Source organism: Equus przewalskii, chromosome 9 (genome assembly GCF_037783145.1).
Source record: "Equus przewalskii isolate Varuska chromosome 9, EquPr2, whole genome shotgun sequence".
In the NCBI taxonomy this organism is placed as follows: Eukaryota; Metazoa; Chordata; class Mammalia; order Perissodactyla; family Equidae; genus Equus; species Equus przewalskii.
Genome location: NC_091839.1, coordinates 8,109,531 through 8,232,121, shown reverse-complemented (window position 1 = coordinate 8,232,121; position 122,591 = coordinate 8,109,531). Strand labels below are relative to the sequence as shown.

The 122,591-nt window shown below is 42.1% G+C and overlaps 2 protein-coding genes and 2 long non-coding RNA genes across 19 annotated transcripts; 2 read left to right on the top strand and 2 right to left on the bottom strand.

The window, feature by feature from the left end:
- Positions 1 to 4,203: 4,203 nt before the first annotated feature.
- On the bottom strand, positions 4,204 to 24,502 carry LOC103558439 (zinc finger protein 30 homolog). 11 transcript variants are annotated; one of them, XM_070557553.1, is made up of 6 exons: positions 23,915 to 24,502; positions 23,294 to 23,365; positions 15,759 to 15,842; positions 13,869 to 13,995; positions 12,830 to 12,925; positions 4,204 to 6,981 (listed from the first exon to the last, which is right to left on the bottom strand). In XM_070557553.1, exons 3-6 carry the CDS (start codon positions 15,807 to 15,809, stop codon positions 5,633 to 5,635), a joined length of 1,623 nt encoding a protein of 540 aa, XP_070413654.1. In that variant the 5' UTR covers positions 15,810 to 15,842; positions 23,294 to 23,365; positions 23,915 to 24,502; the 3' UTR covers positions 4,204 to 5,632. The 11 variants fall into 11 exon arrangements, with proteins under 11 accessions (XP_070413654.1, XP_008529669.2, XP_070413650.1 ...); XM_008531447.2 differs by having other exon boundaries at positions 12,830 to 12,928; positions 23,915 to 24,313; XM_070557549.1 differs by having other exon boundaries at positions 12,830 to 12,928; positions 23,833 to 24,232.
- LOC103558436 (uncharacterized) lies at positions 24,023 to 60,633 on the top strand. 4 transcript variants are annotated; one of them, XR_011522248.1, is made up of 5 exons: positions 24,023 to 24,164; positions 45,338 to 45,537; positions 45,979 to 46,195; positions 56,398 to 56,633; positions 57,133 to 60,633. It is a non-coding gene; the product is annotated as an uncharacterized lncRNA (long non-coding RNA). The 4 variants fall into 4 exon arrangements; XR_011522251.1 differs by having other exon boundaries at positions 24,028 to 24,164; positions 56,394 to 56,633; XR_011522249.1 differs by having other exon boundaries at positions 24,042 to 24,241.
- A 16,077-nt stretch (positions 60,634 to 76,710) lies between these two features.
- On the bottom strand, positions 76,711 to 84,204 carry LOC139073479 (uncharacterized). The gene is made up of 2 exons (XR_011522257.1): positions 84,131 to 84,204; positions 76,711 to 76,965 (listed from the first exon to the last, which is right to left on the bottom strand). It is a non-coding gene; the product is annotated as an uncharacterized lncRNA (long non-coding RNA).
- Positions 84,205 to 94,744: 10,540 nt separating this feature from the next.
- Positions 94,745 to 121,906, top strand: ZNF793 (zinc finger protein 793). 3 transcript variants are annotated; one of them, XM_008540153.2, is made up of 7 exons: positions 94,745 to 95,159; positions 96,366 to 96,507; positions 103,429 to 103,549; positions 110,310 to 110,355; positions 116,594 to 116,720; positions 117,242 to 117,337; positions 120,497 to 121,906. In XM_008540153.2, exons 4-7 carry the CDS (start codon positions 110,341 to 110,343, stop codon positions 121,477 to 121,479), a joined length of 1,221 nt encoding a protein of 406 aa, XP_008538375.1. In that variant the 5' UTR covers positions 94,745 to 95,159; positions 96,366 to 96,507; positions 103,429 to 103,549; positions 110,310 to 110,340; the 3' UTR covers positions 121,480 to 121,906. The 3 variants fall into 3 exon arrangements, with proteins under 3 accessions (XP_008538375.1, XP_008538374.1, XP_070413693.1); XM_008540152.2 differs by having other exon boundaries at positions 94,763 to 95,159; positions 116,591 to 116,720; XM_070557592.1 differs by lacking the exon at positions 94,745 to 95,159 and adding an exon at positions 95,312 to 95,377 and having other exon boundaries at positions 116,591 to 116,720.
- Positions 121,907 to 122,591: the final 685 nt, after the last annotated feature.

The following is a 122,591-nucleotide window of genomic DNA, read 5'->3' as shown; positions in this document are numbered from 1 at the left end:
CTGAGCTGGTGCTGTAACTGAATCTTCAAAAGGGCATTCCACCATTCTATCAAGCCAGCTGCTTCAGGATAGCGGGGAACATAGCAAGACCAGTGAATTCCACAAGCATGGACCCATTGCTGCACTTTTTTTTTTTTTTTAAAAGATTTTATTTTTCCTTTTTCTCCCCAAAGCCCCCCGGTACATAGTTGTATATTCTTCGTTGTGGGTCCTTCTAGTTGTGGCATGTGGGACACTGCCTCAGCGTGGTCTGATGAGCAGTGTCATGTCCGCGCCCAGGATTCGAACCAACGAAACACTGGGCCGCCTGCAGCGGAGCGCACGAACTTAACCACTCGGCCATGGGGCCAGCCCCTGCTGCACTTATTTTGCTGTGAAGTTCCTTGATCAGAAGCAATGCTGTGTGGAATACCATGACAGTGAGTAAGGCATTCTGTAGGTCCACTGATGGTAGTTTTGGCAGAAACATTTTGTGCAAGGAAGGAAAATCCATATCCAGAGTAAGCTTCTATTCTAGGAAGGACAAAACGCTGCCCCTTTCATGATGGAAGTGGTCCAAGGTAATCAACCTGCCACAAGACAGCTGGCTGAATACCTCAGGGAATGGTGCCATATCAGAGGTTTAGTGTTTGTCTCCGCTGCTGGCAGACTGAGCACCCAGCAACAGCAGTAGTCAGGTCAGCCCTGGTGAGTGGAAGTCCACATAGCTGAGCCCATGCATATCCTCCATCCCTGCAACCATGGCCACTTTGCTTTTGAGACCATTGAACAACAATAGGGTGGCTGGGGAAAGAAGCTGTTATCCACAGAACAGGCCATCCTATCCACTTATTAAACTCCTCCTTTTGCTGAGATCACCCTTTAGTAATTCACATGGGACACAAATATCTTCAAATTTTTTACCCATTCAGATCTATGCACATCTCTTCCCCAGATTTTACCGTCACCAAATTTCCAATCACATTCCTTCCACCATTATCCCACACCCTTAGTATCCATTCCCAGTCGTTCCCTGGATTTCTGTCTGTATAAAGTAGAAAATTCAAGTAGTTCTTTTGGGCTGTAGCACACCTCCTCATGGTCAAACTGCGTACTACACTTTTAAGAGGGGCTGGAACATGAGTCTAGTGACAGGTCTAGAAACAGAGAGGTGGTGGGAGTAGCTTCTGAAGAGAATCAGCACTGACTTGCATGGCCACTGCCTCACAAGTCATTTCAGTTTCTTCAGGCAATGCAGGCTTAATTCTCTCAGAGGGAGGAGAGGCTGATGCCACTGTGGGCGGGGATGCCACAGCAACCAGGGGTGTAAAGGCTACTTCTGTTGAGGGTGGGGAGGTGGCTTCCACTGGTAAAGGCTCAGAATTTAGGAGCTCCATGTCCTCAGCTCCCCCCAGGGTTTTCCCACATGACCCCACACCAACTTATGAGATCCCTTCTTTGCCCATCGATGCCCTCACTTCAACAGTATTCTAACATTGTTTAAGTATTCAGCTGAAAAATTCCCAAATGTTTAACTTTTGCTTCAAAAATTCTCTTTTGGTCGTTTCTCTCTTCTTGCACTTTACTAGAATCAGCCAGGAGGCAAGCCACACCTTCAATTTCATTGCTCACAAGTTCTACTTTCCATGAAACATTAGATCACAATTTAGCCAAGTTCTTTGCCACTTTCTAAGAACGTTTCCTTCTGTTTCCAATAACATGTTCCTCATTTTGGTACGAGAGCTCATCAGAATGGCCTTTACCATGCATAGTACTACCAACATTCTGTTTGTGATTATTATCTAAGATTCAGGTTCTCTCTTTGGTTCTCCTCTTTTCTGAGACCTCACCGGAATCACCCTTAACATCCATATTTTCTGGATGCATCTCAAGCCCATACTCATTATTTAATTCCAAAGCTGTTTCCATATTTTTATACATTTGTTACATTAGCACCCACTTCTGGCACTAATTTTTGTCTTACTCAGTTCAGGCTGCTATAACCATAGACTGGCTGGTTTATAAACAACAGAAACGTTATTTCTCACAATTCTGGAGGCTGAAGTCTGACATCAGTGTGCCAGGATGATCAGTTTCTGATGAGACTCCTCTTCTGAAGACTGTCGTCGTCTCGTTTCCTCACGTGGCAGAAGAGGGTGAGAGCTCTCTGGGGTCCCTTTTTATAGGGGCACTAATTCCATTCAGGAGGGCTCCATCCTCATGATCTAATTACCTCTGAGAGGCCCCACTTCCTAATACCATCGCATTGGTGCTTCGGATGTCAATACATGAATTTCAAAAAGCAACATGCAGTCCACTTCAAGGCCCAAATGGTTTCACTGGAGAGTTCTACCAAACACTTGAAAAATAATTAAGAGCAACTCTATACTACCTCTTCTGGAAATTAAAAGGAGACAACACTCCCAAACTCATTTTTAAAAATATTTTTTTGAAAGATTGGCACCTGTGCTAACATCTGTTGCCAATCTTTTTCTTCTTCTTCCCAAGGCCCTCTGCTACATACCTGTATATTCTAGTTGTGAGCCTCTGGTTGTGCTATATGGGATGCCACCTCAACATGACGGATGAGTGGTGCCACGTCCACACCCAGGATCCGAACTGGCAAAACCCTGGGGCCCCGAAGTGGAGCGTGCAAACTTACCCAGTCGGCCATGGGGCTAGCCCCCCAAACTCATTTTATGAGGCCAGCATCACTGACACCAAAATAAGACAAAGGCAATAGAACAAAAGAAACTATAGATTGGTATCCCTTCTGAACAGAAACAAAAACCCTCAACAAAATATTAGCAAATCATAGCAATATTTTGTTTAAAGTATACACTACAAACAAATGGGAGTTTCTTCTGGTGATGTAAGGCTTGATTAATATTTGAAAATCCATGAAGGTAATCCACATTAACAGAGTAAAAAAGAAAAATCACATTTATATCAACTGGTGCATATTTTTAAGTAGCATTTCAAGGACATATAAAGGGTTCCATGACAGTGTTTCCAGGTAGCAAAGGGTTCTCAAAGTTATAAAAGTCCTGAGAAGAAAAAAAATAAAAATGTGGTGCTGTTATGAAAATGTGGCCTTAGGGTAAAGATGAAGCCAACTTTTATCCTGTGAAACAGCATGGCTGCTAAGAATATTAAAGTCATATTTCCACAGCAGCCTCATAGGGAACTCAACATAGAGAAGAGTCTGTTGATCTTTGGTCTACTTGAGTGAACCCTAATAAAATTCACAGAAAATACAGTTTTTAAGAGAATTATACCCTGGACTGCAGGTTTGAACTTAATGAGACACAAACAGTATAAAGTAAAAAAGCGCCTTTGGATCCCAAAATGTCTACAGGCTAAAAACAGTCTGAGAAAATTACTCAGCTGAAAACACAGGGTACTTTTTACGAAGGAAAAAGAAACAGCATAACTCAGGGTAGAAATAAGAAGTCTTCAGTAGAAACACTCACATTGGGTTCTGCACTTTGTAATGATGTAATCCACTGAACATCACAGCTTCCCAAACACAGCACAGAAACGCTGTGAGAAATTGAGATACACTCTTCTTTTTTTAGAACTGTCTTTGAAAACCTCACAATTTACACCATTTTAATTTGAACTAGCCATATTTCAATTCTCAATAGCTCAATACTGAGTACTCAACAGGTGGTCAGCAATGATCTTAGACAATGCAGGCCTATTCTATTAACTTCCACATTTAGTTTAACAATTGTTTTTACTCATTCTTTAAAAATATTAAGTACAATGAGCCAGATACTATAATAGATCTTGGAATCGGTGAACTAGATAAAATCTAGACCCTCAATCTTAATTTCCCAAGTACATTATAGCATATTTAATATCCCAGTGTGTAAGCTTTGGCAACATCCACAAGTTTTGATATCTAGCCATTTTTAAAAATCATTTGGTTCAAACTGGTTATAATATAACTCCAGTTAATTTTACCTTTAAAAGAACATTAGGGAAAATGTCAAACACATAAAAGTAGAGGAAAAAGCAAAAACAAAATAAACAAAAACTATCTACCCAAGACTGACCTTACTATCATTTTGACAAACTTAAGTTATTCATCTTCACTTTTCTTTTACATGAGCATTTTAAAGGAAATTCCAGATATCATATCATCTTATGTGTATAAACATAATTTATCTTTAACAGACATTTTTACATAACTACAATGCTATTATCACACCTAAGAAAAACAAGTGAAAAAAATTTTTTATTGAGGTAACTTTGGTTTATAACATTATATAAATTTCAGTTGTACACATTTTCAACTTCTATATAGACTACATTGTGTTCACCACCAAGAGTCTAGTTGCCATCCGTCACCATACACATGTGCCCCTTTACCCCTTTTACCCTCCCCCCACCCTCTTCCCCTCTGGTAACCATCAATCTGTTCTCCACATCTATGTGTTTATATTCCACGAGTGAAATCAGTGTCTTTCTCCATCTGACCTATTTTGCTTAGCATGATACCCTCAAAGTCCATCCATGTTGTTGCAAAGGGCAAGACATCGTCTTTCTTAATGGCTGAGTAGTATTCCATTATGTGTGTGTGTGTGTGTGACACACACACACACCATATCTTCTTTATCCCGTCATCCACTGATGAGCACTTAGGTTGCTTCCAAGTCTTGGCTATTATACATAATGCTGCAACGAACATAGGGGTGCAAGTATCTTTTCAAATTAGTCAAAAACATAGCTTCTTAATATTATCTAATACTGTCAATATTGTCACGAAAATGTCTTTTTTACATTTGTTCAACTTGTGAACCACTCATTCATTGCATTTGATTGCTACGTCTCTAAGAGTTCCACCTCCCTTTTTTCAAGGCCATTTTATTGGTTGAGAAGAAGGGTTATTCCTAGTATAATTACTCATATTTTAGATTTAATTGCTTCTTCTTGTGTCATGTAATTTGTTCTTCTGTCCCCTGAATTTTCTCTAAACTGGAAGTTAGATCTTGATGCTTGATTTGATCCAGGTTCAATATTTTTTGCAAGATGTGTATATCATTGTATTTCGTTAAGGAGGCACAAAATGTTTGTCCTATTTTTGATGAGGTTAAAACTGACCAGAGTTCAGATGCTGTTGACCTGACTATTCACTATGGTCTTATCAGCCTTTCAGTTAATGGTCTTAAAATCTACTGAGAATCATGCCTAGATCCACTATTTCATTACGCACTGCAAAATTCTCTAATAGAGAATTTTACTCCATTGACTTCTAGTTGCCCTGAAATACAGTTTATACAGGAAATGCAGGCTAAATATCTTTTCTTTTCTTTTATGTATCAATTTTCAGAGTTAGGGCCCTGGCAACCTTCATAGGTATACCAAACAGACAGTAGAGATGGTAACAGGTAAGATCACAAGCTTTTCCACACTCACCCCTGTAAGTTTCTTCCTAGATGAATTTCCTCAAGTTTAACACGACTTGAATGGTGATGAAAGGCTTCTACATACTCATTAAATTAACATATTCTTTCTTTTAAATAAAATATCTTATGTTAAATTAGTTGTGAGCATGAAGCAAGAGAGATTCCTACATTCAAAAACTTTTCCACTAGAATTTATTTTCTAATGCTCATTAATACAAAATTCACAGTGGAAGGCTTTCTTATTTAGTTACATTATGAACTCGTTGATGGTAAGTAAGGTGTGAATGTTGTCTAAAGGCCTTCTGACATTCCTTACATGTGTATGGTTTTTCACCAGAATGAATTCTCTGATGCTGAATAAGTGATGAATGAAGTCTAAAGGCCTTTCCACATTCCTTACAGTCATAGGGTTTCTCACCAGTATGAATACTCTGATGTTGAGTAAGTTGTGAGAATAGCCTAAAAGTCTTCTCACATTCCTTACATTTATAAGGTTTCTCACCAAAATGAATACTCTGATGTTGAGTAAGTTGTGAGAACAATCTAAAGGCCTTCCCACATTCCTTACAATCATAGGGTTTCTCTCCAATATGAATACCCTTATGTGAAATAAGTTCTGAGTAACGCCGAAAGAACTTCTGACATTCCTTACATTCATAAGGTTTCTCACCAGTATGAATTCTCTGATGGAGAGTTAGATGATAGCCACGACTAAAGGTCTTCCCACATTCCTTACAATCATAGGGTTTCTCACCAGTATGAATTCTCTGATGGAGAGTAAGTTGTTGCCGCACTCTAAAGGCCTTCCCACATTCCTTACATTCATAGGGTTTTTCACCAGTATGAAGTTTGTGATGTACTCTAAGGCCTGTACTACACAGAAAAGCCTGCCCACATTCCTTACATTCATAGCACTTCTCGGCAATATTAAGTCTCTGATGTCGAGTAAGGTGTGCATACTGTCTAAAGGTCTTCCCACATTCCTTACATTCGTAGGGTTTCTCACCAGTATGAATCCTTTGATGGAGATTAAGTTGTCCTCGCACTCTAAAGGCCTTCCCACATTCCTTACATCCATAGGGCTTCTCACCTACATGAATTCTCTGATGTACACGAAGATCTGCGCCACATGTAAAGACCTTTCCACATTTTTTACATTCAAGGAGTTTGTCAGAAGTATGAATTCTCTGATGTCGACTAAGGTGGGCACACTGTCTAAAGGCTTTTCCACAATCTTTACATTCATACGGTTTCTCACCAGTATGAATTCTCTGATGGAAAGTAAGTTGTTGGCGTACTCTAAAAGCCTTCCCACAGTCCCCACATTCATGGGGTTTCTCTTTATTATGAATTCTCTGATATAAAGTAAGTGATGTGAGTTTTCTGTAAGTGGGCATTTTTTCAGAGTTGGTTTTTTTCACTTGCCTGAAATATCCCTTTTGAGGACTCTCTTGTCCCTCAAACTTTCTATATTCACAATCCTTTCTGAAAAAGGAGTCTTTAAGGCCGCAACTTCGAATTCTTTCCATTATGTCCCACTGAGATAAATTCATTTCACACTTTTTAGTGTCATATCTGGAGTCCAAATCTGAAAAATAAAGTAAACACATGCTATTTTCTTATTGTTCAAAAAGTAAACAATCAAATTACTTTATAATAAGAAAAAAACACAATAGACTATAAAGCCCAGTTGAAGAAAATGGACTAAAAAACTCTAAAATAATCAAGTAATTTGAAAAAGCTAAGGGGGAAAAGAAAACGATGAGTTAAAACCAGATATTCGGCTGCAGATCAAAGTTTGAGAATCTCTACTTAAATTTTTTTAATGGTTTCTCTTTTCAATTAGAATAAAGCACAAACACCTTACCATGAATAATGTGGCCTTTATTTACCATAAGTTATCATCTCAAGCCACTATTCCCTTTGCTCCGTATATCCCTGAGTTTCCTCTTTCAGCTCCTGGCATATGTCACAATCTTTCCATTTCTTAGAGCTCTTCACTGGCTATTAAATCTCCCAGGAATGCTGACTCGGGTTTTCCACACTGTTGGATTCTTTCACCCTTTAGGTACGTTAAGTATCAGAAAAACTATCCATGCTGACTTCATCTAATTTATATCCTTTATTTTCTATCCCAGTAACTTGTTTCTTGCTTAACACTGTTTTCAATTTTGTTGTTACATATTCATTAATTTTTCCCAGGTTTTATTCTCTTTATTTTCTTACCTTAAATCACCCCAAGAGAAGAAACAATCTTTCACTGATTATTGAATAACAAACCCATAGCATATAGTAACTGTTAGTTATTAAATTCCCATAATTAGTTAACAGGTATTGCACATTGCCTTGCCTCCAGTCTTATACCTTACTACATTGATTTTGTGTCACTTTTTCATCGCTTCCTGTAGAGATGGGAAACAAAAGCACATCTAAGCTATCTCAGTCAAATGTGTAAATGAAAAAATGGTGATTTCTTTACATCTGATCACCTTTCCAATTGCCTATTTTCACTTGCAGATATCTCCACTACAGCTCATTTTCTACTTTGCACAGTCATGAGTAAACTTTGTTTTCACAACTAAGGTAATGAGAGATTCTACTTATTTATTTTCATTTGAGTTTATAGCACTATACACATCTACGTTACAAATACTCAACCTGTTTTATTCCTTCATACTCTTTCCTATATTCTCTCGAAAGTCCTCAGAGCTGATGCCATTTGGGTACTTCCTAGAGAGTACTTATAGTAATTTTTCAGGCATAACAACAGGTTTATACCATAGTAACATTCTAATAAAATTCTGAGAAGAGATGTTTTTCTCAATGCATATTTTATCAACATTTTTGCAATAGTTCAATACTTTTCCAAAAAAAAGGTATTTTTAAAAACCTGTAATACAGCAACATTATTTTTAATATGCCCAAACTGGAAAGAATCCAAGTGTTCATCAACAGAAAAATGGCTAAGTAAATTATGATATATTGATACAACACAATACTGCATAGCAATGAAAATTAATAATCTACAAGTACATGCAACAACATGGATCAATTTTACCAACATAACAGTGGGTAAACAAAGCCAGACATAAAACAACATATACTGTATGATTCCCTCTTTATAAAGCTTGAAAACAGTAAAACCAATCTATCCAGTTGTTAAAAATCAGGACAGTGGTTAACTTTGGTGGTGAGGAATGACAGGAAGGAGTTAGGAGGGAGATTCTGATAGCCCAGTAAAGCTCTATTTCTGAATCTGTGTGATTAGATGTGTGTGATCAGTTTTTGAAAATTCTGAGAGCTGCATATTTGTGATTTCTATATCTTTTGTATACATTTATATTTCAATAAGTTTACTTTAAAAACAAGACACTAAAAAGACATTGAAAGACTACAATGAGGGCCAGCCCTGATGGCCTATTGGCAGGTTTGACGGGTTCAACCCGGACCCGTGGCCAAGTGGTTGAGTTTGCACACTCTGTTTCGGTGGCCCAGGGTTTCACCAGTTTGAATCCTGGGCATGGACATGGCACCAGTCATCAAGCCATGCTGAGGTGGCATCCCACATGCCACAACTAAAAGGACCCACAACTAAAAATACACAACTATGGACTGGGGGGCTTTGGGAGAAAAAGGAAAAATAAAATCTTTAAAAAAAAAAATGTTTGGCGGGTTCCACTTCAGCGGACAGAGTTCAGTACCTGGGCTCAGAACCACATAACTCGTCTGTCGGTAGCCATGCTGTGGTGGTAGCTCACACAGAAGAACTAGAAGGACTTACAACTAGAATGAATATACAACTATGTACTGGGACTTTCAGGAGGAGACAAAAAGGCAACAATGATTTAAACAGTGTGGGTAAAATGTAAGCACAGACAGGTAAATGAATGGCACCGAAAATAGTGCTAAGAAATCTGTGTGTGTCTTCCTCCCTCCCTCTCTCCCTGTCTGTCTGTCTGTCTGTCTCTATCTCCTCACTCAAGAAAGCAATACAAAACTATGGCAATTTCATAAGAATTTTTGGGAAAAAGTCAATTTAAGGCCTCATTAAGAAAAACAAAAATATCAATGATATATAAAATGACTGGTTATTAGCTACATAGTCATAACAGTAGTAAATAAGTAGCCAGCTATAAAGGTATGACAAATGTTATAAGATGGTAATTTCAAAGGAGTTACTTGCAAATTAAAAATTAAAAACCAGTAATCTAAAAGGAAACTCAAATATCAAAATAAAAGGCCAAAACATTTGTAAGAAAAATGAGAACAAGTGTTCAAAGCATAAAAGCCCACATAACTTGGCATAAGAAACATTAAATCATGGAAAAAGTAATGGAATACAGGAAATGAGCAGACAATGCACAAACTATAAGTGTAAACAAACTTAGGACAAAATGTCCATTATTCACACACAAAAAGCTAAGTAGAACAAGTTCTGAAACTTATTCAATAAATTTTGAAGGTTTCCATTAAAAAACAAACAAAACATTCCCAGGGTAGACACAGTGAACTTGAGACTCTTATATATGGCCCCCCCACTTAAGCGACACGCCAGATTAAGACAGACCATGGCGTGTTGAACATTCTCATCTAGACTACTCTGTAGCATAAACAGTCGAGCTGTAACCTTACAATTTCTGTAAACAAAAAGCTAACCACATGTTCCCAAATTTGTTTATACCAGTTCTTATCCCTGCAAACAACTGAAAGACAACCATTCTATGAAAACTAAGTTGATTGTTTTGCAAGTACTGGTTATAGATGCACAGTGAACTGTTGTCGAAGTAGGTATGGGTGAGAAAATAGTAAAGACTGATGGGAAACATAAAAATTCAAGGCTTCTGTACTCAGATTGCTTTTGTATATATTTATATTTCAATCAGTTTACTTTAGGTATCTTTAGGTTCTTTTCTATTTTAAATAAATTAAAACTGGAAATAATAGCCAATGCAATTATATGGGCAATTTAATCAAGAAAGAATTTGCTGGACCTACACTGAAACAAAAGGCCAAAACTAAACATCAAAAGACTGGCGTATGGTAGGAAATTTTAATGTTTCAACTTTTAATATATATGTAAAATATTTAACTATTTAAAATTAATAAACCAAATACTAGTTTGGATTCTACTGAATCAAAGGGCTTTACTCTAGTAAACAATGCTAATATGAAAGCAAAACATTAGCCGATTTTAGATCAATATAAAAGGAGAAACGTTATTTCTATTTACAGGGTATCAGCTTTAAAAAGGAAACGAGCAAATTACTTGTCATAAAATTAATTTATTTCCTGAGGTATGATGTCTTTCATCACCTTTTTTTTGCCAATATAAGGTGATATGGGATACAGAATATGACAGGCAGTTTTACTCACATTAACATCAGGGTTAACATATCAAGAGATCTACAAATGTTAAAACCCTATGACCACAGAATTGTACTTCCAAGAATCAATACTAATCAAATACGGAATAATCCATACTGAATTCCAATGAAATACTGAATAATCCTCATATTCTGCTGATAGTCTTACTGCTTATTTCCCCAAGAAATCAGAACCAGTTGAAAGAGAAATATGTATTCTCCCCTTCACCCTATTATCCCACCAACCTGTAGCCGAATCCTTATCATACGCATGACTTTCCTTCATAAATTGGCTCCTACTCCTTCCCATCTACTGAAAATCATTGTTTACAAAATTATCCTCTCTCTACTCCATCAATTTTCCTCTCGTTGAAATCATTCCCTTCAGCCTATAAACATGTTCTAATACCTCACACTTAAAATACATTCTTTGTACCTGTGTTGTTTTTATGAAAAAATCCCTCCAAAGAGTTGTGTATACTTATTTTCACCACTGCTTCAACTGTTATTTTCTTTTTATCTCCCAATAACTTTAAAGTGAAACAAAACTTTATTACAGAGCATTTCTAACATACACAAAAACAAAACAGTATAATAAATGTCCATATTTCTATGACCTAGCCTCAACAACTATCAACCTATGCCCAATCCTGGCCTATGCACATTCTAATTCACTCTCCTCACATTATTTGAAACAAATCCCATATATTATTTTTTGTAGTTATTTCAGGATTTATCTCTAGAAGTATTTTTAGAAAACAATCATAATACCGTTAGCCAAACCTAAAAAATGAAAATTATTTAAGATCATCAAAAATCAGTGTTCACACTTGTCTCATATGTAAAATCTTAAACAATTTAAAAATAGCAATTGATCCAAAGTCCATGGAGTACAACCAGTTGACATGTCTCTTACATCTCTTTTAATATATAGGTTCTCTTGCTTTTAATTTCCCTTGCAATTTATTTGTTGAAGAAACTATTTTTGACCCTGTAGCACTTCCCATATTCTGAATTTTCCTGACTAGATTCCCAAGGTGTAGAAGAACATGTTCCTCTATCTTCTTCCCATAAACTGGTAATTGGCTTTAGAAGCTTGATTTTAGGACTCAGGACCAATTTTGTTGGCAAAGTTACTTCATAGGTGATATTGTGCCCTTTCATTAGAAGAAAGAGATTGTCTGACTGTCTCCATTTCTTTGATGCAATCAGCATTAATGTTCAATGTCTAGATCCAATGGTCCATTATGGGTTCCAAAATGGTAATATTCTAATTCTATCATTCTTCATTTATTCACTGAATAAATTTTTATTTTTTATTTTATTAAGAAAAATCACTCCTCCATCTACTACCTATTGGTACAGTTCTTATAAGGAAGGCAGGATCAACGCCTCTTTTTCTTTTAAATTTATGTTTTCACAATAAGTTCTCTAGTAGTTTCCAATGGTGAACAATTTGCTAGCAGTTTCATTAAGAATTTATGAAATTAAGCATATTTTATGTGTTGCAACACATTGCAGTTATGTGTATAGATGCTCAAATGGTTCCATCTTTGACCAGCTGGAGCCTTTTCCAAATGGTTCCTCTTTCCTGACCACCCTATCTAAACTTACCCCATTCACCTATCATAATTCTCCATATTCTTACTCTACTCACTTTTCTTCATAATACTCATCTACTTCATGACATTTGGTAGTCCATTTGTTTTGTTTGTTACTGTATGACTTCTCTACTACCAAGTGAAATCCATGAAAAAATGGCAATGAAGAAATATATACATAATAGGCAAAATATGAAAGATGAACTAGAAAAGAATTAGATCCAACATACAAAGAAAATGGTTGTCATTAGGGAAGAAAGCTTTCCTTCACTGAAATGAGAGGGAAATATGAGAGTGAAGAAACAAGCGATTGGTGGAAGTATAGAGGAAATTTCTTGGGTGGCTCAGGCTGAAATCCAAGTTTTCTTCCCAGCTTTTAGGTCTTTTCTTCCAATGGGTGTGTTTCCTTCCCAACCAGCAGAGCGGCACCATGCCATAACAGCTTACCTCTGCCTGACTGGCACTTACTCACCTAGACTCCATCTTTTCTCCTCATCCCTCAGAACCATCCAGGGTTCTTTCCCTTGCTCTAAGAGGGTAATCACATCTGGCTTAGAACTGGACCATCCTGCTTGAAAAAACATAATGGAACATAATAAAGAAAGAACCTACTTGATTAAGCCTTCAGAACAAAGAAAAGTAATGGGATTGACAAACATTCATATTAGAATTACTTTAGGATCACAAGTAATAACAAGAACAGAGAGGTAGAAACATCATTTTATTTTCACTTAAACTCATACAGGCTCTGTCTCTTGAGAGGAAGAAATGATTGAGAGCACTGGTTTCAAACCCTGCCTCTGTCCCTCGGGTTACTAAGGCCTCAGTTTTCTCAGTTGTGAAAAGGGGATAATAAAAATATCTACCCACAGGATTGCAGTGAGGTTTGATGTAACAAATCTAAGTGCTCAAATGAATGCCTAGTACCTAGTAAGAACTATACATGTTAATTAGGTAGTATTTTAAAAATATTTTTCTAAGAGGAAAATAGTTTCCTGCCAGGATGTTCATCCAATGCTAAATGCAAAGTTCATGTATTTTCAACATTTAATCATAAATCAATTAGAAGATTAATATGTCTGTTGTAGTAAATTGAATGTGCCCTCTTGAGTTTTAACGAACTGTTGATTCAACCCAGTATCACATACATTGTATAAGTTTGTATGTAGAGCTAGACACCTTGGTCTTCCTACTCACAATGCAGGTGAGTTAACAGATAGGAGACCATCTACAGCAGTATGAAACCAGATTTCTCTGACAACAGTTTTCCTATGATTGTCTAAGAATTTATATCCAGCTGTCGTTTAAGAGAAATGATTACAGAAAAGGCAAAGGAAGATGTAAAAGTCACTGAATTATGGGGGAAGCTGAAGGGACAATTCAACACCTTAAAAGATGAAGGTGCCTATTCCCAAACTACAACGCAGATAGATATTCAGCTAGTCTGTAGAAAGACAGTCCTGAAATTCAGTCCTGTGAATTTCTAAATTATTTGACACAAACAAGCTTACCCAGTGACACCAAGTTGTTATAGTTCTCTAATATCACATCTCTGTACAAATTCCTCTGATACGGTTTCAGGCATTCCCACTCTTCCTGAGAAAAGTCTACAGCTACATCTCTGAACATCACCAAACCCTGAAAGGACAAATCCATCTATTATTTGTAAAATTATTTATTTCCATACAGGGTCAATATTTTAGGGCTTTGCATGCCACATATGGTCTCTGTTGCATATCCTTCCCCTTTCCCTTCCTTTTTTAAACAATTCTTTCAAAACATAATTAGTTCATAGACTATACAAAAACAGGCAATGGGTCAAATCTGGCTCACAATCTGTAGTTTGCCCACCACTGCTACAGACAAAACTTCCTATGTACTGTGGGATACCTAATTTTATTTCCAGATACATTCAAGTAATTAATCAGAATTTCTCAATTAACTGAATAGTGTTCATAAGAACACTGCTTGCAATAAGGGTAAAAAAAACTCTTAATAAATGTGATTTACTCTACCTTCTTTTCCTTTAAGGATTTGAAAAAAAATAATTGATGGAATTTTTCCCCCAAATGAACCATAAAACTTCTATTTTTAAAAAGCAGAGTTTGGGGCCACCCAGCGGCGCAGTGGTTAAGTGCGCATGTTCCACTTTGGCGGCCCGGGGTTTGTTGGTTCGGATCCCAGGTGTGGACATGGCACCGCTTGGCAAAAAGCCATGCTGTGGTAGGCGTCCCACATATAAAGTAGAGGAAGATGGGCATGGATGTTAGCTGAGGACCAGTCTTCCTCAGCAAAAAGAGGAGAATTGGCAGCAGTTAGCTCAGGGTTAATCTTCCTCAAAAAAAAAAAGTAGAGTTTGCACAAAATTAGTTTCTTCCAGACCCAACTTCAACATTATGTTGTATCATTAGCATTTTTCCTTATAATAACCAAATCCTTTCAGTGAATATTTTTAATTCACTATACAATAGTCCATTTTATAGATTTGTTAGACTTAATAGTGATTATACTTAGACATTTAAAATATATTTTAATTATATTAAAATACACTTAATATACATTTTAAATATATTAAATTTAATATTAACTTATTAATAAACTTATTTTAAATACATTTTTAAAAATATTTTTAATTATATTTAGAATTTAGGTTACACAAAATCTCTAAAGCTACAACGTCCAATATGCTAGCTTAGACACACATAGTTATTGACCATTTGAATCGTGGCTAATCTAAATTTAGATGTGCTGTAAGTATAAAATATGCAGCACATATTGAAGACTTTAGAAAGAAAAAAAGAATATAAAATATCTCAATAATTTTTTATTGATTACACGGAAATGATAATATTTTGGCTATACTGGGTTAAACAAAACATTAAAATTAATTGCATTTTTTTAATGTGACTACTAAAAAGTTTAAGATTACAATTGCCTTGCATATAATTCTATACTTTTTATGAGACTGACATGCTGCCTACTAAGAAGGCACTAATTCAATACTTTTTATGTGACTACCAGAAAACGTAGAACTACATATGGAGCTCGCATTATAATTCTTTTGGACAGTGCTGCTCAAAATGTGTTCTCCAGTCCTGAGAGTCTCAAATCTACTATCTCCCTTTAAAGACTTCATTTCTGCTTTATTTCTACTCTAGACAAAGACTGAACACAGAGGAGACACTGAATAATTTGGTCAATTCACATATGGACACAGATGGAGAAGAGAGGGGCACATAGGATGGGCCCAGGATGCCTGGCTCCATCCCTTACTAGCATGGGAGAGACTGGCAAGACGCTGTCAGATGGGGCTGTTAGGAAGTTTCAGGATAACGAATGAGAACGTTCACATCACCCGAAAAACATTACAGCATTTCAAATAGAGAGAAACACCAACTTACGTGAGCCATGATTTTAGAGTTATAAGAATTGGTCAGTTTTCCTCGAGTCATTTACTGGAGAAACAGAGTCCACAGAAGCCAGAGCTGGGGGAAGAAAGTGAAGCCATGAGAATAAAATGGCCTCAGAGCTCCCAAATTTTAAAAACTCACACTACTTCTCCATTCCTACACGCAACACCCCTCCATCCCCCAACACAAAGACTAGTTATGAGAGATAAGAGGTAGTTCAGACAAATACATGTCTTCCCCCAAACCACAGGGAAATCAGTTGTATAAGGATGGACACAGAGCAGAGACTCTCCTGCATGGAAGCACATGTCCAGACACTTTAGCAGGAGGGCTTCCAGTCAGTCCCCCAGCCCAGGGAGGCTGATCTGAATCTGAGAATGGGCTGAATGGGCTGTCCAGACCCGTCCTGAGCAGATCCATCTCCCTCCATTCCCACCTTCACAGCTGAGAAAGTGGCTACATCATCTAAACTAGAACTTCCTTCTAAAACTCAGGAACCTGGCCGGCCTCCCTCAACCTGAAGACAGAAAACAGTATAGGCAAGAAATTCCCAAACCTTGCTGCACATTAGGATCACCTGCAGATCTTTAAAATATAACTGATGCCTGGCTCCCATGCCCTAAATATTCTGATTTAATTAGTATAGCATGTGACCTCAGAATAGGAATTTTTTAAAACCTCAGATTTTAGAAAACCTACCCCAGGTGATCATAACAGGGAACCAAGTTTGGTAATCAAACTATATGCACCAGAATCACCTGGAGGGCTTATTAAAACACAGTTTGCAGGGTCCCAGTCCTAGAGTTTGGCACTTAGTAGGTTTGGGGTTGGGCTTGAGAAGTTGCATTTCTATTCCCAAGATACTCATGCTGCTGGTCCAAATGCCACAAAGTCAGAACCACTTGCATAGACCATGCCCAGTGGTCTTTATCATGGCAAAACCATTCTTGCACACTGGGATCCCTTCCTGTAGGCTGAACTACCATTCCCAGAATTGTCAGAGCTCACCATTCACCATTTTCCTGTTTAGAATCATCAATATTACCTGCATGGTCTCATTTACCAACACATCACTCTTGGTACCCAGGCAGAGGAAAAGAGAATTTGGGAAACTTGAGCATGGATAATTCTCTAGAAAGTAAAAAATAACTCCCTAGTTAAAACTATGTAGTAACCAAGGAGTTGCATATTAAAGGAACTGGATTAGCAGATTTGAAAAATTGACAAACCTCGTATTACTAAGATTGTGGGGAACTGGACACTCATGGTATGATGCAGAAAAAAATGAAAAGATGTGTGAAATGTGTTTAGAGTGGAACAAAAAAGCCAGAAAAACACTAAATATCTGGGGCCAGCCCTGTGGCTCAGTGGTTAAGTTCGCACACTCTACTTTGGTGGCCCAGGGTTCGCCAGGTTGGAACTGTGGCGGCATCCCACATAGAAGAACTAGAATGACTTACAACTAGGATATACAACTATGTACTGAAACTGTGGAGAGGAAAAAGAAAAATAAGAGGAAGACTGGCAACAGATGTTAGCTCAGGGCCAATCTTCAACACACACAAAAAAGGTGTGCTTTAAACACAAAACTAAATAGCCTACAACAAAGTTAAATACATTATTGTGCATTCATACAATGGAAAACTAAAGCTCCACTAAAAAAGAAGGTGAAATTCTTATCTGATGTCATGGAGAGATGGTCACTATATATTGTTGGGAGAAGACAGGTTAGAAAATAGTATTGTAGTATGATTGTATTTTTGGCAGGAAAACTACATACATGTGCATACATGTATATGTATTTGCATAAAATAGGCTGTGAATGGGCTTGGAATAAAGTTTTGTTGTTATCTCTACTTGATGGTATCCCTGGTGATCTTTATTTTGTTCTTCTCTGGAGTCTCTTACTTCTTTAATTAGAAATTTAAAAGTTTGTATCAATCAATGTGATACACTACACTAACAAAATGAGGAATAAAAACCACATGATCATCTCAATAGATGCAGAGAAAGCATTTGACAAACGAACATCCATTTATGATAAAAAACTCAATAAAATGGGTATAGAGGGAAGTACCTCAACAGAATAAATATGACATATATGACAAACCCACAGCCAACATCATACTCAATGGGGAAAACTGAAAGCCATCCCTCTGAGAACAGGAACAAAACTAGTGTGCCCACTATCACCACTCTTATGCAACTAGTACTGGAGGTTTTGCAATAAGGCAAGAAAAAGAAAAAAAAGAAATCCAAACATGCAATGAAGAAGTGAAACTCTCACTGTTTGCAGATGACGTGATTTTATACATAAAAAACCCTAAAGGATCCATTGGAAAACTAATAGAAATAATCAACAACTACAGTAAAGTTGCAGGGTACAAAATCAACTTACTTACAAAAATCAGTTGCATTTCTATACTCTAATAATGAACTAACAGAAAGAGAATTCAAGAATATGATCCTATTTACAACTGCAACAAAGAATAAAATATCTAGAATAAATTTTACCAAGGAGGTGAAAGACCTGTACAATGAAAACTGTAAGACATTATTGAAAGAAATAGATGATGACATAAAAACATGGAAAGATATTCCATGCACATGGATAGGAAGAGTAAATAATAGTTAAAATTTCCATACTACCTAAAGCAATCTACAGATTCAATGCAATCCCAATCAGAATCCCAATGACATTCTTCACGGAAATACAACAAAGAATCCTAAAATTCATATGGGGCAACAAGACACCCTGAATAGCTAAAGCAATCCTGAGAACAAAGAACAAAGCTGGAGGCATCACAATCCCTGACTTCAACATAGACTACAAAACTATAGGAAATAAAACAGCATGGTAGGGGTACAAAAACAGCCACACAGATCAATGGAAGAGAATTGAAAGCCCAGAAATAAAACCACACATCTATGGATAGCTGATCTTCAACAAAGGAGCCAAGAATATACAATGGAGAAAGGAAAGTCTCTTCGATAAATGGTGATGGGAAAACTGAACAGCCACATGCAAAAGAATGAAAATAGACCATTATCTTTAGCCATACATAAAAATTAACTCAAAATGGATTAAAGACTTGAAGGTAAGATGTGAAACCATAAAACTCCTAGAAGAAAATATAGGCAGTACACTCTTTGACATCAGTCTTAGGAAGATCTTCAAATACCATGTCTACTCAGACAAGGGAAACAAAAGAAAAAATAAACAAGTGGGACTTCATCAGACTAAAAAGCTTCTGCAAGGCAAAGGAAACCAGGAAGAAAACAAAGACAACCCACCAACTGGGAGAAAGTATTTGCAAATCATATATCCAACAAGGGGTTGATCTCCAAAATATATAAAGAACTCACACAACTCAACAACAAAAAAACAAACAACCCAATCAAAAAATGGGCAGAGGATCTCAACAGGCATTTTTCCGAAGAGGATACACAGATGAGCAAGAGGCACATGAAAAGACGTTCAACATCACTAATCATCAAGGAAATGCAAATCAAAACTACCCTAAGATATCACCTCACATCTGTTAGAATGGCTATAATCACCAAGACAAAAAAACAACAAATGTTGGAGAAGATGTGGAGAAAAGGGAACCCTCATCCACTGCTGGTGGGAATGCAAGCTGGTAAAGCCTCTATGGAAAACATGATGATGATTTCTCAAAACTATTAAAAAGAGAAATACCATATGACCCAGCTATGTTATAAACTATTATCACCTCAATAAAATAAAATAAAAAATTTTAAATTTGTATCACTTATACTTGGACATAAATTAAAAACTGATCTGCAAGGATTATCACTAAAAGCCCCAACAGTTCCATCCCTGTTACCTTTTCCCCCATTTTCCAAATCTAGATGCAACAAATTTTACCTCTTTTAGCTACTTCTTTTGGTATTTAAACTCCATACATTTAAAAAACATGCTAACATTGCTTCTTCTGAATTTTTAGTTTCATTATCTATTGACTTCCTACAACAGAAGGCATAGTTTTAGCTATCTTTTACCCACCCGCCTCCCACCCCACATACGCATAGTTGCAGTCTCTCTATCCTTCCAATATGGATTTCTTCTATTTCAGGCGACATGAATATTCAGTTTCTGTTATTATGACCATGTAAATACCATTACCAACTGAACTATGTAGTATCCTCAGATTATTTTGCCTTCCTTGCACAAGCTGTCTTCTTCTCTGAGGTTAAAATAATTTTGCTTTTTGTAAGCTTAGTTTTCTAGGAAATTATCACTAATTCATTTCTCAAACTCCCACTCAAATGAAAGATCAGGAGGATGAAGCTTCTGGCATAAAAGAGCAGAGCTATCTATTTCATTCTCTAGGCATCCTTCAGAAATTCAGCCAAATACTTCAGTGTCACCTGTACCCCAGCTGACAAAAGTCAATGCTGTATTCCTAAAAATTCCTATCTCTGAAATCCCACAAGACCCTGAAGTGAAAAGCTGGTTAAATAACAGGACCTAGAAAGCCTGTCGAAGGAATTGCTTAGGCAGTTTTGAACATCACTGCCCAGTAACTATTTCTTAAATAATTTATAAAACATCTATAAAATGGAATACTAAAGTAATCATTAAATGCTAAGTTTCAGAAAACAGTTAAAATGGAAAATATTCAAGATATACTGAAAGAAAAAAACAAAGTTTACAAAATATGTAATACGATTAGATTTTTAAAATCACAAAGCGAAACAGACATGAATAGATGAAAAAAATCTCTTAATATTTCAATTGAGATTTTTAAAATTAATTTTAAATTATAATTAAGTCTCTCAATTTAATTGCCATCTCTGTCTTAAGAATTATAAATACTCGAAGATTTCTCAAACCAGAAGGGGATCGCTGAGACTTCATTTTTCTCCATACATTCATGCAGATATGATAAAATCGATGATAGCACGAATTCCTCTTTTAATCTAAGAAGCAGAGGTCTTGATTTCTTTTAAATTCTCAATTAGTGTTATCCTATTATTCAGAAATAAAACCATATACAAAAACACATATCCTTGGGGCCGGCCCAGTGGCTGAGAGGTTAAGTTTGCATGCTCCACTTCAGTGGCCCAGGGTTTCCCGGGTTCGGATCCTGGGCGCGGACAGGGCACCGCTCATCAAGCCATGCTGAGCAGGCATCCCACATGCCACAACTAAAAATACACAACTATGTACTGGGGGACTTTGGGGAGAAAAAGGAAAAAATAAAATCTTTTTTTTTTTTTTTGAGGAAGAGCAGCCCTGAGCCAACATCCGTGCCCATCTTCCTATACTTTATATGTAGGACGCCTACCACAGCATGGCTTGCCAAACGGTGCCATGTCCGCACCCGGGATCCGAACCAGCGAACCCCGGGCCACCGAGAAGCAGAACGTGCGCACTTAACCGCTGTGCCACTGGGCCAGCCCCTAAAATCTTAAAAAAACTCAAAAAAAATTCCCACATATCCTTGTAGCAATATTTTGGGAAAATATGCTCTAAATACTAATAGTGATTATTTCTGAATGTTGGGACCATGCATAATTTTAATTTTCTTCTTTCTTGGGTTTCTAAATATTTCACAAGCCTGAATTAACTCCATCATGAAAAATATTTTTACAAAAAGCTATTGCCATTAAAAAGATTTTTTTAATGAGTTGGGAGAATGGGGTACCTTACAGTCATCAAGAAAATTATGATTAAATAGACCTGCATATGTGGTAACAACAGGGAAATCAATGTGACTGAAAACATAATTCCTATCACTTCTTGAATACCATATCTCATCAGCCCCCAAGATCCTTCTGTGAAGGATCACAAGGCTGGTTCACAGCATTTGCAAAGTGCTTAAGAGACAGCATGAACAGCAGACAGAAAAGAAATCCTTATTTCACAGCAGCTGCTCAAAACTTTGAACTTACCCCTTCTAAGCTCCAATGAACAGCCAACTATTAAATCCTTGCAAAATATCTTATAAATCCTTATCTTAGTGTTCAAGATAAATATGTAACAATTTCTTAAAAATCTTTATTCACAACACTTCTCAATTTTACATTATATACTACTTTTTTGTTATGACTAATTCTTTATAAACGTAATTTTTATTATCGTATAACATTCCATCACATGGATGGAGTGTGAGTTACTTAACCATTTCCATATTGCTGGATACTAATTTTGTAAAAGACTGTCCCAAAAGTCATTTGCAGTTATTCCAGACTTTCATTCTAGACCAGTCAGAATCAATCTTGTTGGGTCTTACCTAACTGATAATATCATGAAATGATAGAGTTCCTCCCCCTCAAATTACCCATTGACAAATATATACAACAATTCTGTATATAATCTTAAAAGATTTGTTTTCCTGAAAATCCATAAACAGAGTCCAAAGACTTCATGCTAAGAATCCCTCTTCTGGTCCACTTGAGCGTCTGATTCATTTTCCTGCCTGCAAGCACGCATCATAATTACCTTCACATTTTCATTACCCTTGGGAATATGGAAAGCTGACAGGGAATCAGAGCCATCATTTAACAGCAATGGCTAATGTTAATTAAGCACTTCTTTAATGTGCCAGGTACTCTTCTAACAGCTTACAGATATTAATTAAAACAACCTGTGCGGAATATACTATTATAACTCTGATTTTACAGACAAAGAAACTGTGACAGAAAGATTGCCCAAACTCACTCAGACTTAAGTGGCAGTCAGTATTCCAACCCTAATCTAGATTCAAAATTCTTAACCACTACATACACCTCTCTCGGTCTATCCAAAGACATACCTCAAACAAACTCATCCTACAAACTTGCAGTTATAAGAATGAATATAGTTCTGAAGACCTAACGTACAACATGGTTACTATAGATAATAACAATGTATTATATATTTGAAATTTGCTAAGAAAGTAGATTTAAGTATTCTCACCACAAAAAAAAGGGTAACTATGGGAGGTGATGGATATGTTAATTAGTCTGATTGTGGTAATCACTCCATTCCTCACTGTATACATATATCAAAACATCATGTTGTAGACCTTAAACATAAACAACTTTTTCTTTGTCAAAAACAAAAACTCAGGCTACCAAACCTCTAACCACATCTGGCTGGCACCCAAAATCTCTACTCATGGGTTCCGTTGGAAAAAAATCCCCACTCCTACTCTGGAACCAGTAAAGATATCTAAAGCCTAAACTACTCCTTAACAAATCGCGGTGGAAAACAAGGCATGAACATGAACTTCCAGCAGGACTACTTCCGTCATCAGAATCCTCAGGAAAACCAGCGCTCACAGAGCAACTGCACACGCAGTAGCACACGATGAACTGCAGAACTGCATTCAGTCGGCGCTAGAACGGGAATCTATTAACTAGGTCCCCCGCCATTTACTAGGTAGGGAAATCCTAAAGCCCAAGTCAGTGAGTAGACCATTCTTAAGCAGGGCATTCGAAGGGAAGAAAAGAAAAAAAGTCTGGCGTCGTGAAAATCAAACGCATTTCACAGAAACAAAGCAGCAGCACAAACTCACAGAGGACGCGGCCTTCAGAGGCGCAGCGGCGACTCGCTTCCCTTCAACGGCCTTCTCCGCAGACCGGCGGCGCTGGGGAAGGAAACAGGGTTCAGTACACCCCAGGCTTCTCTCGACTCTGTCAGAACCCATCCTCCACGCCCCCTTGCCCCTCGCTACCCACCACAGGCCTGCACAAATAAAACCGAGAGAGAGACGGGAGCGGTCACCCAAGTCCGCGTTCGCTGTTTTGGGTCCGCAACTGCCCACCCCCGGGGCGGCCCACCGCGTCGTCTTCTGTCCAGCGGGTGTCCCCGAATGGAGGCCCAGGGCTCTGCAGGGGACCTTCATTCTGGGCCTCCACCTCCGACTTCCCCCCTCGGGCCTCTCTCTACAGCCGGGCCTCGGAGGTGGAGGTGAGGGCGGAGGGCCGCCGGACCTCAGGCTCTCGCCCCGCAGAACAGGCCGCGCCCAAGCCGAAGCCCGCGCGGTCCGCGCCCACGGACTGCAAACCCTCCCTCCGGGGGCAGCGCATAGCGGCCTGAGGTCCCAAGACCCACCCCCGGGCCGGTCTGCAGAACCTGGCTCGCCCTGCGCTCGTTTCCTTCGGAAAAGCAGCAACCACAACCGAACCCGGCTCACCGCACTCAGACCGCGCCTTGCTCCGAAGACCGCACCCCACTCCTAAGGTCCGCGGCGCCGGGGTTCCGGAGAGCGCCCGCCGCGGTCCCGAGTACGCAGGCGTGCAGGGGGCGGGGGCAAGTGCCTCGGCTCCTCTGGAAGGGCTCTGAGGGGCGGTGGGGCCTGATTCCGGCCGGCCCACCGAGCAGAGACGCAGGGTTCCGGAAGGGCCGGGAGGTGTCCAGTTCCTGAGGCCTGCGAAGGCGACCCCGTGAGTGACCGGTGCTATCGAGGACAATCCGGGCCTGCTCCTCTGTTGGAACTATAGTCCAAAATCACAACAGCTGTGTATGCGACTTTCTCATTGGGTTCTTGGCTCTGCGTTTAGGCAGCGAGCCCCGCCCCCAGAAGCCGAGCACTGAGGCTCCTGGGAGTTGCTCTTTCTGCCCGGAGTGCGCAGGCGCGCGGATCGGAGGCGAGCCCGCGGATCGGAGGCGAGCCCCCGGCTCTTCAGCGGGCGGAGGGGGCGCTGGGGGCCGTGTCCGCGGAAGGCTGGGCGGTGGGGAGGGGAAAGCAGGGCCTGTAGGAAGAGGTTGGAGCCGGGAGCCCGGGTTGGCCCTGGTGTCCGGATCTTTAAGCTTGTGACCGTGGCCCCGTGATACCCCAGTGCCGCGAGCGTGGTCTGTGTGGCGTTTGCTGAGGACCTGGCGTGATGCCCCGTGTGCCAGTGTGTGATGGCGTCCGGGCTCGTGTTTCCGTGCGTGGAGCTGTTTGCTGCCTGTGTGCCATTCTCTGGGTGCGGGACTGGGGTGGCGCCAGAGAGAAGGTTGAGGGGGATTATGTCCGACTCTGACGCCAGGATCAGGGGTCTCTGGTTTGTGGCTTCCTTTGTAAAGTGGCTGAGATTGTATCTGTGAAGGTGGCTGTGCCTTGAAGGAAACCAGATATGTCACCGCGAAATATGCCTCTGACAAAAATTCTGAGCTGAAGGCAATTTAGAAGTGTAGAGGAGAAAGACAATTCCTCTACACAAACTAAGTCCTTCTGGCTGGGCTACGGTTTAAATTGACATGAGACAAAATAACAGGAAAAAATCAAAGCTTTATAACATGTCTATGTGGGAGAAACCCAGGAAAGCTGAGTAACTTGCCAGAATGGCAGAGGCTGTTCCCTTAAATACTGTCTTCAGCTGAAGAGAGGGGAGGGTGTTGGGCTGAGTGGTTTGGAGCTTCAAAGGGGAGGAAGGCAATTCACACGGAGATGGAAATGTAAATAAGCCAACTTCAGACAATGTGACATGAGAGACACGTTGTACATGACATTACAGTTACGGTATTAACTCCTTCCTGGAGCAGGCCATTCTATTTTAAATTCTTTTAGGCAGTTGTGGGGGAGGTCAAAGTTTCTTTCAGTCTTTTGTTCTTGAAAATAATCCAGTCAAAGAGACATTTTGGGGTGGCCAAGTCTGATCCCCCACAGAAGTGTCAAAGGCAGGAAAAGCTCTCTGTACCCTCCTCCACTTTTGACTAAAGGCAGGATATAAATTCTCCTTTACTGGAGACCGATGAGGATCAAGGCTGCCCCAGGAAGAGAAGCCCAAGGTGACCTGCCCTACATACCGATCTATATCATCCTCTGGGAAGCATAAGATGTCCTGACCTGATCCTTATCTAAAGTTATAGGACCACCCAATAACAAGACCCCACGGGCACTGATGCCATTTTAATGACTTTTTTACATAATCTTTCCATTGTCTTTTAAAGAGATAACTCGCATGCCTATGCCTTAAATTTAGTCCTACCCTCAACCCAAGTCTGCAGCTCTTCACTGCCCATGGGTTCTGTCCCCATGCCTACAGCTCTTCAGTACCCATGGGTCCTGTCCCCATGCTACTCCAGGCTATTCTCTGAATAAAAGAGCACTACTGCTAGACCTTGAGAGTCCAAGAAATCTTTCTTTCCACTCCTCAGCTCGCCGAGCCCGCATCAGAGACAACTCTAGATTCTTTAGCTTGTGGGTGGCACCTAAGGAATCTGCAAATAAATGTTAGTCCATTAGCTTCCTCCCACGGTTTGTCACCTTTGGAAACCTAAAACTGCTTTTCTTTACTGTATCATTTCTCTACAAATTTATTGTTCCTTTGTTGAAGTTGCAATATAACCTGGAGTTGTAAGCCATCGTTTTGAGTTACTCTTCTTAGCGTTTCTCCCATATGACATGCAAACATAGGTTAATAAATTGTATTTCTCCTGTTAATCTGTTTTTTGACTCAGGAGCCCCAGCTGAGAACTTTTAAGATGGATACAGGTAAAGTTTTTCCTCCCCTGCAGCCTCGTTGTGTGTTATTTCTGGGATGGTTTTGATAGGCCGGCACTTCTGGTTCTTGCTTTGCATGGGCACTGTGTTACTGGGTGTTGGGATTTTGATGATCCGCACCTTGGCCATTCAGTGCGCTCTCGGGAATGTGGTGCTACGGCAGGTGAGTAAAATACTTCGGGCACAAAAAAACGTTAGAAAGGAGGTGGTGCTGATGATACAGGCTCAATACAAGGTTGACATAAGGGAAGCCATGTTGTAGCAAAGAAACCATATTGTAACTTTTAATGACCTCTGATTAACTAACCCAGACATGCTCTGTAGATTTTATGGCCCCTCCCAGCTGCCATAACTTGATAACTTTGTTCTCTTGAGTTCCTTAGGAATGTGATGACCCCCGGGCAGAGAGTCTGTGCTGACAGACATCATCAATGACAACTGAAAGATCAGGGTGTAGGGCGTTGCTCTAGTCTCTGATGCGTATCCAGTAAAACAAAAGACTATCAGGAACTGGGACCAGATGTCTGCCCCACCTGGAGATGAGATGGAGGCCCCACTGGGATTAGATTTATTTTTCAGGGACTTAAAATTTGGGTTGTCTATACTTCTTATCCTTCTGGTCGGATACTTGATTATGAAATGTGCCTTTCAATGTTGTTCCAAAACTGTTGAGCAAAGTACAAATATTCTAATAATACAAAATGTCAACCTGAAACCAGGAACAAAAGAATATTTCCAAATGAGAACTAAACAGGTTCGTTCCTCTAACCCAGATCTATGCCCCAATTCAACAGGGAGTAGCTAGATCGGTAGTCGCCCTGAATCCCTCAGGAATGAGGAATGACCTAAGAATAGGAAAGATTGAAACCAGCGAACAGTTAGCTATTGATGATTAAGTAGCTAGTAATTAAAGTTTTTTTTCCTTTTTGCAAACACTGATTTTAGCTTTTACTTGTTAACTTTAACATTTAACATTGTTAACTGTGCTGTTTAGGCAATATGCTGTCTGACTCCCACTAGGTTCCTATAGATAACATGTCCCTGGAGCCTGGGTCACCATGGTAATGGATATTTGAACTATTTTTCAGGAATTAGAACCTTTGTCTCCTTCAGGCTGGTTGAGACCACCAGCCCATCAACTGGGCCCAGGCAGATGTCTGATAAGTGACCTTTTGGCACCAAGAGGCTAAAAACTCCACCCTCAGATCATGCTAACACTGCCATTTTGTGAACATGCGTCCTGTGAAGAGGCGTGAAGCCTGACTACGCTTGCACAGATCATCAATTCCCTCACCTCTCCGCACCTCCAGTCACCTCTCCACATATTAGACCACCTTGCCTCCTACCCCATAAATATCCCTGAGTTCCCATTTTTGGGGAAGCAGCTTTAAGACTCATTCTCTCACTTCCTCACATGGATGCATTGTGATTAAAACCCTCTCTTTGCTGCCATCTCGTCCTCTTGGTGTTTGGCTTTCCAGGCGGCAGGCAAAAACGAACCTGGTGCACCAACAGTAAGGTTATCATTATTATTTTTTCTTTTGGGGGCCGTCCCAGTGGATAGCGGTTAAGTGCACACGTTCCACTGCAGCGGCCCGGGGTTCGCCAGTTCGGATCCCGGGTGCAGACATGGCACTGCTTGGCAAGCCATGCTGTGGCAGGCGTCCCACATATAAAGGAGAGAAAGATGGGCATGGATGTTAGCTCGGGGCCAGGCTTCCTCAGCAAAAAGAGGAGGATTGGCAGCAGATATTAGCTCAGGGATAATCTTCCTCAAAAAAAAAAAAGAAGAAGAATGAAGTACTGATATGTGCTACAACATGGATAAGCCCTGGAAATGTCCTAAGTGAAAGAAGCCAATCATGAAAGATTTCATGATCTGTGATTCCATTTATGTGAAATGTACAGAACAGGCAAATCCATAGAGTCAGAAAGAAAATTAGTGGTTGTCTGGGGCTAGAGTTAGATAGGAGGAGCAGGAAAAGAGAATGATTATAATGTGTATGGCGTTTCTTCATTGGGTGTTGAAAAAGTTCTAAAATTAGATTGTGGTGGGCCAGCCCCGTGGTGCAGCAGTTAAGTTCGCACATTCCACTTCTCGGCGGCCCAGGGTTCACTGGTTCGGATCCCGGGTGTGGACATGGCACTGCTTGGCAAAAGCCATGCTGTGGTAGGCATCCCATATATAAAGTAGAGGAAGATGGGCATGGATGTTAGCTCAGGGCCAGTCTTCCTCAGCAAAAAGAGGAGGATTGGCAGGAGTTAGCTCAGGGCTAATATTCCTAAAAAAAAAAAAAAAAAAGATTGTGGTGATGCTTACTCAACTTTATGGGTATACTAAAAACTGTTAAATGAAAAAAAGACAGTCAATAGATGCCCAAATGCCCAAACTGAAATAATAAAGATGTTAGAATTATCTCACAAGGATTTTAAAGCAGCCATCATAAAAATGCTTTAGTGAGCACAGAGAAACAAACTTGAAACAAAGAAAAAAAACAGAAAGTCTCAGTAAAGAAATAGAAGATATAGGGGCCAGCCTGGTGGTGCAGTGGTTAACTTCACACTTCCACTTTGGCAGCCCAGGGTTCACTGGTTTGGATCCCGGGTGCAGGCATGGCACCGCGTCACAAGCCATGCTGTGGCAGGTGTCCCACATAGAAAGTAGAGAAAGGTGGGCCTGGATGTTAGCTCAGGGCCAGTCTTCCTCAATAAAAAGAGGAGGATTGGCAGCAGATGTTACCTCAGGGCTAATCTTCCTCAAAAAAAAAAAAAGAAGAAGAAGAAGCTATAAAGAAGAACCCAATGGAAATTTTAGAACTGAAAAATGCAATCACCAAATTTAGAAACTCAATGGATGGGCTCAACAGCAGAATGGAGGAGATAGGGAAGGGGGAAAATCAATGAACTTGAATACAGAACAATAGAGAATACTCAATCTGGACAACAGAGAGAAAACAAACTGAAGAAAAATAACAGAAATTCTGGAACTGTGAGACTATAATAAAAGATCTGACATTCTTATCTGCAGTGTCTTGGAAGGGAAGAGAAAAGGGAGGGGCTGAAAATGTACTCACAGTAATAATAGCTGAAAATGTCCTAAACTTGATAAAAAGGACATAAACCTGCAAACTCAAGAAGGTGAGAAAACCCCAAATAGGATAAATAAATCCACACCAAGACACACCATAATCAAACTTCTGAAAATAAAAAACACACAAAAAATCTTGAAAGTAGCAATAAAAACAACACCTTACCTATAGTGGAAAAACAATTTGAATGACAGTAGATTTCTTATCAGAACCATAGAGACCAGTAAAAAAAAGTCACAACACTTTTTAGTCCTGAAATAACTGTCAACCAGAATCCTATATCCAAAGAAAATATCCTTAAGGAATGAAGGAGAAATCAAGACACTTTAAGGACAACTAAGACAATTTTTCACCAGCACATCTGCCCTAAAAAGACAGCAAAACAAAATTCTCTACACAAAAGGAAAATGACAAAAGAAGGAGTCCTGGAATATCAGGAAGGAAGAAAGAACATGATAAACAAAAATATGGGTAAATACAATAGACTTTCCTTTTGCTCTTGAATTTTCTAAATTCTGTTTTATGGTTGAAGCAAAACTTAACAACACTGATATGGTTCCACATGTGTATAGAGGAAATATTCAATATAGTTATATTGTTCATGGAGAGGGTAAAGGAGTGTAAAAGGAGGTAAGGCTTCTACATTTCACTTCACTTGAAAGGTAGCATGATGACACCAATAGGCTGTGATAAGTGATGTTTACATAAGGTCACGCCTAGGTCATCCACTAAAAAAGAAGCTACACAAGGAGATACACTCAAAACCACTATAAATAAATCAAAATGGAATTCTCAAATCTGTTCAAGTAACCCACCAGAAATCTGGGGGGAAATAACAGAGAAATTAAAAACAGAACAAGCAGAAAACACAAAGATAAAATGGAAGACTTAAGCTCTAACACAACTAATTACATTAAATGTAATAGGTCTAAATACCAATTAAAAGACAGCTTGGAATAGTGCATTAGAAAACATACTACTATATACTGTCTATAGGAAACTTAAAATATAACAATATAGGTAGGTTGAAAGTAAAAAGGATGAAAAAAGATATATCACAGAAGCATTTTTTTTAAAAAAAGGAGAGGCTATGTTAATATCAGATAAAGTATACTTAAGAGCTCAGAAAATTATCAGAGAGTGCTATTATATAATGATAAAAAAAAGTCAATCCACCAGGAAGACATAGCAATCCTAAATGAGTATGCACCAAACAAAAAAGCTGCAAAATATGTGAAACAAAAAGTGATAGAAGTTAAAGAAGAAACAGAAGAATTCACAATTATAGAGTAACTAGACAGAAAGTCAGCAAGAATATAGAACTTATCAGTACCATCAACCAAGAGGATCTAATTGACATTTATAGAACATTTGACCCAACAGCAGCAGAAAACACATTTCAAATGTTCATGGAGCATATAGCAAGATAGACCATGTTCATGGTCATAAAATGAACTTCAACACATTTAAAAGACTTGGAATCATACAGAGTATGTTTCCTGGCCACAATGGAATCAAACTAAAAATCAATAACAGAAAGATACCAGGAAAATCTCCAAACACTTAGAAACCAAACAATACTCTTCTAAATAAGTCATGGGTCAAAGAGGAAGGCCCAAGGGAAATAAAAAAACTACATTAAACTGAATGAAAACACAACATACCAAATTTTGTGGGACACAGCTAAAGGCGTGCTGAGGGGGAACTTTATAACACTAAATGAATACATTAGAAAAGAAGAAAAGTCTCAAATCAATAATCTAGTAAACTCTCACTTCAGGAACCTAGGGAAAGAAGAGCAATATAAACACAAAGCAATCAGAAGGAATAAAATATTAAGGAGCAAAGATAAAAAAAAAATGAACCTTGACCAAAGTTTCACACCTTATGTAAAGATTAACTCAAAATAGATCATGGAGTTAAACTATAAAACTTTTAGGAGGAGACATAGGAGAAAGTCTTTAGACTCTGGGCCTGGCAGAAATCTTAGACCTGATATCAAAAGCATGATCAATAAAAGGAAAAACAGAAATATTGGAATCCATTAAAAGTAAAGACCTTTGCTCTGTGAAAGTCCCCATTAAGAGGATGAAAAGATGAGGTATAGACTAGGAGAAACTATTTGTAAAGCACATATTCAACAGAGGGCTAGTATATAGAATGGACACATGAATTAGCTTGATTGTGGTAACTATTTCACTATGTACGTGTACATCAAACCACCAAGTTGTATACCTTAAATATATACAATTTTAATTGTCAATTATACCTCAATAAAACTGGGGGGGACCAGCAAAAAAAAAAAAAAAAAGAGAGAATAGAATGAAAAGGTCTAACATGGCTCTCACTGGAGGGTCAAAAGGCAAAAATATAAAGAATGGCGAAAAGGTAGTATCTAAAGAGATAATGGATGCAAAATTTCCAGAATTGAAGAAAAATATGAACCCACAAATCCAGGAAGCACAATATATCCTGGGTGGAATAAATTAAATTTAAAAAGTCCACGCTTAAACATAGTATTTTTAAAAACCCACAACAACCTAAGAATGCAAAAGACAAAATAAAAAGCACCTACAGAGACAAGAGAACACCTACAAAATTATGGCAATTTGAAAAACAGCAGACTTCTCAACAGCAACAATGGAAGCCAGAGGCAGCAGAATAATACTTATAAAGGGTTGAGGTTAAAAATCCAGAATTTGGCATGCAGGAAATGTATCTTTTAAGAATCATGATAAAATGAAAATATTTGCAAATAAAAACAAGAGTTCACACTAAGTGACCTCATTAAGTAAATCTCAAAAGAATGCATTTCAGGGAGAATGAAAATCATCCCAGAAGGACAACCTAATGTGCAACAAAGAATGGTGAGCAAACAATGGGAAAAATGTATGTGAAGGCAAACAAACACTTCTTAAAAATATTAATTATCATAATACTACTTAATTGGGGCGCTGGCCTGGTGGTGCAGCAGTTAAGTTCACACATTCTGCTTCGGCAGCCCAGGGTTCGCCGGTTCAGATCCTGGGTGCGGACATGGCACCTCTTGGCAAAGCCATGCTGTGGTAGGCATCCCACATATAAAGTAGAGGATGATGAGCGTGGATGTTAGCTCAGGGCCAGTCTTCCTCAGCAAAAAAGAGGAGGATTGGCAGCAGATGTTAGCTCAGGGCTAATCTTCCTCAAAAAAAAAAAAAAAGCAAAAACAAAAACAAACAAAAAAACTACAAAAAAAAAAAATACTACCTAACTGGTAGTTTTTAAAAAAATAGAAATGGACTTCCCCTCCAACCATGATGGAATAACAGGGACCAGGTTTACCTTTGCTGCCTTCCTAGAATTAAAAACTGGAAAAAGTAAATACAACAACATTCAAAAACAGGCAAAGCAGCAGAAGAAGCCCTGAGAGAAGGAGAAAAGAGGTGAGTCCTGTGATTGCCCTAGTGTCCTGCCTGCAGAGACTTTTCAGGCCAGAGCACAGGAAAGGGAAAACCAGTCTCCTTGTATTGAAAAAGATAGAGTTGAGAACTCAGGAAAGCCAAAGTGGCTAGAATTCCAAGAAATTATACAGTTGTTAGAATTCATATAGAGAAATCCCATGTACCATTTATCTGATTTCCCCCAATGGTAACATCTTGCAAACCCCATAATAAAATATCACAACCCAGGTATTGACACTGATCCAGTCAAGATACTGAACACTTCCATCATACAAGGATCACATATTTTGCCCTTTTATAGCCACACCCACTTCCCTTCTGCCCCCACTTCCTCTTTAATATTGGCAACCACTAATCTGTTCACCATTTCTATACTTTTGTCATTTCAAGAACGTTACATAAATGGAATTCTACAGAATGCAATCTTTCGGGATTGCCTCTTTTTTTTTCACTCAGCATGATTCTCAGGATACTTATCAGGTGGTTGTGTGTATCAAATAGTTTTTTTGAATGTATAGCTGAGTAGCATTCCATGATATGGATGGGCCACAGTTAGTTTACTCTTTGAAGGAATCTGAGTTGTTTCTGGAATTTGGCTATTACAAATAAAGCTGTTGTAAATATTCATGGACAGATTTTTATGTGAACATAAGTTTGCATTTCTCTGGAGGAAACACCCAAAGAGTTTAATTGCTGGGTCACACAGTAGTTGCATGGTTAATTTTTCAGAAACTGCCAAACTTATGGTAATACTAAAGGCTGTACTATTTGACATTGCCACTAGCAACCTGTGAGTGATCCAGTTTCTCGTCATTCTTGCCAGCATTTGGTGTTGTCACTGTTTTTTATTTTAGCCATTCTAATAAGCATGTAGTGATATTGTGGTTTTACTTTGCATTTTTCTCATGGCTGATGATACTGAACTTCTTTTTGTGTGTTTATTTACCATGTGTATATCCTTGGTTAAATGTCTCTTTGTGTCTTATGCATGTTTTCTAATTGGATTGTTTGTTTTTGAACTTTGAGAGTTCTTTTCTTGCATAATTTAAAATTTTACTTTTATAAAATTCTTCCAAAATCACAAAGGTAACACTTATTTATTCTAATCTTGAAAACTGTACCAAGATGTAAAACGAAAAAAAAATGACCTACATTTCTTGCTTTCGCCATCAGGCTTGAATTTCACCCTCTTTTCCTGAACTCTCTCTTGTATTGGATGCTAATTATTTTTGTCAACTTGATGGGTGAAAATGCTTTCTTAATTGTTGCTTCAATTTGTATTTCTTCGGTAACTGATAAAGTTAAGTATGTGTATACATACTTATAAATAAGCAATTTTGTGCATATAATGAAAGAATGCCTGGGTAGTTTGGACTAGACAATATATATTTTACTAAAATTTCACAGTTATGATATTTATAAGTCTAGAAATTAAGTTTGGAAAAACAGAAGAATGGAAATGTGACATTTTACTGGTAAAATCTGAAGGGGGTTGGGCTCTTATTGGTCAGCTATATTTGCATTGTCCTTTTATTGATGCTAATAGAGATCTCTGTTTTCATTGGTGAACTCTCAAGTTGAATTTCTCTGTCAGAGGTGGAAATCATAAGATTTAGATGTTTTGAACACTCCTTGTACCAGTTATCAATTTATTTGCCCACAACTCCAAATCCTTTGACCTGCTTTGTGATATTGGAGCTGAGCCCTGTAAACATTTCTCTGTTGACTGCTGGGTCAATATTAAGCTTTTCAGTAGGTGGGATCAGAGAGAGGCTGCATGAAGAAGGGGCTTTTCTTCCTGGTTCTGAAACACTTTTCCATTCTTTTTTTTTTTTAAAGCAAAACTAGTTTATTTCATGAACATAAGCAAAACTTAGGTTCTTTCTTTTTTTTTTTAAAGATTTTATTTTTTTCCTTTTTCTCCCCAAAGCCTCCCAGTACATAGTTGTATATTATTTCTTGTGGGTCCTAGTTGTGGCATGTGGGATGCTGCCTCAGTGTGGTTTGATGAGCAGTGCCATGTCCGCGCCCAGGATTCAAACCAACGAAACACTGGGCTGCCTGCAGCGGAGCGTGTGAACTTAACCACTCGGCCACGGGGCCAGCCCCCTTAGGTTATTTCTTGTAAATGCCTCTGATAATCGTAAAAGAAACTTAAGTCATCTTCCTAAAAGTGGTATAAGATAATCACTTTTTAAAATTGTGGTAACATTGGTTTATAAGCTTATATAAATTTCAGGTGTACGTTGTTATATATTTTGATTTCTGTGTAGATTACATCATGTTCACCACTCAAAGATTAATTACCATACATCACTATACACATGTGCCTAATCACCCCTTTCATCTCCCCTACCCCTCTGGTAACCACCAATCCAAATGCTGTTTCTATGTGTTTGTTGTTATTTTTATCTTCTACTTATGAGTGAGATCATACGGTATTTGTCTTTCTCCCTCTGACTTATTTCACTTAGCGTAATACCCTCAAGGTCCATCCACGTTTTCACAAATGGCTGGATTTCATCATTTCATATGGCTGAGTAGTATTCCATTATGTCTCTCACTTTTCCATTCTTACTCTGATGGTGAGCTACAGCCAGTGGCTTGCAGGGTACCAGGTGCAAAGAGTTCATTGACCTCCGCACCTTCCAAGGACACTGGGCCTGAAGGAATGTTTCTGGGCTTGGGGCCAAAGATGGCCACTTTGGCCCTGACTCTAAGGCACAAGTTACAAAGAATATGTCCTGTGTCATATTCCTTGTCTGGGCTGGCCACCCCAACAGGCACCTGACTAGACTTTAGAAATATCCCATCTGTGGGAACAAAAAAGATAGAAGCACCCCGTCCATGGGAATAAGAAGAAATAACTCAAAGTATCCAAATGTCTAAAATCCTGAGTCAGAGGCTAGAGAAACCTTAGGATAAAAGGGAGTCGCAGGCATAGAACAATTGGGAGTCTCACTGAGGAAAGGATGCTTTGCCTCAGACCCAGACAATCAGCACTCCCACCCGCCATACAGACTATTGGGACTTCCCCGGCTGATTGTGGTGTGGATGTTGTAAGTACCGGTTTGTTGTTTGCTTCCCCGCTCCTTGTTCTGTTCGCCTTTATCAGTAAACTCTGATTGCTTAAACAACCAAGTAGCCTTGGTGGTACCTGTCATTCCTTGCCCTTTGTGGCTGCGGACAACACCCAGTGTCACATAATTTCCTGTGACAGCAGTAGATTTTACAGCACTCACAGGCAGCTGGGGCAGCCAATGGACTAACCTTCCAGAGAGTTTCACTAGCACCCTCCCACCAGTCCTCTCCTTTCAGGAGGCTTCCTTGCACGTTTTGCAGCATCTTCTATTTGCTTGAAAATAGAAGTCCTGTTTGTAATAGCTTATTTAACAACCTTTTCTATGAATTCTATCAGCTGAATAATTTCTTGGAATTTTAGCCACTTTGGCTTTCCTGAGTTCTCAACTCTGTCTTTTTAATTCAAGAGGCTGTATGGTTTCCCTTTCCTGTGCTGTGGGCTGAAAAGTCTCTGCAGGCAGGACACTAGGGCAATCACAGGACTCACCTCTGTCTTCGCTCAGGGCTTCTTCTGCTGCTTTGCCTGTTTTCAAAGGTGATTTTATTTATTTTTTCCAGCTTTTTATTCTTTGAAGGCAGCAAAGGTAAACCTGGTCCCTGTCACTCCATGGTTGGAGTGCAAGTCCACTCCCATTTTTTCTTAATATTACAAATTAGATAGTATTGTGATAATAAATATTTGTAGGTGTTCATTTGCATTCACATACATGTGTCCCATTGTTTGCTCACCATTCTTTGTTGCACATTAAGTTGTCTTCTGGGATCATTTTCATTCTTGCTGAAGTGCATCCTTTTGAGGTTCATTTAGTGAGGTCTATTGGTGGTTAACTCTGTATTATTTGTAATATTTTAATTTTATCATCATTCTTGAAAGATATATTTCCTAGAGGCCAAATTCTGGGTTATTACTTCATCCCTTTAAAGATATTCTGCTGTTGGGGCCAGCCCAGTGGCACAGCAGTTAAGTTCCCAGGTTCCGCTTCAGTGGCCCGGGGTTCACTCATTAGGATCCCGGGTGCGGACATGGCACCGCTTGGCACACCATGCTGTGGTAGGTGTCCCACGTATAAAGTAGAGGAAGATGGGCACCGATGTTAGCTCAGGGCCAGTCTTCTTCAGCAAAAAGAGGAGGATTGGCAGCAGATGTTAGCTCAGAGCTAATCTTCCTCAAAACAAAAAAGATATACTGCTACCTTCTGGCTTCCACTGTTGCTGTTGAGAAGTCGGCATCCCCAAATCTAGGTTATTTTGGAGCTGAAAGGGACTCTGACTATTGATAGGCCAAGTTCCGGATGCTAAAGCTCATGCTAAAGATTAGGAAATTTGGGCACAGAATTGCTCAGTCACACCATCTGACTGGAACCGGAACCCACACCCGGGTGCCCTGACTTTCAGGCCTGGTCAGCCGAGTTTCTTAACCAAAGATGAGCCTTTTAGGCTGGGAAAGGAAGGGAGGGGTCCTGGAACTTCTGTATCCTCATCTGTGAAAGGGGGTCAAACACAGACCCTCCTTGTGTACCTGCGGAGGTTACGTGCACGTGGCCCAGCATGGGAAGTGGAGGGAGGGCTAGACCATTGCAAGTCCCCAGAGGCAGGGGTGAGAGGTGAAGGGTGCGGGGGCGGAGCTTCAGAAACCAGAGGAGGGGGATTTGAGAACTCGGGGCGGGGCTTGAAGGTTGAAGCGTTTAGATGGGCAGTTGGTGGGGCTCTGAGAAGCCGCAGACAGGATTACGTGGTAAGCAGCCCCAGCTTGGCGGCCCTGATTGGACGCGGCGAGGCACAGAGGCGGGGCCGGGGCGCAGGGGCGGGGCCAGCGACTGCCAACGCCCCTCCCCCGCGCGGTGCTCAGTCTCGGCGGTTGGCGCTGTCCTGGGGCGGAGGAGACTTGGAGGAGGTGGTAGTAAATCAGGTACCGCCGCTCTGCTGTCTGTTAGTCACTCTATACAATATTGCATCTTGTTCTTATCTGGCAGAACTCTTGACACCAGGGCCTGCTAGAATAGCAGAGACATGATTAAATATAAACAGTTGTTTTGTACCGTCTGTTCGATTTTGAAGGCTAATAGATATCTGTTTAATATTAATCACTTTCTACATTTCCTGTGAAACCAAAGAAATGGGAAAACTCTATTTTGAACTTGATTTTGTATATTTAAGAGGCATTTAAAGAAACTGAGTATTTTTTGTTTTGTCTTGTCATGGTCATAACGTTTGGATATGAAACCTTATAGTAACGTTAGATCTGAGAGACTGCATAAATAAATAGAAAGAAATGAATTAACAAGGAGAGTTATGTTGTATGTTGGGCCCCAAAGTGCAGCATTTTGTAGTGGGTGAGGCATTTATACTGAGGATTGACCAAGAGTGGTATAAAGGTCGCCTTTTTGACAAATCCAGAATGTATTTTGTACTTGTTTTTAATTACTTGTGGAAGGAACAGTAGAGCCTGATGAATTTAGATAAAATTTTCTTCACTGATAGGTGCCGCTCACATATCACTGCAGACCCAGTATTGATCTTTTGTTACTTTGCCTGCAGATTACTGTAATCAGCATTTATGTCTATTACTTTATATGGAGTTTAGAAGGTTCAGGGTAGGCAAATAGCCTTTTTTTAAAACATTGTTGGATTTTGAAAATTTAAATGTTATGCTTCATGCATCCTTCATGTGATCCACGCTAACCATCAGAAGAGTTGTTCTAACGCCTATGGAATAGAATGTTCAGAAAGATGAATGATCAGTTCTTAGTTATATAACTGGGAATGTGGAAACTTCATTTCATAATGATTGCAAATATTTCTTTTTTTGTTTTAAGATTTTCTTTTTCTCCCCAAAGCCTCCCGGTACGTAGTTGTGTGGGTTTTTTTTAGTTGTGGGTCCTTCTAGTTGTGGCGTGTGAGATTCTGCCTCAGCATGGCCTGATGAGCAGTGCTATGTCTGCGCCCAGGATCTGAACTGGCGAGACCCTGGGCTGCCGAACTGGAGCGAGCGAACTTAGCCACTCGGCCATGGGGCTGGCCCCTGCAAATATTTCTTAATGTTTTCATTTGTCACAACTGGTGCTTTAGAAATAGATATTGTTAATTGGGCTGCTGAACCTTTGACTCCTTTTTTGGGGGAGTGGGGCAATAATAAATTTGGATATTCAGGATATAAAACAATGTGATCAAAACTTTTACACTTGAATTTTTCATTTGGTGACCATCATGTGTTACTCTCTATAATATTCAGGATATAAAACAATGTGATCAAAACTTTTACACTTGAATTTTTCATTTGGTGACCATCATGTGTTACTCTCTCCCTGACTTATGAAAATTCCTTCTGACAGTTGTGAACATATATTTTTTAAACTGAAGAGAGACCTTTTCTGTATTAAAATATGAAAACCCTTAAGAAACTTTCAGTATAACCTAGTGCCTACAGTGTTACATAATAACATCTCTTTTGGTTTTCATGTCCCTGTTCGGAACCTTAAAGTCAGTGAATAATATGCTGTCCTTTCTGAGAGCTTAGTTTGGATTTCTGTGATGCATAATACAGGGTTTTTAAAATTAATATAACAGCTCTTTGAGATGTAATTCACATGTTGTAAAACTCACTCAAAGTGTACAGGTTAGTGGTTTTTAGTATATTCACAGAGTTGTATGGCCATTACCATAATCAGTTTCAGAATACTTTAATCATCTCCCCAAAAGAAACCTCAAGCCCATGAATTCTCACCTTTTCCCTCCAAATCCTTCTTCCCTAGGCAACCACCAGTTTACTTTCTACCTCTATGGAGTTACCAGTTTTGGCAATTTCACATAAGCTGAATCATGCAATAGGTGGTCTTTTGTGACTGGCTTTTTGACTTAGCATAATGTTTTCAGGGTTCATCCATGTGGTAGCATGTATTTCTACTTCAATCCTTTTTTTTTTTCTTAAAGATTGGCACCTGGGCTAACAATTGTTTCCAATCTTCCTTTTTTTTTTTAAGTCTTGGCACCTGGGCTAACAACTGTTCCCAATCTTTTTTTTTTTTTTCTGCTTTATTTCCCAAACCCCGCCCCGGGTGCATAGTCGTATATTTTAGTTGCAGATCCTTCTAGTTGTGGGATGTGGGTCACCGCCTCAACGTGGCCTGACGAGCAGTGCCATGTCCGCGCCCGAGATCTGAACCCTGGGCCGCTGCAGCAGAGCACGCGAACTTAACCACTCGGCCACGGAGCTGGCCCCCAACTTCATTCCTTTTTATTACCAAATAACATTCCATTGTACGGATATACCACATTTTATCCATTCATCCAGTTGACTAGCGTTCGAGCTGTTTCTACTTTTGGCTATTATGAGTAATGCTGCTATGAACATTCATGTACAAGTTTTTGCATGGACTTATGTTTTTATTTCATTTGAGTATCTACCTAGAGTTGAATTGCTGGGTCATGTGGTAACTCTGTTTGACCTTTTGGGGAACTGCCAAACTGTTTTCCAAAGCAGCTACACCTCATTCCACCATACTGTATGAGGGTTCCAATTTCTCCATATTGTTACTAATACTTGTCTTTTTGAGTGTAGCTTTCCTATTGTGTGTGAAGTGATATCTCATTGTGGTTTTGGTTGCATTTTCTTTGTTTTTTTTTAAGATTTTATTTTTCCTTTTTCTCCCCAAAGCCCCTTGGTACATAGTTGTATATTTTTAGTTGTGGGTCCTTCTAGTTGTGGCATGTGGGATGCCACCTCAGCGTGGCTTGATGAGCGGTGCCCTGTCTTCGAAACCCTGGGCCACCAAAGCGGAGCGCACAAACTCAACCACTGGGCCATGGGGCCGGCCCCTGGTTGCATTTTCCTGATGGCTGACATTCATATGCTGGTTGGCCAGTTACATCATTTTGAGGAAATATCTAGTCAGCTCCTTTACCCATTTTTTAATTGGATTATTTGTCTTTTTATTATTAGCATTGTGATCAGAAAAGATACTTGTTATTATTTCAATTTTCTTAAATTTATTCAGGCTTGCCTTGTTTCCCAACATATGGTCTATCTGGAGAATGTTCCATGCGTGCTTGAGAAGAACGTATATTCTCCTGTTTGTGGATGGAGTTTTCTATATATGTCTATTAAGTCCAACTGGTCTAACTTTTCATTTAATTCCACTGTTTCCTTGATGATTTTCTGTCTGGATGATCTGTTCATTGATGTAAATGGAGTGTTGAGGTCCCCTACTATTATTGTGTTATTACTGATATCTTATGTTAGGTTTGTTAATAGTTGCTTTATGAACTTTGATGCTCCTGTTGGTGCATAGACATTTATAAGTGTTATTTCTTCTGGATGGAGTGTCCCTTTCATCATTATATACTGCCCTTCTTTGTCTGTCTTTGTCTTATGTTGAAGTCCACTTTGTCTGATATAAGTATTGAGACAACTGCTTTTTTTTTCTTTGCCATTAGCTTGGAGTATCCTCTTCCACCCCTTCACTCTGAGCCTGTATTTGTCATTGGAGCTAAGGTGTGTTTCCTGGAGGCAGCATATTGTTGGGTCTTGTTCTTTAATCCATCTTGCCACTCTGTGTCTTTTTATTGGAGAATTCAATCCATTTAGGTTTAGGGTGATTATCGAAATATGAGGGCTTAAAGCTGCCATTTTTCACTTGTTGTCTGGTTCTCCTACATTTCCTTTGTTTCTTGTCCTGAGTGTTTTGGTCTACCCATGAATTATGTAGTTTTTTATGATGCATTTCTTTGTTTTCTCCTTGTTTATTGTGTCTCTGTTCCACTTTTTTGTTTACTGGTTACCATGAGGTTTGTATTGAGAATCTCATGTATAAGATAGTCCATTTTCTGATGGCCTCTGGTTTCCTTAGTCTAAACTGATTCAGTCCCTTTCCTCTTCTCCTCCTAAGTTGTTTTTCTCACATATTATTCCATCTTGTGTTGTGAGTTTATGATTAAAATGACAAGATTATCTTTGTTTTTCGTGTTTTCTTTATCTTTACCTTTATCTTTAATGCCATGCTTGAATTATTTGCTATCTTATTCTGATTCTGTCTACCTATTTATCTCCTTACTCTGTGCTTTGTAACCCTTTTCTCCCTGTTGTTGTTTTTTTTTTTTCCAAATATGAGGGCCGTGAGGATTTCTTGTAGGGGGATCGTCTCATGGCTACAAACTCCCTGAGCTTTTGTTTGTCTGGGAGTTTTTATGTCTCCATCATATCTGAAGGATATTTTTGCTAGATAGAGTATTCTTGGCTGAAAATTTTTGTCTTTCAAAGATTTGAATATGCCATTCCATTCTCTCCTAGCCTTTAATGTTTCTGCAGAGAAATCTGCTGAAAGCCAGATAGGGATTCCTTTGTAAGTTATTTTCTTCTGCCTTGCTGCCCTGAGTATTCTTTCTTTGTCATTAATTTCTGCCAGTTTTACTACTATATGCCTTGCAGTAGGTCTTTTTACATTGACAAATCTAGGAAATCTGGAGCCTCTTCCACATGGATTTCCATCTGTTTCCCTAGGTTGGGGAAGTTCTCTCCTATTATTTCTTCTTCACTTTTTTTTCTTTTTTAAAGATTGGCAAGAGATGTTAGTTCAACATCTGTTGCCAATCTTTTATTTTTTATTTATTTTTCTTTTCTTTTCTTCTTCTTCTTTTCCTCTAAGCTCCTCAGTACATAGTTGTATATGTAGTTGTGGTCCTTCTGGTTTTGCTATGTGGATGCTGCCTCAGCACGGCCTGACGAACGGCACCATGTCTGCACCCAGGATCTGAACCTGCAAAACCCTGGGCTGGTGAAGCAGAGCGTGCACCTACCACTCGGGCATGGTGCCAGCCCCTCTCCTGTTATTTCTTTGAGCAAGCATTCTGCTACATTCTCCTTCTCTTCTCCTTTTGGAATACCTATAATCCTTATGTTGCATTTCCTAATTGAATTGGATATTTCTCGGAGACTTTCTTCATTTCTTTTTAGTCTTAGTTCTCTCTCCTCCTCTGTCTGGCATTTCAACATGTCTATCTTCGGTTATGCTGATATCTCCTCTATGCTGTCCGCTTGAGCATTCAAGGAATGTGTGTTTTGTTTTATTTCTTCCATTGTATCTTTCATGTCTAATATTTCTGATTGATTCTTCTTTATAGTTTCAATCTCTTTTGTGAAGTAGCTCCTGAACTTGTTGAATTGTTTCTTTACATGCTCTTTTACCTCTTTGAGTTTGATGATAGCTATTTTGAATTCATTGTCATTTAGATTACATATTTCTGTGTCCTCAGGGCTGAATTCTGAATACTTGTCATTTTCTCTTTGGTCTGGAGATTTGATATAATGTTGATATTGCTAGAGGGGATGGCTCTGTTTTTATGCATCCTGTTATTATTTGGTTGCATTTACTTCCTATCACCAGTGGGTGGGGATCAGAAGTCATATTTTCTGAGCCCTCTGCCTTCAGCCAAGATCCTAGGTGGTGGAGCTGCGCTCAGTGGGTTGGGGGAAGGGTGCTTTCTCCTGCGTGCTCTCAGGGTTTTCTCACTCTGCTCTCACTGTCTACTCTCCTGGCATGTTGGTTTAATGAGGTCACCCCTTGTGAAAGCTCTCCCCCCAGTAAAGGTCTTCCCTCTAGGCTTCATGGGCCCTCCGGGATCCTTGCTGTTCCCATGTGTGAATGTCCCATCCCCCACCCCTTCCCTCTCGGAGGCCTCCTGCTGTCCTGATTGCAGTCTTTAGGGGAGGGAGTGAAGTTTTCTCTTACTCTATTCCTCTTCCTCTGAGGGGGGCTCTAGCTTCTCTGCCCTCCATCATATGGCTACATGTGTCTGTCCATCATTATTTGTGTTGTGCTTGGATGTCCTCTGTTGGAGTATGTTTGTTTTATCATTGTATGTTAGAGGGGTGAGATCATCGAGAAAGTTCACTCCACCATGATGCTGATGTCACTTCAGCTGGATTCTAGAAAACTTTATCAGAATGGGGACTAGTGATCCTAAAACACAAGGCTTTCACTGCACCTATCTATTGGACAACCTACTAGAATTTGAAGTTTGAAAAGATCCAGGAGGAAACCCAGGAACACCATCTCCGTGTCACTCCCCCTCGCCCAGATCCCATGTTTACTAGGGAAGTGGTTCTAGTGAATGTTGAGCTCTAACATCAAAAGTCATCCTGGTTTTATTTTTTCCCCTTCAGAATAGCCCCTGAATTTGTCCTTTCCTCTGTCCAACTGCTACCTCCATAACAAGTCCAGACCTTTCTCAGGCCTGGTTTACTGTCACAGTTTCTTAGCCCAGCACCTGGATTTAGTTTCTTCCTTTCTAATCCATCTGATTTGCCACTGCCAGACTTATTATCATCCTAAACACCACTGTCATCACATTGCTTCCTGCTTAAATACTTGCTGCTGTTTTCTACCATCTGGCTGTTGACTCATATTAGCTGAGACAGATTTTTCCTGTTTCTGACCTTGTAGCACTCAGTACCTGACAGTTTGGTACTGAGTTGCTCCAATTATTACATGTGTCTTAGAAGGAAAGTTGTGGTTCTTGAAAACAAAGATGGTTACTTGTATTTCTTTTGAATTCACCACTACTTGTAGTTCATCTTGTGAAAACTCTCTGGTGAGCAGGCACTTCCAAGACAACAAAGTGCTGATGTGTAAAAAATGTTTAAAAAGTGAAAAATTACCTTGGTGGGCTGATAAAAAAGGCACAAAGCTATAAGTTGTGTTCAGGCTTTCTTCAGCTTCAAAGCTACTAGATCGTTTAACTTTGGGTTTTCTTAGCTATAAAAGGAGAGGGTTGCTGTAGATTATCTTTAAGTTCTTAGCCCTAAAAGACTAATTTTTCTTAATTCTTTCCCTTGATCTTTGTCTTGAAATTAAAACTGATAAATTGTTTCCAGATCTGGAATTAGGAAATTTTTCTTTCTTTGTTTTTCTTATGAGGATTAGCCCTGAGCTAACACCCACCACCAATCCTTTTCTTTGCTGAGGAAGACTGACCCTGAGCTAACATCCATGCCTATCTTCTTCTACTTTGTATGTGGGACGCCTGCCACAGCATGGCCTGACAAGCAGTGCATAGGTCCACACCTGGGATCTGAACTGGCAAACCCTGGGCCACTTAAGTAGAATGTGTGAACTTAACCACTGCACTACTTGGCCAACCTGGAAATTTTCATTTCTTTGAATTCTCTCCCTGTCACTTTTTTCAGTTTTTCTCTGCATACATGCTGCTAAAGTAAATTTGGATTTGCAGTTTGGCTGCTTTTTAGGACAGTAGACAGAAATCCATGCCATCTGTTATTCCTGATTTCAGCTTTTCATTTGTGAAAGTAAAGCTTTCACTTCAGTATTGTTCTAGCATAACTCTTTTTTCTTTAAAGATTGGCACCTGAGCTAACATCTCTTGCCAATCTTCTTTTTCTCCTCCTCCTCCTCCACCCTCCTCCTCCTCTCCCTCCACCCTCAAACCCAAATATACAATAGTTGTATATTCTAGTTGTAGATCCTTCTGGTTGTTCTTCTGTAACTCTTGCTCTTCTTCTGCAGACATGATGAAGTGGATGGCACTCCAGAGCAAGTTTTAGCAAGGATTTGGGCAAGCAGTGAATAATGACCTGTGTTATGATGAGATCTATATTTCTCTTGTGACCTGAGAATATTCCTCTTCCTCTGTCAATCCCAAATTTGATGCCATAATCACTGAAAACAGTGGGAGAGAAGCACTCCTTGTGCTCCTTTTGCACAAGGTAAGTAATTAACCTTCCATTCTGTTAAACATCCTGCAGGAATCTCCATATTTTTGCATAATATATTAACTTTGCAGATGGATGTGTCACTAGGAATTGTATGATTGCTGGGAGCATTGGACTCTGATGGAACTGAGGTTGCGTTCCATGTGTCTTGCTAACCACGTCAGTTTTCCTCCAATATAGAATCATTGAACAGAATGATGAACTCTGTTCTGGGTATGCCCTGCATGGATTGAAAAGATTATTATACTGATGCTGGGAGTGTTGGACATTACATGAATTTTATGATTTGGTTAATAATCATCTACTTTTCATAAAACTCTTTCTTCTGGAGTGCATTTTTTAAAACAATCATGTTTTAAAATCAACAGAAATTTGTAAGATAATGTTCTTTTTTTACAGAGTTGTAAGGACTGGTCTTTATTTGTTTTTTGAAAGGTAAATGGTAGAAGAGCTCAAGAAATTTTCTAAAGCAATATAAATTTCAACTCTGGACAATAGTAAGTTTCAGCAGAGCATTTAAACAGTCAACAAGTAGTAGAAATAAAAGATCTTTACAGAGACCAACAGAGATGAGTGGCCTTCTAGCCCTTCTAGACAGTTCTGTGCTTGGGGAGTTATCAGGAGGACCAGCTCTGTCAGCAGGATCCAGCAGGTAAGCCCTGGAGCATCAGGTGATTCTCTCCTTTCTTTCCTTCCTAAGGTACTGTTTCTTATCTAGTTACTACATAGGCTGGGCATCAGTAGCTGCTAGAAAATAGGATACCTTCCATGTTGTCAGAAAACTTACATGTCTGTTTCATGGGGCTGACTGCCTCTTTGATATATAACTTATAATTTTGGTATGATCATTAATATTTCAATAAACAGAAACCTAGCAAACAGGCTTCAACAGCCTGTTTAAAGAATTGCACACCATGACCAAGTAAGATTTATTCTTGGAATTCAAGGATGGTTTGACCATCCATGTAATACATCACTGTTAGGCTTTTTTTAAATTACTGTTTGTTAAGTGAAGCACAGCATGCCAGATTGTGAGCCGTAGTTGAACAAAAGACCATAAGAGAAAATGAAAGAGAGAGTTTATTAATCACAGGTCCTGGAGGAAGTACACAGTAAGTCTGAAGGGACCATATGGGGAAGTCAAGGCAGGATGAAGGCAGAGAAAGAGATAGGACCTAAGGGACATCCCTTTATTAGGGTCCATGTGTGGAATGCTTTGGTGTTCCCAGGCTAAGGCTGAGTCGGTCAATTCAAATGAAAAAGAGTGGGATTTTGGTAAGCTCTACAGGGGTCTTATTTGAGAAAAAGAACAAACTAAACCAAAAGTTAGCAGACAGAAGGAAATAAGAAAGCTTAGAGTGGAAAAATAGAGACTAGAAAAACAATAGAAAAGATGAAAAAAACTAAAATTTGATTTAAAGAAAAATAAAATTGACAAACCTCTAGCTAGACTAAGAAAAAAAGAGAGAAGTCTCAAAATTATAAAAGAAAGAGGAGACATTACAACTGATACCACAGAAATATAAAGGACCATAAGGGGCTACTATGAACAATTATATGTCAATAAATTGAATAACCTACAAAATGGACAAATTCCTAGAAACATACAACCTACCAATACTGAATCGTAAAGAAATGGAATATCTGAACAGATAAATAATGAGTAAACAGATTGAATTAGTGAACAAAACCCTCCCAGCAAAGACAAGCTCAGGACCAGATGGCTTCACTGGTGAATTCTATCAAACATTGAAAGAATTAATGCCAGTCCCTCTCAAATTATTCCAAAAAATTAAAGAGGAGTGAAAAATTCCAAACTCATTGTATGAGGCCAGCATTACCATAATACCAAAGCCTGACAAAGACACTACAAGAAAGAAAACAACAAACTAATATCCCTGGTGAACATAGATACAAAAATCCTCAACAAAATACTAGCAAACCAATGTGGGATGTCAGTATCATGGGGGAGGGAGCTCTCCTGGTGAAAGGTCCCGTCCATTATACAATGAAAAGGACATTCATATTCCAACAGAGGACATCCACACAACACAAAATATGTTTGAGAGACCTATGCAACCATACATCAGAAGGTGGAGGTGCTGGAGTCCCCTTCAGAGGAGGTGGAATGGGGTAAGAGAAAGATTTACTCCCTCCTCAAAAGACTGAAATCTGGGGATTGTGCGCGGCCATTGAGAGGGAAAGAAAAGAGGAGGGGTTGAAACTATAAGGAATCAATCAGAAATATTGGAGATGAAAGACACAATGGATGAGATAAAACAAAATATGGATTCCCTGAACGTTAGCACTGATATCATCAAGGAACAAATCAGCATATTGAGGACAGACATACTGAAATGCTGCAGATAGGAGGAGAGATAACTAAGACTAAAAAGAAATGAAGAAAGTCTCCAAGAAATACCCGACTCAACTAGGAAATGCAACACAAGGATTATAGGTATTCCAGAGGAAGAAGAGAAGGAAGATGGAGCAGAAAACTTGTTCAGAGAAATAATAGTGGAGAACTTCCCAAACCTGGGGAAGGAGATGGAAATCCAAGTAAAAGAGCCTATCACACCTCATAAATATGTCAATGTAAAAAGACCTGCTGCAAGGCATATAGGAGTGAAACTGGCAAAAGTAAATGACAAAGAAAAAATACTAAGGGCAGCAAGGCAGAAAAAAATGACTTACAAAGGAACCCCTGTCAGGCTGTCAGCAGATTTCTCAGCAGAAACCTTACAGGCTAGGAGAGACTGGAATGGTATATTCAAATCTTTGAAAGACAAAACGTTTCAGCCAAGAATACTCTATCCAGTGAAAATATAATTCAGGTAAGATGGAGAAATACAACCTTTCCCGGATAAACAAAAGCTAAGAGAGTTTGTAGCCACAAGACCCATACAATAAGAATTCCTAAAGAAGGCTGTCACATCTTACCAAAAAAAAAAAAGGTAAAAAGGGGATACAAAGCCTAGAGTAAGGAGATAAATAGGCAGACAAAATGAGAAAATTGTAGCTATACATCAGAACAAGCTAGCAAATACTCAAGTATAACATTAAAGATAAAGGGAAGGATGGGCCAGCCCCATGGCTGAGTGTTTAAGTTTGCATGCTCCACTTTGGCAGCCCAGGGTTTCACCAGTTTGGATCCTGGGCGCAGACATGGCACCACTCATCAAGCCATGCTGAGGCAGTGTCCCACATGCCACAACTAGAAGGACCCACAACTAGAATATACAACTATGTACTGGGGGGCTTTGGGAGGAGGAAGAAGAAAAAAATCAGACTGGCAACAGATGTTAGCTCAGGTACCAATCTTTAAAAAAAAAAAGTTAATCTACTGAAAAAAATTAAAAAGATAAAGGGAAGGAAAATACCAAAACCAAAGATAATCTTGTCATTTCAACCACAAACACACAACGCAAGATGGCATAAGATGTGACAAAAACAACATAGGAGGGAAGAAGGAAAGGGAATTAATCAGTTTAGTCTAAGGAAATAAGAGGCCATCAGAAAATGGCCTCGATTTTCTATGAGATTTTGCATACAAACCTCATGGTAACCACTCAACAGAAAAGCAGAACAAAGACACAAATAATAAATGAGGAGAAACCTAAGAAACCCAGCATAAAAAGCTACATAACCAATTGGTAGGCCAAAATACACGGGGCACGAAACAAAGGAAATGCAGGATAACCAGAAAAAGAGTGATAAAATGTCAGCATTAAGCCCTCATATGTAAATAATCACCCTAAATGTAAATGGATCGAATTCTCCAATCAAAAGACACAGAGTAGCAAGATGGATTAAAGAACAAGAGCCAACAATATTCTGCCTCCAGGAAACACATCTCAGCTCCAACAACAGACACAGGGTCGGAGTGAAGGGATGGAAGACGATACTCCAAGCTAATGGCAAACACAAGACAGCAGGTGTCACAATACTTATATCAAACAAAGCAGACTTCAAGATAAGATATGTAAAGAGAGACAAAGAGGGGCAGTATATAATGATCACAGGGACACTCCACCAAGATGACGTAACACTTAAAAATATCTATGTACCCAGGGCCGGCCCGGTGGCACAGCAGTTAAGTGCACATATTCCGCTTCAGTGGTCTGGGATTCACTGGTTTGGATCCTGGGTGTGGACATGCACTGCTTAGCAAACCATGGTGTGGTAGGCGTCCCACATATAAAGTAGAGGAAGATGGGCATGGATGTGAGCTCAGGGCCAGTCTTCCTCAAAAAAAACCTGAAAAATCTGTGTACCCAACACAGAAGAACCAAATTTCATAAAGCAACTATTAACAAACCTAAAAGGAGATATTAATAATAACACAATAACATCAATAATAACACTCACATCAGTGGATAGATCATCCAGACAGAAAGCCAACAAGGAAACAGTAGAATTAAATGAAAAGCTAGACCAGTTGGATGTAATAGGCATATGTAGAACACTCATCCAAAAACAGCAGAATATGCAATCTTCTCAAGTACACATGGAACATTCTCCAGGATAGACCATATGTCGGGAAACAAGGCAAGCCTCTATAAATTTAAGAAGGTTGAAATAATAAGCATCTTTTCCAATCACAATGCTATGAAGGTAGAAATTAATTTCAAGAAAAATGCTGAGAAAGGGACAAAGATGTGGAGACTAAACAACAGGCTATTGAACAACCAATGGATCACTGACGAAATTAAAGGAGAAATCAAAAAATATCTAAAGACAAGTGAAAATGAAAACATACATATCAACTCATATGGGACGCAGCAAAAGTGGTTCTAAGAGGGAAATTCATTGCAACACAGTCTCACCTTAACAAACAAGAAAAATCCCAAATAAGCAATCTCAAATTACACCTAACTGAATTAGAAAAAGAAGAACAAACAAAGCCCAAAGTCAGCAGAAGAGAAATAATAAAAATCAGAGCAGAAATAAATGCTATTGAAACAAAAATGGGAGTAGAAAGGATCAATGAAACCACGAGCTGGTTCTTTGAGAAGAGAAATAAAATTGACAAACCCCTAGCCAGACTTACAAAGAAAAAAAGAGAGAAAGCTCAGATAAATAAAATTAGAAATGGAAGAGGAGAAATTACAACAGACACCACAGAAATACAACAGATTATAAGAAAATACTATGAAAAGCTATATGCCAACAAAATGGACAACTAGAAGAAATGGATAAATTCTTAGACTCTTACAACCTTCCAAAACTGAATAAAGAAGGAATAGATAATCTGAATAGAGCAATCACAAGTAAAGAGATTGAAACAGTAATCAAAAACCTCCCAAAAAATAAAAGTCCAGGACCAGACAGCTTCCCTGGAGAATTCTGCCAAACTTTCAGGGAGGACTTAATACCTATCCTCAAGCTATTCCAAAAAATTAGGGAAGACAGAACACTTTGTAACACATTGTACAATGTCAGCATCACTCTGATACCAAAGCCTGACAAGGACAACGTGAAAAAGGAAAACTACAGGCCAATATCCCTGATGAACATAGATGCAAAAATCCTCAACAAGATTTTGGCAACCTAAATACAACAATACATCAAAAAGATCATACATCATGATCAAGTGGGATTTATACAAGGGACACAGGGATGGTTCAAGATCCACAAATCAAGCGGTGTGATGCACCACATTAACAAAATGTGGAATAAAAACCACATGATCATCTCAATAGATGCAGAGAAAGCATTTGACAAGATCCAACAGCCATTTACGAGAAAAACTCTTAATGAAATGGGGGTAGAAGGAAATTACCTCAACAGAATAAAGGCCATATATGACAAACCCACAGCCAACATCATACTCAATGGGAAAAAACTGATCGCCATCCCTCTGAGAACAGGGACAAGTATGCCCACTATCACCTCTCTTATTCAACATAGTACTGGAGGTTTTGGCCAGAGCAATTAGCCAAGAGAAGGAATAAAAGGAATCAAAATAGGACATGAAGAAGTGAAATTCTTGCTATTTGCAGATGACATGATCTTATATATAGAAAACCCTAAAGAATCCATCAGAAAACTATTAGAAATAATCAACAACTACAGTAAAGTTGCAGGGCACAAAATCAACTTACAAAATCAGTTTATCTTTCTATACTCCAATAATGAACTTACAGAAAGAGAACTCAAGAATACCATCCCATTTACAATCGCAACAAAAAGAATAAAATATCTAGGAATAAATTTAACCAAGAAGGTGAAGGGCTTATACAATGAAAACTATAAGACACCATTGAAAGAAATAGATGACGACCTAAAGAAATGGAAGGATATTGCATGCACACGGATCAGAAGAATAAACATAGTGAAAATGTCCATATTACCCAATGCAATCTACAGACTCAGTGCAGTCCCAATCAGAATCCCAATGACATTCTTCACAGAAATAGAACAAAGAATCCTAAAATTCATATGCGGCAACCAAAGACCCTGAATAGCTAAAGCAAACCTAATTAAAAAAAAAAAAAAAAAGCTGGAGGCATCACAATCCCTGACTTCAAAATGTACTACAAAGCCATAGTGATCAAACAGCATGGTACTGGTACAAAAACAGGCACACAGATCAATGGAACAGAACTGAAAGCCCAGAAATAAAACTGCACATCTCTGGACAGCTAATCTTTGAGTAAGGGGCCAAGAACATACAATGGAGGAAAGATAGTCTCTTCAATAAATGGTGCTGGGAAATCTGGACAAACACTTGCAAAAGAATCAAAGTAGACAATTATCTCATGCCATACACAAAAAACTAAAATGGATCAAAGACTTGAAGGTAAGACCTGAAACCATAAAATTTCTGGAAGAATATATAGGCAGTTGTTCCCCCACATGCCTATCTGGGTGAGCAGTGTGGGATAGGTTGCCGAGAGACCAAAGAAAAGACCCAGAAACAGCAAACGAGACATATGGGTTTACTGGGAGTTACTTACAGGGAAGGTCCAGTGGCAGCCAACTGGACAGCAACATCCACCCACTACAACCCTCTAAGAGAAGCTTGCTTAAGTAGGCAGAGGAACAAAGGCTGTGAGCTTGCCAAGAAGTATCATCCCTGTATGACCTGCATTGCAAGGACCAAAGCCCCCCAGAGGGCCTCCATGTTCCCTCAGACTGCGAGGGTCTTGGTGCTAACTCTCCCATGAGAAAGCACCTGAGTTGTTGGCCAAGCCCAGGACTGTTATCATCGTGAATGCTGGTGCACAGCTCAGACAGGAGACTCAAGGACACATGGTTTTTAAAGGGGCACTCTGGGGGACTGGCCTGGTGGCACAGCAGTTAAGTGTGCACGTTCTGCTTCAGCGGCCGGGGGTTCACCAGTTCAGATCACGGGTGCGGACATGGCACCGCTTGGCAAGCCATGCTGTGGTAGGCTTCCCACATAAAAAGCAGAAGAAGATAGGCACGGCTATTAGCTCAGGGCCAGTCTTCCTCAGCAAAAAGAGGAGGATTGGCAGCAGATGTTAGCTCAGGGCTAATCTTCCTCAAAAAAAAAAAAGGGAGGGGCATGCTGGATAATGCCCCTACAGTAGTAACTGTCTTTGACATTGAACTTAAAAGGATCTTTTCGAATACCATGTCTTCTCAGACAAGGGAAACAAAGGAAAAAATAAACAAGTGGGACTTCATCAGACTAAAGGCCGTCTGCAAGGCAAAGGAAGCTAGGATCAAAACAAAAAGACAACCCACCAATTGGGAGAAAATATTTGCAAGTCATATATCCGACAAGGGGTTAATCTCCGTAATATATAAAGAACTCACACAACTGAACAACAAAAAGACAAACAGCCCGATCGAAAAATGGGCAGAGGATGTGAACAGACATTTTTCCAAAGAAGATATACATATGGCCAGTAAGCATATGAAAAGATGTTCAACATCACTAATCATCAGGGAAATACAAATCAAAACTACACTAAGATACCACCTTACACCTTTTAAAATGGCTATAATCACTAAGACTAAAAATAACAAATGTTGGAGATGGTGTGGAAAGAAGGGAACCCTCATACGCTGCTGGTGGGAATGCAAACTGGTGCAGCCACTATGGAAAACAGTATGGAGATTCCTCAAAAAACTAAAAATAGAACTACCATATGACCCAGCTATCCCATTACTGGGTATCTACCCAAACAATTTGAAACCTGCAATCCAAAGTGACCTATGTACCCCTATGTCATTGCATCACTATTCACAATAGCCAAGACATGGAAGCAATCCAAGTGCCCATCGACCGATGATTGCATAAAGAAGATGTGGTATATATATATACAATGGAATACTACTCAGCCATAAAAAAGACACAATCATCTCATTTGCAACAACGTGGATGGACCTGGAGGGTATTGTGTTAAGTAAAATTAGCCAGACCGAGAAAGACAAGCACCATATGATTTCACTCATATGTGGAAGATAAACAAACATACGGACAAAGAGAACAGTTCAGTGGTTACCAGGGGAAGGGAGCTGGGGGGTGGGCACAGGGGGTGAAGGGGGTCACTTATATGGTGACGGACAAGAAATAATGTACAACTGAAATTTCACAATGATGTAAACTATTATGAACTCAATTTAAAAAAATACTAGCAAACCAAATTCAGCAGCACATAAAAACAATCATACACTATGATCAAGTAAGAATTGTCCCTGGGATGCAAAGATGGTTCAACATATGCAATACAATAAGTGTGATACACGCATTAACAAAATGAGGGATAAAAATCATATGTCGTCTCACTAGATGTAGAAAAGGCATTTGACAAAATTAAACACCCTTTCATCATAAAAACTCTCAACAAATTAGGTTTAAAGGTATGTACCTCAACATAATAAAGGCCATATATGACAGGCCCACAGCTAATATCATATGCAGTGGTGAAAAGCTGAAAGCTTTTCTTTTAAGATGAGGAACAAGACAAGGATGCCCACTCTTGCTACTTCTGTTCAACATAGTACTGAAAGTCCTAGCCAGAAGAGTTAGACAAAAAGGGAAATAAAAGTCACCCAAATCTGAAAGGAAGAAGTAAAATTATCTTTCTTTGCAGAGCACACAATATTATATATTGAAAACCCTAAAGACTCCACCAAAAAACTGTTAGAACTAATGAACAAATTCAGTAAAGTTGCAGGACACAAAATCAACGTATAAAAATCAGTTGTATTTCTGTACTAACGATGAACTATCCACAAAAGAAATTAAGAAAACAATCCCATTTACAACAGCATTGAAAAGAGGGAAATACATAGGAAGAAATTTAACCAATGAAGTGAAAGATCTATACACTGAAAACTGTAAGATATTGATGAACAAAATTGAAGAAGACGTAAATGGAAAGATATTCGTGTTCATGGATTAGAAGAATTAATATTGTTAAAATGTCAATACTACCCAAAGCTATCTACAGTTTCAATACAATCCTTATAAAAATTCCAATGGCATTTTTCACAAGCGTAGAAAAAACAATCCTAAAATTCATATGGAACCACAAAAGACCCTGAATACCCAAAACAATCCTGAGAAAGAACAAAGCTAGAGGCATCATACTTCCTGATTTCAAACTATATTACAAAGCTATAGCAAACAAAACAGTATCGTGCTGGCATAAAAACAGACACATAGACCAGTAGAAGAGAATAGAGAGCCCAGAAATAAATCCACGGACTTACGGTCAACTCCTCTTTGACAAAGATGCTAAGAACAAACAGTGGAGAAAGGATAGTCTCTTCGATAAATGATTTTAGGAAAACTGCATATCCACATGTAGAAGGATGAAATTGGACTCTTATCTCACACCATATACAGGAATTAACTCAAATGGATTAAACACAAACATAAGACCTGAAACTGTAAAACTATTAGAAGAAAACATAAAGAAAAAGGTCCTTGACATTGGTATAGGCAATGAATTTTTGGCTATGACCCCAAAACACAGGCAACAAAACCAAAAATAGACAAATGAGATTGCATAAAACTAAACAGCTTCTGCATAGCAAAGGAAACAATATATAGAAGGAAGAGAAAACCTGTAGAATGGGAGAAAATATTTGCAAACCATACATCTGATGAGATCAATATCCAAAATATATCAGGAACTGAAACAATTCAAATTTACAAGGAGCTCACTGTTGTAGTTTGCCCTCCCCGAGACTCAAATCCGATTGTCTAAGTCCTGCCAAAAAATGGATTCTATCCTGGGTTGGATGATCACTTTTGTTCCAATAAGCTGAGGTCAAATATAAGCATGGCCAACCAGGCCTTCTACTTCAGTATGGCAGGTTAGTGTGGGTAATTAAAAGAATGAGACATAGGCTGAGGGAGGGGAGCACCCCAAACAATGTCTACTCAAATCAGCATTGGGCTGAGACTCTTAAGAAGATAATAATTAAAGATTCAAAACCATTCTTTGGTTTGTTTATTTATTCCACATCCATGTGCCAAGCATTTGCTCTGGGCAGGCATGATGCCAGGCCATGGGGACACAATAAATAAGCCACCATTCCTGCCAAGTCTAATTAAACCAGGAAAACATGATCCAACGAAGGAACATAAGGAGAGTCCCGGGTGCCCTCATAGAAGTCTGAACTGGTTCTGGGATCTGGGCTCAGAGAATTACTTAGTCAGCCATATAAGGCTTATGGGAGTCAGGTCCAAAAGATTTCCTGCAGCAGTGGTTGTCAGCCTTGAGCATGCATCAGAACCATTTGGAAAGTTTGTTAAACATTAGATTTCCAGGCCCTGCCAACAATCTGATTCAGTAGGTCTACTTTAGGAGCTAGCAATTTTTCATTTCATTTCTTTTCTTTTCTTTTCTTTTCTTTTTTTTGAGGAAGATTAGCCCTGAGCTAACATCTGCTGCCAATCCTCCTCTTTTTGCTGAGGAAGACTGGCCCTGAGCTAACATCCATGCCCATCTTCCTCTAATTTCTATGTGGGACGCCTACCACAGCGTAGCTTGCCAAGCAGTGACCTGTCCGCACCCCGGATCCGAACTGGTGAACCCCAGGCCGCCGAAACGAACGTGCGCACTTAACCGCTGCACCACCAGGCCAGCTCTAAATGTTTCCAGGTGATGCTGATTCTCCTGATCTGGGGTTCATACTTGGGAACCAATGACTTAAGAGTTTTGGGTGTTGAAAGATAAAAACATAAGGGGACATAGTTGTTGACTCAATGTCACGGAGCTGTGACCTAGCATTCAGCATTTGGGGAACTGAAAGTGTTTGGGTATGACTAAAGTGTAGGATGTGTTTTGAGAGTGGTGAAGGGAACTAGAGGTGTAAGCAAGGGCTAGATTGTCAAGGACCTTGAATGCCAAGCACAGGAACTTGAACTTTATTCTGTAGGTAGTGAGGAGCCATTACAGGAATTTAAGCAGGGCGAGGGTATTTTCATATGTAAGTTTCAGAAAGATCACAATAGTCTGGATAGACAGGGGTGGGAGGGAGAAGCAGGACCATCAGGAGTCTAGATCATGGTTAGCCTGGGCCTGGCTACCCCTGAGGACTTACGGGCCCTTGTCAGTCCCTTTTAATGAGCATGATGGTATCACAGTCCTTGCTCTGCAGGTCTCTGAGTCTGCATCAATTCCACCGGTTCTGACCCTGGAACTTTAGTGAATGACCCACCACTCAAGGCCCTCCAGCTGCATCAGTCTTCTCTTACAAGGTCCAGATGGAGCCATCAGGTTTGATGATATCAAGATTGGTCTTGTTGCTCCATTCCTTCAGGGAAGTAAGATTCCACGCACTCAGATGCCACCATAGAGAAGATCCAATAATCCACCCGTGTGTGCTGGCTGCTGACCATTCGCTGTTCCACCTGGCTCTTGAAGGGAGAAACACTGCTGTCCACTGAGGCCTCCTGTCCCCTTGATCTCCATTTCATCTTCCAGATGGGACTGCAGGCATTTGCTGATTGTCTAGGCTTCTTCCCTGGTCTGTCTCACCCCCACCTGGATGTTCTTTGCTCACGGGAAGGGAGGGAGGGGCTGCTGAGGGATCTGGGTGGCCCCCCATGGCTGTGTGTTGTCTCCAAAGCCTCCCTCTTCTGGCAGCTGACCACTTCATGTATCGCCCTCCAGGGTACTTTGAAAAGTGAACATGAGTTCATTCTGATCCCACATCTAACACATTATCACATAGATCCTTCTATCTTCCTCCCTGGCTTATCTGTAAACTCCTACCCCAACAGTGAGAAATCTCGTTCATCTCATTTGCCATTCATTCAGTTAATTGCCTAATTCCAGTGTACATTTCTAGTAGTATCAGTATTGTCACCCTGTCCCCACTGTGAAGCAGCTTTATCAACTAGAGTACAGTGCTTATGGACAGTTTCTGTTGCCTTTAGTTTTACAGACTCAACTCATTTCTGAAGTTACGTTGATCAACAACTTTCCCCCCAACTGTTTCATTGAGATGTTTCATACATTTGTAATACAATTACTATATATTATCGCTTTGTCACATTCTGCATTCCATCCTGGGATTCCGCTGATCTCCTAAGTGATTTTTTGTTAATTAGCATGCATTAAGGTTTACAGTTTGTGCTGTAAAGTTCCTTGGGTTTGACAAATGCACAGTATCATGTATCCGTAATTGCAGCATCATACAGAATGATTTCACCGCTCTAAAGTATCGGCTGTGCTTCCTCTATTCGACCCTTTCTCCCTCCCCAAACCCTTGGCAACCACTAGTGTTTTTACTTTTTTTTTCAATTTTGCCTTTTCCAAAATGTCATATGATTGGAGTTATACAGTATGTAGCCTTTTCAGACTGGTTTCTTTTACTTAGTAATATGCATTTAAGGTTCATCCATGTCTTTTCGTGGCTTAATAGCTCATTTCTTTTAATTGGTGAGTAATATTCCATTATAGGACACACTATGGTTTGTTTATCCATTTACCTATTGAAGGGCATGATTGCTTCTAGTTTTTAGCAATTATAAACAAAGCTGATATAAACATTTGTGTTAAGTTTGTGGACATAAATTTTCAAATCTTTTGAATATAAACTTAGGAGTGTGTTTGCTAGATCATGTAGTAAGACTATGCTAAGATTTGTAAGAAACTGCCAAACTATCTTCCAAAATGTCTGTACCATTTTATATCCTCACCAGCAATGAATGACAATTCCTGTTGCCCTTTATCCCCACCAGTAATTGGAATTTTCAGTTTGGGGATGTTTTACCATATTAATAGGTGTGTAGTAGCAGCTCACTGTTGTTTTCATTTGCAGTTTCCTGATGGTAAATGATGGCGAGCGTGTCTGCAGATGTTTATTGGCCGTCTGTGTATCTTCTTTGCTGAGCTGTCTGTTCACAGCTTCTTCCTCTTTTTAAATTGGATAGTCTTCCTACTGTTGAGTTTTAAGTATCCTTTTTATATTTTGCACAGGAGTTCATTAACAGATGGGTGTTTTGCAAGTATTTTCTCCCATTCTGTGGCTTTTTATTCTCTTAACTGTGTCTTCTTTCGAGCAGAAGTTTTACATTTTAATGTAAAATACGACTCGTTAATTTTTTCTTTCATGGTCATACTTTTGGTGGTGTATCTAAAAAAACATCACCAAACCTAAGACCGCCTAGATTTTCTCCTGCGTTTTCTTCTAGGAGTTTTATAGTTTTGTGTTTTGCCTTTAGGTCTATGATTCATTTTGAATTAATTTTTGTGAAAAGTATAAAGTCTGTGTCTGGATTCATTGTTTTGCATATGGATGTCAGATTCTTCCACCACCATTTGTTGAAATGCTTATTCTTTCTATATTTAATTGTTTTTGCTCCTTTGTCAAAGCTCAGTTGACTCTATTTGTGTGGATCTGTTTCTGGGCTCTCTATTGAGTTCCATTGATCTATGTGCCTGTATTTTCACCAATACCTAGCTGTCTTGGTCACTTTACAGCTTTGTAATACAAAGCTTTGTCGTAAGTCTTGAAATTGGGAAGTGTGAGTCCTCCAACTTTGTTCTTCAGTTTTGTGTTGGCTGGTCTAGGTCCTTTGCCTTTCCATATAAACTTTAGAATCAGTATGTCAATGTCTACAAAATAGCTTACTGAGATTTTGGGATTGGGCGGAATCTATAGATCAAGTTGGGAAGAATTAACATTTTAACAGTCTTGTGGCTTTCAATCTATTAACATAAAATATTTATTTAAATATTCTTTGATTTCTTCAGAGGTTTGTAGTTTTCTTCATATATGTTGTGTACATATTTTGTTAGATTTATCTCTAAGTATTTCCTTTTTTTGGATGCTATTATAAATGATATTGTATTTTTAATTCCAAATTCCAATAGTTCTTTGCTGGTGTAGAGGAAAACAATTGACTTTTGTATATTAATCTTGTATTTGTTATTGTCATTATCTTTTAGTTCTAATAGGTTTGTAGTAGTATCTTATTGTATTAATTTACATTTCTCTGATGGCTAATTATGTGGAACATCTCATGTTTATTTTCTATCCATATTATTTTCAGTGAAATATCTGTTTATATCATTAGCCTGTTTTCTAATTAGATTGTTTGTTTTATTACTGTTGTGTTTTGTTTTTTTTTTAAAGATTGGTACCTGAGCTAATATCTGTTGCCAGTCTTCTTTTTTTCCTCTTTTTTTCCTTCTTCCTCTTCTCCCCAAAGTCCCCCCGGTACATAGTTGTATATTTTTAGTTGCAAATCCTTCTGGTTGTGCTATGTGGGACGCCGCCTCGGCATGGCTTGATGAGTGGTGCCATGTCCACGCCCATGATCCAAACCAGTGAAACCCTGGGCCACCAAAGCGGAGTGCGTGAACTTAACCACTTGGCCACAGGGCCGGCCCCTTATTACTGTTGAGTTTTGAGATGTCTTTATGTATATAGTAGGTAAGAGTTATTTGTTATATCTGTGGTTTGCAAATATGTTCTCCAAGTCTTTCACTTTTCTTCCCATGCTTTTAATGGTCTTTCAAAGAGAAAAAGTTTTTAATTTTGATGGAGTCCAATTTATTGATGTTTTTCTGTTAGGAATCTCATTCTATGCACTATCATTGATATGTTTCCATGGTTTCAAAAATCAAATATATTTAGATGATAACAAAATCCCTGTAGCCCGGTCTGACAACTCCGTTGACTCCTCTTCCTCTCTCACACCCGACGTTCAATCCAGCATAAACTGTCAAAGACACAGCCACACACACATATGTACACGTACACAAATATATACAAAACCAAACCATCTTTCACGCCCACCACCCTTTCCAAGCCGCTGTGGACTCCCACCTGGACCTGCTGCCCTGCTCACTCTTGTGTTCTCTTCCCGTCCCGCAGCCAGGATGGTCCTGTTAAAACCCAAGTCAGATTAGGTCTCACTTTACTCTTTGCTCAGACTCCCCCAATCCATGTTTAGCTTACTCACAGCAAAATTCGAAGCTCTTACCACGGCCTACGAGGCCTTCCACAACCTGTGCCCTCCTCTCCACTCTCTCCTCGTCTCCGGTGCTCCCCTTGCTGACTCCATTCCAGGGGCATTAGCTTAAGAGCTGTTCTCTGAAGACTCTGGACATCCTGCATCGCATGTAGCCGTTCCTTCTGTCCAGATGCTCTTCCCTCGGCTATCTGCATCGCTCTCTCCATCACCTCTTTCAGGCTTTTGCTCATACGCCACCTTCAGATGAGGCCCACCCTTCCCACCCAGGTAAATCGAACTCATGCTGCTTTCAACCCCCATATCCTGCTTTTGTCTCCATAGCATTGTTACCTTCTAACATACTAGAAAATTTACTTATTATGTTTGTTGCTTATTTTCTTCCCCCACAAAAGAACATAGGTTCTGTATGGGTTTGAATTTTGCCTGATGTTTTCTCTTGGTTCTGGCACATAGAACAGTGCCTTAACAAGGCCTCAGTAAATACGGTCAGTGAATAACTGACTGAATCAACTGCCTGTGACACAGGCATCTCATAGTATTCGGAGTTGAACTTAATGTTTTTCCAAGATTTTTAAGAATTCATACATCTAAGTCAGAAAGTTAGGATGGGCCTCATCGTGCTGCAGTTACGTCCTCGCCACCCCACGTTTAACTCTACTAGAGCAGAGCTCAATGGGCAGTGTTTGCATGATCCTGCCAAGGCTCCTCTGTCTCTGGCTGGACCCCATTCAATTCTTTCTTTACACAACAGCCACAGAGATTAGAAATATCTCTATAGCTACATATCACTGTCACTTTTTTGCTTCGAATCTTCTCATGGCTCTCCGTTATTTTCAAGCTAATGTCTAAATGCCGCGTGGTGTGTAGGTTGACATTCCTTGTTTACACTCCATCCACACCTTGGATGTCACTGTTCCACTGACTCACACCCTCTCCCTTGCCTGCCTGTCACGTGCTATTTCTTTGGCCTAAAATAGTCCTTTGCCACCTGGTGCTTCTCCTCCTTCTTCAGGTCTCAGCTGCAGTCTCGTGTCCCCAGCTGTAGCTAGATGCCCCTCTTACCTTCTCTGCAACCTTAACACTTACTCCTTAGGATGTAATTGTTCCGTCTTCATCTGTCTTTCCTAGTGTATTGTAAACTCCTCCAGAAAGAATTGTCTTTCACCTCCACATGCCCACGGCCTAGTGCGGGGTCTAGCGTGCAGTCATCATTCACTAAATGTTTTAGTAAAATATTATGTGAAGAGCAGAGGTCAGTGCCTACTGCCGGCCTCTTTCCTCCATCTGTAAGATGACTCTCCTGGCTGCTGAAATGCTTTAAGAGGATTACATTTTCAGCGACTTGGAGGTGGCAGAGACACAGCATGAACTCTGGGGTCAGCTCAGCTTGGGGAGAATTGGAACTCTTGTGGTTTGGTATTTGCAGTGGTTGAGACTAGAACCAGACTTACACATATCTAGGATCTGGCATTGGTCACTAATTTGGTGACTTCAGGCAAATTAGTTGAGAACGTTGTGCCTATTCTTCATCTGCCAAAGTGAGGATAATAAATATACATACATCATTGGGCAGTTGTCAAATTTTTTGTTTTCTTTATTATTTATTTATTTTGAGGAAGATTAGCCCTGAGCTAACATCTGCCAATCTTCCTCTTTTTGCTGAGGAAGACTGGCCCTGAGCTAAATCCGTGCCCGTCTTCCTCTGTGTTTTTATATGTGGGATGCCTACCACAGCATGGCTTGCCAAGCAAGTGCCCTGTCTGCACCCAGGATCCAACCCGGCAAACCTCAGGCCGCCAAAGCGGAACGTGCGCATTTAACCACTGTGCCACCAGGCCGGCCCATCAAATTTTTAGTTTTCTTTATAGTTAACTAATTTTAGCACTTTTTCCCCAAATAGTAACTCTCCATCCCTATTCCTGTAAAAGGAAGACATGTACTGAGGGGTCCTTGTGCTTTTTTAAAACAGAATGACAAGAATTGCTCAGTCATATGTCACATCCTAGGTCTATAATTGTCATTGGTATATGTGTAGATGTGTGCCGTCTTCCCTCACTTGCCCCGGCTCAGGAACCTGGATGCTGCTGACTCCATACTCTCCAGTGAGTGAGTGTGAGTAAGTAATTTGCCTAGGTCTAAATTAAAAGAGAAAAGTCAAAAAAGAACTTGCCACATTAAAAAAGACTCATTGTGTAGAGTCTGGATTCCTAGTGTGCACCAGGGATGACCCAGCAACTCCGAGGTCAGAGAGGCGGGTGAGAAGCGGCAGCTCCACCAGGCAGGGCCGCGTCACCTGCCCTCCCTCCCCCCACTGGCCAACTGCATCCTGGGCCACCGTTCCCTACACTCAGGACGCAGTTTGAATGGTCACTTGTGGCCATCAAGTTGAGCTACTTTCCAGACCCCATTAGCTGACACACAGGACCTTTAAACGGTTAAATCTCTCTTCGCATGTTACCGTTCATACAAGTCACTGTTTTTTCCACATGTGATTTACAGAACAAAGACACATGAGACTTATGTAAAGAAACAATGACAAGGCTTTACTTATGAGACACATAGAAGACAGACAAGGGTTTCAGGAGGAAAATGGGGAAGGGGAGGAGGCAAATGTAGGCAGCAGTGGGCATCGCAGCTGCTGTGACTGGTGGGAAATGGGCCGAGGGCCTCCTCCTCCTGGGCTGAGGCCTCTCTGACTGCGAGTCTGCCGGGCTAACAGCCTCCAGCCACCCAAGCGTGGGGGCAGGTCTTCTGGGAAGGGGATGGGAATAGAATGTTGTCCCTCTGGAGAGAGAGCTGACTGACTTGGTGGGGGGAGTGGGTCCCTGAGTGTATCCTCCCTCAGGGGCAGTTCCCCAGGGAAGGCTGGTTGCGCGATCTCCCACAGTCCTCCTCAAAGGTACCAGTGAGGAACACGCGCCAAAACCTGAGGGCCCCAGGAATGCAACCTCCTCTTACAACCAGACTGGGCAAGACAAAGGATTAGGGAGGCTGATCCCCCAGCCCCTTGCAAAGATGCCAGGAGGAGAATGATGTCTTACCTGCCCTCCAGCAGGTCACCTCCAGGGAAAGCCACGAGGCAAGCTCTACCTGGGCTTGCACTGGAAACAGATCAGTGCAGGGTAGGCAGGTTGGTGGTGTGTGCACGCCTCTCTCCAGGCCCCACAGTGGAACTCTTTCACAGCCGCGAGCGGACTTTCATCTGGTCTCATTCTGCCTTTTTGCCCCAATGCTTAGAGGTCTTGGAGCTCCAGCTTGCTAGGGGAATGCAGAGATCCGGGACAGATTCGCATGACCAATCAGGTGGGCCTGGTGGACAAGTGGACGTGGCTGTTTCTAGAGGCAGCTGTTCTCTCAGACCAGCGTTCATTTCCTAGAGCCTGGGAACTTGGATCCTGATCCAGAGGAGAGTGAACTGGTTGATGGCCCAACAGTTCTGCCCCAACAAAGCCCTGATGAGGTGATGAGGGAACCCCAGAGGCAAGGCGGCTGCTTGCTTTGCCTGCGCCAGAGCCAGGGTTCTGGGCATAAAGGCTGCCATGGATGCGCATCTAAGCACAGCCTCGCTCTCCGTGGTGCAGGGCCTTCCACTGGCAGCAAGAACCTCCGCTGGATGGGCCCTGGGCTCTGACTGAAGGTAGGGACGTTAGTGCTTTCAGACACAGGATTATCCTTAGGGGGGCTGGGCTTCCTGATCAACATAGAGGGACTCTGGCTTGGGCGCCCCAGGTGTTCAGGCCCAGACTTCCCCCTTGACTGTGGCACTGGAGGCCTCTATCGTTTCTGCTCCAAAGCTGAGTGCTCCAGTGGTGGAGCTCAGACGTGGGGCAGCCTCTCTGCTCCCCAAGCCCATCGGTGCTGCTGAATCTCCCAGCCTGAGGGGTGGAGCTGTGCTGCCAGATGATGAGCAGTGCTGCCAAATGTTGGGCCTAACATTGCTCACACCACCAGGTGTGTAGGTGGCAGCTGTAAAGCCAGCGGCACTGTCCATCATGTCAGAGGGGAAAACAGTTTGGGGGCCACTAAAGGCTAGCTGTCTGCTGGCATGGGTGCCCTAGGTGGAAGTTGCGGCTGATGAACCCTCAAAAGCTGACTGTGTGGTGCTGGCCAAACTGGCTGGCCTGGAGTAGAGGTGGAGGCTGGGACTAGAGCTGGAGCTGTGAGGTCTCCAAACTGGGAGGAGCTGTCCAAGGTGGTAGATTGGTGCTACTGCCCATCAGGGGCTCCAACTGTGGGCTGAGTGGGGTGCGGCTCCAGAGCCCAGGGAAAGCTGAAATGTTGGGATGGGGCCTGAGACGCTCCATGCAGGGTGGTGGTTTCTGTGGCTGAGGCAGCATGGCCACTAAAGGGTGTCTGTCGGGCCTGGTCAGATGGAAAGAAGCTCACACTGGAGCCAGCGGGAAGCCCCAAGAGGAGAGTGTGGGAAGGTGGAGGGATGGCCCTAGGTGTGGCCTGAAGGTCACAAGCAGGCTGGGAGCCGAGCCTGCAGATTTGCTAGCTGAGGGGCTGGAACTGACTTCAGAAACAGCAACTAGCAGGCCACTGGGGAGAGGAGCACTAGGATCAGTAGCTGGAGAGGGAGGGGTCTGTGAGAAGGAGACAGGAGAATCCACACACGTGCTTATAGAGGACTTTGCTCTGTGTAACAAGATTCACAGGAGGATTGAGGTGCCGGGGACAGGGGGAAGGTGGAACTGGAATCGGCTGCAGCTGTGTCCGAGGTGTTGGGGTGCAAAAGAGGGGAAGCTGACGGAGGAGCGGTCCTCCATCAGACAACGGACGGGGAAAGGGAAGGCTGCAAGGCACTGCAGTGCAGACGGCCTCAGTCTCCTCCCCAGGCCATTGCTGATGCGCTGGCAGGCTGCTTCCTTCTCCAAGTCCTGGTCCACCTAGCTGGGGCAAGTGGGGGGAGGGGGTGTCACCTAAGTGGCAGCAGAGGAATTTTGCATTTATTGGATATAGAACTGTCTGGTCTACAGTTCCTGGTGTTCGTTTCTGCCCTGAGGTGGCATCTGAAACCTTTACACTCTGGATCTCCTCTGTGATCCCACTGAATCTGAGGACCTGGACCCATGGCCCTCCTTCCTGTGTGGACCTCTCAGGCAGCAAGGGGTGCGAGGTGGCTGGACCCTTCTCCTCTGCAGTGGTGGGAAACCTCGAGTGGAGCTGTATGAGTTCGTAGTAGCCTTTCATTTGGTGCATGAGGTCCTAAGAAAAATATGGGATTTCTTAATGGAAGTGTCTGCTGAGCTCCTAGAATAGAGGTTTCTCTTCAATGGCCTAGGCCTGGGCTCAAAGCCAGAGAGGCCTGCACTGACCATGGGGGGCCTAAATACAGACTGTAGACTCCCAGTGCTGTGGGGGGGCCCCTTCTCGGATTGTCCCGCTTCTCCCTGTCTGCGGGGTATTCCTCCTGTTTCACTATTCCTTTCCCACTCTCTCTGAGGTCCCTCAATATCATCTCCTCTGCGCAAGGGTCTAGGGCATGACTGGATGTTCCAGGGGGCATCAGGGGACTACCTCCTCCTATTCCAAACAGAGAGTCAGTTTGCCCCCAGGCAACTGAGCTGCAGGGCGTCGTGGAGTTTTGAGCAGACAGCACCCACTTCCTCTGATTTCTGTGTCAGGACACTGAAGCAAAGACCCCAGAAAGGAACACGGGGTCTGCAGCATCTAACGGGATGTAGTTACTGGATGCTGGCAGCACCGTCTGACAGTGTTCTGGGGCAGAGGCAGACAGATGAACTCAGTGGACCAGGGCAGAGCTGAGGCCCCTGTGTGGGACCTGTGTGTCCCAGGGGGTGGAGCGGTGGCAAGGACAGAAGCTTGCCCAGGTAAGGTCTCATGACTAGCAGTTCTGTAATATCACAGGGCAGGAGAGTTCTTCCTGAGCTTCCCACTGGGCCAGAGGCAAAGCTTGCTCTGCTTGGCGTGTTGCTGAAGGTGCATATTTGGAACGTGCGAGCAAAGACAAGAAGGGTGATCGAAGTGCACGGGGGAAGGGTGCACATGCGCAGAATGCTCAGGGAAATACCCCCCAAGGCGAGACTCAGCTTCCCTGTGCCCTCTGACTCTTCTGTGCCTCCTGCTGCTGAAGGGAGACGGGCTTATTGGGAGGGGCAGGGGCTCCTCCTCCACTCGGTCCCAGTGCCCCAGGGGGATTGTGCAGGACAGGGGTTCTTGAGGCTGCAGAGCGGGGACCACTGGGGAGTCGGGCTCAGGATCTTTGGTGCTGGCCAGAGGTGGCAGCTTTGAGATCAGCAATTGTGTGTCCATCTGTCCTTTCCCCTGGGGATACTGGAGGAGGGAGCTGCTCAGAACAGGAGTAGAGGCGCCATCCCGATCCTGTTTGTGAGTGGGGTTCGTGGTGCTAGGCTGTAAGAGATGTACTCACACTGTGACCCAGCAGTCCTACTGGGTATTTACTCAGGAGAAATGAAAATTTGTGGTCATTGCAGAATCTCCATGTGAAAGATTTTAGCTGCTTTATTCATATTTCTTAGATAAAAGGCTATGCAGGGTATACGTATTTTCTTGAGTGAGTATATGTGCGTGTGAGTGTGTTTATTTGTGGTACTCCAAGGATAACAATTTGTATATCAAACTTTTCAAAGTCTAATTAGAGTTAGTATTTTACCATTTCAGGTGAAATGTAGAATCTGTAAAACCATATAGATTCTTTACCCTTCATTTTTCATATGATAGTTGTCTTATGTATTACATCTATATGCATTGAACCCTCCCCCACACACAGTGGTATAATTTTTGCTTTCAAAGTCATATTAACATTTAAAGAATTTAAGAGGAGAGAAGTAGGCTATTGTATTTATGCAAATATTTACTGTTACTATTACTCTTCCTTTATTCCTGAAGTTTCAAGCTTTCCTTCTTGCATCATTTGCCTTCAGCCGGAAAAAGCTCCTTTCTCATCTTTTTCGAGGATGGCTGGTAGTGAATTCTCTTAGTGTTCCTTTATCTGCATCTACCTTTATTTTTCTTTCATTCATTAAGGATATTTTTGCTGAATATAGAACTCTAAGGTTGATAATTCTTTTGTTTCAGGATTTTAATGATGTTGCTCCACTCCTGGCCTCTATGGATTCTGACGAGTAATCCTAAATTCTTCAAATTGTTCTCTCTCTTTGGCTGTCTGTCTGTGTATCTATATATTTTTTTCTAATTGCCTTCAAGAATTTTTCTTCATCTTTGTTTTTCAGCAATTTGAATATGATGTGTTATGACATTTTCTGAGCTTCCTGAATCTTTCTTTCACCAAATTGGGAAGTTTTCAGCCATTTTTCCTCAATTATTTTTTTCTGCATCAAATTGTCTCCCCTCTTTCTGGAACTCCAATGAAATGAATCTTAAAGCTTCTGATATTATCCCACAGGTCTCGGACACTTTGTTAAGAGTATGTGTGTTGTGTATAAACATTTTATTTTGGAAAAGTTTTAGATTTAAACATCTATCGTAAAGATTGTACAGAGAGTTCCCATATACCCCACGCCTAGTTTCACATGTTATAAATGTCTTACATTGGTGTGGTACATTTGTCACAATTAAGGAATCAATATTGACATATTGTTATTAACTAAAGCCCAGACTTTATTCAGATTTCATCATTTTTCCCCTAATATCCTTTTTGTGCTCCAGACTTGCACCCATGACACCACATTATGTTTAGGAATCGTGTGTCCTTAGGCTCCTCTTGGTGTGACACTTGTCTTGTTTTTGGTGACCTAGAAACTTTGGAATATTACTGTCAGACATTTTGTAGAGTGTCTCTATTGGAATTTATCTGAGGTTTTTCGCAGAAGACTTAGATAATATGCTTTTGGGAGGAAGACCGCAGAGGTAAAGTGCCATTATCATCATACTGTGTCAAGAGTATGCTATTAACATGACATCACTGTTGACATTGACCTTGATCATTTGGCTTGAGGTAGTGTTTATAAATTTTCTCCAGTGGAAAGTTACACCTTTTTTCACTATTTCCATACTGTACTCTTTGGAAGAATGTCATTATGCACAGCTCGCACTTAAAGAGTGGGGAATTATGTTCCACTCTCTAAGGGCATAGTATTTATATAAATTATTTGGAATCCATCTGCATGGTAGATTTCTTTTTTCCTGTTTATTTATTTATTTATTCAGTCATTTATGTCAGTATGGACTCATGAATATTTATTTTATACTATGGGTTATAATCCAATGATACTTTATTTTGTTACTAAAGTTGTTGCACCTTTGGCAACTAGGAGCCCTTCTAAGTTTGCTCTGTATCTCTTTGACATATCCCCATCCTCTCAAGTTTGGGGGCGGGGGTGGTTTTGAGCCCTTTTTGGCCTTAGAAGTGGCTCCAGCCTCATCTTGTGTATGCCCTGCCCCATTCCTAGAATCAGTCATTTATCTAAGGAGCTTTCCTTGAAAAACACTCTTAGGAACCAAGGTCTGGTTGCTGGGGTGCTCACTGTTACTGGGGGAATGTTGCTTCTAGGTTCTCTCAGTGGACAGAGCAAGGAGATATATGTGTGTATATTAACACATGTGTATACACATATCTATAAATTTTTTTTTTGAGGAAGATTAGCCCTGAGCTAACATCTGCTGCCAATCCTTGTCTTTTTGCTGAGGAAGACTGACCCTGAGCTAACATCCATGCCCCTCTTCCTGTACTTTCTATGTGGGACACCTGCCACAGCATGGCTTGCCAAGCGGTGCCATGCCTGCACCGATGATCCAAACCAGCAAATCCCGGGCTGCCGGAGCAGAAAGTGAGAACTTAACCGCTGCACCACCGGACCGGCCCCCACATATCTATAAATATTTTTCTATCTAACAATCTGTATCTACATTAAGATAAATGGGAGTTCATACTTATGTGGCTGTTAATTTTTGTTGAATATATTTTTCTATCTGTTCTTCAACTTGTATTATTTCTATTGATCTGTCTTCAAGTTCACTGACTCTTCTCCCTTCTCCATTCAGTCATTGAGCTCATCAGTGAAGATTTCACTTTTAATATTTTATTTTTTATAGTCTCCATTTGCTTCTTTTTCATAATTTCTATTTCTCTGCTGAGAACCTCTATCTTTTCATTCATTTCAAGAATATTTACCTTTACCTCATTGAGCATGGTTATAATAGCTGCTTTGCTTGATAATTTCATATCTGGGTGATTTTGAAGTTGGATCTATTGATTGTCTTGTCCTTTGAGAATTGATTAGACTTCCCTAGTTCCTGGTATGTTATTTTGAGTAGTTTGGGGTGGTATCCTAGACATTTTGCATGTAATGTTGTAAAACTGTGCAGAATGATATTTTATTTGATTGTTTTTGGAAGCAGTCGACGCCGTTATGCTTAGTCTGTGTGTTTTGCTTGCCTTCTGTTGGCGGTTGTTCCAGTCTCGGTGCAGTTTTCAAGACTTGGCTCTGCTGTTTGTGTCCACATCTCGCACACATCACTCAGGGGTTAATCTGGGGCTCGAGTGGAGGTTTATGTTGTGGTTCACTTCTCAGAGACTTGGCTCTGCTTGTGTGGACCTCTTCTGTGCATGTGCTGCTCCCCGTGAGCCTGGGACTCCGGTTAGTTTATACACAGGTATAAGTGATGCCATTTTCCAGTTCTCGCCTCTTCAGGATTTATCTCCATTCTCAAACTTGCAAGGGCCTCTTTTACATATTTCTCTAAGGGTTTAACCCTTTGTGCTGTCATGCGGTTGTGACCAGGTCGGCCTTTGAGGTGACAGAGTTAGCCAGAGAAAAGAGGCAAAATCACTGGGGATTTCCCCCACACTCTTCAGACAATGGGAGGCCCTTCACCTCTTCCTTGGCCAGAGAGCCACGTAATCGCTCAGGTGCCTGTGCCCCTGCTGAAACTGCAGTACCCATCATAACCGGTATGGTCTTTGGGGTGGGCCAAGAGAGTAAAACAAAATGAAATGAAACAGGGGTAGGCCCCACTCCCTGACACACAGAGGCATCCCCTCCCTGCCGTCTGGCTAGAAATGGGGGGCTTCTCCCAGTGGTTTGCTTCCAGAGCCTGCTGTGCAGTCGCAGGATTCCACTCACCCTCGGGTGACAGCAAGGAGATGAAGGCAGAAAAGCAGCCACTGTAATCGCCCCTTACAGGTGGTTATTCACATTTTTACTTCTGTCCCCATTTGTATGGCATTGTTTGCTTTTTCACTTCTCTAGAGTGTTTTATTTGTAATCTGCCTGCAAGAGAGATCATTTGTAAGGATCTTGCTCTATTTTGGCTGGAAACAGAAGTTTATAATCACTTCAGAAATAAATTTTTTATGGATACATATGTAAGAAATGTTTTACAGTTATTTATAAATATTTTAAATGCTACCATTATAGACCAAAATGTTAATAGTGCTTACCTATAAGTAATGCCATTCATTTTGTAATTTTCTGTATTTTCCCATATTTCTGTGACTATAATTGTTTTACTTGTCTCATTAAAAAAAACTTAAAGCAATTTTGACTTCAGATCTCCTACTAATTCCTAATGTGGGGGACTGGAATTGGCCACCCCAAGATATGCCTCTTTGGCATAAGGATTATTTTGGGCTGGTTACTTTTAAAAACTGCAGACAAGAAAGAAACTCTAAAAAGTAGAATTTACTTACCCTTTGTTAAGAGACATTTACATTTGTAAAGGAAATCTCCATCTGTAAAAGTGTCTCCCTCTCTGTACCAGGAAGAAGGGGAGATGACCTTATCTCTAGAAACTCATAATCAATGGGGTTTATCTCTAGAAACTCTTAATCAATGTGGAAGGCAAGGACTTAAATCTGCATAATAATCTTACTCTTGTTTACTGTATTTGTCTGGTAACCTCCCCCAACATCCTCCTTTGTCTTTAGCTGAAGATGATATTTAAGGTGGGGGCTTCAGCCATTTTGGTGAGTTGCTCAGTTTGCCTTAGCCTCTCCCATGTATACGTGTTATAAAGCTTTGTTTAATTTTCTCCTGCTATTCTGTCTTGTGTGAATTTAATTCGTTCTCCGGCCAGAAGGACCCAGAGCGAGTAGAGAAAATGTCTTCCTCCCCTATACTAAGTAACCTTAATTTAGGTGCTAGGTTTTTTGACTTGAGCAGACAGAATAGTAGAAAAAGGGAGAATGTGGATGTCAGATGGTGGCAGGGATTAAGTACAGCAAGAGATGTCCTTGCAAAAGTTATCAGTCCTAGAAGACTCTCCAGGGCACTCATGGCAGGAAATCAAAGGGAATCAGCACATTCAACTCTAGAAAAATACAGCAATCTCACCCCAGTATGGATAGATGAAACCAGGATAACTAGATATACTTCAGAAAAAATAGAGGCTGGCCCAGTGGCACAGCAGTTAAGTTTGCACATTCTGCTTCTCGGCGGCCCAGGGTTCACCAGTTCAGATCCCAGGTGCAGACGTGGCACTGCTTGGCAAAACCCATGCTGTGGTAGGCATCCCACATATAAAGTAGAGGAAGATGGGCGTGGATGTTAGCTAGGGCCAGTCTTTCTCAGTAAAAAGAGGAGGATTGGCAGTAGTTAGCTCAGGGCTAATCTTCCTCAAGGAAAAAAAAAACTTAAGAAAAAATAGTGCATAACAGGGTTGAGAAAGGCAGAAATAAATGTTGAATTATGTGCAATATGTACAATGCACCTCCTACTCTTAACAGGCAAAGAAATATAATGAAGATGTGTCCTCATGGCTAGTTCTTGTTTACCAATATTTATCAAAATAAGGTCTTTAACTTCACACATCCTTTGGTTTAGACATTTTCAATTCTTCTCAAAATATTTGGAGATAGTTATTCTAAGGGTGTTTCAACTTTTAGAAATAGAGATCATTGAGAAAGCAAAAAGAAAGATAAAATAATTTTTTTCTTATTTTGACAAATAGTCTCAAATATAAGATATACCCATAAAGGTGGGCGTGGGGGCTTCAAGATATGGGTACTCACATGACCATAAATGGAATATTTTCTGTTGAAACACAGCACATTGGATCGATAAGAGCACTGTATTTGGAATATATGTTAAAATTTTGAGCACCTGCAAACCCATCCTTGAGCGAATATGTGCCCCGTCTGTCGTAGGAATTTCCGTTGTTGCTTTTGGATTCAGAAAGCGAAGGTGCTGATGTACCCTCGGCAGAAGGAGACAAGTTGCTGGTGCTGTAAAGGAAACACTGTGAAGTTCAGACACGTGGGCGTGTCGGGGCCTAGAGGACAAAGTCCTATCTCTCTAGACACCTGCAGGGGCTTGACTTTCTCAAACTTGTGCTTCTAAGCTCATTCTTTGCTAATAGCACCTCCCTAATCTTTGGTTTCTGCTTTTAAAGATCTTTTAAAGCTGTGCGACCTTCCTTTTCAGCTTCACATGTGGCAGCCATTTTTACCTCCAGGTAAAGCCTGATTTACTTAAGTTAATATTATTTTCATTCTGGCAGAATGAAAAAAATCTAGACTTGTCCTTAAGACAGTTTTGATTTAGCATGACATCTTGAAAGTTGAATTACAAGTTGTTATTTTCCCAGGAGAAACCATGGTATAAAATAGGTGTTGAATGCCAACGTCAGCCCTTATATGTCCCTCTGATTTTACATAATTGCTAGGTAGTTTCCAACATAACTAGCAAGTGACATTTTAGAAGAAAAATGTAAGAGAATATCCTTATCACTTTGGAGGTAAAGAAGTATTTAAACCAGACACAAAAAGTACAATTATTATAAAGACCTGCTATTCATATTTCACCAGACTCCTTAGGACTCAGAGAGCTGGATGCCCAATATAAAAACGATGATGATGGCAATTTATTTACCCCCCAATAACAAACAAGTTTTAAGGAGGAGTCTGAGGCTTAAAGAGATGAAGCATACCACCCCCGCTAAGGTCTCGCATCCCCAAAGGGCCAGAGCTGGCTTCAAATCCCCTAGGTCCCCAAATGCTCGCTTCCACCACCTTCAGCACGCTGACTTGGTCCCAAAACCTACTCATCATGGAAACACTGATCCACAGCTCCAGGAGGGAGCCCAGCCAGTCTGCGGGGGTCTCATCCAGGTCCTGGGAAGCTCCATCTCTGCAGGACCAGGCTGCCCTTAGAATAAACCTTCTTTTTTTGAAGAGGGCACCTTTTAACCTTTCTCCAGAAAACTAACAGTCTAGAGAGGGGGAAGGAGAGTGGAGAGGGGGAGAGGGCTGGGGCGTCTTCCCTGCAGCACGTTGCTCCCTTGCCTGGGCTGCCTGCGCTCAGTAGCCAGCCTCCTTACGGGTCCTCCCTGCTCTCTTGACATTTGGAAACTGAAATTGAATTTGTAGAGTTGGAATTTTCTCTCTCTATTTAAGGCTGCCAAGAAAAAAGCCCGGGAGGTGGAGGCCTCCCGCGGGCTTCCCCACAGGCTCTCAGCCCGGGGATTTTCAAGTGTCCTGGAGTCCTGGACACTGGAGGTCCTGGAGCTGGCCTCTCCCCTCTCCCCTTTTCCTACTGCGTGAGGAGGAGACCTTGACCCCTACTGCAGCTGGAGAGCATCTGCTCCTGGGGTGGGAAGCGCTTGCCGCCTGGAGTGAGGGATTCTGAGGCTCAGCCTGAGCCTGAGGGCCTGGGGCCTCAGACTGAATGATTTCCTTATATTTGAAAACAAGTCACCTACAACTATTATTGCTTGTTTTGTTCCTTATTATGAGTAATCCATGTTCATGGTAGAAAAATTAGAAAGTGCACATGTACAGAATGGAGAAAATAAGAACCATCTGTATAATGCCTTCACCAAGGACCCTGACCATTTTCATTTGGGCGTGTTCTTCCATTCTTATTTCTAGGTGAGTCCTTCCCCTCCCCGCCCCCCCACCCCCCAGCATTATCCCACAGTAAAGAGCGGGGAGCCTTACATGTGATCCTTAACGGGTCTCTCATGGGGGGAGGGAGGTGCAGTTATCCGAAGGAGTTCATTTTGAAGAACAAAGGACGTTTGGAGAAGATTCATTGGCCTTAAAGGATTTTATTGTTTAATTTTTTTTAAAGATTTTTTTAAAAGTTTTTCCTTTTTCTCCCCAAAGCCCCATGGTACGTAGTTGTATATTTTTAGTCGTGGGTCCTTCTAGTTGTGGCATGTGGGATGCCGCCTCAGCATGGCTTAATGAGCCGTGCCATGTCCGCCCCCAGGATCCAACCCAGCGAAACCCTGGGCCGCCTGCAGCAGAGTGCGCGAACTTAACTACTCGGCCACTGGGCCGGCCGCTAAAGGATCTTTATTGAGCTTTGGAGGCCTAAAGAGATCACCCTATGAATCAGTCAAATAAATGGCAGAAAAGCTTAACTCAGATTTAGCACTTATTCCTGGGAAGAGGACTGTACATTTGCGTGGATTGGATGGTGTTGCAAACAAATATTTTAATATTTATTTAAAAGGGAAGCTATATTGGATTGTGGTGGTGAAAAAATATACCTACAGGATGAATTGGAAAATGTGCTAATGTCACGTGAATGTATGATTTTAGTTTGTCAGTAACATCCAGATTCCACTTCTCATTCTACTTAGAAGATGACGGGCCCTGGGAAACTGGCTTAGAAGCCTCAAAAATCGCTTTGGGGATGAGAAAAACACTGCTGTTAGAGATACTTGTACAGAATTTGTGTAAAAAAGTTTTTCAAAACATGAAATTGGAAAAGATCAAAATATATTACTCATATAATTTAAATATATAATTACATCTAAACTAATAACTCTTATAAATATACATTTCATTTCCATAAAAGTTCATATAATCAAGACAACCCCACAAAACTTTATTGGCTGACTGTGAAATATTTTTTATTGCAGCAAGGAAGAATTGCCTTAGATTTAGAGTCACCTTGTATTTGGGCATTTGTGATGTACATATTCATACCTTTAAATTGTAATATCTTGTACATAACCTTCAGAAACCTACTTTTAAAAAAATGTATATACTGCAGACATATTGCCACATCAATATATATGCCCACCTGCAGCATCCTTTTTAAGACCTGCATAGTATAGCATTGTTTGTACTAAAAATTATTGAACACTTGCCTTTTTCTTTTCTTTTTTTTTTTTATTTGTTTGCTCTTGTAAACCACACACCTTGGGAAGCGTTGACAGAGCCTACCAGACTAGAGTTTCAGCCATTCCCCAGCTCTGCAGCGTCATTTCTCAAAACCACCCCTTTGTGTTAGGAGCCTTTCTACGCGAGCGGCCCCCACCTCCTCACTGGCTGATGCCTGTCCTGCTCCATATGACTGTCTCTTCTTCAGGGCCACTCTGGCCCTCCAGACAGCTGTAACTGCACCTCCCCTTTTCTAACTCTCCTTCTGTCTCTGCTTCCCCTGCAGGCTAGGGGATCCGAGGGGCAGGGAGCACATCTGTCTTGTTCGTCACATTAGAAAGTGCACATGTACAGATGGAGAATTCCCAGCAACTGCAGCAGGGCCTGGCACCCAGTAGGTGCTCATTAAGTGTTTGTTGAGTGAATGTGTGTGAATGATGAGGCCTGAGAAAGAAAATCCCCTAATATTTGGAAACAGGTCTCGTGTTCACTGCTGGGCCATGCTCTCCTGTTGGACATAAACAATCTCACAAAATATCACATCAGCTGAGGTTACTCTGAGACCATGGTAATATAAAATAAAACAAGGGCCTTGTGCAGCCCACTGACTATCAAACATCCCCCTTTCTCAGCTGACAAATGCATTTATTTTTGTTTGTATTTTAATAAAGACATAGAAATAAAATTCACGTTTGACACCAATACTGTAATGTTTTATGTCTTTAAAAGTGACCATAAACAATAAGTATAACAATAGGATTTGTATAAATATACGATTTCTTTTTGCAGGAAAAGTGGGCTTTTTGCTTTTCTCGTTGACAACGACGGTATAATGCTTCCATTTCTTGGGCACTTACTGTGTGCCCGTTCCTGTGCTTCACGCTCTCCACGACTTCTCTCAGTCACCCCTCACAACTCCGTGACGTGGATCCTCCTGGAATCTCCACTGCAGACAAGGACATGGGAGAAGACGGGTTTATTCTGAATTATTTTGGCAGAAGAGTGCTTTTGCTCAGGGGCGTGAGGAAAGGCAGAGGAGTGTGGAGAAGAGCAGAGGGAGGGCATGCTGTGTGTCCCTGCTGAGCCACATGCTCGGGAACTAGCCTCAGAGCAGAGGGTCAGACCTAGAAGTGCAAGGACTTGATGTCACAGAGACATGTGGGCCAAGCCTCTGCTGTGCGGCTCAGAGCTGGGGAGAGCGCCTTGTCTGTACCTGGCACCGAGCCCTCTACTACTCTGGCATCCTGAGCACGGGTGGCTTGAGGGCAATGGGAGGACGTGCTCTTAGCTGGACACAGAGACAGAAGGAGCAGAACACGGGAGATGTGCCTCCGAGTCCACAGGACCCAAAGATCACTAAGCACCTAGGGAGGCCTGGGGAGACGGAGGGGGTCGTCCTCCATTAGCTGATAGGGATGTGGGCTCTTGGGTGTCTGGGTTCTTGTTAAGGGGGCTTCATCTAACCTCACCTGCTGGGAAGACCCAGCACATGTGGGCCATCTTCTGGGCCTCCCAACTTTCTACAGCTTTTTAAAACTCTCTTTTCCAAACTTATCTATGACAGTTTGTCAATTTACCTTTTCCTCTGCTAAGGGTTATTCTACATCCACCAAAAAAAAGAAGAAGAAGAAGCCCCCCCCACCCCCCGCCCCATTTCTAATTCCTGGAATTGTAGTGTGGAAGAGATGCAGAGATGATGTGGTCAATCGTTCTCATTTTGCAAATGGTGGAATGGAAACAGGAGCGTTTACCAGGGTTACTTAACATGTTAATAGTATTAATTTCAATAGCTATAACTTGTTGAGCAGTCAGCATGTGCCAGACTCTTTTCATGGATTAGCTTCTTTGATCCCCACAGGCCCCTGTGATGTAAGTTCTCATCCTACATATGAGGAAACTGAGTCTCAGAGAGATGATGTGACCTGCTGAGACTCACACATAAGTGGACTCACTGCAATTGACTCAGGATTTTTTATTCCGAATGCCAGAGACTTAACCACTACACTGTCCCCTGTCCATAGCAGTTGCTATTTATTGAGCTCCCACTACATGCTAGTCTCTAGGCGAAGCCCACAGAGAATATGACAGACCCATTGGTGGAACGTATTTGTTCAATTAACAGATTCTTATAGAATTCCTACTGTGTGCCATGCACTACGCTAAGAGCTGAAGATACGAGGGAGAACAATTGCCAGCATCAAGAGACATTTGCAGGGAGCTCTGGGGCAGCAGAGAGTCTGGTCAGCTGCCACTCAGCTGTCAGGCCACACTTGCTAACTGGGCCTGGGGTGGTTCACACCTCCCCAGTGAGCCTGCATTTTTTTTCTCCCTCTGAGCTCTTCTCTTTAAAGCCCTATGTAGGTTTTTTCCAAGGGAAAGGTGGATAATCCCGAATAGTTTTTGGCTTGTAGCCACATTCTTTAGCATTTGTGTTTCCCAGGAGTATCCGAAAGATGTGCAAAACCAGCTGCCCTCAGTGTTAGACATTTAAAGCCATCCATATTCACCTCTTAAGAGAATAACAGAAGTATTAATTCCTCAGCTTTTTGTTAGTAACAAAAATAACAATGAGATACCACTTCACTTCATATCCATTAGGATTGCTATCATTTAAAAAACCCCAATAAAATAAATGTTGAGGAGGATGTGGAGAAATCAGAGCCTCCATGCATTAATGGGAGTGGAAAATGGTGCAACTGCTGTGGAAAACAGTTGAGTGGTTCCCCAAAAAGTTAAACATAGAATTATTATATATGATAGAGTAATTGCACTCCTAGGTGTATACCCAAAAGAATTGAAAGCAAGGACTCAAAGAGATACGTATACACCAATGTTCATAACAGCATCATTCACAATAGCCACAAGGTGAAAACAACCCAAGTGTCCAACAACAGATGAATGGATAAAGTAAATGTAGTATATACATATAATGGCATTTATTTGGCCTTAAAAGGGAATGAAATTCTGACACATGCTACAACATGAATGAACCTTAAAAATATTATGCTAAGTGAAATAAGCCAGATGCAAAAGGACAAATATTGTATGCTTCCACTTAGATGAGTGTTCTAGAGAAATTCTGTTGAGATAGAAAGTAGAATAGAGATTACTGGGGACTGTGGGGAGGGGACAAAGGAAAGTTCATGTTCGATGGATGCAGAATTTCTCGTGGGATGATGAAAAAGTTCTGGAAATGGATAGTGGTGATGGTTGCACAACATTGTGAAGGACTTATTGCCACTGAATTGTACACTAAACATGGCTAAAATGGTAATTCTATGTGTATTTTGCCACAATTAAAAAATTAAAAATACCTTAAAATACGTCATCATAAGTCAACCTCCTTCTCTTTCCTCTTCTCAAACCACATGTTTTAGTAAGTCAGGGGGCTTCTAACGAATCCCATTTCTGATGCCAACTGCGATGTTAGCCAACTGTGAATTTAGGGAATGGACCACAAGACCACTTTAAGTTCTACCAACAATTGCAAGTTTGGGAGTCCTAACATCACCCTTAGGTTCAATAAATCCATGCCCATCTTCCTCTATTTTATCTGTGGGACGCCTACCACAGCATGGCTTACCAAGCAGTGCCATGTCCGCACCCGGGATCCCAAGCAGTGAACCCCAGGCCGCCGAAGCAGAACGTGCGCACTTAACTGCTCTGCCACCAGACTGGCCCCTCAACTCTGATATTCTCTTCATGTAAGTTCTCCCCACTAAATGACTAGAATAAATAGCTTCTACTTTGCCTGTTTTGAAAATACATCTTTCAAGATCAAGTATATATATGGAATCTACTTCTGAACCTAATTCTTCTGTAAAAGATCATATATAAAAATAAAGATTTTAATATTTCCTGCAAAGAAACTCCACTAAACACAGACATGTCAAGACTTGCTGAATGAACAGGTAAACAGTAGGTAGGAGGGAAAGAGGCAGTGGGAAGGGTCTGGCTTCACCAATCCTTCTTCACTGCCATCCACCCCACAAACCAGTGAAATGTAAGACATATCAACTCTATCAGGCAGCATGTGCATGGAGAAGGAAAGCACAGGTCAGGGAGAAAAACAAGAAAGCCAGAGAAAACAAAACAGCATGCGGAACTGCCTTCCTTAAATTCCAGCACCCTGGAATGTGCCCTTTATGTAGGTGGCAGCCATTCTTCCTGATGCCAAGGACATTTCTCATGGAGAAATTCTGAAAAGCTGAGACAGAAAAGCCTTAGGAGACTACCGAGGTTGCTAAGAACCATTTAAGAGAAAGTCAGAACATAGGCAACTCATGATGTAAACACATGCAAATAACAGGAATATTAGCAACATCTGTCCTTTCTCTTTTCCGGGTCTTTTCTAAAAAGGCACTCAGGGTTACAGTTACCTGGAGATAGACTCTAAAAATGGCCAGTAATAGAAAAAGAGCCCTGGCTACACGAGCTCCTTGGACATAGAATACACCCTGGAAAAAAAAGGAAAGTGCCTGCCAAACTGGTGCCCACAATTCAGGTAGGGCCCTCCGTGTCCAGGCTCAACTTGGACAGGCCCGTGGACAAGAGGAGAAAGTATCAATGTTTCCAGAAAGGGACAGAATCCCCTAAAATGTGCAGCTAGAAAGAGCCTGCTCTACCCACATCAAAGGAAGGTATTCCACGGCCCTGACTATGAGGACACAGATGTCTGGGCGGAGGAAAGGAATACCATATGGCTTGTGTGCTTTGTCAAAGGGAGGCTAGCTGTCCCTGCCACCTGGACCGAGACATTGTAAGCGAGACGACTAGTAAGGAAAGAGCCTCTGGTCCTGGAAGTCTTCTGAGAAGTGTCAACCCCCTGTCTGAGGAGGAAGGTGCCAGGCAACAGGTAGGCTGAGAAAGAAGCGCTCTCCAACCACAGCCTTGTCCGCGAGGGCATTGCCCAGGTACCTTAAAGAGGTTGGTTGTTTGGAGGCAATAGGTGGAGGGGGACTAGTGGGGGTGGGGGCATTCAACAGACTGCTGGAAGGAATAGAGAGAGGCAGGGGCCCCTGGGGTGCGTCGCCAGGGAACAGGCCTCCTCTGCCCATGACTAGGGGAGGCAGCAATCTCAGGGTCCACAGGTTTCAGTTGCCACAGCCATGGCTCCGAGCAGGACTCGGGGCTCCTCCTCGCCCCTGCCTCACCGATGTCTTCCCTCCCCCGCATCTGATCTCGTTCCCAGCCACCCGGGTCCAAATGGGGGACCACAGAGGTGCCTGGCGTGCCCACGGTGGGCAACTAGGGCCGCCACACCGGTGTTAGGGGTGGCGGGGGTAGCGGCGGTGGCGGCAGCAGAGACTCAGACATCTGGGGTCTCGGGTACCTGAGGAGAGGAAGGTAGGCGTGCCTTTCACCCCTTCCTTCCCTCTCCCACCCCGCCTCCTCTGCCCCCCACCTGCAAGAGCCCAGCTTCCTTTGGTCTAAGCTGGCTCTCCCACGGCGCGTCTGCGGGGAGCTGGCGCCTCTGACCTCACAATGACCTCCACGGTTGCTAGGCGACGCGTCCGCGGGTCTCTGAGGGAGCGGGCGCGCCCCCTGGCGGTGGGCTGCGCAGGTGCAGTGGCAAGCTGGGACAGGTGCTCCAGTGGGTGTGGCGGATGAATGGATGGATGCGCGGGTGGACGGCCGGCCGGCCGGAAGGACCGATGGATGCATATACAAAGGGAAGGAAAGCAGGACTGAAGGAAAGAAGGAAGCAAGGAAATAAGGATGGGGAGATGGCTGGCTGGTTGGGGCTTCCGTGAGTGGGGGGAGGCTGAGAGGGCCAGGCTGAGCGGGCAGGACCAGGAGCCTAGCGGTGGTATCTGTTCATCAGGTCGGCTTTGAGGGACTGTGCCTGGGACTGTCCCGGAAGGGGCCTGCCTTGTGACCCCGAGATGGCGCTGCCCGTGTGCTTCTTGTCAGCTTAGCTGTCTCAGGGACTTCCATGCCTCAGGGCCTGGAGCTACAGTCTGAGCCCGTGTGGGTGGAGGGAAGGGGTTTTCCCGCTGGGCCCGGGCCTCCGTGCAGTCCCCATTCCTCCAGCTGATTTTGTGGCCGTGTGCCTGTGTTCGGCTGTATGACAGAGTGTGATACTCTGTTGTTCCTTATCGGCTTTCCTGGCATTTCTGAAGGTACGCCTGACCCAGCCATGGCTTGGGACAGGCACTTGGAAGCAGCCCCTCTCTGTCCCGAGAGACAGCTTGCCAAACCCCGGAACCTAAAATGTCCTAGATCAGAAACTTGTCTTCGAGTTGGAGGAAAGGTCCCCAAAGAGGCCGAAGCAGGGACTCGTGGCTCTCCTGCACTCCCCTAGCCCTCTTCCCCCAGCGCTCAAATCGGACCTCACCAGAGTCAGGTGCCATGGTCAGGAAGAGCAAAGTCACTCTGGGACCACGATAGCATGGACTCAACTGCACACGGTATGGCCAGTTCATGGCTTCTCCCCTTCCAGTGGAGCTGTCCGGTTTGGCCTGCCGGCACTTCCTCTTCCGTCTTCCACCCTTTGGACTGGGAATTGTCCCGGGGGGCTTGGGGTGGGGCATCTTTGGGGCCAGGGTCGCTCCTTGGAAAGCGCCCTCTCACTTTCTCGGTCTGTGTCTCCATCTCTCCGTTCTCTTCTTTCCCTTCGCTCTGCCTGCTGGCTTCTCAGACCCCAGGTTGGCACAGAGCACGCTTCCTCTTGTGGGCCCAGATGGGATCTTCTTGCAGCCCAAAGCATGGCTCCGGGACATTGTCAGCCTTGGAATCTCCAAAGACTGCCTCAGGAACACACTCTCTCTGCATCCTTCCTTGCCAGATCCCAGATCCCCACGTTCCGACTTGATCTTTCTGTTGTCTGTGCCTGTGTTTGCTCTTCCGTGTTTCCCACGACTCTCCTCCTAGTCTAGGGTGCCCGTGTTGTATGGCCGTGGGCTCCCTCTCCCTTCAGCCGTGTCTCCCCGGCTCTTAAACTCTTCTGCTCACGTCCTTGCTTCTGCACCTTGTAAGTGGCGCTCTGGCCCTGTTTGCTACCTCCGGTCTAGGGAAGGAGATCAAGGCTGTCCTTCTGCCAGCTGGATCCACCCGGGTCTCGCTTCCTCCCTCACAAGACAAAACACGGCCTCCCATCACGACTTGAACCTTTCCGTCCAGGAGGAGGAAAAACCGAGTCAAGACGGAAGGCCGAAAAAGACTTGCGGACAGAACGTGGCCATGCTCGGCGGGCCAGCGAGGCAACGGGTACCCCACCCGGCAGGCTCTTGCTCCAGAGGGTCCCCGCCCTGGTCTGGCCGCTTCCTGCTTCTTAGGGCCCTCCTCTCTGGAGAGATCCACCACGAGGGACGAGAAAGGCCCTCCCTTGGCCCACTCCCCTAGTGCACCCGATGCGGGCAGAAGGGCCAGGAGCGACACAGGGGTCGCCCAATTTCCCAAAGCGAGGCTGGCCGAGCTTGCCCCGGGGGCCAAGACTCTGTCAGCCGGACAACTCCTGAGGAAAGGGCCCTGGCTCCTGAAAGGCTGTGGGAAGTGCCATCGCCCTGTCAGAAAAGGAAGGAGCCCGAAACTGGTGTGCCTCAGCCGGCCAGGGAGTACCCTCCACGGCCAGGTCCCCGCCGGCCATACCCAGGTACCCTAAGGCGGGGGGTGGGGGGGGTGGGGGGGGTGGGCTGGACTTTGGCGGTGGGGGTGTGGAGGGGAACCGGCCGGGAGTGGGGCTTTCAGCAGATTTCTGGAGGGCCCTGGGAGAGGCAGGGGCCTCCCGGGTGTGTGTGGCTCCAGGGAACAGGCCTCCTCTGCCCATGACTAGGGGAGGCAGCAATCTCAGGGTCCACAGGTTTCAGTTGCCACAGCCATGGCTCCGAGCAGGACTCGGGGCTCCTCCTCGCCCCTGCCTCACCGATGTCTTCCCTCCCCCGCATCTGATCTCGTTCCCAGCCACCCGGGTCCAAATGGGGGACCACAGAGGTGCCTGGCGTGCCCACGTCTCACCGGCAACTAGGGCCGCCACACCGGTGTTAGGGGTGGCGGGGGTAGCGGCGAGAGAAGTGACCGGACCTCTGGGCCCTGGGGAACTTGAGGAGAGGAAGGTAGGCGTGCCTTTCCCCCTTCCTTCCCTCTCCCACCCCGCCTCCTCTGCCCCCCACCTCCAGGAGCCCAGCTTCCTTTGGTCTAAGCTGGCTCTCCCACGGCGCGTGTGCGGGCAGCTGGCGCCTCTGACCTCACAATGACCTCCACGGTTGCTAGGCGACGCGTCCGCGGGTCTCTGAGGGAGCGGGCGCGCCCCCTGGCGGTGGGCTGGCGCAGGCGCAGTGGCAAGCTGGGACAGGTGCTCCAGTGGGTGTGGCGGATGAATGGATGGATGCGCGGGTGGACGGCCGGCCGGCCGGAAGGACCGATGGATGCATATACAAAGGGAAGGAAAGCAGGACTGAAGGAAACAAGGAAGCAAGGAAATAAGGATGGGGAGATGGCTGGCTGGAGCTTCTGTGAGTGGGGGAAGGCTGGCAGGACCAGGCTTGAGCGGGCAGGACCAGGAGCCTAGCGGTGGTATCCGTTCCTCAGGTCGGCTTTGAGGGACTGTGCCTAGGACTGTCCCGGAAGGGGGCTGCCCTGTGACCCCGAGATGGCGCTGCCCGTGTGCTTCTTGTCAGCTTAGCTCTCTCAGGGACTTCCGTGCCTCAGGGCCTGGAGCTACAGCCCGAGCCCGAGGAGCCGCCTGTGCGGGCGCAGGGATGGGGTTTTCCCGCTGGGTCTGCGCCTCCCTCCAGTCCCCATTCCTCCCGCTGACTTTGTGGCTCTGTAACTCTGTTCGGCTGTGTGACTGTGCTTCTTTTTTCGGCAAAAATCCTGATCAGGAACTCGTTTGAGACTTGAAGGAAAGGTGCCAGAAGATGTCCAAGAAGGTTCTCGTGGCTCTAATGGCTCCCCATCCCTCCTCCACCAGTGCTAAAATCTACCCTCACCATAGTGACGTGATCAGTCAGAGGAAAGTCACTTTGGGACATTCGGATCAGGCTCAACTGCAGACTGTATGGGAAAGTCATCCCTGACCCAATCCCGTTAGCTGTCTTCTTTGCTCTTCCAGCCCTTCATCTTCTGGCTTATACTCTTGTGACTGGGAAGTAGGTCCCCGCCCCCTGGGGTGGGGGTGATGGTGGAGGGTCTCTGGGGCAAGGGGTACTCCTTGGAAGGCGCTGTTTTTTCTTTCTTTTTACCCTGTCTGCAACCTTCTCAGACCTTGCGTGGGTGCTCAGCACGTTTCCTCTTGTGGTCCTGGATAGGATATTTTGATCGTGACCCCTTTTGCGGTCCAAAGAATGGCTTCGGGTCATTGTCAGTCTTGGAACCTCCAAATACTGCCTCAGAAACACTCAGTCTCTCTCCGTCTTTCCTTGCGGAATCCCAGATCCACACGTGCCCATCTTGATCTTTCTGTTTTCTGTGCTTCTGTTTGCTCTTCACTTTTCCATGATCCTCTCCTCCCACTCGAGGGTGCACATGTTGTATGGCAGTAGGCTCGGTTTTCCTTCAACTGTGTCTCACCTCCTCTTAAACCCATCTGCTCAGTTTTTGCTCTGTTCTTTGTAAGTGTTGGAGATATTCGTTTTTATTATTATTTTTTAGCTCATAAAAGAGAATCCATACTCTGTGAAAACTAGCTTTTTCCTTTTGTTCTCTAAGCTATGACAGAGTTTGTTTTTGTATCTCTCTTTACATATGCATTTTCTCTCCGGATAATTTACATAAGGCAAAGGGGACACTCTTAGGTGAGAAAATGGATGGTTTTCAGTATTTGTGTCTGGAAGTGGCGTGACACCATAAAAAACACCTTCAACAAGGGAGTGGGCAGAACCCAGAAAATCTCAGGTAAATTGTAAAAGCCACAAGGGCTACACTGAAACCATTTCTTCTTCATGGCCTTTCCTTCCACAGTGGGCCTAACCTCTTCATTTTTCTCCACATTGTTGAAGGACACAGACCCCTGACGCAGTGTTTACAGTCACTAGCCCACGTGCCCAGCAGCGGTATGGGTCTGAGCTAGGAATCATCCCAGCTTGCTTCAAAGTCCAAACATCAGATTAGCCACCAAGCTATCCATACCATCGCAGTGAAGCGCTTCGGATATTTATTTCCCAGAAACCAACTCAGGCAGGAAAACCTCCATACACACTTAGTCCTCACTAATTTTGACTCATATCTTCTCAAGGGGCATGCGTGACCACTTCTGAAAGCAAAGTTTCAGTCACTTCTTGCACAAGAAAAGCAGTTCCTACCTTGCCCTGTTTTCAAAATCAGGTCGTTGGAGAAGAGGAAGGATAATTTCTAGCTGGTTCCATGTAGGCCTTGATTCTTCCTCAACTAAATACTGTCCAGTATTGTGGCTTTATCACTTCTCTCAAGGAAGAAGAAAACCCTTGTACAGGTGGAAAGCTGGGGAGGACTTGCCAAGTGAACAGGTTGATAATAGGCAGTCGGGAAAGGGGCACTGGGTGGGGTCTTCCATCAGGAACTCCCAGGGGCAGCTGGGGTTCTAGGGAAAGGAAAGGCCTGAGAAGCCATCTGAGGGATGTGCCTGGGGAAGGAAAAGGACATGTTTGTGATAAAAACCAGAGAGCCCTTGAAAAGCCAGAAAGCACCTAGAGCATCTTCTTTCTTCCAGGTGGAAAATCCCCCTATATCTCTGTAACTTGCCTTTTAGGTTGGCAGAAGCCATGCTTTCTTGTTCCTAGGGTGCTTCTCTTGGAGAGATGCTCAAGGAGTGAAGAAGAAAGGCCTCAGGAGACTAGAGGCCTTGGTGAGAAGGAATTCTGACAAATCCTCCTGTGGCCCTCTCCCTGAGTGCACACATGCAGGGCAGAGTGAGAGAAGCACCATCTGCCTTGCCCACTTTCTAAAGGAAAGGTCCCCTTTCATGGGGGCAACTACTTTGGGAAGAGCCTGGGCTCCAGGAAGGCCTTTAGGAAGAGGACTTGCTCCTGTGGAAGAAGGAAGCTGACCGCTGGCCCGTCCACCATTGCATCCAACCCAAGAGGCAGCGCCCTCCATGGTCAGGTCAAAGTATCTAAAGTGAGTGGGGGGTGGAGGGTTTGCAGGAGACGGCTGGTGTAGTGTTTCCAGAAAGGTACTTCAAGTGGCAAAGTGGCATAGCCCCCTTGAGTAAAGGTTTTGGAGTTGCCCCATGGAAGTAGGAAGGTGCCGGTCCATCAATGTGCTCAACTCAGGAGATAGCGCTCTCCTTGACTACTCCATGGCCTGGCCCTCTTGCCAGGCCAAGGTACAGGAGGAGAAGGTGAAGTGCTCTCACCATTTCCAGGGATGTACTCTTAAGAGGTGGGGGCCCCTGTGGTTTGGGCCCAGGATTGGGGCCCTTTTTTTGCTATATCTGAGGGGGGTACTGGTCTGATGGTCCATAAACTTTCAGTTGACACCATCACTTTGGGACTCAGGGGCCTTCATCTCCCTGCCCCCCACCATCAGCCACATTCCCTCCTCATCAGACTGAAGAGGTGGCAAGCGGAGCCTAGGATGTGCCGTGGGATCCCTGTCTCAGGGCTTTGCTGAATGTCTGAGTGTGATTGTCATTGCAGGGGTCTGCCAGAGAAAAAAACAAAACAAAACAAAAACAAAACACTAAAGAATACAAACAAGAAATCTCATTGTAAACTCATTTTCTCATTTTAGTCTCATTCTAGAAAAGGTGCAATGATAGTTCACCTTTAGATAGAGTCCTTATAACATTTCACCACCCCACTTACTCTAAAGGTAACTACGTAACTAACCATTGTGGAAGAATTTTGAGAGCTGGAAATTCACAATGGTACAATATAGTATTATAAGCTGAGCTACAGATCTTGGTGGAAATTCTGCCATTTTCCTGCTAATGTCTTTTTTTCTGATCCAGGATCCACTTTGCCTTCAGTTGTTATTTCTCCTTAGCCTTTTGCCACCTTCCACATTTCCTCAGTCTTTCCTTGTCTTTCATGATCTTGATGCACGGTTATTTTGCGTAAGTTGTAGAAAGAAACAGAATCAGAATGAAATTATGATAGAATTATTTTTTATCATTTAAACCATTTTTCCTTTTCAACATAGAGTTGTTTCTTCTGAGACACATGGTATTGTCATATACCTCTCTGTTCACATGCTTTCTTTGTAAAAAATAACTTTTTGTTTCAATGCTAAGTCCTATTTCAGTACGCTTTACATACAATGGGATGCATTCATTCTTGGCTCTTCTTGGCCTTTTCGTTCTTGTTTTCTAGTGACTTTATCTGCAGTGTGACCATTTTTCTTTCATTCTTAAATGTATCAAATTTTGTTCATCTCTTTGCTTTTTCTTATCACCACTTTTCTTCTGGTTTCTATTATTTTTGATTGTTTGTCCTTGGTGCAACGGCTGCTCTTTTGAAAGCCATTCTTTTTACTCTGGAAGCTTCTCTGAACTTGTTTTTGCCTTCGGGAAATTTCCTCTTTGGTCCTACTTATGATTTTCTTTTGTTAGCCTTCTTGGGGTTCTAAGTGCATCTTAAATTTGTGCCTTGGTGTCATCTGTCAATTTCAGAATCTCCAAATATTGCCTCTGAACTTTCTCCATTTTGTTCCCTTCTAATATCCCAATTCCACAAACATGAGACTTAATTACTCTATACCTTGTGCTTGTACTGGGTCTTCACTCTCCTCTATCAGTTTCTCCTCATACTCTATTCTGGAATTCATGTCCTCTATTCCACTTGGCTAACTTTTTCTCCCCCTGTGTCTTATTTGCTGTTCAATCTATCTGTTGAGTCCTTTCTTTCAGTTATTTGAAAGACATGAAAATCCCCATTTGGGTCATTTTTCTTCTATAATAGTTTCCATCCTCTGCCAAAACTCAAATCCTCCATATCTTTTTGTATACTAGGGTAGTTACTTTTGTATCCATGCTGTATGCTTTAAATTCATTTTACTGTGGTAGGACTTGCATAAAATAAAATGCACTGATTTTAAGTATGAAGTTTGATGAGTTTGGACAAACATATCTGGAAGTGGGGTGTGGCCATAATAAAAACCTCAAATGTGGGAGTGGGCAGAACCTGGAAAGGCTTTACTGTTACTGAAAGGAAGAAAGGGAGCCTTTAAGAATCTTTCTTCTTCATTTTGTTACTTTAATAACTATGACAATTTCATTATTATAAACATTTTAAACGTGGAAAAACTATGGCACAAAAAATTTAAGTCAACTCCCATGTGCCCACACAGTTTCTTATTTATTGTTTCCTGGACCCTTGGCCATGTGCATGGGACCTCAGGGTGGACTCTAGTTACTGAGAGTGGCCCCTGGCTGACAGCCAGCAAGGAAACAGAGATCTCTGTCCTACAACCACAATGAACTAAATTCTGTCTACAACAACAATGAGCTTGAAGTGGATTTTTCCTCGGAGCCTTTGAAATGAGAACTTGGCCTAGCCAAAACCTTGATTTTAGCCTTGTGATACCCAGAGCAGAGAACCAAGCATGCCAGACTTCTGACCTACAGAAAGGCGAGCTAAGACGTGGATCTGCTTTTAAGCTGTTATGCTTGTGGTTTGTTACACAGCAATAAAAAACTAATATGGTTTTTGGTAGGGGCTTGCCTTCCAGTTAATTAACTATGCCCTGGCTCCCATTTGGTTAAAGAGATTCCATTTTTTCATCATTTTGGTCTAATCAGTTAGTTATCATCAAATTGTTCCCAGAGATAGTTTTGTTTCAGGAACCATATAAGGAATTTCTACTTCTCCAAATGCATGGTCACTTTTTAACGTATCTTATACTCACTGTCCCAATCCAGCAAATAAAGTAGGTTTATGTTTACTTTTTGTCTCTTGTGTGTAATAAAGAAAGATTTAGAAGTCCCTATTTGTAATCTATATGATGTGACAAATACATAATATACAAGCATGACAAATATACCTGAGATTTGGGCCCATTTTTGGCAAATCTATTACCTATAGTCCATCACTTTTACCCCCCCCCCCCAAACAAGGAGTAAAGTGATGGAAACTCCTTCAACACAAAAACATTATCAGTTAAGTGATAAACTATATGACATTCTTGGCTGAGCTGCCCAGAAAAGATTAGATAATATGTCCCATTGCTCAGTGATATCTGTTCCTTAAGATATGATAGGCAAGGTACAAGAACCATTTTATATAAAAGTTATTGGCCCACTCTCGGACTGTATTGTCTGTGAATTAATTAACTATCTCAGATGCAGTGGAACCCATATATCAGTCAGGACTCAATGCAGGAAAACAGAAATCTCTCTAGGTATCCTAGGTATTTCAAGCAGAAAGAGATTTATTATAGGGGATTAGATGCTTCCAAAATCTTTGGAATGGCTAGAGGGACAAACATCAAGAGATTGCCACTGGCTTTGTAGTCACACTAATAAATCTGACATTTGGAGGTCAGAAATTGCAGGAAACTGTTGTCAACATTGGTGATGATTGATGAGTCCACTGTAGAAGCCTGTATCTGCTTAAGTCTGTACCTCACTTCACTGCTGGAGAAAGGCCTCTACCTCCCTCTGACTTCCAAATCTTCTATGAAAGCATCTCATTGGCAGTAACTAGATTGTAGTCAGAGCCTTGGGGGCAAGTTAATCAGAAAATGAAGTTCTTAGATGTCCAGCCCCTGAAACACAGGCGAGGGCATAAAATGGGGTAGAAAGTAATGCTGATTAAAAATAAACAGGGGCCAGCCCGGTGGTGCAGCAGTTAAGTTCGCACATTCTGCTTCTCAGGGGCCCAGGGTTCGCTGGTTCGGATTCCGGGTGCAGACATGGCACTGCTTGGCAAACGACATGCTGTGGTAGGCGTCACACATATAAAGTAGAGGAAGATGGGCGCGGATGTTAGCTCAGGGCCAGTCTTCCTCAGCAAAAAGAGGAGGATTGGCAGTAGTTAGCTCATGGCTAATGTTCCTCAAAAATAAATAAATAAATAAATAAATAAATAAATAAAAAACAATATCTAGCACTACATCTACATATAGAGAATATAGTGGGAAATAAACCCCATAATGCAAACGGGCAACTACTATAAGGACCTGATGGGGGCAGAGTTTATGGGAAATAAGTGGTACAATGTTATCTGCCTACCAGTGGCAAACAGGCTAGCTACCACTGTAATGTATTCATTCATATTGCTCAAAGACCTCCCAGTTGTGGGCTAAGAGAAGTAGAATGAGGGCTGCTATAAAATCGCTTGGGCTTGAACCCAAACCAAAGCAACATCACCTCTCCAAAGCTACTCTGTCTAGATGGATCTGCTTATATTGACTGCTGTTTCTGCAGGGTCTTACTCAAACGTGGTTCTGTTCCCTTGCATGACTGGTTATCTGTGACAGCTTGCTGGTCATTGTCCCTGAAAAATTATTTGTGGAGGCAGAGGCATAAGATATGGCAGAGGCAGAGGGATGCCCTCTTCCAGAGTGGATTCGCATTGGCACTGCCAGGTATTACCCATCCAGCCCACCACAAACCAAGTTCAGAGTATGACGTTCCTTAATTGATTCATGTTGTGAGTGTGTAATTTTCCACATCTGGTAAACTTTAAAAAGAAAAAAAAAAATAGAGCCTTACCCCCAGAAAAATTACACCAGAATTGCTAAGAATGGATCCAAATCATTGGAATTTGTTGTTGTTGAGGAAGACTCACCCAAGCTAAAATCTGCACCAGTCTTCCTCTATTTTATATGTGGGTTGCTGCCACAGCATGGCTGACAGGTGGTGTAGGTCTGCACCTGGGATCAGAACCTGTGAACCCAGACCACTGAAGTGGAGCCTGCCAAACTTAACCACTATCCCACAGGGCTGGCCCCCCACTCATTGGAATTTTTGAAATCTGTCTGAGTGATTTTAAGATGCAGCTAGAACTGAGAACCACTGGAGTGGGGAGATGGGCAGAGTACAGGGACCAAGCTGTAAAAGAGGGACATCTTTAGACTTAAATATTATATCTAAACAGGATCTTTAGTTGTGCCACTTGTACACAGAACTGACCATAAGCAAAAGACCAGAATCTGCTTTTTCTTTTTACCTTTTAATATAGAAAAAAAATCAAACATACACAAAAATAGAGAGAAAAGGTTAATCACCATGTATCCATTACCCAGATTCAACATTTTGCCAACTTTGTGTTAAGAAAAGTTATCAAAAACTAGGAAATAAGGAAACGATACTGTGTCATCCTGTGTGCCTTTTCAAAGTCATAGTAGAGCATGTCTAACAAGCCCACCCAAGGTCTAACAAATCATTCCAGAGAAGGGTTTCCTAAACTCAGCACTGTTCACATTGTGGGCCAGGTAATCCTTTGTTGTGGAAAGTCGTCCTCTGTATAAATACATTCTAAAGAATGGTCGGAAGCATCCCTGGCCACTATCCACCATATGCCAGGAGCATTCTCCACCCTCCGACACACACATTGAGACAACCAAAATTGTCTCCAGACATTGCCAAATGTCCCCTGGGAATTAAAACTGCACCCATTTGAGAACCCACTGCTCTAGTGGAATGTACCTTTGTTTGATTGGCTTTTTATTACTACTTAGGATCCAGACTGTATAGATAGACGTTAATTTGCAGACAATTGATGCATTTCATCTATTTGTCTGTTATAAATGCAAATTGATTCTGTGAAGAAAAGACAACCTTAAAGGTTATGATTTTTTTGCCCTGTAGGACATTAAATAGTTTTATACTGTATCTAACTTTGGAAAAAGAATCTTTATTCTAAGATTGGCTATATATGTACCTGTTTCCTTGGAACCAGATTTCCAATCTTTCTAGTTCTTCCTTCAGTAAGTTAAATGAATCTTTGAGTATCTGTAAGAGTTCTAATTTTTAACTTTTTGAAAATTATACTTTGAGACTTGTTTCTCCCCTTATCCCTAACCTTCCTCTCCCTCCCCCGACATGGTCAGGACAGGATGGGGTGTGGCCTCTGTTCATGCTAGGCTACTCTCTAGATTTACGTTGATCTGGGGGACAGTCACTTCCCACCCAGATCCAGAACAATCTTCACTCATACAAGGACAAAGCCCTATTTCTACTCAGGCCAGGGCACAGTCCTTTCTGCTCCAGAGCAGCGAAGAACTGTGCCTCCTTTTAGGTCAAATTTGGGGCTTGGTGGCCCTTTAAATGATGACAGTGTCCAGGGCCACCACATCTGGTTCTATTGGCTGACCTATTAGCATCAGGCCAAGGAAGTAAATGAGAGCTGATGGTCAGTGCAGGCTGAGTTAGCCCAGAGCGTTTATTTTGCCAAGCCATGAATCCTTGGAGGCTCCTTTCTCTAGTTCCTCTGCCTAGAGGCAGTACTGTCATAAACCATAAGTGCTGACGATGGCCTTGCCAGGGTCCCATCTTTCCACAGACTGCGGTAAAGTTCTGTCACTTCTTCTGCTCCTCTGTTCCCTGGCCCACACAATCACTCAATACTCTGAACACTCTTTCTCTTTAAAAAAATTAAGGTATAATTTGCATATAATAAATGCACAAATCATAAGTGTTCACTTTGATGAGCCTTGACAATTGTATAGACTCATGAAACTATTACCCAAAACAAGACAAAAACATTTTCATCAGCCCAAGAAATTCTCTCCAGAGTCAATAGCCCCTAGAGTCAACTGCTTTCTGATTTACAACTCAATACATAGATTTGTTTTGCCCATTCTTGAACTTCACATAAATTGAATCCTGCAGTGAGTACTATTCTGTAAACACTCTACTTTTACCCGCTTCCTCTTTCCATGAGTACTCCAACCCCAACCAGACCTCAGCTCCTGAGTACCCTGTTTTTATTGGAGATCTCAAGGTGTCACTTATACCTTAATCTCAGCAGTGACATGCCAGCACTTCTACTGTATTCTATTAGCCTCACAGACCAGCCCTGGTACAGTGTGGAAGGGCACTACACAAAGGTGTGAATAACAGGAGGTTGAAATCGTTCGGAGCCATTTTGGATGTCAGCTGTTATGACAACCAATGGGAATTATGGTTTTTTTAAGAAGCTATTTTCATAGGACAAGGCAACCATTTCGAGAGATGTTCCAATGCCTGTGATGTGCAGAGCACTGCTCTGGATGGTATTAAAGGCAGGACTCTACTGAAGCTGTTGGTACCCAGCCACTTGTCCTGGGCGCTCATCATTCCCACATGCTGACACCTGGCTTCTTCCTGCCCGCACCGACAGACCCTGCCTGAGACCTGCCCAAGAGCCAGGCTGGAAGTGCTAGAGCTTTAAGGCCCCTGCAGTAGACCTCAACAATGAGGAAAGGAGATGATATAGAAACATCTCAGCTTCTTCAGAAGGCCCTGGAGTGGGACAACTTGGAGGCGGTTTCTACACAATCCCCCAGAGTCCCCCATGGGACCGACCCCCACCGCTCACAGGGGTGGTCTCCTCATTGATGCACTCGGTATTGGTTTCCATCGCTCCCCGTCGCACTTCCCCACCCCCCCACCTGCCAAATAAACTGCTTGCACTCACATCCTCGTCTCAGGTCAGCTTCAGGGGCAAGCCACCTAAGATTAACGTCCCTGCTTTCAATATATTCTTTCCACAACCCGTTCAGAGGTTCCTACTCGCCCTCTCCCCGGATCCGCCCTCCCGGGAAGTCTCGCCCCTTCATCAGACCGCCTTGGGGATGCTCCTCGCCAGAGCGTCTCCTAGGAGATGGCGGCGCCCCGTGCACGTAAGGAGCGGCATAAATCTACGCGGCCATCTTCCCTCACTGCCTGCGCCGCTGGTGACAAAGAAAGGTCAGCTTCGAGGTCAGGGCGCCACCATATTGGCCAAAGGAGGGTTGGGCTTCTTAGGGACCCAGGAGCACTTGCTTCTCCCCGCCCTACGTAGCCTAGTCCTCTGGTCCACAAAGGATCCAGTCATCCGCTGTACGGGCCAGGTTTCAACATGGCCGCCCCCAGCAAGAGTCTGTCCAGCGGGCGCGGCCATCATACCTCCCTTTAAAGTTCAGAAACCCAGAATCCTGTTCTCGGGAAGGTTGCCCGGTAGCGGCCGACAGCCTCAAAGTCGCGACTGAGTCTGCGCACCCGCCTCTCGGGATGGGAAGAGCTTGTCCTCTGGCGAGGCGGCGTGGTACTGCGATCGATTTGGGGTTATGGGCGCGGATCCAGGAAAAATGGGAAAGGTCAGTGTGAGAAACAGTCAAAATTCGGGACTTTTGTACCATGGTGATCGGACGACTGCGGTGGCCCGACTGGGTCAGTGATGGGTGCCCATAAGGGTCAGAGACGAGGGGATTGAAGGGTTAAGTGATCCGGCGTCTGAGCCTCATGGGGGTTCTGTGGTGGCGGGCGGAGGTTTGTGGGAGTCAGTGGCAGTGTCTGTGAAGAAGATGGATTGGGAGTACGTGGGAATCAATAAATGAGGGTTCTTGATTGGCAGAGTGCGTGGGGGCCAGTATAGTGGTCTTCAGGGGTCTGGGGCTAAGTGGGGTTCTTCAAAGTCCCTGATTTGAACAGCATTAGGGCTCGGTGATGAGAAGCCTGAGGGAATCAGTGATTGGATATTCTGAGTTCTGTTGGGGTACCTGGAACTGGTGATTGTGGAAACTTTGAGGTTCAGTGATTAGTGGGTCAATGGGCATCAATGTTTGGAGAAATGCTCTAGGCCATCAGTGGTTGAGACTTCCTTTAGATCATCGATGGGGGGATCTGAGGGTATTAGTGATTAGACTTTTGTAGATTAAGGAATGGGGAATGGAGGGATCAATGGGGTTAGTGATTGGGACTGCCAGTAACTGTGGGAGGAGGTGGGACTGTGAGGGTCAGCGATTGATCCCCAGTCACTGGGATCATCGGAGAGCAGTGTGGGTTCGTGCTCTGGGATCTGTGTAATTCACTGTTTGTCCATCAGAATGGACCAGTGAGCTTTATAGGCACTGACTAGTGGTCTTTGATGGTCATATTTGAACATGTGGGGATATCAGTGACTTCAGGGACCTCTGGGGATTGTAGATTAGGGACACTATGTGTGTCCATGACAAGGAGGCTTAATGGGGGTTGGTGTTGAGGAGGCTTGTGAAATTCAGAGGTCGGGGATGGGAGAGTCAAGGATTTGAGGCTGCAAGCCTGCATAATGGGATCACACTTCACCCCTGTGACCCTCCCCAGCTGATGGGGAGCCAGTTCGGTCCAGTCCCTCAGGGCCAAAGCCCACCTCAAAACTCTTCTTGAAACCTCTCTCCCCGTTCTTCTATTGTTCCCCACATTAAGAAAGGTGCTTTGAAAGGATCAAGTATTAAACTTATCTAAAGTAACGTGTTAATAAAGGTGTGGCATCTATTGCTCGTGGCAAGAATTTAATGCATATTTCTTCTAATGTTTCCGTTAAGGTTCTTTCTGGCAAAAGAAATGACATGTCCATCTGTGACAGCATCCCAAGAGTGAGCCTGGTTTCTGGAAACCTATTTTGACTCCATGACAGCTAGGATGGATGTGGCCTTGCCTGTGGTTAGAAAACGAAGAATTTACTGAGTAAGTATCTACGCTGATATTGTAAAAGATTTGGCTGAAGGAGTAAACTTTGAGAGTGTTTGGAAAATACTTTTATCTAGGCTCAACTTAAAAATAATGTTCTAACCAACAGAAAAAAAAGGTAATTATGTGAGGTGATGGAGGTGTTAACTAACCCTATTGTGGTAATCATTTTGCAATATATACATGTGTCAAATCATGGTGTTGTACACCTTAAACTTACACAATGGCATATGTCAATTATTTCTTAATAAGGCTGGGGGGAAAAGAGAAAACGAAATAAACTACATAAGGAAAAGAAACTAGATCTGGAAGTTACTATGTTCTGAGAATCTTTTTGCCTAGTTCTGTATTTTTTAGGCATAGCACATTTGACCTCCATGAATCTGTTACTTATAAAATCCTGGTAGAACAATTCGATAAGGATAAAACCGCAACAATAACCGCAAAAACAGAACTTAAAGCTACTTTTAGAAACTGCTCCTCACTAAAATTAAAGTCAAACTACTGGTGATTAAGATGGGCTGAGCCAAGAGTACAAATAAAATGAAAAGAGATTTTGACCCTTAGCTTAATGAAAGGATGAAATGCTGAAACAATATTTCAATTGTTTTTTAAAGTATTATATTCAATCCTTAAGTAGTCTTCAGACAAAGCATAATGACTGTAACATCTTAAGAAACAAAGGAAGCTGAGAGGTAGGGCAGATAACATCTTTCAGAAGCCATACGTGTCAAGCTTTAGTTTTTAGAGCAGACAGTTCCTGTTTTTCAATTGCACAGAATCAAAGACAGGTAGCTACTTTGATGCAGAAGTCATGAGCTTGGGGACGGAGTTGGGGCATCTTCTTTTTTTTTTTTTTTTTTTTTAAAGATTTTATTTTTTCCTTTTTCTCCCCAAAGCCCCCTGGTACATAGTTGTATATTCTTCGTTGTGGCTCCTTCTAGTTGTGGCATGGTGGCCTCAGCGTGGTTTGATGAGCAGTGTCATGTCCGCACCCAGGATACGAACCAACGAAACACTGGGCCGCCTGCAGCGAGCGCGCGAACTTAACCGCTGGACCACGGGGCCAGCCCCAGGGGCATCTTCTTTTTCTTGTGGCTATTTTCCTTCATCACCTGCACTGTGTTCAGTGCCAGGTTTGGGAGCAAATAATTTTTCTTTTTAAAATTTTTAACATAAGCCTTTTATTGAGATAGAAGCTACATGCAAAATAGACATAAATATACAGCTTAATGAATTGTCGCAAAGGGAACACCCCTAGGTAATGCACTCAGATCAGAAAGCAGAGCACTGTAGCACCCTGACAGCCCCCGCGATACCCCCTCCCAGTCACTTCCCTGCCAAGGGGAACCATTCTCCTAACTTCTCACATCACAGATTAATTTTACATGTTTTGGATAATTAAATGGAACATTCATACCTAGGAGGTGGGGGCAGGGGGAGTATGTGCCTCTGTATGAAAAAAAGTTTTCAAGTTTGAATGCAGATTATTTCATTTTATTTATAGTGTTTCCCCAGATCATTAGATATTCTTTTGTAACACACATACAGTCAAGTATGCTTATTTTAAGGGTACAGCTCATTGAATTTTTACAGTACAGAGAACCATGTAAACACAACCTAATCAAGATACACATCATCTCTTACACCCCGAAGGCTTCCTTATCGGTCAATACCCATTGCCACCCCTGGGTCTAATACAATGGGTTGGTTATAATTTTTAACTTGAATTAGATGGAATCATAGAAATAATCTGAAGCCAAAAGATTAATACTATGAGGAAGTTTTATCTGAAATTCTGAAGCCAGAGAAACAGCAGGAGAAAATTCTGACCTGTAGCCCTTGGCCATTTGAGATTACCTGTTTTCTGTTATTCCTTCTGGAAACCAAAAGCACGCACAATGAAGTGGACCCTGAAGGTCCGGTTGGACTTGGAGGCAGAGTCCTGTTAATGAAGCTGACAGGCTGAGGATGGCTCTTCTCTGGAGGCAGTTTGGATGGGGAGCTCAGAGCCCCCTGGTCAGAATCTCTTAGCTTTTGGAGACTGACCATTGGCTGCAGAGACCTGAGTAAAGCAGCTTGAAAAGAGCTTCTAGAGGGGCTGCCTGCCCTGGGGCCAAGATGCAGTGGCTCCAAAACTGCAGAGTATTCTGAAAGGAGTCCTTCTCAGGGAACCTGGAAGATCGGGTGAATTCACTTGGATCGAGACTTCTCCTCTGTGCCTCAGATGTGCAACCTGACATATCTGGGAAAGCAGCTAACCTCCTCCTTTGACTCACAGCTCTTCCCATCTTGCTCAACTTTCCACAAACATAAGAAATTTTTGTTTTTAAATAATTTCAGCTTAGAAAAGTTGCAAGAATAGTACAAAAATCCCTGTTATACCCTTCACCCAGGTTCTGCATTGTTAACATTTCCTATATATGCAGATAATTTCATTTTCTCGCTATATTTATATATATTTTAATTTTTTTTTTCTGAACCATCTAATAACAAGCTGCAGACATGATGGCCCTTCACCCTGCTGTGTATTTCCTGAGTACAAGGACATTGTCTTATATGACCACAATATAGTTACCAAAAGCAGGAAAGTTAACCCTGAAACAGTATTATTATTTTTATTGTTGTTATAGTAGTATAGTCCACAGACCTTATTTAGATTTCTCCAGTTGTCCCAATAATGTTCTTTATAGCAGTTCTTTTTTCTGGTTCAGGATTTATTCCAGGATTACATGTTGCATTTAGTTGTCCTATCTCTTTAGACTCCTTTAATTTGGAATGTTCTCTCAGTCGTTTTTTGCCCTTTTCACCTTGACGTTTTGAGGAGTACAGCCCAGCTACTTTGATAGAATGTCCTTCAATTTGAGTTTTTCTGATTTTTCCTCATGATTAGAGTCATGTACATTTTCGACAGGAACACCACAGAAGTGACGTTATGTCCTCAATGTACCATATCAGGAGATGCGTGATGTTGGTTTGTCACAGTGCTGGTAATGTTAACTTTGATCACTTGGTTAAGGTTATGTCCACCAGGGTTCTCCTCTATAAAGTTCTGTTAATAAGTGTCTTATGGGGAGATATTTTATGACTATGTAAATAACCTCAAACTTTCATTCACTAGTGTTAGTATCCGTTAATGATTCTTGCCTGAATCAATTACTACTATTATGGTTGCCAAATGGTGATTTTCTAATTGCATCATTCCTTCTACATTTGAGCTTTCGCTTAGCCCCCATGTATTTATCAGTACAAATGTAATAGTGTGTCCTAGTTACATGTAAAATATGAGCTGCACATTGGAAACTTACAAAGCTGGTTAAAATGTTGAGTTCGAACATGAGCCAGAGCTCAGACCTTCTTATCTCAAAGAAAACATTGTAGGAGATTGACTAGTTATAAAGAGATGTCAGATCACGTGACAAAATGACTCACACAGACAGGAAGCCTCTAGGGTCCCACCCTGGGCCAGATAGATTTCTGCAGTGCTGTCACGATGAAAGATTGGGATCTGGAGAAGGAAAAGAAATGAACTGTCAGAAACGTGATAGAACTGTCAAAACCTGATGAAATGATCCATATATGTTATAAAACTTAAGCCATGGTTTTGTTTATTGTGTGACAGTGAATCATACTGTATGTGTTTTTAATCAAGATGGAAAAGGTCAGATGAGATAATATAGGATAGTGTCTTCAATTGAGCCAAATTGTGGGTAGTTTTCTGTGGTTTCCTTTTCTGTCTTGATTAAACATTTAATGGAGGAAGTTAGAAAATATACATATGAAAAATGGAAGGAATCAATAAATATAAAAGGAGAAATTGAGTTTAAAAAGGAAAAAGGGAAAACTGATAAATCTAATTTTTAAGAAAATCAATAATGTAGATAAACCATTAGCAGACCTTATGGAGTCAGGAGGAAAGTAACAGATACATAAATAGGAATGCAAATAGGAGAATAACCATATCATTAAATAATATTTTTGTAAAACTTTACGTTAATGTATTTCCAGGTTGGCATGCAAAGAATAATTTTCTAGTAATATGTGGATATAAAAAGTTTCCATACAGGGGCTGGCCCCGTGGCCGAGTGGTTAAGTTCGCGCGCTCCGCTGCAGGCGGCCCAGTGTTTCGTTGGTTCGAATCCTGGGCGCAGACATGGCACTGCTCATCAGACCACGCTGAGGCAGCGTCCCATATGCCACAACTAGAAGGACCCACGACGAAGAATATACAACTATGTACCGGGGGGCTTTGGGGAGAAAAAGTTAAAAAAAAATAAAATCTTTAAAAAAAAAAAAAAAGTTTCCATACAAAGAGAAAGAAAATTAAGCAGTCCATAGTTGTGAAAGTTTGAAATGGTGAAAAAGATTCCTGCCCACCCCACCTCCTGCCAGCCTCTATTTCTCCTCTCAAAAAAAGGCAACTCTCAGGCTTAGAGAGTTCAGTTGGTGATTTCTTATAGAGCCTGGAAGTAACTTCCAAGTAACATTTCTTCAAATAGGTAAACTTTTCTGGGGAATTTATAAACAAGGAAAGCACTACCAACTGTTTTTATAAAGCCATCATTCTTGTACTGATTGCAAAAACTGGAAAAGATGGCATTGCAAAGAAAACTGGAACCAACCTTGTGAATAAATATGCAAAATCCTAAAAAATTAACAATGTATTCAAGTAGTAATATATTCAAGTACTATTACATTCTGACCGAGAGGAAATTCGTCCTAAAGATGTAAGGTGAGTTTAATGTTATTTGAAGAATTTATTAATGAATTTCACCATATTAGTGAGTCAAAGGAAAGACACCATACAGTTACCTCATAGATGGTAAAAAAAAAAGCATTTGATAATGTTCAACACCTTTTCTGGATTTTTTAACAAAATAGTAAAACTGAACTATTTATATGCTTTCTTAACATGATAAGACCTTCTTTATCTCAAATTGAAAGTCAGTATCAGACTTAATGGCAGAAACTAAGTGTTCCCGCTCAAATGAGCAGCCTGTCGCTGCTGTGACTGCCTTCTTCTAGGTGCCTGTGAGTGCAGATAATCAGAGAGTGAGATAAGAGGTCTAAACTATTGGAAAAGAGAAGAACAACCTATAAGTGTTTGTGGATGAGATAATTATATACCCTTCCCGCCCCCAAAGCTCAAGAGGATTAACTCTAAAACCATTACAGATATTAAGAAAGTTCAGTAGTGGCTGGTTTAAAATGAGTATAGAAAAATAGATTGATGACTTTTCCATTTCAGTGAGTAATTAAGTGGATGAAAATATGCCATTTAGAATAACAACCAAAACCACAATTGACTACCTAGTAATAAATGCAAAAAGAATCAGAGGACCTATGTGAAGCAAAGTATAAAACTGTTTGAGATGTAAAGGAAGTCTTGAATACATGGAGAAGTCTTAATCTTGGATTAGAAGGCTCAGTATTTTTCAGAACTGTCAATATTATCTTAGACGTATTGGCAAATTCAGTGCAAAGTTAAGCAAAATCTAAGAAGGGATTTTTTAAAAATTATAACAGTAATTCTATATTTCATACTGCAAGATGAAATATTTGAGAATAGCCAGGATATTTCTGAAAAATAAGTAATGAGAGGCAACCTGCCAAAGATTCTTTTTTTTTTTTGGTGGGATTGGCCCTGAGCTAACATCTGTTGCCAATCTTCCTCTCTTTTATATGTGGGATACCACCACAGCATGGCCAAATGAGTGGTGTATAGGTCCATGCCTGGGGTCCAAACCCATGAACCCTGGGCTGCCAAAGCAGAGCATGCAAACCTGACCACTACACTGCTGGGCCAGCCCCCAGACAAACTTTTAAACTATGTTATACAGCTTCAGGAGATAAAGGCTGTGACCCAAGAGGAGATACTGAGTTCACTTTTGTGGGTAGCAAGGAGAGATCCATGATCTATCTGGTTTTGAATTTGTGCCTGAGAGCATCCAGATGATGGTATCTGTGTAGTAACATTCGGCTTTTGAGTTCAAAAGTGAGGGACGGGTGACAAGGATGTGTGAGTCACAATCTTGTAGGTAGGGAGAGACAGTAGCCCTTCTGGTGACTGTCATGCTGCTGTCAGGGGACTGACTGCATGGTGGGACCACTCTCCAAGATTGACTCTTTACCAAGAAAAACAGTGATTGGCTTCATCTTCCACCAGATTCTCCCCATAGGTGGTCAGTTTGTGGGAAGGCTTGGGGCTGAGGGAGAAAGGGACCCTTGTTTTCACATTTCCTTACTGAATCAGACCATGTGGCACTGTGACTTTGTCTGCCATACTAGGCCATGGACAGAAAAATTGCTGCAATAATTTTACCTCGTTGTTAAAGGAAATTGAAAAAAAATTCTCCATAGTTTCATCATGTGCACCCAGTTATTGCTTCCTGCCCTTCTTATTTTAGTCTGTGTCTTATTGTGATTTATAATAAGAAATACATATTTGGTCTTCAGTCCCATTTCTGGCACAGAGCTCCTAAAACCCTTGGAATTGCCTAAGTGATAAGAGGGATAAAAGTGTCTTTGTTATTCATAACTCAGCCCCTTTCAACCGCACCTGAGCTTATTTAAATGAGGTAACTTTTGGAAAGGGCTAAGGTTGGGCTTTTAAAAATTATTTTTATTATTTATCATTCCTATTTTCACAGATGAGGAAACTGAGGCCCAGGGAGATGAATTGTCTGGCCTACATTCCCTCAGTCAGTCAGAGGAATTGCTTAGCTTCAAAATTCTGTCTGAGTGACTCCCAGGCTCAGGGTCTTTGCAGAAGGTTCCCCTGCCCCAAACCTGGAGCAGAGCCATCACTCAGCTGTGTCTCCTGCGCTGTCCTGTGCAGGCTGCTCCCCCTCAGGCCCCAGAGAGTATTTGCAAGGGAACTGTTGCGTGCCTCTCACCATGGGGTCTGCTCTTCTTCAGGTTCCCTGAGTGCCCTGTACACCTTTGGGTCCCATCACCTCGCTGGACAGCAGGGCTCTCCTCACGGCCACAGGATCTCAGTCACATCTACAGAAGGCCCTGCCAGGGGCTGCAGCTGAGGGTGAGTTACTGTTGACAGATGGAGCTGTGAAGGCCAAACAGGTCTGGTAAAAGCCTCTGGTTCAGGAGAGGGGAAATTGGGACAAGAAGCCCCTTCCGAAGGAGTCACCCAAGGTCCCAGACCTCTTGCCAGAGCAAAGACTCTTAAGTACAGGAAATAGCATCCTCCCTGAGTTGGAGGCTGAGCAAGACTCAACTTGGTGTCACTCCTGCCAGGGACCCTCCCTGGCTGCATGGTAGGAGAAGGGTTGGCCCTAAGATTTTCACAGAAGTGAGGGAGAGGCAGGGAAAGCCAGGTGTGATAGGCATGTTCTCTCAGGGGGAGGGGACATCTGTCAGCCCATTACATCCTGCCGTCTTGTAGTATGAGATGTGGCCAACTCATTCTCTTGTTGTTGCTGGCCCTTTCTAGACTCTTAGCTGCTCCCCTGTGATTTTTGCCGCCTTTCTTGGCCTCTGTGAACATGGGGAGTTCACTCCTTCCTAACCAAGGGGCAGAAGAATCTGCATTCTCAGAATGGTAGTGGCGGGATCTATGGACCTACTGTATCTATAGATTTTTTTTTTAATTAAACTTTATTTGGAAAATTTGCATGAATATTACTGTGGCCTCCTATGTATCCTTTATCTAGGTTCACACAGATAAAACCACGTTTACACTCTCACGCTAGTCTCTATGTGTGTGTGTGTATATGTGTGTATATATATATATATATAATGTTGTTATTATAAATATATATTATTTTTATCCTTTTTTTCTCAAGCATTTGAAAATAAGTTGCAGACATGGTGCTCCTTTACCCGAAAATACTTCAGTGTGTATTTCCTAAGCATGAGAACATTTTCTCATATAACTGCAGTACAATTTTCAAAATCAAGCAGTTAACAGTGATTGAATACTATTATCTAATCCACAGTCTGTGTCCCGATGTCAACCGTTAGTGTTGTTTCATAGCACCTTTTCTTTTTTCATTCCAGAATCCAGTTCAGGATCACATGTTCCCTCTATTGACATATCCCTGTAGTCTCCTTTAATCGGGATCAGTTCCCCAGTCCTTGTCTTTCATGAAGTCGACATTTTTGAAGAGGATAGGTCAGTTATCTTGTATAGAGTCACTCAGTATGGTTGTGTCTGATGTTTCCTCATGATTAGAGTCAGGTATGCATTTTGGGCAGAATACCGCAGAAGGGATGTTGTGCCCTCACGGTGCATCATATCAGGGGGCATGTAATGTTATATATCTTGTCACTTCTGATGTTAAGCAATCACTTAGTGTTAAGGTGATATCTTCCAGGTTTCTCAAGAGTAAGGTTACTATTTTCCCTTTTATAATTAATAAATATCTTGGGAGATATTTAGATACCCTGTTTTTCATCCAAATTTGCCAGTGTTTTTAGCATCCTTTGATGCTGCCATTTCATTTAAAGGGGAAAGAAGTGATTTTCCCAGGTCACAGAGCCAGAGCCAGAACCCAGGCCTCTGGACACACATTCGCCAGCACATTTGCCACACCACCACTCAGCTGGAACCCGCAGCCGTGGAGACCAGGCCCAGGCTGAGTGCCAAGTCCAGGAGGGTGGGGGAGGGCCCTCTCCTAGAGGAGCGAGTAGTGAGCCAAAAAGCTGGGTTAACTGTCTCAGCCTGCTGGGCCCCGGGCCTTTCTTGACAGCTCAGTTTCTAGTGGCCAGTTCACTTCTCTCAGAGAACCCCCTCCCCCTCTTCCAACTCTCCTGTAGCTTCCCTCATGATGAAAAAAGGCAGTGGGACAATGAATGACATATGTAAATAATGAAGTGCATGCGTGTGTGTGTGTTGCAGTTACAGATTAGAGTAAGAAACATTCTGCCACCCAAATTGAATCACCAATGGCATTTTATTGTATTTCATACCAGAACTTTTTCTACACGTTTATTTTTTAAATAATGGGTAGGATTGTGGTTTTTTTATTTTTTAAAAGCTTGAGATGTAACTTGCAGAGAGAACAGCGTGTAGCTTAATGAATTTTTCCGTTACGTGCACCCTCGTGTACCCACCACCCAGATCACCATAGAGAATATTTCCAGCGCCCCAAAGGCTTCCCCTGCCCCTCCCAAGCAATGCCCACCCAAAGCCATCACATCGCTCAGGGTTACCTGTTTCTGACCTTCATATAAATGAAATTCAAACAGTGGATTTTACCTTTTTTTAAACTACTCTTTTGACTTACTGATATAACTTGATTAATGTAGTATTTAAGCAAAGAAGTATCTGTGTTTTATTTAACATTCAAGAAAATCACTTTGTATTTCTTCTGTAGAAGAGACAGGAATCTGAATAGTTCATCTTAACACTATTAAGACGAATTCGTTATTGTGTCTTGTGAACAGGATGTCCCTTAACAAAAGGCACATAGGGAAGAATTGTAAGGGAGCTTTCTGGGGAGAGGGAGATGTTCCATATCCTGATTGTGTGGTGGCTCCACGGGCAAATACATTTGTCAAAACCCATCAAATTGTACAATTAAAATGGGTTCATTTATTAAATATAAATTATACCTCAGTAAAGAAAAAAATTTTTAGGTACAATAAGCTCCCTGCTCAGTCTCTTCCATTACTAATACAGTAGTTAAATGCCACTTTCACACTAACCATGTTTTATGACCTGTACAATATTTCAAAGCATTTTGATACAATTAAGAGATAATGGAGGGGCTGGCCCAGTGGCGCAGCGGTTAAGTGCGCACATTCTGCTTCGGTGGCCCGGGGCTCGCCGGTTCGGATCCCAGATGCAGACATGGCACCACTTGGCAGCCATGCTGTGGTAGGCATCTTACATATAAAGTGGAGGAAGATGGGCACAGATGTTAGCTCAGGGCCAGTCTTCCTCAGCAAAAAAGAGGAGGATTGGCAGCAGATGTTAGCTCAGGGCTAATCTTCCTCCAAAAAAAAATATAAGGGATATTTATTGTCCATGAAGAGAAAAGTAAAACATTAACTCACTTCACATTGTAGGGTTTTGAATTTTTCCCTATGTGCACCCTCATGTTCCCACCACCCAGATCATGATGGAGAATATTTCCAACACTTTAGAATTATTCCCTGTTTCCAAAGATGATTTGTCAGTAGGTTAGTGAGAAAGGACTTGCATAAAACAAAGCTAGGAAAATGTATTCATTTTAAAACAATTTTCCCCCTTAGTGTCTTGTGCTCATCACTAAACTAATCGAAAGCTATTCACTTTCCTTAAAAGGAGAAACTCACAATTTTATTCACATTCTTTCAGAGGTTCAGAATGGCTTCTTCGGTAATTTCTTCCTCTCGGAGAATCTCTATTTTTCCTTAGTAGTAACTTGAACAGCTCTTCATCAACACTCTCGCAATCTATAAGGAAAGCAAAGAACAGTTTTTCCCAACTCTAAGATGTTGTCTCTGATTCCTCCTGCCTTTTAAATAATTGAGTAGCTCAGGATGTTGGGTGGCCTTGGGCCTCAGTGCTTATGTTGAGGTAGTTTGGCCTGGTGAACCCTCCATGTTATTACCCTTTGGTGTCTCTAGGCTGTTTTACTAAGAAAGTTTACTGCCCGTCGCCCAGTAGGGATGGTATCGTCTCAGCTGGAAGTTGATAATATTACAGGGATTTCACCTTCAGTGCAGATGAGGGCAAGCTTAATATTTAGGGACACTGAAGTCCTTTTATACTTATGTGATGGTTGGAATAAGTAATTTTTTTTTTAAGTTTGGTGCTGAGCTAACATCTGTTGCCAATCTCTTTTTTTTTTTCTTTTCTTCTTCTCCCCAAAGCCCCCCAGTACATAGCCGTGTATTCTAGCTGTAGGTCCTTCTAGCTCTGCTGTGTGGGACGCCGCCTCAGCGTGGCCTGATGAGCAGTGCTAGGTCTGCTCCCAGCCTCCAAATCGGCGAAACCCTGGGCCGCTGAAGAGGAGCATGCGAACTTAACCACTCGATCATAGGGCTGGCCCCCGGAATAAGTAATTTTTCAATTCTCCAGCTTCCTTGACACATGAAAGTGTATAATTAAATAAAGTCTGTTATTCCAGCTGCGGCCAGGTTTTCCCAGCCTCTTGTAATTAATTTTCCTCCATCTCAGAATTGACCAACTGTAGGAATAGGGCAGTCACTGATTAATGTTGGATGGATTATTCATGATTATGTAAGGAAAACTCAGGAGAGTAATTTGCTAGACCTGTTTTTACAGGAAAGGACACTAGGACAGTCAAACGGTGTGAATGCGCTAGACTCAGGAAAAGCTCTTTTCTTGTTACAGTCTCTTCTTTTTGCAAAGGAGAGGTATTAGTTGCTCTATTTTAAAAGTTGTCTTTCTAGACTCTTTCTCAGTGAGCAAAGCCTGGCTCTGGTGGGAATCAGCTGTGAGGTTGACAAAGTTTGAGTTGTTAATTGTCAGGGCCACAGCTCAAGAATGCCAGTCAGGAGACAAACACTTGTTGCCCCCCTGTGGTGAGATGGTCTTCCTGCTCTCAAAGATGTGAGTCAGTTCTGGTGGATGCAGGACTTGTCTTGTCACAGCTTGTGCTCTTATGCTCCAACAGCAGAATTGAGTAGATGTGACAAACACCATGTGACCCATAAAGCCTAAAATATTTACTATCTGGCCCTTTAAATAAAAGTTTGCTGACCCCCTTCCTTAAAAGGCTTCTTCCAGCTTCATCTCAGTAATATCCATCCCCTCCCCACAGTATGACTCTGTCACCAAGTATTAGTTTTACCTTTTCTGGAATTTTCTAGAATATTCTAGTATATTCTGTCCTGTGTTTGACTTTTTTCATTTGACATAATGTCTGTGAAATTTATCTATGCTCTTGCATGGATGGATATCAGCAGTTCATTCTTTTTTATTGTTAAGTAGTGTTGCCTTGCCCAGTGCACCACAATTTATCTAGTTCTCCTGGGCAGTTTCTAGTTTTGACTTATTATGATCAAAGCTGTTATGAGCATTCTTATACAAGCCTCTGTTGAACAGTATGCATTCCTTTCTCTCGTATATACCCAGGAGTGGGACCACTGGGTCGTAGGGGATTCTGTGTTCAGTGTTAGTAGATATGGCCAAACAGTTTTCCAAACTGGTTGAACCCAATTACAGTCCCATCAGCCATGTGTGAGAGTCTTGCTGCTCCTGTGTGTTTTCAATTCCAGGCTGTAGATTATTGGCACATGATATTCAGACCTATTTATAAGGTTTCTGTGAATGAAAAACTTGAACATTCTTTATTAATATTTTGTACCCGTTTAATTCCTTAGTTCCTAATATGTGGATATTTTGGAAATAGGGAGCCTCCGTGTTATAGTAGTCATATCTAACTACAGTACCAGTTATTTTAAGAGAAAAGATTTTAGTATCGTGATTTTTGAATATCACTGCAAATTCATAGATTTTATAGGCTGAAACTCTGTGAACGTGTGTTCATATGGAACTACTAGGCCGTGACAGTCGTATAATTAGCTTCGGTAGATAAGGCCGGTTTTCTCTTGGCACTCTTCCTGCGTGGTGGGAGCCCCTTGAGGCTGGCTTCTGTGCCGCCTTGCTAGGACCTATCCACTGAAGAAGTGTCCTTGCTTTCTTTTTTTTTTCTTCTCCCTAAAGCCCCCCATTACATAGTTGCATATTCTAGTTGTAGGTCCTTCTAGTTCTGCTATGTGGGATGCCACCTCAGCATGGTTTCATGAGCGGTGCTAGGTCCATGCCCAGGATCTGAACTGGCAAAATCCCGGGCCACTGAAGCAGAGCATGCGAACTTAACCACCCAGCCACGTGGCCGGCCCCTCCTTGCTTTCTAACATTCAAGATTACAGAAGTGCATCTTGTATTCTTTGCTCCAGATGTGGACTGAGCCATTTTCCCAGGAGCTCTGGCTCTTTTTAGTGAAAATCAGTGGTAGAGATCAGAATCTGGGTACCAGCAGGCTTTTCCAGTGGGGATGACACTGCCCTAGGTTGTGTCAGTGAGAACAGCCACAAGAGAGAGAATTTTTTTTCCTGTTTTATTTATTTATGTATTTATTTTTATTGCAGTAACAGTATATAATTTTCAGGTGTGCATCATTGCATTTCTATTTCTGTGTAGACTACATCATGTTCACTACCCAAAAGATATAATTTTAAAAATTGTGAGTTATCCCATTGATAATTTGAATATAGTTCTAACATTAAACATTCAAGAACATCATAAAATACTTATTTACACTCTTAAACTATGATTTACCTTTTTTCTTTTATAATTTAAGGCACTTATTTCTTTAATTAAGCATCTTAATTAGAAGTAACTGTTCTTTGCTCTCATTTGTTGAAAATTATTTTTAATGACAACACTAATAATCTACTGGATGATAACAAGGTTTAGCTTTTCAGTAATTATTTATGTCATAGTTTAAGTAACCATTAGTTTTACTAATGTTATACAGTTATTTTACTTTCCTTTGAGTTCTTCGTAATATTTTCATAAAAGTTATAGAAACCCTTTTCCAGTATATACATGGGGCCAGTTATGTAAACATTTAAAGAGTTTTGTTTTTTAATAACTTTCTGTTCTTACTTGGTAGCAGCTTTTACTTTCTGGGACGTCTATTTTGTGTATCCACATTCTGAGGTGAATGGCACCATTTTTTTCTTCTACCACAGTGATTTAAAGTGTGATTTTTTTGTACAAGATTTACACAGGGAATTTGCAAGTTCCAGGACAAGCCCAGTCCCTCACAGCCATGTTTTCTCTTTCTCCACCCTCCTCCCCCCAATCTCTATCTTCACAGGCCTCAGATCTTTTTCCAAGAACAGCAGAAAATGATTGAGTACCAGGTAAGTGTGATGTTAAGTAGCCTAGTTTCCTTTCTTGGGGAAACTGTTCTGGAAAAACCATATGCATGTCAAGCATATCTACTTTGTCATAGCCCGGGTTCTCGGGAAGACAGACTTGGAGATGGAGCTTTGCACCAGGAGGTTGACCAGGGAGACTTGCGGTACCTGTAAGGCAGTGAAGGAAGCAGGATCGGGCGGAGGGAGTCTTTGAACAGAGGCACCAGCTGAACTTACAAGATGCTTTGGAGCTGGGATGGCCCTGCGTGTTCTGAATGGAGGCAAGGCCTTTGGCCAAGGGCGGTTCTCAAAAGGTCTCAAGCCTGCAGCAGCCACCATTCTAGCAGCTGGGAGAAGTACCTGCAGGGGGGTTTGGCTGGAACACCACAGCCTCCTCTCCACACACCTCTCGGTGTCAAAGTTGCAGGAAGTGTTAACTCCTCTGTACTTTGTGGCCCACATATGTAATGAAGAAAATGCTGAATTTCAGTTAGAAGAAAGTGAAAATGCAAATACTATTTCTTTTCTGGGGGGCAGGAGGATTCCTCCAAGTTCACGGAAGTCCTGAGTATGATCTAAGGCAGCTGCAGCCTGGATCTAGACTGAGGAACAGACGAACTGCCTGGCGTCGGAATTAACTTTTATTCGCCATAAGTGTCTTTGCTGGTTTGGCAGCAAACAGATGAACATCTTATTCCCCAGCACGTCTCAATATGAGGTGTTCCCATCTTTTGAAGGTGAAGGGCCCTGTGTCCTGACAAGACATCCCCTCAGCCCTGAGTTCCTGCATTCCCACCTCCTCGGAGGCCTTCCTCAAGCAGGGACATCTTTTCTGGAGGCCTGTCCTCTGTCATTTCCTAGGTCTTTTCTCTTGTCCCCCCAGCCACTGTCAGTGCTGCCAACCCTAGACACCATCATGAGTTCCAGACCACAAAGTCCTTAAGCTTTCTCTCCTGGCTGCCTTCATCTCCTGAACTCAGTGATTTCCCTACTCTTGATGTTTCCACATCCTGTTACCCATTCCTTCATGAGTCCAGTGTCCTCTCTTCCCACTTAACTGAAAGTTTTCTGGCCTAAGGCACTTGCTGAGGCTGAAATCAGAGGATGCTTTTTTATTGTTCTGCCAAATGAGACCCTGCCTTTTGCCCGCTTCTTCTGTGTGAAAGGCAGCTCCATGTACTGCTTAAGAGCACAGACCCTGGAACCAGCTGCTGAGTTTGAATCCCAGTCCTTACCCTCTGTATGACCTTGGGCAAGGCCTTGAATCTCTCTGTGCCCCAGTTTTCCCTTTGTGATGGAGGAAAATGGCACTTACCTCAGAGAGTAGATGTGAGAACTGAATAAGTTAATACCTGTGAGGTGCTTGGAACAGACTGGTTGTCCGTATTATGTGTTTGTTATAATCACTGAGGTCTGTCGTTCATGTGAGGGACACTGCTCCCCTACTTTCTCATGACAGCTTCTCAGCATCTTCTGTGGTTTCTCTTTCCTTCTGCTTATCTCTTAGACGTTGGTGTTCCTGTGGGTTTGAACCTTCTCTGGGGCGCCCGGGGGTGTTTCCTCTCTTGGCTGGATGGGGTGAGTCTGCAGATGACTTCCTCATCCGTACCTGAGCCCAGGCCTCTTCCAAGAGCTTCAGACCCCTTTGGCCATGACGTGATCAACATCCACGCCTGGCTGCCCCACAGCACTTCCAACTTAACATGTACAAAGTTGAATTCTTGATTTACGTCTCCTCTTCCCACTTTCCCATCTCAGGAGATGGTACCCTCCCACCAGGCAAGCCGGGACTCTGAGATTTATCCTTGACTTCTCCCCACCTTCCCCCTCTCACACTCAGTCACCAAGTTGTGCTCATTTTACAACCTTAGTGTTTCTTCCATCTCTCTCCTCTTCATCCCTGTGTTTGGTGAAAATGGCCTGGTCTTTGGGTGCAGAATTACATCTTTTCTATTTTATTCTGTTCTTTTCTATTCCATTCCGTTCTGTTCCATCCCATCCCATTTCACCCGACACTACCCCACGCCATCCCATCCCATGCCATCCCATTCCATCCAGTTAGCTCTATTTGGGAACTATTGATCCAGAGCCTGTTACTGAGCCAAGCCCTGTGCTCTGTGATGAAGCCTGATGGCTGCTCTCTTGTTATCATGGTGTGTTGTTCTGGCATCAGAGAGGGTGTCTGGTTGGCACCTGCTCTGTGCCATGGCCTTTGTGTGGGTCTTAGGGTCTCATGTACCAGCATCCATGGCCTCCACCCTGCCTTCAGATCCATCTGCCTGGGCCACTGCTCAGGCGCCACTGTAAGATGCAGCATTCTTCAAGGAGACCTACAGCCTCTTGAGCGTGGAGTGCAGGTCTGGGCTGCTCTGAGCCCCTTCAACCTCTGTGGGGTCCTGTCAATGCTTCTTTCCTTGGGCCACTCCCAGAGGTGGTGCACGGGTATCCCTGTACTGCACAGTGTACTAGAGCTAGCCACCGCACTAATGCCCAGGCACAGGCCCTGGGTCCCCATCTCTTTTTCAGTCCTTTAGAATTGTTTTCCATTTCATATAGATTCTAAAACATTGATTTACAGTATTTTTCTACTTAAATAAAATAGGCACCTTTATATAGTGCTGTCATGTGCCAGGCACGGTTTATGGGCTTTACACATATTAACTTATTTAAACGTCATAATAACTAACAGACACACACTGTTATTATCTCCATTTAACAGATGGGGAAACTGAGGCACAGAGAGGTTAAGTAGCTTTCCCAGGGTCACTCGTTTAGTGGCTGAGCCTGCATCAGTCCTGCCCCATAGTCCACGCTTGTAACTGCCCTGCTCCATTGCTCTTGTGTCTGTCAGTCACTGTGAAGGCAGTGAGCAGTGCGCAAGACCACCCCGCGTCTGACACCAGTTGCAACGTTGGAGGTTCCCAGGACCACCCTCAGGTTTGATAATTCACTGGAAGGACTCACAGAATGTTATAATCACAGTTATGGTTTATTACAGCAAAGGGATATACATTAAAATCAGCCAGGAAAAGTGACACTTGGGGCAGAGTCCAGGGGAGTTTCACACATGGAACTTCCACGTGTCTTCTCCCAGTGGAGTTGTGGACAAAGCTGAATTCTCCCAGCAGCGACGTGTGACAATACACACAGAATCGCCAACCAGGGAAGCTCACCTAATCCTTGGTGTCCAGAATTTTCTTTGAGGTTGGTCACATAGACATGACTGACTGCTGACCTCAGTCTCCAACCCCTCTGGAGGTTGAGCTGATGCCTGTGACCCAAAGACCCCACCAGAAGTGACCTTGTTACACTCAGGTGTGGCCCTAGGCCCCCAGGTAAACAAAGACACTCTTATCAAGCAGGCATTCCAGGGGCTCAGCTCTCAGGAGCTGAGGGCAAAGATCAGACCTCTCTTTGGGCAAGTTAAATTCTTTACAATGCAGTCACTTGAAGATATAGCACATGTACTAAAGAAAAACCTGTTTCCTCTACTCACAGGAGTAGAGTTTTTTCCCCACACCAAGCAATTCTCCAGTTCTCTGTGGACACCGACTGGGTGTCCTACAATTTAATTCAATCCAGAATTAGCCCACACCCTACAAGTTAGGGGCTCAGTCTCCTAAGACTGCCCCCCACTTCAGACGCCAATCACAAATCCCAGATTGTCACCTGAACTTCTGACCAACTAGCTGTAAGTCTGGGATCCCCATGACCCCCTCCTCGATAATTTGCTATAATGACTCCCAGAACTCAGGGAAACTCTATATTTACTATTACATGTTTATTATAAAGGATGTCATAAAAGATACAAGTGAACAGCCAGGTGAAGAGGTACGTAGGGCGAGGTACAGAAGGGTCCTGAGCACAGGAGCTTCTGTCCCCTTGGAATGTGGTGTGCACACCCTCCCAGATGAGTTCAACAACCTGGAAGGTCTGGAGAACTTTTACAGAGGTTCCAGTATGGAGGCATGGTTCATTAAATCATTGGCCTTTGATTAGCTCCATCTCTAGTCGCTCTCCTCACCCCAGAGGTAGGGGCGGGGGTGGGGAGGTAAAGGTTCTAACCCTCTAATCACAGAGTTGCTTCCTCTGGCAGCCAGCCCCAGTCCTCAAAGAGTCAGAGCATTAGCATAAACTCAGGTGTGGGTGACAGGGGCTTGTTATGAATGACAAAAGACACTCCTGTTACCCCTATGAGAAAGTTAACAAGGCTGGCCCAGTGGCGCAGCATTAAGTGCGCACATTCAGCTTTGGCGGCCTGGAGTTCACTGGTTCGGATCCTGGATGCGGACATGGCACCACTTGGCAAGCCATGCTGTGGTAGGCGTCCCACATATAAAGTAGAGGAAGATGGGCACGGATGTTAGCTCAGGGCCAGTCTTCCTCAGCAAAAAGAGGAGGATTGGCATAGTTAGCTCAGGGCTAATCTTCCTAAAAAAAGAAAGTAACAAGTGTTTAAGAAGCTTTGTGCCAGGATCCAGGGAGGAAGACCAAATATATATTTCTTATATCACAATATTACAGGTGCCATAGGTTAGAACTCGTGGTTCTCCCTCAGCAGCTATCTGGTCCCAGGGCAGCAGGCTCTTTGGAGAATTTATTCTCTGCACTAAACCAGAGGACTGCCCAGCCAGTGAAATCTGAGGCTTGCCAGGCTGTGAGGCCTTCTTTCCAGACTATTCTATTCCACCTCTGGCTCTCCAACTGAACTCTTCTGCCGCTGGCCTCTTAATGTTAGTGTCCCTTGGGACTCCTGGGCCCTTTGCTCCTCTTGTCTCTGCTGAGAGATCCTGCACAGTTTGATAACTCAGCCACCACCTCTGTGCTGATGGCTGGCACAGCTTTAGCTCCATTCCGGATCTTGCTCCTGACACAAGACTCATGTGTCCATCCCGCTGCCTGCCGTGTCTCCACCTGTGTGTCCCACAGACACGTCCAACACAACACATCCTCTCTGCTTCTGCTGTTTTTCTCGTCTCTGATTTACCACCATCACCCAGGGGCCTTTGAGATACTTGGGTGGTGATCCTTACCCCTCCCCCGCCAGGCAGTTAAGGTGCAGGTTCTGCTCTTCTCTACAGTGGTCCTTCTCTACCCCGCCGCTACTGTCCTGCCCGTGAGCGTCATCTTCCACCTGGGTTGTTACAGAGTCTATCCTTTTGCTTCCCTCCAGGTCACTCTTCTCTTTCTGTCCATTTACTTTCTAACTCCCTGTGAGTTTTGTATCTCTTGTAGGTAGCATTGCTTTTTTATCCCGTCTGACAATCTCTGCCTTTTTGGAGTGGTTAGTCATATAGTAAATTACATTATAATTTAATATAGTTTAATATAGATATAATTGAATTTATATCTATCTTTTTAGTACTTAGTTTTCTATTTGTCCCATCTGCTTTTGTTCCTCTGTTTCCTCTTTCCTCCTGTGTGTGTGTGTGGATTAATGGAGTATTTTTTAGAATTCTGTTACTTTGTTTACTTCAGTCCACCTCTTTGCACTGAGATTTCAGTGGGTACTCTAGGAATACACTGTGTATCCTTAACTTTTCAGTCTGCTTAAAGTTACCGTAGTACCACATGACACAGAATGCGAGAAACTCACCACATCGCTTCTAGAATGCACTTTCTACACACACACCCTCCCTTAATAGATTTCTAGTTGTCTTAAGGTCCATCACTCCCAGGCCTCTATACACTCTTCTCCTGTTGCTGAGTGACTTGCTGCCCTTAGGATCACCCTTATACTCCCCCATGCTTTTGTTGATGCTGCTCCCTCTGCAAGGGATGCAGTTTCTCCATCTCCCTGCAGGGAAGACTCAGCCCCACGTATGCCTTAGCTCTGAAGCCTAACTAGACCCTGAAGCATTTAATGGACCATTCACTTCCTGCATGCCATCACCTAGATGTCCTACCATCACAGCTCTTCTGTTGTCACCCTGATGGCTTTACATATTGCTCTCTCTCCAGGCTGTGAGCTCCTTGAGGTCAGGAACCATCCACGACTGTGTCCCAAGCAACCAGCACTGGGTTAAACACACAGTGGATCTTCAGTTGATAAATGACAGTGGCTTCCAATGTGATTGTCATTTTCCCCACCGTATATAGTCCAGAGCCGGGAGTAGAAAAGGCATTCTAGATAGATAAATGAATGTTGTAAGCTCTGACCTATGAACATTATAAAAAACCAGTACCATCCACCCCACCTACATTTTTCCCCCATGACTCAGTGTCATTTCATCTTCAGCAGAGACCTGTGTCATTCAAGGATGTGGTTGTGGGCTTCACTCAAGAGGAGTGGCACAGGCTGAATCCTGCTCAGAGGGCCCTGTACCGGGATGTGATGCTGGAGACCTACAGCCACCTCGTCTCAGTGGGTGAGAACAGCTCCGCCACACAAGCTAGATTATGCTTGAATGACCACCTTCCCTCTTTCAGTTGCTAAAAATAACTGAAGTACCTAGAGCCTCTGAAGTACTAAACAATTTCTATGTGCCAGACACTGTTTTAGCTTTTAAAATATCAACTCATTTAATCTTCATAAGAGCCCTATGAGGCAGGTACAATTAGTACCACTATTTTACACATTTGGAAACTGAGGCAGAAAGGTGAAGTAACTTGCCCAGTGGCACCTACGTAGTACACAGTGGAGCCACAGTAGGACTTGAACCCTCGCAGTCTGGCTGCACAGTGTGCATTCTTAACCCTTCTGTGCTGCCTGGGTGAGTTTGGCTTGACTTTCAACGGGCCTGGATAACTAATTCCTTCTGGGTTCTGGACAAGGTATGTGTACAGTCTCTTCCCAGTACAGAGTCTGTCATGCAGCCTTTTATGCTGCCTGAGTGGCCCTGAAGACCAAGGAGCTCAGCCCAAGGCCAGCATCATTTCCCTGGAACAGGTTATGAAGGCACCAAACCATATGTGATCCTCAGACTGGAGCAGGAAGAAGCACCGTGGATTTGTGAGGCGGCGTGCTCAGGCTGCCACTGTCAGGGTAAGTGATAAATCCAGCAAAAGAAGAGCCATGGGAGGCTGGCACCTTTGGAATTTTGTTTAGGATCCAGTTCTTAGAAGCCTTACAGCTTTGCAAGTAGCTGGAGACATTTCTCTAAGAGCTTCAGCCTTCTTGATGACCCTTCAACCTCTATGCATCCCACCTCCTGTATCCGGTGTCCTTCCTCTCTCTATTTTAGATCTCACCTCTCCCTGTGTGCTTGCTCCATCTCCCTTTCTCCAGAATCCTTGATCTCTCTCTTGAGGTTATCAGTCACCTTCTCTCTCACATTCAGGCATTCTTACAAATAAGCTTCTATGATTCTGTCATTCTTGCTTGTCCTTTCCTATTCTCTATTCTAACAGTTTCCCAGTAAAATGCTCAGACCAGCCTGCCATACCCACAATCTCACTTCCCATCCTTTCCTTAATCTCTTAAGTTACCTCGTAATCCTTTAATTTCCTCAAGTCACAGAGGAGGAAGCAGTGAACTCCAGGAGGTGATCAGGGTGAGTTGGGTGGCGAAGGAGATGGTGGAACTTAGCCCGTCATAACCACTACAATTTAACATTCAGAACAACTCTCCCATCAGCTCTGTAAAATATCCCAACAATACCCATGGTACTCTGAGTATTAGTAGCCCACTCTCAAGGATGCCTCTGAACTTCTGCTTGTCCACAAGTCATGGGCTTAGCAAGAAGAGTCAGTGCCATCTGTTCCCAGATCTCTTTATGCCACTTATACTTGGTGTTGTAATCACATAATTGAATTAAGTATTATAGAAACCCCCAAACCATTCAAGTCATTCTCATGCTTCTCCCCAAAATGATGTCTTTGAAGTTACTACCATCTAGCTTTCACTGGTTGTAGTAGTAGCAGAAACAGCATTAGAATTATTGGTCAGCATTCAGGGTGTGCTCACTATGTACCAAGACTGTTCTCAGCCCTATATATATATATCAACTCGTTCGACTCTTACAATGCCTGTGCAGTATCCAGCCTTTATTACCCCATTTACAAAAGAGGAAACGAGCACAGAAAGGTTAAGAAACTTGTCTAAGAACATATAGCAAAGTAAGGGACCGAATGGGGATTTGAACCCAGGTGGTCAGGCTCCAGAACCAGTGCTCTTAACCATCACACTCCAGTGCCCTCTGGGGTGTATTTTACTTCATTAAACTGTGCTCATCAACTGTCCTGAAGCCATTGTAACCTGGCTATCAGCTGCTTTTCTTTTCCCTCTTTGAAGAATTTTATATAACTGCCAAAAAAAAAAAAAATCTAGTCAGCCCTCCTTTATAAGTGTTCTGTATCCTCTATTTCCCTGACTGCAGCTCAGCCTTTTCCTTCCAAGGGGCTGCTACATTTTCTGTTTTCCAAACTTTTCTCAGTGGTGTAACTCCTTCAAAAAAGTCATCCATTCTGGGGCCACATGATGCTCACAACTGGCCTCTTTGCCGTTTTGCATCCTTTTGTCCTCCTTGTACCACCCAGCCCCTCATTTTACCACATCTCCACAGTTGTGTCCACTTACCTCTGGTTTTTGTATGGTAAAAACTGAAGGCATCCTTATTCCTACTTGCTACCTCCCCTTCACCCCTGCTCCCCGCCTCCCCATGCAAGTACATGCATGCACATATCTCCCCTTACCTCTTCCAGAGCTTTGCTACCATGTGCTCATTTTGAATCTTCTGTCTCTACCACCCTCTCTAATTGTTCTATCCATATATGCTGGTTTTGTTGTTGGTTTTTTCTTTGATATGATTAATAGCTTTAAATCTTCCTCCCTACTTTTCATTTTCCACTAACATCTCCTAAAATTGAACCCAAATTATTACCTCATGCCTGAATGTCTTTAAGTCTGGGGTTCTTAATTGTTTTTGTGCCGTGGAACTCTTAGGCATTCTGGTGAAGCCTAATAGACCCCTTTTTACATATGAAAAATAAAATAAAATCCATAAGATTACAAAAGAAACAAATTAATAAAATACGGTAATTCTATAAAATAAAGTTAGAAAATGCAATAGCAAAATGTTTTCAAAATATATGATAATAGTGTGGGTGTACTTCCTTATTTATACATTAAATAATGAGATCTAGCATCAGGTGTAATAACTCATGCTGTCAAAGTAGAGATGATTGTAAACATATTTTGAGAAATCTTCAACAACTGTGTGACATGAAAATACCATATTCACAAACTAGTACAAGTCACAGGAACTAATACCACTGTGTTTTGTTGCTCACATTCATCATTGAAGGAAATGTGCAATTGTTGTTAGAGCTTAATGAAAATAAAGATGTGATTTTCTTTCTTATCCCAATTCACACCTCCCCTGATTTCTATCCACCAAGTTAGGAGCTCCTGCTTTAAGTTCTGGTTAGCTTTGTTGATTCCTTCTTTCATCTAGCTCATCTTAGAGCCCTGCCATTTATATTCTCACTAACTAGCTGAATATGATAACCTCTCTGATGACTGCTTTATTAGTGCTTGTCAAACTCTTAATATGTTGGGCAACTTGTTAAAATGCAGATTCTGATTCAGTAGGTCTGGGCTGGGGCCCAGGATACTGCACATCTGTCAGCATATCAGTTCCCAGATGAGGCTGAAGTTGCCCACTGAGAACCATAGGAACCATTGAGAACCATTGAGTACAAGATGCTGTATGACATTTAAACCCCTTTCCTCTATAACAGGGATTGGCAAACTATGGCCTATAGATTGGCCACCTGATTTTGTGAATGAAGTTTTATTGGAACACAGCTGCCTCCTTATGTTTACATACTGGCTGTGTTCCCACAATATAATGAGAGAGTTGAGTAATTGTGACCAAGACCAAATGGCCCACAAAGCCTAAAATATCTAGTCTGGCTATGTAAGAACATGTTTACCAACCATTGCTCTATAATATCATCCCATCTTCCTCAAAATTATTTCTTTCTGTACTCTATGACATGTTGATTCCATTTGTGCCAGTGTTCTGAGTCTTCCCTACTCATACCACACTCTTCCCTGCATCGGTGCCTTTAGTTACGGTTTGTGCTCTCTATTTCTGTACTGTGCACCCTTTAAATTCTTAGAGCATTTCTCAAGTAGTTTTTATTCCAGATAATAATAATACAAAGATTCATATAGAAAGGTTTGCTGTACTTTCTCCAGAAAACATTTGGCAAGTTAATGTCCAGAGGAAAAGACGACAAGACATACTTTTGAGGCAAGATGCATTCATCAGCAAGAAAACACTGCCCAAGGAAAGAAGCCATGAATATAATAAGTTTGGGAAAATATCACTTCGGAGCACTGATCTTTTTCCTTCAATTCAAAACTCCAATAACTGGGACCCTTGTGGAAAGAGTGTGAACCATAACCTAGACTTGATTGGTTTTAAGAGAAACTATTCAAAAAAGCAAGATGAGTGCTATGGATATGGGAAATTGTTACAGCATACAAACCATGATCGAAGAGCTAATGGAGAAAAACTCTGGGAATGCAGTCACTGTGAGAAAGCTTTCAGCCATAACCCAGCACTTACATATAAACCAGCAGTAAGCAATTCTCTTGTGTACAAACGTAAGAGAGTTCCACCTACAGAGAAGCCCCACACCTGTAGTGAGTGTGGGAAAGCCTTCTGCTACAAGTCTGAATTCATTAGGCATCAGAGAAGTCACACTGGGGAGAAGCCATATGAATGCACTGACTGTGGGAAAGCCTTTTCACATAAGTCAACCCTCATTAAACACCAGAGAATTCACAGTGGGATAAGACCCTTTGAATGTTTTTTTTGTGGGAAAGCCTTCACCCAGAAGTCACACCGCAGAGAACATCAGAGAACACATACAGGAGAGAGACCTTTTGTATGCAGTGAATGTGGGAAGTCATTTGGTGAGAAGTCATACCTCAATGTACATCTGAAAATACACACAGGAGAAAGACCCTATCGTTGCAGAGAATGTGGAAAGTCCTTCAGCCAAAAGTCATGCCTCAATAAACATTGGAGAACTCATACCGGAGAAAAACCCTACGGATGCAATGAATGTGGCAAAGCTTTCTACCAGAAGCCAAACCTCAGTAGACATCAGAAAATTCATGCTCGGAAGAATGCCTATAGGAATGAAAACCTAATAATTGTGGGAAAGCCTTGAGCAAGATACCCTATTTCATGCTATGTGGAGGATTTATCCTTAGGAGAAATCTCATTGATTTAATTAATTTGGACAAAGTGTTTTACAGTAAAGGAAGTCATGCTCCAATAGTGATGGAAAATTTTATACAAAAGATTATAGAAAATACTTTCTAAAACATAAACATGGTCACTCTGGCTTAAGGAAGTTTAAAAATTATTAAATGGAATACAAAATATATGTGAAGAGAATTAGACGTATGTTATAGTATGTTCCGCAGTGAGCCACATAATAAGACTGTTTATATTTTGGAATTATAAATGTGAGTTTAATATAAATTGTGAATATCAAGCACATATGTCACGCAGTATGTAGAATGCCATTCACCAAACTTCCACTCTAAATATCACCACTGTCTTTTTGTGTCTTAACAATACAAAAACAATAATAATAATAATAACATTGTCAACTATTTTAAAAAAAGCTTTGACACATTATACCAGCTACATTTTCTCCACCCTTTTGTAATACATGTAAATAGCTATAACATTTGCTATTGGGCCCTTTTCTGAATAACAAAGCAATGTTTCTTAATGTCTTTTGTTAGCCAAAAGCTTTATTAGATGGTTTTAATGTTAAAAAGGCATTTGTTTTGCCTTTATTATTTTAATATATAAGATAATATATAAATAAATAAATATATTAAATAACAAATAAATATTATTTAATAAATATTATTCATTAAATAAATAATAAATTATTTATTTTGCCTTTATTATTGTTGAAAAGGCAAAGCTAAGGAATAGTTTCACAACCTGATACTGGATGAACAAAATACTATAAACTTGATTACTCAGCACATTCATTATTTGACAGAAGTAGCGTGTCCCTGGCATATTGTGCACTATTCCTATTTTGTTAGTCTTGCTTAAAATGCCTTGCAGCAAGTTAGTAGGAGAGACACTCTTTATATGAGTCTTATAATTCAGAAATGTTTCATGCAAAGACCAATGAAGGAGATTTTTTTTTCTTTTTTTTGCAAATTAATTCAGCAACATCCACTTTTCTTTCCTATAAATTTCCCTGTAAATGTCCTGGACGCTAAATCCAAGTTTTTTCATCATTCCAACCTT

Coding starts and splice junctions, on each gene's coding strand:
- LOC103558439 (XM_008531447.2), bottom strand. CDS start 15,809: ATGACTCGAGGAAAACTGACCAATTCTTATAACTCTAAAATCATGGCT. Junction 12,929..13,868: donor TAACAACTTGGTGTCACTGG/GTAAGCTTGTTT, acceptor TGTTTTTTCAAG/CAGGATGGTCCAGTTCTAAG. Junction 6,982..12,829: donor GGAGAAAAGATGGAGTCTAG/GTGAGTAAGTGC, acceptor TTTATTTTTCAG/ATTTGGACTCCAGATATGAC.
- ZNF793 (XM_008540152.2), top strand. Junction 116,721..117,241: donor CAGCCACCTCGTCTCAGTGG/GTGAGAACAGCT, acceptor TCCCTGGAACAG/GTTATGAAGGCACCAAACCA. Junction 117,338..120,496: donor CTCAGGCTGCCACTGTCAGG/GTAAGTGATAAA, acceptor TACTTTCTCCAG/AAAACATTTGGCAAGTTAAT.